Consider the following 144,179-nt stretch of genomic DNA (forward strand, 5'->3'; position numbering starts at 1 on the left):
CTATCAGACTATCATTTTTCAACATTATAGGATTATAATGTAATTACACATTATTCCTAAGTGAGCAATGAAATGGAGAAAATGGAGGAAAAGAAATGGAGGAAAATGAAAGAATGGGAAAGACTAGAGATCTCGTCCAGAAAATTAGAGATACGAAGGGAATATTTCTTTTTTATATATATATTTCATACAAAGATGGTCACAGTAAAGGAAATGTCAATAACCTCAGAATATGCAGATAACACCACTTATGTCCACTTAACAGCCACTTAATAGCCACTTATGGCTGAAAGCAAAGAAGAACGAGCCTCTTGATGAAAGTGAAAGAGGAGAGTGAAACAGTATGGACCTAATAGAAGCAGAAGATATTAAGAAGAGGTGGCAAGAATACACAGAAGAGCTATACAAAAAGGATCTTCATGACCCAGATAATCACGATGGTGTGATCACTCACCTAGAGCCAGATATCCTGGAGTATGAAGTCACATGGGCCTTAGGAAGCATCACTACGAACAAAGCTAGTGGAGGTGATGGAATTCCAGCTGAGCTATTTCAAATCCTAAAAGATGATGCTGTGAAAGTGCTTCACTCAATATGCCAGCAAATTTGAAAAACCCAGCAGTGGCCATGGGACTGGAAAAGGATAGTTTTCATCCCAATCCCAAAGAAAGGCAATGCCAAAGAATATTCAAACTACCACATAATTGCACTCATCTCACATGCTAGCAAAGTAATGCTCAAAATTCTCCAAGCTAGGCTTCAACAGTACATGAACCATGAACTTCCAGATGTTCAAATTGGATTTAGAAAAGGCAGAGAAACCAGAGATCAAATTGCCAGCATCCATTGATCATTGAAAAAACAAGAGAATTTCAGAGAAACATCTACTTCTGCTTCATTGACTATGCCAAAGCCTTTGACTGTGTGGATCACCACAAACTGTGGAAAATTCTTCAAGAGATGGGAACACCAGACCACCTGAACTGCCTCCTGAGATACCTGTATTCAGGTCATCAGTTAGAACTGGACATGCATCAGTTAGAACTGGACATGGAACAACAGACTGGTTCCAAATTGAGAAAGGAGTACATCAAGACTGTATATTGTCACCCAGCTTATGTAACTTATATACAGAGTACATCATGTGAAATGCCGGGCTGGATGAAGCACCAGCTGGAATCAAGATTGCTGGGAGAAATGTCAGTAACCTCAGATATGCACATAACACCACCCTTATGGACAAAAGCGAAGAACTAAAGAGGCTCTTGATGAAAGTGAAAGAGGAAAGTGGAAAAGCTGGCTTAAAACTCAACATTCAAAAAATGAAGATTATGGCATACAGTCCCATCACTTCATGACAAATGGATGGGGAAACAATGGAAACAGTGACAAACTTTATTTTCCTGGGCTCCAAAATCACTGCAGATGGTGACTGCAGCCATGAAATTAAAGACACTTGCTCCTTGGAAGAAAAGTTATGACAAACCTAGACAGCATATTAAAACACATAGACATCACTTTGCTGACAAATTTGCAAATAGTCAAAGCTATGGTTTTTCCAGTGGTCATGTATGGATGTGAGAGTTGGACCATAAAGAAAGCTGAGCACTGAAGAATTGGTGCTTTTGAACTGTGGTGTTGGAGAAGACCCTTGAGTGTCCCTTGGGCTGAAAGGAGATCCAATCAGTCAATCATTCTAAAGGAAATCAGTCCTAAATATTCACTGGATGGACTGATGCTGAAGCTGAGACTCTAATATTTTGGCCACCTGATGTGAAAAACTGAGTCATTGGAAAGGACCCTGATGCTGGGAAAGATTGAAGCCAGGAGGAGAAGGGGACAACAGAGGATGAGATGATCAGATGGCTTTACTGACTCTATGGACATGAGTTTGAGCAAGCTTCAGAGGTTGGTGATAGACAGGGAAGTCTGGCGTGCTGCAGTCCATGGGGTGGCAAAGAGTCGGACACGATTAAATGAACTGACCAAATGCAATTATTATAATTTGAATTTATACAAATTATACAAATTTTAATTTGTAAAAATAATAATTATTATAAGTTTAGCAGAGTGATCTACATAACTACTACTATTCAAGGACCTTCAAAAACAAGCAGATTTAAAATACTTGTACATACACAGTTTTAGTAAAAGTATATAGTTTTTGTGTCTCATCCTTATTCACAATTTCAGCATTTTTGTACATCCTCAATAAGTTAATTATGTGCAAGGTTTTTAATTGCTAGAAGAATTGCTGCTATTTGCCATGCATCCTGCTACAATGTAATCCTAGAAAAATTATGGGCTTCCCTGTTGACTCAGTTGGTAAAGAATCTGCCTGTAAGGCAGGAGACCCGGGTTCCATCCCTGGTTCAGGAAGGTCCCCTGAAGAAGGTAATGGCTACCCGCTCTGGTATTCTTGCCTGAAAAGTTCCATGGACAGAGAAGTCTGGTGGGCTACAGTCCATTGGGGTCACAAAGAGTCAGACACGACTGAGCAATTAACACTTTCACTTTCAGAATGATTATAAAAGTAATAACAGATTAAAAAGTAACTTATTTTTATTTTGGTCCTTGAGGTGTATCAGTGGAACTTGCATCGTAACTTTTAGTTAAAAGCCCTGGAGCCTTGGATATGTTCCTTTTTCCACTATCTTCCCACATGGCTTTCTGGGCTTCCAGTAAAGGTGGTGATGGTACCTTCTCGTCATAGATCCCAGGACTGGGTCAACCGGTCCTGCCAATGGTCCAGACGCTGGGGTTGCTGCCAGGTCTGTTCACCGCAGGGGCCATTGTTGCCCTTTGCCCTCAGGTGTCCCTGGCTGAGATCTTTGATGGAAACTGAGTGACTTCCTGATTGACTTTGTCCACTATGCTTCACATACAAATTACAGTTTTGATTTCATTTTTGTTTTATTTGTTGATAATTTCTCTCAATAAGACTTCAGCACTTTCCTGAAGGGAACAAATTCAGAAGCTTTTCTGGGTTTTTCTCAATCAGTTCAGTTCAGTTAAGTCACTCAGTTGTGTCCAACTCTTTGTGACCCCATGAACCACAGCATGCCAGGCCTCCCTATCCATCACCAACTCCTGGAGTTTACCCAAAACCATGTCCATTGACATTCAACTATCTCATCCTCTGTCGTCCCCCTCTCCTCCTGCCCTCAATCTTTCCCAGCATCAGGGTCTTTTCAAATGAGTCAGCTCTTCACATCAGGTGGCGAAAGTACTGGAGTAGTATTGGAGTTAGTCTTCAATATTTCCATTTCCATCCCATAACCCCTCACCTGGTACATTTCTTTCCCCACACAACTGTGCACCCTATCCTTCCTTTTAGAGCAAGTATCTGTTTCAATTGCTTTATTACAATCACAGCAGAATAAAATTAATACATTTCTTCTAATTGTCCATGATCACGCTTTTATATAAGGTCTATATACATATATCTACAGACTAATGGTATTATTCAGTTCTTCTCAAGAAGGCTAAATTTTCCCCCTTTCATTAAAAGATACTGGGGATATAAAATACGCCATAAGAACCATGGTTAACACTGCTCAATGGTACATTTGAAAGTTGCTAAGAGAGTTAAGTCCTAGAAGTTCTCACCACAAGGAAAAAACACATTTTTCCTTTTTTTTTTTCCTGCTTGTTATCTCTATGAGACTATGGATGTTGACTAACATTACTATGGTTATCATTTTGCAATATATATGTCAAATCATTTTCTATACACCTTAAATTTATATAGTGTGTGTGTGTGCTCAGCCTTGTCCAACTTTTGCATCCAACCCCATGGACTGAAGCCCAACAGGCTCCTGTCCATGGAATTTTCCAGGCAAGAATACCATTTCCTTCTCCAAAATTTATGCAATGTTTTTTTGTCAATTGTATCTCAGTGAAACTGAAAGAAAACAATATCCCCATTTTCCCCAATAACTGAAGGATTTATTCTATGTGTTGGCCTTTACAAAATCCCAGATTGCCTAAAATGACCCAAAGGGGCCAAATGAGAGCCCTTATACTTAAGTATAAAGACTTTGTGTCAGATATGAAAGATACTTTCACATCTGGTCTCTATGCCTTACCATATACTCTATATTCAGTTCAGTTCAGTTCAGTCGCTCAGTCGTGTCCGACTCTTCACGACCCCATGAATCTCAGCATGCCAGGCCTCCCTGTCCATCACCAACTCCCAGAGTTCACTCAGACTCACGTCCATCGAGTCAGTGGTGCCATTCAGCCATCTCATGCTCTGTCGTCCCCTTCTCCTCCCGCCCCCAATCCCTCCCAGCATCAGAGTCTTTTCCAATGTGTCAACTCTTCGCATGAGGTGGCCAAAGTACTGGAGTTTCAGCTTTGGCATCATTCCTTCCAAACAAATCCCAGGGCTGATCTCCTTCAGAATGGACTGGTTGGATCTCCTTGCAATCCAAGGGACTCTCAAGAGTCTTCTCCAACACCACAGTTAAAAAGAATCAATTCTTTGGCACTCAACCTTCTTCATAGTTCAACTCTCACATCCATACATGACCACAGGAAAAACCATAGCCTTGACTAGACGGACCTTTGTTGGCAAAGTAATGTCTCTGCTTTTCAATATGCTATCTAGGTTGGACATAACTTTCCTTCCAAGGAGTAAGCGTCTTTTAATTTCATGGCTGCAGTCACCATCTGCAGTGATTTTGGAGCCCAGAAAAATAAAGTCTGACACTGTTTCCACTGTTTCCCCATCTATTTCCCATGAAGTGATGGGATCAGATGCCATGATCTTCATTTTCTGAATGTTGAGTTTTAAGCCCACTTTTTCAATCTCCACTTTCACTTTCATCAGGAGGCTTTGTAGTTCCTCTTCACATTCTGCCATAAGGGTGGTGTCATCTGCATATCTGAGGTTATTGATATTTCTCCAAGCAATCTTGATTCCAGCTTGTGTTTCTTCCAGTCCAGTGTTTCTCATGATGTACTCTGGATATAAGTTAAATAAGCAGGGTGACAATATACAGCCTTGACATACTCCTTTTCCTATTTGGAACCAGTCTGTTGTTTCATGTCCAGTTCTAACTGTTGCTTCCTGACCTGCATACAAATTTATCAAGAGGCAGATCAGGTGGTCTGGTATTCCCATCCCTTGAAGAATTTTCCACAGTTTATTGTGATCCACACAGTCAAAGGCTTTGGCATAGTCGATAAAGCAGAAATAGATGTTTTTCTGGAACTCTCTTGCTTTTTCCATGATCCAGAGGATGTTGGCAATTTGATCTCTGGTTCCTCTGCCTTTTCTAAAACCAGCTTGAACATCAGGGAGTTCATGGTTCACATATTGCTGAAGCCTGGCTTGGAGAATTTTGAGCATTACTTTACTAGCGTGTGAGATGAGTGCAATTGTGCGGTAGTTTGAGCATTCTTTGGCATTGCCTTTCTTTGGTATTGGAATGAAAACTGACCTTTTCCAGTCCTGTGGCCACTGCTGAGTTTTCCCAATTTGCTGGCATATTGAGTGCAGCACTTTCACAGCATCATCTTTCAGGATTTGGAATAGCTCAAGTGGAATTCCATCACCTCCACTAGCTTTGTTTGTAGTGATGCTTTCGAAAGCCCACTTGACTTCACATTCCAGGATGTCTGGCTCTAGGTCAGTGATCACACCATCATGATTATCTGGGTCGTGAAGATATTTTTTGTACAATTCTTCTGTGTATTCTTGCCACCTCTTCTTAATATCTTCTGCTTCTGTTAGGTCCATACCATTTCTGTCCTTTATCGAGCCCATCTTTGCATGAAATGTTCCCTTGGTATCTCTAATTTTCATGAAGAGATCTCTAGTCTTTCCCATTCTGTTGTTTTCCTCTATTTCTTTGCATTGATCGCTGAGGAAGGCTTTCTTATCTCTTCTTGCTATTCTTTGGAACTCTGCATTCAGATGCTTATATCTTTCCTTTTCTCCTTTGCTTTTTGCTTCTCTTGTTTTCACAGCTATTGGTAAGACCTCCCCAGACAGCCATTTTGCTGTTTTGCATTTCTTTTCCTTGGGGATGGTCTTGAGACCTGTCTCCTGTACAATGTCACAAACCTCATTCCATAGTTCATCAGGCATTCTATCTATCAGATCTAGTCCCTTAAATCTATTTCTCACTTCCACTGTATAATCATAAGGGATTTGATTTAAGTCATACCTGAATGGTCTATTGGTTTTCCCTACTTTCTTCAATTTAAGTCTGAATTTGGCAATAAGGAGTTCATGATCTGAGCCACAGTCAGCTCCTAGTCTTGTTTTTGCTGACTGTATAGAGCTTCTCCATCTTTGGCTGCAAAGAATATAATCAATCTGATTTCGGTGTTGACCATCTGGTGATGTCCATGTATAGAGTCTTCTCTTGTGTTGTTGGAAGAGGGTGTTTGTTATGACCAGTGCATTTTCTTGGAAAAACTCTATATTAGTCTTTGCCCTGCTTCATTCCATATTCCAAGGCCAAATTTGCCTGTTAGCAGATGATAATAGTATGAAAAAAATTATGGAGTGGAAATTATTTCATCAACACAAAAATGACCACCTAAACTGAAATTTAACTTTTTTCTAATAGCTTTACTTACTGGTCACTTTGAATCTCAGGTGAACGTTACTCATCTAGATTGCATACACTTGAATTGAAGTCGTATTAGATGAGCTGAAGGGCAATTGGATCATTATCATCAAATGGTCTCTTTCTTGGAATAACATGAATATCTAAGTAAAAACTTTACTAATGCTCTTATTTAAAGTTTGTAGTTACAATAGTGTGTGAAATTGAAAGTGAAGTGAAAGTGACAATAGCTTAACTAAAAAAACAAATGTGTCATCTTGTAAAAAAAGAATTTTTAAGAAATGATAATACATTTAGATCTCAGTGCAATATAAAAATATGTAAGATATATAAATCCCATATTATAGAAAGCAATAAAAGTGATTCTACAGGCTTATAACATAATTGTTTAATAGGTCCTTGAACATAATACTATGCTGGTAGCATATGCCACCTTTTGTAAAAAACATGTATTTAATTTTTTTGATGTTTTATCTATAAAATATTGCTATAAAAGTTTGTATTGTTTTGAAATTTTGAGAAACCTTGAAAGAAATGACAGTTTCAATAGCTACTCTCAACTGCCCCTAAATTGTGGGATTTGTTAAAGCCAGTCAAGTGAACACCATTGAAATGACGTGAAATGAAATGAATCATCTTTCCTCAAATAGAGTAGCTGTTCCATGCAAAGCCATTTTTACAAAGCTCTGAAAATAGTTGTGTCTGTGACAACAGAGTTTAGGTTTGTTTCTTTTATTGCTATCAGGAAGTTCGGGCCTATATGCATGAAATAAGGAAGGAGATATTTCAGAACTTCTTTTTCCTTCTCTTTGGACTAGCCATCTAGTGTAGGTCTGAGAGAGTCTGAAAAATTTAACTGGATCCAGCAGAGAATAGTCTATCCATCCATTCCCTCATGCTTTTAACACTCACACTGTTCTTTAGAATGATCTGTTACCATGTTTCCCAAATATACTTTTGTATATACCTTGTGTCTGATGGAAAGATGATATTAATACACAAAAGGAATTAAAAATAAAACATCATTTTAAGTATTAGTTCACAGGGTGCAGTCATCCATATTTTTAGTGAAATATTGTAACTATCAAGAGAAACTCAAAGTTGTTACCTTCCACTCATGTTTTCCAAAATAGAGAATGGTGATATAATATACAAAAGCATACTAGATACAGGCTCATCGATGAGAGGGTGCAGTCAACAGTAGTGTTTCCAGCTCTGAAAGAACGCATTAAAAATACATGTGCCTAGGAAAACTGTCTCACCTCTTTGTGTTCTTCCTATTTTAATGTGATAAGATTTGGCCTAAAAATCTGACTCTGGTTTGTAAGAACAAATAAGAACAAGAAAGGAGATCAAAAGTGCCTGACTCAAATAGAATCTCTTTATTCTAAATAGTCAAAATGAGCATGTGCCCAATTGATGAGAGAACCTATGTTATTTTGAGCCAAAATATATAATATATACAAAGATGAAGAACCTGAAAAAAGAGTGGATATATGTATACATATAACTGATTCACTTTTCTGTACAGCAGGAACTAAGAAAACATTTAAATCAACTATATTCCAATAATAGAGAAGGCAGTGGCACCCCACTCCAGTACTCTTGCCTGGAAAATCCCATGGATGGAGGAGCCTGGTAGGCTGCAGTCCATGGGGTTGCAAAGAGTCAGACACGACTGAGTGACTTCACTTTCACTTTTCACTTTCATGCATTGGAGAAGGAAATGGCAACCCACTCCAGTGTTCTTGCCTGGAGAATCCCAGGGACAGCAGAACCTGGTGGGCTGCCGTCTTTGGAGTTGCACAGAGTCGGACACGACTGAAGTTACTTAGCAGCAGCAGCAGCATACTCCAATAAAAATTTTTATAAGATGATGTTTCAATATTGATTTATTCATTGTAACAGATAATAGAGAAAACTGGGTGAAGGATATATAGAAACTCTGAAGCATATTCACATCTCTGTAAAACTAAAATTCTTCTGTATTTTAAAAATTTCTTAAAAAGAAATTTGGACCACCATGGTAGAAGAAAGACTGAACTGTCTATTCCCTCTATAGAAAATATCATAAATTACATTTAATAATCATATTCTTACATAGTTCAAAACGAAATGACAATTATAATGGGAAGTGTGTCAGGCAAATAAGTAAGTTATGAGTATTTCTAGGTTTTGTGATGTTTATGGCATTTATCAGATTTTTAAATATTTAATTTCTTGTGATTTTTTTTCTCTCACTTTGAATATTTTGTACCTATATAAGGCTCAGTGGTAAAGAATCCAGCTGCAATGCAGGAGATGAAGGTTCAATCCCTGGGTTAGGAAGATCCCCTGGAGAAAGAAACAACAACCCACTCCAGTATTCTCGCCTCGGTAATCCCATGAACAGAGGACCCTGGAAGGCTACATTCCACGGGGTCGCACTCAGATATGACTTAATGAGTAAACCACTACTTCCCTTTCTCTTTATGTATGTGTATATATATACACATACATATATGTTTGTGAAAATGTCTTCTGTGTAAATGCATATAACTTCTCGGTGCTTTGATTTGTGAACACATGGAGTCAAGCGGTGGTGTCACCAGCAACCAGCTATGTGGCTTAAATATAATTCTCAATTTAAAACTGTTCTGAATTTGAATACTGCTTTCATTTTTAATATACTAAAATTTTATGTCTTATAGGCATTGCGTACATTCTAGTGAGTAGAGAAATGATAGATAGCTTTTGATCCTTACCTAGAAATCATCATGAACAAATATATGTAAAATTAAATTAATTGTTGCCAAGGTTGAACACAAAACTACAATATATATTATCATAATTTAGATCAAACCTTTCCATTACTGTATAAAGCATTTCTTTAAATTAGATTTATGTAGACAATGATGAATCTATTTCTTTCCTGGAATCAATTTGGAACTTTTTTCAGAATCTACGGTTTAAATTAAGACTGTCAGGAAATATTGCCATGGTTACCTGCATCATGTTAGCATAAAATGAAAAAATTTTTGAAAATTTCCCTTCCTATTGCTGTTATCACTGCATTATGTGGAAGGCAATTATATCCTTTGGGGTTAATATGCATTTTACTATATCTGTATGGCGCTCATTTATAACCCACTTGTGATGGAACTCAGTATTCATTTTATCCTGATGGGAGATGGGATAGGAAAAGAGTGCTACAGAAATTCAGAGGACAATTTGAATTTGGCCTTTTCTTATAAAATAGGTATACACTGCTCATTATTCCCCTTCTCTGTAAAGACATGCATCCAAGAACATTAAATGTAAATGCTTCCTGAGCAACCCAAAGAATTCTCTCCTTTGAATTATGTGTAAGTCTTTAATCAATGTTGCAACCTCAGGGATAGGTAAGAGCTGTAAGATCACTGCATACAGCAAATAGCCATGGGTATTTTATGGCTAATACCCACAAATAAAGATGATGACTGGTAGATTCTGTTTTGCTGAACTTCAGGATAAATTCTGGTCATTTGTGTATTTTGAATACTTATTCTGAAATCACTGAATTTTCATACTTTTTTGGAGAGTTGTAATGAAAACATTGTGCTTTATCCAAACTAAAAACATGATACTTCCCACAAGAGACCAATGTTATAGATTCGTTTGTCCTTTCTTTTGCAAACTCACTTCTAGTCTCACGCTTTTTACGTGTTGCCCTAACCAGATGGAATAGTTAGAGGTGTGACCTGGAGGTGCAGGTTGGCTTCTTTTCCCTTGTTTATCGCTCTTGGGAGGAATAGGCCCCTACAATCAGAATTGCCATCAGGGACAATTCTGACAAGAGACCTGCTGGTGAAGTGTGCCCTGTGTTCTCTCTATTTTCTCCTCCATAAGAACAGTGTTCCTACGTCTTTGTGGCATCAGTTTTTGTGGAGACATGGAGGAACTCACTCAATCCTCTGTGTGTGTGTGTGTGTGTGTGTGTGTGTGTGTGTGTGTGTTTGTCTTAAGTTGTTGTCCAACTCTTTGCAACCTCATACACTGTAGCTCACCAGGCTCCTCTGTCCATGGAATTTCCCAGGTAAGAATACTGGAGTGGGTTGCCATTTCCTTCTCCAGGGGATCTTCCTGACCCAAGGATCGAACCCATGTCTCCTGCATTGCAGACAGATGCTTTACTGTCTGAGCTAGTAGGGAAGCCACATCCAACCCCAGAACAAATTTAATATAATGTTAACTTGCATGGCAATTTGTAAATAATTTCCACGTGCCTCAACACACTGTCCCACTTTACCCTGGAAGCATAGGGAACACATGTTTTCATTATTTCCACTTTTCATGTAGGGGAAACAAAGAATTAGAGACAGAAGTGAATGACCTGAGAGTATACAGTTGGTAACTATCTGACTGCAAGGTGATAAAAGGGTAAAGCCCAAGCTTCTTCTGTAATACATTATGATTCTTGTCCTCAGTCTTCACTGTCAAGTCTAGAAAAATAAATGCTTGTACTAGAGGATTCAAAGTAGAATCAAAAAAGTCAGGTCTGTTTTCCTTCTTTCCCCCTGCCTCCCTGACTTTAGGTGTTTTTCCCCCATTTAAAAAGTACTATACTTTTATTAGAGCTTCCCTGATGGCTCAGAGGGTAAAGCGTCTGCTTGCAATCTGGGAGACCTGGGTTCAATCCCTGGGTAGGGAAGATCCCCTGGAGAAGGAAATGGCAACCCACTCTAGGACTCTTGCCTGGAAAATCCCATGGATAGAGAATCTGGGTGAATATTAAGATGCAATATGTATATTCATTCTAGTTTTCTAATTTTGTATGTTTCAAGTCTTAATCTAACCCTTTGTTATTTTAGAAAAAAAATCTGTTTGATATTTTAGTTAAAACATCATTTTTTCTTTAAGACAAAAATCTCCTTGCTGACTTCACCTAATATAGGAAAAAGCCAGATTGCCCCCAGAACAGTAGATGTTCAGAAGTCTGACAGGCAATTTCCTGGAATAGCCATCTCTGAGAGGGTGAGCACATAGGATATGCCAGAGGAAAACAGCTGAATGGTGACAGGGAACAACTAAACATTGCATTAGAGTAAATGGCTGAATTAGTTACAGTCAACGGAAATTTCCAGAAAATAGGTCTAGGCTTTTAGTGAGTGTTTGTGGTCTATTAATAATTCTACTCAACACAAATAATTCATTTTCCAGAAACTAATTTGACGTTTCTCCACCCAAAACTCACCCACAAAAATATTTACTCTAAGTATTTTGGTGAATTTTGAAATCAGTCTATGATCTGAGTTGCCTTAATATAGCATAATAGTGCAGTTTCTGAGTGTGCGTGTTACCACTAAAATACGCCACTGAAATAGTCCTTCTTATCTACCTGTTTATCCATCTTTTTTTTCCCAGTAACATGTAACAAAATTTCATTTTAATTAGTACTAAGTTATTACAAAATTTGCTTCGTGATGTTCCTGTGTCTTATGTGCTTTTTTTACTCAATGGTGTATCAAACCTGAATTGAGGCTTATATATGCTCTCATCAACTGTGCAAGACCTCATATTTTTCCACATCCTCACTAAAATGGGATGATATGACATTTTAGATTTTTTAAAATGTGGAGCATGATCTTCATTATTTAATGTGCATTTCTGAATTCAAGAGGCAGGGAGATTGGGATTGTGATAGTTTGGAAAATTAGGGAAGATTTTCCAAGAAAAGACTAACTGAGCTGACCTCTGAAGGAAGCAAGGGGCTGACTTTTAAAGAATGAGAATCCTAAGAGTGCATTACATATGGAGTACACAGTAAAGCCAAGAAGAGTCATTTGGTTAAGATGAGGCTGGTAAGGTAGGTAGAGACTGGGCAATATGGAAATACTTAGAGTTGTGCTCTTTCTCGAAGAACAATGAGAGACAAGGACTAGTTGTAAGCTGAGGGTGTGTGTCAGCTGAGCAGTTTGTTTGTTGAATGCCTCATTCTCCTTGCAATGATTAATTAGAGCTATTTTAGAGGGAGAGGGTAACAGGTATAAAGCATGTCTTAAAGTCATTTTTTAAAACTTTTTATTTTATATTGGAGTATAGCCAATTAACAATGTTGTGATAGTTTCAGGTGGACAGCAAAGGGACTCAGCCATACATATACATGTATCAATTCTCCCCCAAACTCCCCTTTCCTCCAGGCTGCCACATAATACTCAGCAAAGTTCCCTGTGCTGCACAGCAGGTCCCTGTTGGCAATCCATTTTAAATATAACAGTGTGTCATGTTCATCCCAAACTCCCTAACTACCCCTTCCCCTCATCCTTCTCCCCTGGCAACCATAAGTTCTTTCCCTAAGTCTGAGTCTGTTTCTGCACTGTAAATAAGTTCACTTATATCATTTTTTTAGATTCCACGTATAAGGGATATCATATGATATTTCTCCTTCTCTGTCTGACTCATTGAAATCATCCCTGTGATGAATCAGCACGGCCCTCCCCAGGTTCCACTCACTGCCACCAAAGAGCAAAGCTGCTACAGCTGTGTACTGACGCACTCATATCCTGGACACTGACGTCCCCTTACACCTTGATCCATGATCACAATTCATGATTGCTCCCTATTCTACTCACATTTTTGACCCCAATCCAAAGCTCTTTGATCTCATTAAGACTCTCAGTTCAGTGAATGCACTGTTTTTCCCTATTTTTCTAAACTTTTTTATCCCCTGTAGGACTTCGTATCTTGCACCCTAAGAAGAGTCCATGGCCCAGCTCTTTAACAGTTCATAGCAAATATCCTTACTTCCCTCATTCCTCTTTCCCTCTCTCATTCAAATCTGGCAATACTAAACTTTGTTTAACCCAACCATCTACATTGTAGTTTAGTTAAAGCAGCCCAGCACTGACAGAAACATTCCACAAAACTCAACTGCTGCTGCTCCTACTGCTAAGTCACTTCAGTCGTGTCCAACTCTGTGCAACCCCATAGACGGCAGCCACCAGGCTCCCCGTCCCTGGGATTCTCCAGGCTAGAACACTGGAGTGGGTTGCCATTTCCTTCTCCAATGCATGAAAGTGAAAAGTGAAAGTGAATTCGCTCAGTGGTGCCCCACTCTTTGCGATCCCATGGACTGCAGCCTACCAGGCTCCTCTGTCCATGGGATTTTCCAGGCAAGAGTACTGACTGGAGTGGGGTGTCATTGCCTTCTCCCAAAACTCACTAGACTCATTTAAAATTTATAAGCAAAAATTAAAAGTGGATGTTCAATAAACAGAATAATTTACTTTCCTTGTAAATTCATTTTCCTTTTCCCTAAAATGATTATTTCACACCATGTCTTAGTTCTTTGCAGTTACTATAACAACGCATTGCATACTGGATGCCTTATAACAACAGGAATGTGTTGTTTCTCACAATCCTGGAGGCTGGGAGTTCAAGATGAGGATGGCAACATGGTCAAGTGATGGCCTTCTTGTAGATTCCTGGCTGTAGACTCCTTGCTGTAACTCATATGGTGGAAGGGGCCACATTCTCCCCCCCACCCCCACCTCAGTCTAACTGAAGCCTCAGTACTTGTGAGGACACCAGCTTGCTGTCATCTCAATTGTGTGTTCTCTTCCTTGACAGGAAACCTTAGTAAATACGTATAATCCTTGTCACGTCAAAAACTAGCAAAAACGTGGTTGCTTAGGACCTGAGGTGGGAGACAAGTAGAAAGAGTTGAAGATTGACTCCAGTATTCTTGCCTGGAGAATCCCAGGGACGGGGGAGCCTGGTGGGCTGCTGTCTATGGGGTCACACAGAGTCGGACACAACTAAAGTGACTTAGCAACTTAGCAACAACCAATTACAAAGAGTTCTAAAGGATCAAGAGAAAGAGAACTGAAGAGGAATCCTCAAGAAAATTCAGATGCTCCTGGGACACTGGTATGATGGAAGATCAGCAGGAAGGAGAGCTTATGGGAGAAGAGACTTGTGAAGATACTTTAGAAATCCCTTTAAGAAATGTGGGCAGATTGCTTAATATCCAGAGAGAATATTGGCTAAAGGAGTGGCTGACTCAGAAGCTGCAGGATCTACAGCCTACAGTTGCCTCCTACTCTGACCATATGGAAAGGTCAAGTTCTATTATCTTACACTATTTTCAGCCACACCACCTTTTAAGTAAAATTAAGTAAACAATAAGATATGAAAAAGGCTGCATTTTATTTGGTACTATCGTATTCTTTTAAAATATTATTTTAAGTAGAGCAATCTATAAACACACATCTCAAAATATTTTTTAATAGTTATGTCTGTGACACTGGCAAATTGTTCCAACATAGTTGATCTGTTGATTTTTTTTTTTTAAATAAAACGATTTGGATGGCATGTGATTTGCTGTGTAGGGAAGGGAAAGTAATATATAGATTATCAGGCAAAAAAAACATTGACACAAGCTCTTTGAAATCTGACAGATATTCTAAACTATACTCGAAATGACCAAGTAAGCCAGTTTTAATGATCTCTATTATATAGCTGAAGGAATTGAGGCTTACAACAGTTAAGCATGAATCAAACTCATAATTACTAAGTGATGAAGACCAGTTTTAAGCTCATTTTTATGAGTTTTTTCTCAATGTTCTTTTCTTCTATAATACATTGCTTCTTCATTGAGGCTTATGTTATAAACTTGATTATAACCTTTGCTAAGGACCAAATTGCAGCCATCTGAACATCTGGTGCTTCTTTTCTCTGGCACTATGGTCTCCTTAAAGAGTTGGTAGCTGGAGTACTAATTTCAACTCTGACAATAATTAACCACCAGCAGTGATTTTCATAGTCACATTTTATGAGAGGTTGCTACCAAAATAAAGATATTTGGATTTAAGTTTAGTCAAAGCAGCCATTTCACTGTGATATACAAAAAAAATAAAATATTTTTTACAAGAATAAAAATGTTATTTTCAATTTACTTTTCTTTTTGTGTCTAAAAGCACATTGACATGTATTTGACCTTTTTTCTTTTTTTGAGGTACTTTAGATCAGGATAAGAAATAGAGTATATACTATGTATTTTAGAAATATTAGATAATATAAAAATGTAAAAGAAAACATTTTTTTCCAAAACTTATCTATCACCTATTTTTCCACCACCCAAAGTCAACATTAATGTGTACAGCATTTTAGTATATTTCCCTGAGTCTCAATGTGTTAATCTTTGCATGCATACATTCTTTGACAAATAGATATCAATGTCTACTCTGTGCCAGACTTTGACCCAGGCCCAAGCATTGAGCCCACACAACACTCCAGATAAATGAGGTTCCTATCTCCATTAGGACACTCTCCTGCTATCTCTCTTTGCCTCTGCCTCTCTCTCTTCAGTACACACTGACATGAATATGAGCATAGTAATACACCAGAGTATCTTTTTATTTCCTGGAATTATACTTTGGGTATTTCCCTATTTGAGGGCTTGTCTGGTGACTCAGTGGTAAAGAATCTGCCTGCCAATGCAGGAGATGTGAGTTCAATCCCTGGGTCAGGAATATCCTCTGGAGAAGGAAATGGTGAACTGCTCTAGTATTCTGGGAAATCCCATGGACAGAAGAGACTGATGGGCTTCGTTCTACAGGTTGCAAAGAGCTGGACACAGCTTAGTGACTAAATGACATTTTCCTATTTTTAAATAATTCTTATGATGTATTACTAACAGTAGACTGTTCAAACCATAATGGACCACTCTCCTATCATCACAACTCATAATATTATATTATCAAAGTAATGACTAAATTTGTATATCTTTTATTAATTACTTTCTGATCACTAAAAATGCTAACTTTATAAAATCTGAAAAATTCAAAAACTGGAACAAAGGTAGTCACCCATTCTACCATCTTTAAATAATCACTGCTTATAATACAATGAGATTCCATATCCACTGTTAACAGACTTGTCATAGAGCCTTGTGCTATGTTTTGGTTTTTTTTTTAATTTTATTTTATTTTTAAACTTTACATAATTGTATTAGTTTTGCCAAATATCAAAATGAATCCGCCACAGGTATATTTTTTTCTGATCTTAGATTATTTTTTTTAATTTTATTTTATTTTTATACTTTACAAAATTGTATTAGTTTTGTCAAGTAACCTACGTGTATTGTGCTATGTTTTTTTTTTGTTTTTTTTTTAATTTTATTTTATTTTTAAACTTTACATAATTGTATTAGTTTTGCCAAATATCAAAATGAATCCGCCACAGGTATACATGTGTTCCCCATCCTGAACCCTCCTCCCTCCTCCCTCCGCATTCCATCCCTCTGGGTCGTCCCAGTGCACCAGCCCCAAGCATCCAGTATCGTGCATCGAACCTGGACTGGCAACTCGTTTCATACATGATATTTTACATGTTTCAATGCCATTCTCCCAAATCTTCCATCGAAATTGTACTGACACTTTTCAAGATTGTTCCCTAATTAAAATTCCTTTTAAAAATTCCAGTGGTTTTGAATGCACTTCTTAATTAATAATGCCTGAAATTGTGAGTTAAATTTTGCTTATTGACTCATTTTTTGAATTTTCTTTATTTGTAATCTTTTATCTATTGTGAGGGTGAGGTTTTTTTTCCATAATTTTATTAACCAAGGTCAGTTTCTTTTCTCTTCATGCATATATACAAATATATATATGTATAATATCTTTTAGAGCTAAATTTTTCAAAAGTTTTGTAGATTTCTTAAATGTTGAGCTATGTAATACTGACTATCTTTATTGATGCCTTATTTTTTTAATTAATTTTTACTGGAATATAGTTATTTTCCAATGCTGTGTTAGTTTATACTGTACAGCAAAGTGAATCAGCTTTATATACGCCCTCTGCTTTGCATTTCCTTCAGGTCCCCAAAGGGCACTGAGCAGGGGTCCTTGAGTGTTGACGGTTCATGTGTTGTGGTTGTAAATTCACACATGCAAGCAGAGGTGTTATGTAATTTCATTGTCAGCATAAAATATAATTCAGATTTACTTTTACGTATCTTTATGAAATGAAATTAGTACTATGTGTACAAAATCCTTCATTTACTGCATTTACCTAGACCATAACCAACATCAACAACTTACTGTATCACCCTCTATTCTGCCTTAACTGCTGTTATGTGAATTTGTGTTGGTGCTCCCCTGTTGCCAATCACCAATAATGCTGCACTTGACCCAACCGCTTCTCAAGTTTCAAAGGTCTTCCTCTCTAAATACCCCATTTTTCTCTTGCATGATCATATTACTATATTATTTCCATCAACAAATATAAACTATCTTTCTTTAAAGATAATCAATCTACTTCACATGTCTACTTCTCTTTATAACAAAACTTTCTTGAAGAGTTGCTAATGTAAACTGTACTCATTTTGTATATTTTTGTTTTTTCTTGGGCCGTCTTCAAACAGGCAATTTATTTTCCCTATTGCTCCAGCAAAGTAACTGTTAGGACAACTGATGACATCCATGTTGCCAAATCAATTGTAGTTTCTCAAAGTCTCTATAAGTGAGTTATCAGCTGTGCTAGATGTAGTTGGTTACCTTATTTTTTATTTTTATTTATTTTTTTCTTCTTATTTTTTATTGAAACAATATCTTCACTACTTCTAAGGGCCATACTCTCTTTTGGTGTTTCACTTTACATATTTGGAAACTCTTTCAGCTGATTTCTTCTCATTTTCTAGACCTTTGACTATTGACCTGTTTCAGATCTCAGTCCAAGAAATATTCTTTTTTATAACTGCCTTTATTACCTAAGTTTTTTCATTTAAATCTTTAGTCTAAGATTATGTACACATGATAATTAACACCAAATGTGTATCTCCCAAGTCAGATTTCTTTCATGAACTAGAAATTTGTGTATTCAACTGGCCACCTATCTTCTCCACTTGATGAATAATGGGTAACTCAATATTGAATTTCTAAAATCAAACTCCCTTAGCTTCTCCTCTGGCTCTCTTTTGATTATGCTAATTATCAAATGCATTTACCTAGATAAAAAGCTTTGACTCTTCTTTCTCTTACAACAACCAATTCAGTGGCAAATTATGTAATCTCTACCTTGAACATCTGTATTGTGAACTAATAAGCAAATATATCAAAGTCACAAGACAAAGGCCCATAATATTGTACAGAGGCAGCTAACAAATCCATCCCAAAGAAAAAGAGAAGCAAGAAGGTTAAGTGCTTATCTGAGGAGGCTTTACAAATAGCTGAAGAAAGAAGAGAAGTGAAAAGCAAGGAAGAAAGGGAAAGGTACACCCAACTGAATGCAGAGCTCCAGAGAATAGTCAGGAGAGACAAGAAGGCCTCCTCTGATGAAAAATGCAAAGAAACAGGAAAACAACAGAAGGGGAAAGACTACAGATCTCTTCAAGAAAATTGGAAATAGTGAAGGAACATTTCACCCACACATGGGCACAATAAAGGACAGAAACCTTAAAGACCTAATAGAAGCAGAAGAGATCAAGAAGAAACGGAAAGAATACACAGAAGAAATGTACAAAAGAGATCTTAATGAACCGGGTAATCACAATGGTGTGATCATTCACCCACAGCCAGACATTCTGGAGTGTGAAGTCAAATGGGCCTTGGGAAGCGTTGCTATCAATAAAGCTCATGGAGGTGATGGAATTTCAGCAGAGCTATTTAAAATCCTAAAAGATGATGCTGTCAAAGTGCTGCACTCAGTATGTCAGAAGATATGGAAAACTCAGCAGTGGCCACAGGACTGGAAAAGGTCAATCCTCAAGGTCAATTCCCAAGAAGGGCAGTACAAAGAAGTTTCAAACCACAGGACAATTGTACTCATCTCCCATGATAGTAAGGTTATGCTCAAAATCCTGCATGCTGGCTTCAACATTTGTAAATATCTTTGTTACAATTAATTTTTTTTTTAAAGCAGCATCTTGGACATGGAATTGTTAAATCTTCACTGAGAAGTGTACATCAGGACTTGTTCACTAGGTTGGCAGCAGAGGGCAGAAAGAAGTATAAAGGGAGGGCTGTATGTGGATATGTTCACATTCATATTTTGATGATAACCGTGGATATGTGTGCATCTCTTGGCTGTGCTATAGGGGTGCATTGTTAAGTCATTCAGTGGAAATATACCTCTTTGCTAATACTTTAATAGTTTAGATCAGGTAATGAATCCTCTTAGAAGCACTATTTTCTGTACTCTGTTGCTTTATGTCTCATTTTTAATTGAACATTAAGGGAATTTAGTATTTTAATCGTAACTCTGCCAGTATCTTTATCTAGAGGGCCTATTGCCATTTTTGTGCTTTTCTGAAATTTTTGTTGCCAAGAAAGGCAGTATTACATATTTTTCCTTCCAGATTGAAGTGGTGTAGTGTATTCTTGGTTATCAAAATATTCATAATTTGGGGACTTTGAAATGGTAAATACTCATGATGTGTGAAATAGCATGATACATAACTGTGTGATCTGACTTACATAAAAATGGATGCTTAGTTTTGAAAATACACAAATGAGACATAGAAATGAGATATATCAATGGTAAACTGCTTACGATTATGAATGACTGCTTTTTGCCTCTTGTGTTTTTTGGTTTCCTCTTATGCACATGTTAACTTTTAAGAAATAAATGTTGTTTAGAAAGATGGTAACAATAACCCTGTATACGAGACAGCAAAAGAGACACTGATGTATAGAACAGTCTTTTGGACTCTGTGGGAGAGGGAGAGGGTGGGATGATTTGGGAGAATGGCATTGAAATACGTATAATATCATATATGAAATGAGTCGCCAGTCCAGGTTCGATGCACGATACTGGATGTTTGAAGCTGGTGCACTGGGACGACCCAGAGGGATGGTATGGGGAGGGAGGAGGGAGGAGGGTTCAGGATGGGAAACACATGTATGCCTGTGGCAGATTCATTTCAATATATGGCAAAACCAATACAATATTGTAAAGTTAAATAAAATTAAATTAAAAAAAAACACTTAAAAAAGAAGATGTGGTACATATATAATATTTCATTCATTTCATGAAGTATTTCCCTTTGCAGCAACATGGATAGACCTAAACAATAAACTTAGTGAAGGAAGTCAGATAGAGAAACACAAATGCTACATGATATAATTTATATGTAGAACTTGCTTCCCTGGCAGTTCAGCTGGTACAGAATCTGCCTGCAGTGCAAGAGACCCTGGTTCGATTCCTAGGTTGGGAAGATCTGCTGGAGAAGGGATGCCCACTCTAGTATTCTTGAGCTTCCCTGGTGGCTCAACTGGTAAAGAATCTGCCTGCAATGAGGGAGACCTGGGTTCAGTTCCTGGGTTGGGAAGTTCCCCTGGAGAAGGGAAAGTCTACCCATTCCAGTATTCTGACCTGGAGAATTCCATGGACTGTACAGTCCAGGGGGTTGCAAAAAGTGGGTCACAACTGAGCAACTTTCAGTTTCACTTTTCATAAATAGAACTTAAAATATAAAACAAATACACACACACACAAACATATATATATATATATATAAAAGAAACTCACAGACAGAAAACAAACTGATGATTACCAAAGAGGAAAAGTAGGAGGATAAATTAGTGGTATATGATTAAAAGATACGAACTACTATACATACAATAGATAAGTAACATGGATTTATTGTATAGAATAGTAAATTATATTTGATATGTTGTAATGACCTATAATAAAATCCAATCAAGAAAAAAAATAACTGAATCACTGTTATGCACCTGAAATACTGTAAATCAGCTATTCTTCAATTAAAAAAAAAAACTCAGATATATGAATTTCAATAGGTAATATCTTGTGAAACCCATATAATCTAAGTTATTTTATACTTTGAACTATTATTAATTGTAAGCTTGTTTTCCAGAACTTCTCGGTGGTTTCAAGTTTTCCTTTACATAGAGTGCAGTGGCTCTGTGCATGGGCTCTTATCCTTTGCTTCCACCTGGTGGTTACAGAAAAAATGAACTGAAGTGAAGTGCAGTCGCTCAGTCGTGTTCGACTCTTTGCGATCCCGTGGACTGTAGCCTACCAGGATCCTCCGTCCGTGGGATTTTCCAGGCAAGAGTACTGGCGTGGGTTGCCATTTCCTTCTCCAGGGGATCTTTCCGACCAAGGGATCTAATCCCGGGTCTCCCGCATTGTAGGCAGACACTACCGTCTAAGCCACCAGGGAAGTCCATAGAAAAAATAATCTAGACAATTTCACTTCCCTAATTTTTTTTTAGGTTAACCATCTAGGGGAATTTAGAAAATCAGACTTCTTTTAAAAATTAAATATTAGGTAAGAATCTTCAGAAATAATTTTTAGAGCAAATAAAATAATGAGACATACTTTCTCGTGCTAAAAGATACATACATGCAGATATGTATACATAAATATGATTTTTCCTGTGGTCATGTATGGATGTGAGAGTTGGACTGTGAAGAAGGCTAAGTGCCAAAGAATTGATGCTTTTGAACTGTGGTGTTGGAGAAGACTCTTGAGAGTTCCTTGGACTGCAAGGAAATCCAACCAGTCCATTCTGAAGGAGATCAGCCCTGGGATTTCTTTGGAAGGAATGATGCTAAAGCTGAAACTCCAGTACTTTGGCCACCTCATGTGAAGAGTTGACTCATTGGAAAAGACTCTGATGCTGGGAGGGATTGGGGGCAGGAGGAGAAGGGGACAACAGAGGATGAGATGGCTGGATGGCATCACTGACTCGATGGACGTGAGTCTGGGTGAACTCCGGGAGTTGATGATGGACAGGGAGGCCTGGCATGCTGCAATTTATGGGGTCGCAAAGAGTCGGACATGATTGAGCGACTGAACTGAACTGAATATGGTAGACACATACACAAATAATATATCTCTGTCTATATATTATATATATATATAAATATACAACCTATGTATATATTATATGATATAACTTACATGTAGAACTTGCTACATATAATACACAAACTATCCAAAGCTATACATGTTGTCTGGCATCCTTCCTTATATGAAAGTTTTAAACTGTCTTAATATGGTTAGCTTCATCAACCTTTTCCTTATGGCTTATCCTTTTAACTTCCCTGTAAGGATGATCCATTGTCCCAGAGTTATTTGTTGAGTAGTCTTTCCTTTCCCACTGATTTGTATTACTGCCTTTCAAGTGCTTTTAACTGATAAACATTTGTTTTTTCTCTTTATAAGAATATGCCTACATTGTCCCCTAAACTTAATTACATACCTGATATGTTGACATGTCATAGTGAATTGTTCTGGTGAAGTTTTGCTGGAGCAGTGTTGCGTGCACAGTGTCTAGTATGGTACCTGGCACAGAGCTAACTATTTGGTGAATGAATGAATGAGTTCTGGTTAAGATCTACCCAGCCGTGAGTCTGTCCTGAGGATCCGACTCCACACAACTCAACACATATTTTATATATTTTCTTATGACTGACAATATGGGTTTTTCTTTCTTGATAGCATGGGCTCCCTCTCGACTTATCTGAGGCAGCCATTTCGAATTATCCTGCATCTCTCCTTTTTACTTGACCTTAGCATCTAGTGGGTCACTTCAGTTCATAATTCTTACTTTCTTAAAACTGAGGTATATTTTTCACCCTCACTATATCTGCATTTCAATTCAGACTTTTTTACTTCATTATCTTTTTAATGTCATGTATGGTATATGCACAAGAATGTGTGCAATACATGATCGATTATGACGTGATCAATTACACACATACCTAGGAACCCACCATCTCCCACGAGAGAAAACCGAGTCTGTCCGTTGCCTCTGCTTGGCTGCTGCTCCCGAAGCCACACCCTTGCCACCACCTAAGGGGTAATCCCTATCCTGAAATTTGGGTTTCTTACCCTCTTGCTTTGGTTTTCTTTTCAAATATAGGCTTATTAAATATATGTTGTTTAGTTACTAAGTTGTGTCTGATTCTTTGTGACCGCATGGACTATAGCTCGCCAGGCTCCTCTGTCCTTGGAATTCTCCAGGCAAGAACACTGGCATGGGTTTCCATTTCTTTCTCCAGGGGATTTTCACAACCCAGGGATCGAACCCTAGTCTCTGGCATTAGCAGGTGGATTCTTTATCTCTTTAACATTGAGCTGCCAGGGAAACCCTAAGACATATATATACAGTCTGAAAAATGCACCATGTAGATTTACTTGTTATTGAGTAAGCTTTATGAGAATATAATTTCATACTTAATGAAGTCTGCAACTTGAATTTTTTATTCAACATTTATGCTTCTAAGATTCATCCATACTATTGTGTGTGGCTCTGGTTCATTAAATTCACTAATTAAGTTCATTGATGAGCACAATGACATTACGTTGTGTAATATGCCATGATTCATCTATTTGGTATTTGTTTGGATTGTTTCCAGGTTTTTTGTGTCTCGGACAAGGTTTCTATAAACCTTGTCTATGTCTGTCTCTTGGTCCACACGTGCAGTTTCTCTAGGCCTTGTACCAAGGAGTGGACTTTCTGGGTGACAGGATATGCAAGTGTTTCACTTTAAAAGATAATGCCAAATTGATAAGGGATTAAGAGGTACAAACTACTATGTATAAAGTAAGCTCAAAGATATATTGTATGGCACAGGGAAAGAGAGCCATTTCTTAATAACCAATTTTAAGTCACTGCATTGTACACCTGAAGCTAGTAGAATACTGTAAATCAACTGTATTTCAGGAAAAAAGAGAATGCCAAATTGCTTTTCAAAATGATCTTATACCCATGCCAGTAAAGTACAAAAGTTCCACTGATTCACATTCTTTCCAACACTTGGCATTATAAGATCTATTAATTTTCCCCTTTTTAGATATAAAATTATATCACTTTTTGTATTTTTTCCAGTTTTGGGTTGCGAAAATCCCTTGGAGAAGGAAATGGCAACCCACGCCAGTGTTCTTGCCTGGAGATAATCATCATGAAGTGATTATCATAGTAAGTTCAATGAACACCCATGATCTCATACAGATATAAAATTAAAGAATTAGAAAAAAAATTTTTTTTCTTGGGATAAGAACTCTTCAGATTTACTCCTTTACCAACTTTCATATATAATGTACTGGGGCATTAATCATATTTATTGTGTTGTATATCACATCTGTTGTACTTACTTATCTTATAACTGGAAGTTTGTACCATTTGACTGCCGTCATCCAAGTCTCCTTTCCACCACCCCCCTGTATCTCTTTTAATTGTAATTTGATTTCCCCAAGAAAGCATTTTGAGATTGTTTCCTATGCTTGTTGACCATTCACAATTCCATTTCAGTGACGTGCCTGTTTGTTTTTCGCCCATTTTCCTGTTGGATTATTTGAGTTTTTCTCAATAAAGCTCTTTGCATATCTTGGATCCAAATTCTTTACAGGTTATAAGTATCAACAATATTTCTCCCAGTGTGTAGCTTGCTTTCTTTCTGGTATCTTTATAAACAGAAGTTTTAATTGTAATGAAGCTGTGTTTATCAATCTTTTCTACTATACTGGAATTTTTAATATTGTTTGAAAAACATCCAGTTATATCAGTTGTATACTGACTTTATATTATTCTATACTTTCTTTAAATGATATAAAAGCTCTGTTTTTTATATTTAAGATGCACATGGGATTCACTTTTGTGTGCTTCTATGAAATACAGCTCCAATTTAATATTTTCTGTATGGATAAACAATTATCTTATAACAGCATTTATTTAATTTGAAATATATTCAGTATATATTGCCATGAGAGGAAAACATAACAATATGTGGTATTTAGAAAACATAATACATACAGTGATTAGTATATATACAAAATTTTATAAAGATGTTGGAAAAGAATACACCTAAATAACAACAATAATTATCCTTGGCTGCTGGAATACTTGATGAGTTTTAGTTATTTTTTGTTCTCGTTACTCTCCAAATTCTTTCTCTGTATTGAGCATAAGTTCACAGATTTTTTAAACAGTGAGAAATATAGTAGGTCTATAGACAATAAGTTTCTATAGATGACCTAACAGAAGCAGAAGATATTAAGAAGAGGTGGCAAAAATACACAGAAGAACTGTACAAAAAAGATCTTCACAACCAAGATAATCACGATGGTGTGATCACTCACCTAGAGCCAGACATCCTGGAATATGAAGTCAAGTGGGCCTTAGGAAGTATCACTACAAACAAAGCTACTGGAGGTGATGGAATTCCAGTTGAGCTATTTCACATCCTAAAAGATGATGCTGTGAAAGTGCTGCAGTCAATATGCCAGCAAATTTGGAAAACTCAGCAGTGGCCACAGGACTGGAAAAGGTCAGTTTTCATTCCAATCCCAAAGAAAGACAATGCCAAAGAATGCTCCAACTACCACACTATTGCACTCATCACACATGCTAACAAAGTAATGCTCAAAATTCTCCAAGCCAGGCTTCAGCAATATGTGAACCGTGAACTTCCAGATGTTCAAGCTGGTTTTAGAAAAGGCAAAGGAACCAGAGATTAAACTGCCAACATCCACTGGATCATAGAAAGAGCAAGAGAGTTCCAGAAAAACATCTATTTCTGCTTTATTGACTATGCCAAAGCGTTTGACTGTGTGGATCACAATAAACTGTGGAAAATTCTGAAAGAGATGGGAATACCAGACCACCTGACCTGCCTCTTGAGAAATCTGTGTGCAGGTCAGGAAGCAACAGTTAGAACTGGACATGGAACAACAGACTGGTTCCAAATAGGAAAAGGAGTATGTCAAGGCTGTATATTGTCACCCTGCTTATTTAACTTATATGCAGAGTACATCATGAGAAATGCTGGGCTGGAGGAAGCACAAGCTGGAATCAAGATTGCCGGGAGAAATATCAATAACCTCAGATATGCAGATGACACCACCCTTATGGCAGAAAGTGAAGAGGAACTAAAGAGCCTCTTGATGAAAGTGAAAGAGGAGAAAGAAAAAGTTGGCCTAAACCTCAACATTCAGAAAACTAAGATCATGGCATCTGGTCCCATCACTTCATGGGAAATAGATGGGGAAACAGTGGAAACAGTGTCAGACTTTATTTTTCTGGGCTCCAAAATCACTGCAGATGGTGACTGCAGCCATGAAATTAAAAGCTGCTTACTCCTTGGAAGGAAAGTTATGACCAACCTAGATAGCATATTCAAAAGCAGAGACATTACTTTGCCAACAAAAGTCTGTCTAGTCAAGGCTATGGTTTTTCCAGCAGTCATGCATATATGTGAGAGTTGTACTATAAAGAAAGCTGAGTGCCGAAGAATTGATGCTTTTGAACTGTGGTGTTGGAGAAGACTCTTGGGAGTCCCTTTGACTGCAAGGAGATCCAACCAGTCCATCCTAAAGGAGATTAGTCCTGAATGTTCATTTAAAGGACTGGTGCTGAAGCTGAGACTCCATACTTTGGCCACCTGATGCGAAGAGCTGACTCATTTGAAAAGACCCTGTTGCTGGGAAAGATTGAGAGCAGGAGAAGAAGGGGACGACAGAGGATGATTGTTAGATGGCATCACCGACTCAATGGACATGAGTTTGGGTAAACTCCAGGAGTTGGTGATGGACAGGGAGGCCTGGCGTGCTGCAGTCCATGGGGTTGCAAAGAGTCAGACACAACTTAGCAACTGAACTGAACTGAACTGAAAAATGACAACTTCAGGGATTCCCTGTCAGTTCAGTGGGTGGGACTTCTTGCTTCCACTGCAGGGAGCGAGGGTTCGAATCCTGGTTGAGAAACTAAAATCCTGCATGTCTTGTAGCAGAGCCAAAATTTTTTTTTTTTACTTGTTTTTAATGAAAGCTACAGCTTTCAACACCAATGAGTTGCTATTAGATCTATCTACACTAATAAGAAAGAGCTTAACTAAACTGTTGATGAGCTCTAAATCTATTACTTGATTAATGCATGGAATCCCAAATCTGAGTCAACACAAAGGTATGTGTTTGTAGCACCGAAATCCAACAATGTGTATTTGGGAACCAGCAAAAAATCCAATCATGGTGATCTATAAACAGTCTCAAAGACAGGACTGTAACTGAGTTTTAGTTTAGAAAGCAGAAGCCTTATCAGTTGTGCCATAACCTCCCTGAAAACAAAAAAATTAAGTGAAGTGGGGAACTGGGCCACCATGACAGCTTCAGAAAAAAGGAGCTGTCTTCTAAATCCTTTTACATGAAAGAGGAAAATGAATTAATGAAAATTAATGAATTAAAGAGAATTTACAGTTTTGGACAAAGTTCTAACTAAAAAAGTGTATCGTACAACGTAACTGTCTCATTTAATAAATATGTTTCCCATATTGATAAATACAACACTTGGTGTGTATGTTTTCCATAACTCAAAAACAAGGAAGAAGGATATGGTAGTAGGGAGGCAAGAGGAAGCTCTCTGGCTTATGGTCCAACTATGATACTAAATGGTGTGAGAATCCATTTCTTCCATGGAAGCCTTGTGATTTCAAAATTGATCAGTTTATTTCCTATTGCCATATGTGAAAGGAAAATCACCTCCATTTTTTTTTCTTTGCCATGAAAAGATGAGAAGAGTCAATAAGTGTTTTGTATGTATTCTTGAATAAGAGTTAGGATTCCTTAAAATAAAAGGTTCTGTCTTTTATATAATAAAAGAACACAGATTATACTTTAAAACATCATAAAGATACCAGGAAGTATCATAAAAGATACGTTTTGCATGTGATTCTATCACAAAATGCTGTTAAAGTACCAATGATTTGAAAAATTATTTCTTAGATTCAAGATAAATTCCTACCCCAAAGGTTACCTTTCAAGGTCAGTGACATCTACATTTCAGTTCTGTGCAAGAGAACCCAGTTTTTAATTGAAATCTACACATTCTCAAAATATTGCCAAGCTAAATTATGGGAATAGTTGTGTTTTAATACCCAGAAGTTTCCTATAGCCTTGTGTGTGTGTAAATCTTGTGTGGTATCACATCCAAGCTTCTTAATTTCACCATTGCTGTTGTTTCCTTCTATTAAATGCATCATTGCCTGTGCCACACAAACTGATCTGTTTGTTCCTGACTCCATAGTCATTACCATTGGCTTCCCTAAGAAAAACCTTTCCTCTTTTTCCTTGCTTTTCCTTCCTTCAGCCTTAACCTCAAATATACTGCTTCCATGTGAGTATTTGCCTATTGAATAGATTGACTCCTTTATAGTAATATTTCCTTGACTAGGATTCCCTTCTAGCCCAGCAATGGGAGATGATCTATATAGGTGTCAATCCTTATGGCTCAGGGAACCAGAGGAACTCCCTGAAGACAGAAAGGAGATACCCTGATTATAGATTACTAGTTAATAGATAAATCTGCCACCTGGGAAGCCCCAGCAGATTAATCACCCTGTGTTAAAAATTGGCTGAGCCAGGACAATACTTTAGTTGATGTTTACTTTTAAAACACAGCTGGACTACTGTTATAGCTTTTTCCAAAGTTAGTGCATTTTTAAAAGCAAAGCATTTCTTAAACATTTTAAATGAAAAAATACAAAATAACTATGTTGGAGACATTATGAGATGAATGTATTCATGTTGTATGAATTTCATTCTTTGTTTTTTTTTTTTCCTAAATCCAAAGAGAAAATTACCAATTATATGTTTTTAATACAAACACTACAAGTGAATTAAAAGAAATCGAGCAAGATATTTCCAGCCTTCGTTATGAACTTTTGGAGGACAAGAGCCAGGCAACTGAGGAATTAGCCATTCTAATTCATAAGCTCAGTAGGAAACTGAACCCAGCACGCTGAGATGTGAATGAGTCAGTAACCTGGAATTATGGCTTTGACTAGAGCACAACTGTGGGCAATAATACTTATAAGTATAAAGTACTTGAAAAACTATGGTGTAAACTTTTAGTATTAACTACCTTTATCATGTGAATCTTTAAAAGTTAGGTCTTAATGATTTTACTGTTTTATCACATGCAATGGTCTTCATTTTAATGGCTTGCCTTGACATTACAAATAATGACATGCCATTGCATGTAAAGGCCCAATATTAACTACATTACTGACTTTTTTTGTCCATTTTAGAATAAACACTATGTCTCTGCACTACCTGTTTGCCTACAAGCGACTGTAAGCTCCTTGGGGACAGGAACCATGTCTTATTCATCTTTATGTCTCCAGGATCTAGTACAGTGCCTGGCACACAGTAGGTGCTCGATAAATGTTGTCAAAACCAACCAAACTGCCAACAAAATACAAATAAAAATTCAAAGGCCATCACTATGTAGCATACCTTCCCTTGTGCAAATGCTGAAGACTTTTTTTTTTAATAGAAACTGAAAAAATTTATAAAAAGCTATGACTTGGTCAGATTTTCTTAGACTTTTGGTATCACTGATACTCCTAGAACCTTTGAACCCTGAATGAAGAATTTCACAATGGGTTAACAGAAAATATAATTACATTACATATTTGTTTCATAGAATTGTTCAAAGCAGCACATTAAAGGTTTTTCTAAAGTATATGCTGTTTGCTTACTGTCTTAGATTTTCATTTGTTGTTTTTCCGTAATGTGAATTTAGTCAGCAGAGTGGTGGATTTTTTTTAAAGCTGGGGGTTATGCAGGGTTGTTAGTTACGACCTCTTAATTTCTGCATCTGATGATTTAATGCTAATAAGTCATCAACAACTGGCTTCATATCTTGGCTGTTAGCTCCACTCTGAGTTTTGGAGGGCACACTGTAGGAAGCAATGGAGCAATGGCCGTGTGCCTGCAAAGTCTCGGCCAAGCATCACCAGGTATGTTTCATTTCCCTTTGAGGCATCTCTTGCCGTTACTGCTCACACTGAGTAACATCTTTTTTTTAAATCAAGGAATTTCAGTTACACTTGTTACACGGAATAGACTGTGATATGTCTGTATCTGACTTACCATATAAGTGGGCTGAATACTGGTAATATTGAGGCTTCTTGACTACTAGGAAAGGGGATACAGGCTGGTGAGCTCTCTCATCTCTTCATAGACAATAAAATATGCAAAGCATTTGTTTTTTAGCCAGCTAGGTTTAAGTCTTTCATTATCATCCTGATTCTCTCCCATCTGTTCCTACCAAATCTATACCAGAATACAAATTATGGTCGTAGCTCAAAGATCGTTTTATAGGTTCTAAAAGTCAATTAAATATATAATATTTTAGCAGTCACTACATCACACAGGAAGGCCTTCTAGATATGAATACAAACATGAACATTAAAGGAATGATGTAAAGCCCTTTAAAGATTATTTCGTAATTTCTACTTTTGGAGACTTAATTAAATTAAGAAAAGAACTTTATACATTTTTGCGACCATTGTACGCTATTTCATTAACTTTTGTGCTACGCTAGTAGTATTTTGTCTTAAACATTTTTAAAACTTTATGTATTTTATGTTATACCTCAGAACTGAATAAAATACTGAATTTTTTCATTGCTATATGTTACCATATTTTATATGAAAACAGTAAAGATACGAAGTTTCCATGATAGACAACACTTTGTCTTACATATAGTATTGTTTAGGCTTCCAAGTGTGAATATTTTTTATTACAGTTATGGAGCAGAATATTAAGTAATAGTTTTAACTGGGGGTGGAAAAATGGTGAATGTAAAAGTGTCAAATTCATCTAGTTTAGGATTTGAGTCTTGAGTGAAGATGAAATTCATGTGAGTCCATACATCTTATATTTTAGTCCATAAGTAAGTAAGTAAGTCACTTCAGTCGTGTCCGACTCTGTGTGACCCCATAGACAGTAGCCCACCAGGCTCCCCCGTCCCTGGGATTCTCCAGGCAAGAACACTGGAGTGGGTTGCCATTTCCTTCTCCAATGCATGAAAGTGAAAAGTGAAAGTGAAGTTGCTCAGTTGTGTCCGACTCTTAGCGACCCCATGGACTGCAGCCTACCAGGCTCCTCCGTCCATGGGATTTTCCAGGCAAGAGTACTGGAGTGGGGTGCCATTGCCTTCTCCGACTTTAGTCCATACCTTTTGCAATTCTAGAACTCTCAACATAGGTTGTTTTTCCATTATTTATTATGTTTGTGTAAAACTAGCATTTTTTTCAGTGTTTATGAATTAATTTATTCAATCAATATTTATTGCACATTAATAGGTGTTTAATAATGTTCAAGGGAAAAATCAGTGTAAATAGCAGACAAAAATCCCCAGTCTCCTGGAGCTTATATTATAGATTAATCACAGTCTAACATGAAAATAATATATAACAAACATTTATGTCACATAGAAGCAAAAGTTTCCGTGCTGGTGGTCTGTTACCTTTGAGTCTCTTCTTGGGTCATCTCCCCAGGGGCTCCGATCTCAGCATCGTGTGTAAAATAAGTATGTTATGATACTTCACATTTTCCCTCTCTCTACACTTTCTGGGTGAGCTTCAAGAGAAGGACGTGACACCAAGGCATGGTAGATGCTGCTGCTGCTACTATGGATGCCCCCCACCCGGATCCCTTTTAATGGACCAGTGCATGTGTCTCTGAGATCCCAACTGTCCTGTTCCCCAGGGAATTGCCATCAGATGAAAGAAAGCAGCCTTGTCCTGGTCTGGTAGTCAACAACCAATTTCTGTGAAGTCATGAAAAGCTGTTTTCTTGTGTTAAGGTGGGGCCAACTCTTCTGGTCCAAGTCATGATTCAGAACTCTGGAAAGGATTTAGGCTATGGCTAGATTCCAGCCAAGCTTCCATGGTGGCTCAGATGGTCAAGAATCCACCCGCAATGAGGGAGACCTGGGTTTGATCCCTGGGTTGGGAAGATCCTCTGGAGGAGAGCATGGCAACCCACTCCAGTTTTCTTGTCTGGAGAATCCCATGGACAGAGGGCCCTTGCAGGCTACAGTCCATGGGGTCGCAAAGAGCACAGCACTCAGCACAGCACAGACTCTAGCTGAGACCAACTCTGTTTAGCTTCTTCCCTGTTATCACTTTCAATGGCTGCATAATGGCCCACAAAGTGGATGCACTATTTCCCTATTTAGTGGATAGTTAGGTCTCTGTTTTAAATAATGTCTTGAGTATGGCTTCTAATCTATTTTTTGTGGTTTTCACAGACTAAATATGCAAAATTGGGGTTATGAGTTAAAAATATAGCCACATAATTTTATTTTATGTTTTTAATATAAATTTATTTATTTTAATTGAAGGTTAATTACTTTACAATATTGTATTGGTTTTGCCATACATCAACATGAATCTGCCACAGGTACACATGTGTTCTCCATCCTGAACCCCCCTCCCTCCTCTCTCATAATTTGTAGATTTGGATACATATTACTAAGTCACTTTTGAAAATGGTTTTATTAGTAGTTTAAACCATCATGGTTGAGGTCATGTTCTCTCTACAGCATATATAGTGGTATCCTTTAAATGTTTTTCTCATTTGAAAGGCAAAAAAATGTATCTTACTTTAGTATTATTGATTACAAGCGAAGGTAACGCATTTTTACGTGGTTGGGCAGAAGCCATCTTCTTTGTGAATTGTCTGTTCATGTTTTTTTAATTGGAATAATTGTATTTCTTTTTAAAATAATTGTAAGAATTGTTTATAAGAATACTAACTGCACACATTTATCCCATTTGTTTTTATATTTTCAAATTCTGTGACATATGAAATGTCTAATCTTTATTTTTCATATTGTTTTCTCCTTTGTGGCTTCTTCTATTCCTTTTGTTGTTGTTATAAAAATTTTTTTCTTTGACATCCAGTGGTCGCTTTCCAACTGCCAGAGCCCCTGATTTCCCTCCCAACCCCTTCTCCCACATGTCCTCTGAGAGACAGCCTACAGACTACTCCTACAGACTACTCCCCTTGGGCTTGGGATCATTCTATTCCTTTTAAGATGAGACAGATTTCTTTCTGTTATGGGCTGAATTATGTCCCCCCTGCTCCCCTCCTCATCTCCAAATTCATCTGTTAAAGTCCTAAGCCCTAGTGCTTCAGAATGTGACTGTTTTTGGAGAAAAGACCTTTAAAGAGATAATTGAGTTGAAATTAGGTCACTAGGGTGATTCTTTATCCTTCATGAGTGGTGTCCTTATTAGAGGAGATTAGAACACGGAAGGACACAGAGGGAAGACGACGTGATGACACAGCGAGAAGACGCCAGCGTGTGCACCAAGGAGAAAAATGCCTTCGAGAACTCGTTTGGCTCCCTGCTGTGAGGTCTTACAGGAAAATAAGTTTCTGTTCTGTAAGCCACTCAGTTTGTGGTACTTTATTATGGAGGCCCTATTTAATATAACTTCCAACTCCCTACATTCCATAAAACTCTATAACTATTCTATTTCATCTTCTTCATGGCTTTATTTTTCTATTTACTTCTATAATGTATATGTATTTTTATTGAGTCTAAATTGATATTTTCTCCAAATTGCTACACAGCTAAACCATCTTCAAGCATTGTTGTATATTTCCATACAGAGTTACTTTATCCTCAGAAAAAAAATTGTCCATAATACCCTGGGACCGAGGTAGAAACCTTCTCAGATCTCTGTGTAGTAAATCATTTTTTTTTTTCTTAAGAAACTCTTCTCAAGGGATTAATTCTTGTTTCACAAACATTTCTGAACTCTCCCTTAGTAAGCCACAGAAATCATTTGTGAACCCTCTCCTCATAGACCACAGAGACCACTTATTCGTTTGCGGTATTTCTGCAGGCAGAGTATGATAGGCACAAAGGACAGACTGATGAAAGTCAGTCAAGGAATGTCAGTGCTCACATCCTGGGTCACCACTATAGGCCAGCAGCAGTGTGAGGATCCCTTAGGTCTTTTCGGAGATCTGTGAGTTTGAAGGTATTTTCATAATACTAAGATTCTATTTGCCTTTTCCACTGTGTTGACATTTGTACTGACGGTACAAAAACAAGGGTTAATACTGCTGGTACTTAAGCATGGATCAAGGCAAGGGCTTTAAACTGTTGTAGTCATTTTATTCTTCATCCCTTTGTTACCAACAGGAAACAATGCTTCATGTATTAATAAAAATGTCCTTTATGAAGCAGTGGAAATAGTTAATTTTAAGTCTCTAGGCTGGATTATCTTTTTTAATATTCTGTGGGGTGACATGTGAAGTATGCATAAAGCATTTCTAGTGAATATAGAAGTACATTAGTTGTTTCAAGGAAAAGCACTTGTAAGATTATTTGAATTGCTGGCTGAATTCACTGATTTTTTTCATGGTACATTTTTTTTTTGAAAGCATGAGTGACAGGCAAATTATGATTATTTAGACTTGGGTACTTGGCATATACTTCCTTGTTAATTAAAGAAGGGAAACTATCATTTAAAGGAAAATAATTGACATTTGTTGCCAATGCTTAAAATTCAAACTTTTAAGCACAAATTAGAATTTGCAAAAATTTGTGCCCATCTTCTGAGGCTGACAACTTTCCAACACTTCAAATTTTTTCTGATGGAATCTTTGATAACATATACAACATCCTCAAAAATCTGTTTGTTAAATGAAGCCACATTCCACATTGCAACTAACTTTTCAAAAACTACCACTTGTTGAGTTTGGGCCTCATTTTCTTCATATACTTACAGTAACAACAACAACAAAAACTACATATACCAATAGATTGTATGCAGAAGTAGATCTGGGACTTCCTTGCTTACTCTTCAGGTGGGCAGTCAATAGATTTGCAAACAAAGCCAGTCTTTTTACTTTTATTTTGGAAAAGAATGATTTTTCATTAAAATATATACATAATGAGTTCATTATTTTTTCAACATTATTTTTAGAAATTTAGTTCTATTTGGTAACAACAGATAATTCATATAAACAATGGTCTTTAGGGTCCTCAACAGTTTATAAGAGTTTTGTAAAGGGGTCCTTTACAAAACAGGAGAAGGAGTACGTCAAAGCTGTATATTGCCACCCTACTTATTTAACTTATATGCAGAGTACATCATGGGAAACACTGGGTTGGAGGAAACAGAAGCTGGAATCAAGATTGCTAGGAAAAATATCAATAATCTCAGATACGCAGATGACACCACCCTTATGGCAGAAAGCGATAGAAGAACTAAAGAGCCTCTTGATGAAAGTGAAAGAGGAGAGTGAAAAAGTTGGCTTAAACCTCAACATTCAGAAAACTAAGATCATGGCATCCAGTCCCATCACTTCATGGGAAATAGATGGGGAAACAGTGGAAACAGTGTCAGACTTTATTTTTCTGGGCTCCAAAACCACTGCAGGTGGTCATTGCAGCCATGAAATTAAAAGATGCTTACTCCTTGGAAAGAAAGTTATGACCAACCTAGACAGCATATTAAAAAGCAGAGACATTACTTTGCCAACAAAGGTCCATCTAGTCAAGGCTATGGTTTTTCCAGTGGTCATGTATGGATGTCAGAGTTGGACTGTGAAGAAAGCTGAGCGCCAAAGAATTGATGCTTTTGAACTCTGGTGTTGGAGAAGACTCTTGAGAGTCCCTTGGACTGCAAGGAGATCCAACCAGTCCATCCTAAAGGAGATCAGTCCTGGGTGTTCATTAGAAGGACTGATGTTGAAGCTGAAACTCCAATACTTTGGCCACCTCATGAGAAGAGCTGACTCATTTGAAAAGACCCTGATGCTGGGAGGGATTGGGGTCAAGAGGAGAAGGGGACTACAGAGGATGAGATGGTTGGATGGCATCACCGACTCGATGGACATGGCTTTGGGTGAACTCCGGGAATTGGTGATGGACAGGGAGGCCTGGCGAGCTGCGGTTCATGGGGTCGCAAAGAGTCGGACACGACTGAGCGACTGAACTGAACTGAACTGAAAGGGGTCCTAGGGCCAAAAGTTTGAGAACTGCTGCTTATAAACTGACTCTTACGGCGGTGAAACATATTTCTTTGAGGGAGCCTTTCCAGTGGCGGTGAAAGAGGTCAGTGGCGGTAAAAGAGGTCAGAATCTACCCTGGCTTCAGGTCAGTGCTCCACACACAAAGACAAAGACCTGGGGCTCAGGGCAGTAGTGGCATTGTAGCTTGGTCTCCCTGGAAACCACTCTTCTCAGGGCTCCTGAACCCCGCCCTCCTTTCCTCTCCGCCTCTCATTGGAACGGCTTCAGTCAGTGGGCGGTCTGTCGGGAGGTGGGCGGGGCTTCATGCCCTCCAGAGCCCACTCGCAGGAACGTCCTGACGTCACTCAGGACGCCGCTGCCCTGACGCTCCGCCTTTGCATCCCCCACTGAACCCACAGTAGCTGGCGTTACCCCTCAAAGGAGTCGCTAGCAGTTTCCCCTGAGGCTTGGGATACCACACTCTTTGACCCACCTAGCCTGGCCTGGCGCTGTCCGCCGCGTCCGTTCCGCCGTCATGGATCTGAATCTAAACCGAGCGGATTATTTGCAGGTAAACCTGAGGGGTTGGGGCGGACGCTGCGCGAGGTGAGCCCCGCTCTAAGAGAGGATTCGATCCTTCCACTGCCGTTTGTTGGGGTCTGTGGGAGCCGAGCGGCGAAGGAGTGGGTGTGAGTGGAGCCCTCCAGACGCCTTCCGCACAGGCTTGCCCTCGGGGCCGGTCCGCCGGCACTTGGGAAGAAGGAGAACCGCCCCCCCACCCCCCACCCCGCCCCGGAGTGCCGGCGTCCTGAAGATGCTCCGAGTGTCCTGACGCGATCCGGGATTCCTCCCCAAGGCCCTTCTCCTCCCCTCTGGTTGCAGCTACCTGGGGGCTTCAAACTCCTGACTCTCCTTCTCTACTCAGTCTCGTGTCCCTCGGGCCAGACACTTATTTCGTACTGTGAGCTGGACCTGGCCACCCGGATCGTAATAAAAGCAATGGTAGCCGTTTTCGAGGGTCTGGTTTATTCTCAGTTTCCCTTTTGTGCATGTATTATATTGTTGTTCGTCACTCAGTCGTGTCAGATTCTTTGGGACCCCATGGACTGCATTCAACACGCCAGGCTTCCCTGTCCTTCACTGTCTCATAGAGCTTGCTCAAACCTATGTCCAACCATCTCATTCTCAGTCATCCCCTTCTGCCCTCAGTTTTTCCCAGCATCAGGGTCTTTTCCAGTGAGTCAGCTCTTAGCATCAGGTGGCCAAAGTATTGGAACTTCAGATATATTTTCCTTCACAAAAATTCTCAAAGTCGGTACGTGACGATCAAAGGGATTCAAAGAAGGTAATTTTCATAATAGCCAAACTGATGCAGTTCCTATTTGAAACAAAGTCTCTTAGCACTTAGCAGCAGCAGCAGCAGCAGCTCTTTCTGTTACAGCACCCTGCCTCTCAGTATTTCAGCCCTAGACTTTCCCTCTTCTCCATCCCCTTTCCCAGTAATCCTCTTTTGGCTAATGGTACAAATGTTTATCCTGCCACTTTACTTGAGACGTATGCCAGATACTTGCCACCTTCAGTTCAGTTCCGTTCAGTCGCTCAGTCGTGTCCGACTCTTTGTGACCCCATGAATTGCAGCATGCCAGGCCTCCCAGTCCATCACCAACTCCCGGAGTTCACTCAAACTCACGTCCATCGAGTCGGTGATGCCGTCCAACCGTCTCATCCTTTGTCATCCCCTTCTCCTCCTGCCCCCAATTCCTCCCAGCATCAGGATCTTTTCTAGTGAGTCAACTCTTCACATCAGGTGGCCAAAGTATTGGAGTTTCAGCTTCAACCTCAGTCCTTCCAATGAACACCCAGGACTGATCTCCTTTAGGATGGACTGGTTGGATCTCCTTGCAGTCCAAGGGACTCTCAAGAGTCTTCTCCAACACCAGAGTTCAAAAGCATCAATTCTTTGGCGCTCAGCTTTCTTCACAGTCCAACTCTCGCATCCATACATGACCACTGGGAAAACCGTAGCCTTGACTAGACGGACCTTTGTTGGCCAAGTAATATGTCTGCTTTTTAATATGCTATCTAGGTTGGTCATAACTTTCCTTCCAAGGAGTAACCGTCTTTTAATTTCATGGCTGCAATCACCATCTGCAGTGATTTTGGCACCCAAAAAAAATAAAGTCTGCCACTGTTGCCACTGTTTCCCCATCTATTTCCCATGAAGTGATGGAACCAGATGCCATGATCTTCATTTTCTGAATGTTGAGCTTTAAGCCAACTTTTTCACTCTCCTCTTTCACTTTCATCAAGAGGCTTTTTAGTTCCTCTTCACTTTCTGCCATAAGGGTGGTGTCATCTGCATATCTGAGGTTATTGATATTTCTCCCAGCAATCTTGATTCCGGCTTGTGTGTCTTCCATCCCAGTGTTTCTCATGATCCCACCTTAATATCTTCCATATCCATCTGGTCATCACAGTTTGCTGTTTCTATCTCGGAAGTATCTGTTGAATCTGTCACGTTTTCTCCCTCCATCTCTGTTATCCCCAGTTCAGTCCTCATCTCTTGGATCATGGAAATAGCCTCCATCCTCCTCTCCCTCCAACCCATACTTCACAGCACTGGCTAGACTGATGTTTCAAAAATACAAATCTAAGTAGATTAGTTTAAACTTTAACACTATTCCATAGAATACAGAATAACAGGATAGATCTGTATGTATAATATGTAAATTCTTTCATGGTCTATTTTCTCAATTTCTCTCCCTTTGGTCCCATTCTCCTCCCCTAACCATGCCCAACTATGGACATTTCTCTGCTGAGCAAACCATGCTGTTTTCATCTTCTGTAGCTTTTGTAAAATAATCTTCATCATCCATTAGATTGGATGTCATTGTCATCAGCATGTTGGTGTCTTAGCAAAAGTCTTCTCTGTTCCATTTTCAATAATAATCTATTTCTAAAGATTTTTCATTACAAACTTCTTGAACAGCTGTATGAAGTTGTAAAAAAAAGGCTTCTAGGTATAATTTTTTTGTGTGAAGTACCTTGCCAGTAATGTCACATAATTATATTTGACTTGACAACTTTATAGCATGAATTTTACTGTTTTTTATTGTTTCCTATATTCGGACTTTTGTGGTATATTTCATTAGAAAATAAGTTCGCTGCTGATAACAATTATTTCATATCACTAATTGCAGTTAAAAAATTAAGGCTTACTATGATTAGAATCTGCTGGTCCTTTTAATCTTTGAGGTATAACTTTAAATTAGTGTGTTAGAAAACATTAACTAGGCAGCTGATGTGTTTCCTTAGGTGGGGGTGACTTCTCAGAAGACTATGAAGCTACTTCCTGCCTCAAAACATAGAGCCACACAAAAGGTAATGTAGAGATACTGATTCCTCCATATCTCTCTAGCTCTTACAGAGGAGAAGTTTATATGCCATTCCTTATTGATAAGTTTTTTTTTTTTTAATTTCAAAGCTAAAGTGGAAATGGATTTCTGTTAATTTGAACAGAGGTTGGAATACCAAGGGACACTTATATACAGTAATTTTCTTGTACATTATAAGTATCATGTACAATCAGTAAATAGTATTAGTAAACTAGTTGAAAACTATGTTACATTTTTCTGGGAATAATTTTCCCTGGGTGTACTTGTGCATACCAGGTTGTATATATGAAAAAAGAAATATAAAACACAATATGCTGTAGAGAAAATACTTTTTAAAAACTTTGTCATATTTTTAAGAGTAATTTTTATTTTAAACTTTATATTTAACAAACAATATTGATATTTTTATAGAAATATTAATCCTGCAATTTCTGTAAGACAATATAATTTCTTAGTATACTAATGGGATTCTTTAATAGCTGCAAAATAAATACAGTATTAACATATAATACATTTTATCAAGATAAATCAATAGATTTTTGATTATCATTTATTGTATTCAGTCTACCAAAGCAACACTTTTCAAACTTTTTGGTCTTAGGACTCATTTATAGTATTTTTAAGATCATTTTATTATTTTGTTTATTTTTTATTGAAATATAGTTGGTGTACAATATTATGTAAGTCACAGTATGCAATATAGTTATTAATAATTTTTAAACATTATATTCTATTTATAGTTATTATAAAATATTGGCTCTGTATAACACACAGAGTGTGTTATACAGTATAATCTTGTACCTAATTTTATACATACTGGTTTGTATCTCTTAATCCCTACTCCTGTGTTGCCCCTCCTCTTTTCCTCTCCCCACTGGTAACACCTGGCAGTTTGTTTTCTATATTTGTGACTCTGCTACTTTTTGTTATATTCACTAATTTGTTGTGTTTTCTAGATTCCACATACAAATGATATATGGTTTGTTTTTCTCTGTCTGACTTATTTCACTTAACATCATGCCCTCTAAGTCCATCCATGTTGTTGCAAATGAGAAATTTCATTATTTTTTATGACTGAGTAATATTCTTTATCCATTCATCTGTTAATGGACACTTACGTTGTTTCTATATCTTGGCAATTATAAACAGTACCATGAACATTGGGGTGCATATATCTTTTTGAATTCATGTTTTTGGTTTTTTCAGATATATGCCCAGGAGTGGCATTTCTGGGTCATATAGTTCTATTTTTAGTTTTTTGAGAAACTTCAATATTGTTTTCTACAGTGACTGCACCAATTTATATTCCCACCAAAGGCAATGGCACCCCACTCCAGTACTCTTGCCTGGAAAATCCCATGGACGGAGGAGGCTCCAGTAGGCTGGTAGGCTCCAGTCCATGGGGTTGCTAAGAGTTGGGAACGACTAAGCGACTTCACTTTGACTTTTCACTTTCATGCATTGGAGAAGGAAATGGCAACCCGCTCCAGTGTTCTTGCCTGGAGAATCCCAGGAACGGTGGAGCCTGATGGGCTGCTGTCTATGGAGTCGCACAGAGTCGGACACGACTGAAACGACTTAGCAGCAGCAGCAGCAGCAACAGAGTACAAGAGTTCCTTTTCTCCACATCTTTGTCAGCATTTGTTATTTATGTTATTTTTGATGATTGCTATTCTGACAGGTATGAGGTGATATCTCATTGTGGTTTTGATTTGTATTACTCTGATTAGTGATGTTAAGCATCTTTTCATGTCCCTGTTGGCTATTTGCATTTTCTCTTTGGAAAAATGTTTATTCAGGTCTTCTGCCCACTTTTTAATCAGGTTGTGTATCTAATATTAAGTTGTATTAGCTGTTTATATATTTTGGATATTAACCCCTTATTGCTCATATTTGCAAATACTTTTTCCCATTTGATAGATTTTCTTTTCTTTTTTTCTATGGTTCCCTTTGCTGTGCAAAAGTTTTTGTTTAGGTAAATCAACTATATTCAATAAAAATTAAAAAATGAAAAAAGCTTTAAAAAATATCAAATAGGTCTGTCACAAACTTATTTTCATAATGCTTTAAAAATTAATCCTATAACATTCTTATGCCCTGGTGACGGGGAAAAAGTCACCTCCTTGCCATATCCATCTGTATTCTCTTGTTCTCTTTACCTTGTAGGAAACCAGCTACTTCTGTAACAACTCCCACAGGCTTCTCTTTGTCCCTTTCTTATAATTCTTTAGTGAATATTTTTTTGTAGGGCTGTCTTTACTAGGTTTTCTGATGTCTGTTTTTTAAAATTATAATTTCTATATTGTGCATCTTGTTACCTATATAAGTTAATAAGGCATAATAACAGTAATTTTAGATTCTCTTCAATCTGTTACAGGTGGTTGTTGGAGATCATGATGGCGTAGTTATGTGCTTTGGCATGAAGAAGGGAGAAGCAGTGGTATGTGTATGTTTTGAATACTCCCAGGTTAAGCTTTTTCTAAAGCACAATGAGAAATGGGTTAAAGGAAGTAGTGATATGAAGTATGAGACTTCAGGCAGCATAAGAGTCATTTGCTAGCTGTTTGTAAAACATCTTTGACATTCTAAGGTGATATATTAGTTTTTTCTGCTGTGTAACAAATTACCTCAAATTTAGGGTGTTAACCCCTAATGAAACACATTTATTATCTCGCAGAGGCAGGAATCCAGCCTTGAGGCCTCATGTGGCTGCAACATAGATGTTAGCCAGGCTCAATTTCTTTCTGGAGCTCAGGGTCCTATTCCATGCCCACTTGGCTGTTTGAAGAATTCAATTCTTTATTATTATTGAACTGAGATCCCCACTTTATTGCTGTCTGTAAGCCCAGGCCTGCTTTCATCATTTGAGGCCCCTACACTTCCTTGCTGTGTGGTCTTCTCACAGGCCCTCTCACAACATGGCAACCTTCTTCTTCAGGCCAATGGAAAAATCTGTCCAGTCTGCTAAGATAGAGTCTTACATAACAGAGTGCAACCTGGAAATGACCATCGCATCACCTTTACCACTTAATATAGCCTAGTCAAGGAAGTGATTATTACATTATCATATTCACAGACTATAATTTAAAAGTGATAGGTCTGAGATGTGAACTCTTATCTTCATTATACCTTATATGGAATTTGCAAAAAGATGAAGCAGGTAAAAACTATCAGAAACTCAGTGTTTCCATTATCCATATATTCTTCCAGATATTTTGTTCTCTGTGTATAAAGTCATTGAGGGTGAAGGAAGAAACTGATGCCAATAATAAAATAGAAATTAAGGAAAAAGAAATTAATAATGCAAATACTTCCAATTAAATAGATATGAAGTTATACACTCAGGTTTTCAGTAGATTCTGTAGTCCTTTGTTTATACTACTAAAATTTTTAAAATTGTAAGGGAACCATGAGAAATTAGTTTTAAAAAGATGTTTAAAATACTGGAGGAGGTAGCCGTTTTCTTCTCCAGGGGATCTTCCCAACCCAGGGATCAAACCCAGGTCTCCTGCATTGCAGACAGATTCTTAGCCAGCTGAGTCACAGGGAAGCCCATAAAAAGATGATTAAAGTGTAAAAACGTCCATTGGAACCAGATAGGGAGTCTTGGTAAAGTGCAGATTCTCTTTCAGTAGATCTACAGTTGAGCCTGAGGGTCTGAATTTCTAATAAGGAAAGTGATGCTGCTTTGCTGTTTAGTGAGCCATACTTTGAGTTGCAAGAATTTAGATTTTAATGATGTTATTGAAATGTGTGGGGGAATAAACATAAAGTTTGAAGATATTTAGCAAAAAAAATCCACAAGACGGTTGAAGTAAGCACATTTGTATCTACAGGTGTTCTCATATAGTAAAACTATAAACTTGTGTAAGTTTAAAAGCACCACATTTTTTATGGTAAAGGAAAATATTTGCAGTAAGTTTGTGTACTTAATTTTTCCCTTAACAATTTTTGCAGACAGTGTTCAAGACTTTACCTGGGCAGAAGATTGCAAGATTGGAACTAGGAGGGGCTCTTAATACACCCCAGGAGAAAATTTTTATTGCTGCAGGATCTGAAATTAGAGGCTTCACAAAGAGAGGAAAACAGTTCCTCTCTTTTGAAACAAACCTCACTGAAAGCATTAAAGCTATGTATGTTTATTCTCTCTTTTTACTTTTACATGTCCATTTACAATATTTTGGATAGGTAACAAACATCTGATTAAGTATAATATCTTAATAGGTTATCTAGGAAATAACTAAAAATACTTTATGAGTCAGAAATTGAATTTGACCTGGAATCAATATATAATCAATTGGTTATTGAAATCTTTTCAAGACATTTATAGTATTTATATTCAGTTATGATTCATAACCAAAGTATAAAAGAAGTGAAAGAACTCCCCAGATATTTACATTCAAACAAATACCCTCTTTATGATCACAGGTGATGATAGCTATCTAGTGAAAATAATATATTAGTATATAATTTGTGTCAAATATTTTACTCCCCCAATGAAAACTTGACTCATTCTAAGAATTAGAATATAGTTATGATTATTATCTAAATTTTATTAAATATAATTTTAAATGAACTTATTATTTCTTTTTTCAAGTTAAAATTCTAATAAAATCTTTTTTTTCCACTATTTATTATTTAGTTTCAGGTAGATTCAGTTTAGATAGCCTTATTCTATTTAGTGTGGTAGTAAGAAAGATATGGAGTAGGAAATGGCAACTCACTCACTCATTCCAGTATTCTTGCCTGGAAAGTTCCATGGACAAAGTAGCCTAGTGGGCTACAGCCCATGGGATTGCAAAGAGTCAGACACAACCGAATGGCTGAGCATGCAAGAAAGATAACTGTAGAGTTAAAGCTACCTGAGTTGCAATCCAGTCTACTGTCTACTGTGCATTTAGGCAAGTTACTTAACATTTTATTAATATTATTCCCCTTAAAAAGGGATAATTATATAAATTAAGAATAATTGTTCCTAGTTTATAGAGTTATGAGGATTGAGCTAATATATTTAAGTCACTTAGGACAGTGCTTGGCACATAGTACACATTAAAAAAAAAACCTACTTTTTGATATATTAATTGTCCAGGTGTAGACAGGTGAATTACCATTATCCTATCTTTGTTTATAGTTTTTCTGAACTCAATTTTTGAGAAGCCTGAGGCCTTAAGAACCTCATTTTCAGCTTTCAAAATCATGGCTATACCAAAAGGCTAGAATAAGTATGGGAAATGAAAACAAACACTGTTCTCTGAGTCTATGATAAAATGATAGTAAACTGTAAATAAATGAACTTTTCATCTCTGAAAATAATTCAGGAGTTTCCTATGCTTATTTTTAAAAATGTGGATGTCTTAAATTACTTTTTATACTCTCAGGCACATATCTGGCTCAGACCTTTTTCTCAGTGCAAGTTACATCTATAACCATTATTGTGACTGCAAAGACCAACATTATTACCTTTCTGGGGACAAAATCAATGACGTCATCTGCCTTCCAGTGGAAAGACTACTTCATGAAGTACCAGTGTTGGCCTGCCAGGACAGAGTACTCCGAGTTTTACAGGTTACTGTTATTTGCATTTTTATAGTTTTTCATAATTTAGGTATGTAAATATTGACGAACAATGTATAATTGAGATAAATTACTTTAGTGACCACTACCACTTTAAATATCTTAAAATTATATCTGAAAATTTTTTAGTGTTTTACTTGACTAACCTTATTTTTTTTTTTTTACTTGAGGCAAATGTGTTGAAATCTTTAGCAAGTTTTTAGAGAGGCATATATGGAAAAAAGGACACTTTTCTCCCCTTCACCCCATACATGATATTTGAGTTAGTTTAATTAGAATGTAGTACTTTTGATACATTTACTTCCCCACTTTTATTTTTTTTTCCCATCTATCACCCTCAGTTCAGGTCAGTCTCTCAGTCGTCTGCGACCCCATGGACTGCAGCACACCAGGCTTCCCTGTCCATCACCAACTCCCGGAGCTTGCTCAAACTCATGTCCATCAAATCAGTGACGTCTTCTGTCATTCCCTTCTCCTCCTGCCTTCAATCTTGTCCAGTGTCAGAGTTTTTTCTAATGAGTCAGTTCTTTGCATCAGGTGGTCAAAGTATTGGAGTTTCAATTTCAGCATCAGTCCTTCTAGTGAATATTTAGGACTGATTTCCTTTAGGATGGACTAGCTTGATCTCCTTGCAGTCCAAGGGACTCCCAAGAGTCTTCTCCAACACCACAGTTCGAAAGCATCAATTCTTTGGCACTCACCTTTCTTTATAGTTTGACTCTCACATCCATACATGACTACTAGAAAAACGATAGCTTTGACTATACGGACCTTTGTCGACAAAGTAATGTCTCTGCTTTTTAATATGTTGTCTAGGTTGTTCATAGCTTTTCTTCCAGGGAGCAAGCATCTTTTAATTTCATAGCTGCAGTCACCATCTGCAGTGATTTTGGAGCCAAAAAAAATAAAGTCAGCCACTGTTTCGCCATCTGTTTGCCATGAAGTGATGGGACCAGATGCCATGATCTTAATTTTCTGAATGTTTCTATCACCCTCCCCTCTCCCCAAAAATCAGACTAAAAGAGGAAGTTGGGTTGGGGAGAAGGTGTTAGGCTTTAACAAGGGAGAGTTGAGATCAAGATTGTATCATTTGAGTTTATCCAGCATTTATGACAATGTGTTGAACAGAATAAGCACTCAGTAAATATTTGAAAAATTATTTATTATCTTTATATTTCTATTAAAAACTGTGATTGGCTAAAGCAACTACTTAAGGCCATTGTTAATAATACTGGTTACAACTGTCTTCTTGAAAGTGACTTTTTTTTTTGACCCTGCTGTGCAGCTTGTGGGATGTTAGTTCCCCGACCAAGGATTGAACTCAGACCCTTGGCAGTGAAAGTGCAACGTCCTAACCACTGGACCACCAAAGAATTCTGAAAGTGACTTTCACACTCTCTTTCACACACACACACACACACACACCCAGGACCCATAAAATAAAGTTTAAATGTAAATGACAAAAATATAATATAAGTTTAAATGTAAATTCAATGGATGAATTATTTGTATCAAAATTTAGGATGATGATAGTGCAATTGAACAAAAAGTTTAGCTATTTATTCTGCACTACCAGATGGCCATTTCTTAGCATCAGCCCTCCTTTTCTAAAATTAATTTTTATTGATGTTTATTTGCTTTATGATGTTGTGCTAGTTTCTGCTGTACAGAAAAATGAATCAGCTATATGTTTAGACATCAGTTCTTTTTTTTTCTCCTATGGGTGACTAAAGTAATGTTCAAGATTCTCTCTAGGAGCACGAATGATTGATCTCTCCCCTAGCCTATGCTCCCCAATATGAGTTGTTTGAGTAAGGCTTTTAATAGGAGCTGACTCACATCCATTTAGAAATTGACCTGACTGAATTCTAGGACCCTGCTTTGTTTAACCAGTGACCCATGTGCTTACTGTGGAAAGTAAAAGCTTGAAGTCTTTCCTCTGACCTGCACACTTTTTCCCTACTTCCCCTCTGCTTCTGTATGCAATCCATTACCCCAAAGGTAGCCTTTTTAAAACAGTTTGTGTTTATATAGTTAGATATAGTTTTGTGTTTATATAGTTAGATACAGATACCTGTGAATATTTAATGTTATTCTAAATAAAGTATAAAACATATGACTCATATATTCTATATGTATTTAAAATTTTTAAACAAAATGGTATATCAGATTTACTGTAATTTTGCAAATGTTTCTTCATTGAGAGATTTATCGTATTTTTTCTATGTGAATTTAATACTTCTATCTCATTCTTTAACAGCTTCACAAATACTATGCACCAAATTAAAGCATTATAAGTTATAAAATTGAAAAAAAGACAGAATTTAACTTGTTTTCTTATCTAAATAGCAGGGAATTCTGCCTCTTACTAGAGTGGGTTTTGGAGATACAGAAAGGCAAGGCCAGAATTTTCCTTAGGAAGTAGCTTTGAGTCTGTTTGAATGTGCCCCAAGTTAGGACAGAAGAAAAAGCTTGTTCCTAGAAAGTTTTGATAGGGAAATTTACCAGTGTCAAGTTTTCATGCAAAGTACCTAAAGTGAAAATTATTCAAAGTGGAGAATATTTGAAATACTTATTTCCTTGCTCTTATATATATATATATATATATATATATTGGAGAAGGCAATGGCACCCCACTCCAGTACTCTTGCCTGGAAAATCCCATGGATGGAGGAGCCTAGTAGGCTGCAGTCCATGGGGTCGCTAAGTCGGACATGCCTGAGCGACCTTACTTTCACCTTTTGCTTTCATGCATTGGAGAAGGAAATGGCAACCCACTCCAGTGTTCTTTCCTGGAGAATCCCAGGGATGGGGGAGCCTGGTGGGCTGCCGTCTATGGGGTCGCACAAAGTCGGACACAACTGAAGTGACTTAGCAATATATATATATATGTAAAATGAGTCAACGTGCAAGGTTGCTAACAAAAGTTAATATTCACAATCTTTTTTTCCCAATAGTTCTATTCTAGAGATCTTTAATGAATATTGATGTTATCTATGAATCCTTTTATTATCAGTATTTCAATTTGTATTCTGTTTTAGTTTTAAAATACTTCTTCTCCTTCAGGGATCTGATGTGACGTATGAAATTGAAGTTCCTGGCCCACCTACTGTTTTAGCCCTACACAATGGAAATGGCGGTAATCAGGATTTAATTTTTGACAATCAAATAATGGAGTGAGTTATGTTATTTAAGTTTAGATGTTTCAGGGTTTTAATCATTTAACTATATATTAAGTGAAAATGGGAAACTGTAAAAAGAACTTGAACTGAAATAGAGAAAGTTGTCTTCTAACTTGCCAGTAGCTAACAGTAATGAGTCACTGAACTTGACTTTTCAGTTTCCTCATCTCAAGATTACTTGATGAGGAAACCATCTCTTATGGTTATAAAATTCTGTGAATATATAACCATCTTTCTAAAATAAGTAAATTAATTAAAATCTGTCTTTTCATAATATTTTAAATGAGATTTTTATATGAAAGCCAATATATAGGAAGGTATTTTAATTTTAAAGGAATAGTGTGAGCTGTGAGATAACCATAATATGTTGACTTTAACTGTAACTAGGTGACTCTGGAGAAGACCTTTTGTTTGGAACGTCAGATGGAAAACTTGGGCTTATTCAGATCACTACATCCAAACCAATACACAAGTGGGAAATTCGAAATGAGAAAAAGAGGGGAGGTATGTTTTTTATGTAACTCAGATTCTGAATTTTAGCGATTATTGAATAAAATAGCCTGAGAATTCCGTGGCAGTCCAGTGGTTAGGACTCCATGCTTTCACTTCCAAGAGAATGAATTTGATCCTGGTCGGAGAACTAAGACCCTGCCTGCTGCATGGTGCTTGGCCACAGAGATAGATAAATAGACCAACCTGCATTGTATAGTTCATCCTGTTTCCTTTATCCGTAAGGCAGAGCAGACCTAGCAATTTACAGAGCCACCTTATGTGTATTTACTATTTGTTTATTTAGCAGGTCTATCAGTTTTGCTGTAACTTTTTAAGGTAAGATGTACTAACGGGGCTTCCCAGGTGGCTCAGTGGTAAAGGATCCACCTGCAAATGCAGGAAACATAAGAGATACTGATTCAATCTGTGGATCAGGATGATCCCCTGGAGTAGGATGTGGCAACCCACTCCAGTATTCTTGCCTGGAAAATCCCATGGACAGAGGAGACTGGTGGGCTACAGTCCAAGGGGTCAGAAAGAGTCAGACACAACTACTGAGAACACACAGGATATACTAATAGTAATTTGGGACTAGGTAATAGTAATTTGGGATAGGCTTTTATGGGCTAACGTTTATCTATAACATCAATCTCGGCTCAAATCCAGTTTTCATTGTTTGCTGTAGGGAATTAATTGGAATTTGGGAGTACTTGGTATGAGTTAAAGAAGTACAGTGAGATCAGAGAATATTCCTTTTTCTAAGGAATTTATACTTTTCTAAGGGGAATTTTTATCTGACTTGGTAAATTTGGATGGCTCTTTATAAGTACAGCATGAAATCTGATTTATGAGAAAATATGTTAACAATGCAAAACATTTAAGGGAAAAAAATGTCTGGGAAGAGGAAAAAATAAAAGCAGAGAACTTGAGGCAGAGGTAAATTCTATTCATTTGAGGAGCAGAAGGAAGACCAGTGTGGCTAAATATGGCATGAAATGAAGTCAGAGGTAGGCTATGGCCAAGTCATGTAGGTCCTTGGGAGCCTTGGTAAAGGGTTTGAATTTTAGTCTAGGTGCAGTGGGGAGTCATTGGAAAACTGTAAGTGGTAATATGATGTGATCTAATTTACCAAAACTAAAATAAAAACACTCCGTAGAGAGTGGATTTGCCAGGAAACAGGTTGAAATTAAAGACAGGGAATTGAATTAGGAAGTTATTGCCATAGTTGTAATTTACTGTTTTTGTTTTGTTTTGTTTTGTTTTTTCTCTACTCTGATGTATAGATTTTTTTTCATTCATAGTTAGTATATTTGACTGCAATATCAGTATTATTGCTAATTTATCACTTACCTTTTTTTAAAGGTATTTTGTGTGTTGACAGCTTTGACATTGTGGGTGATGGGGTTAAAGATTTACTTGTTGGAAGAGATGATGGAATGGTGGAAGTATATAGTTTTGATAATGCCAATGAGCCTGTTCTACGATTTGATCATGTAAGTTCATTTTTAAGAAGACTATATATGTTTATCATTAATCAAACAATTATAGAAATGGCTGACAGTTTGTGTTTTATTAAATGATTATGTTAAAATCTTGTGTTTGGCTTAAAATATTGCTGCTTTGATATTATCAAAATCTTGTCTAGACTGCTCTTATGTTTGAATAATAGATATTGCCCTTAAGCTGAACAATGAATTACTTTTTCATTTGATATCTAAATATTCTATATCTAAATTATTAAATATTTTACCTTAGTTTCTATAATGCATAATATATTATAGGAGTAACATTTATATGTTTGGGTAACATAAATGAGATTGTGTTGTTTTAAAGTAATAAGGTTTGGAGAATAAACTTCATATTGTTGAGATGATATAAAAAATATCCTTAAACAGAGAGAGAAAAGTAGCAATTTCACTTTTAGTCACCCAAGGTCTACTGTATAAGAAATACTAGATAAGAGTAATTTTTAGCTCACAAATTTTAAGCATAATTAGGCTTCTTTATCCCAAGGTATAGAATCACATGGAGAAGCATTCTTGCATAAACTGAATCTTTCATTTTCATAAAGTGGTGTTCTCCTGTCCAGGGTTTCCCTCTTCTGCCTCATGCATGATGTGTTGAGGCTGTTTAAAAACAACAAAAAGTCACAATTCAGTATCAACTTTTCTTTCTTTGTCTAGTTTCTCTAATTGTGGTAGAAGTTCTCCCAGTACCTACTTTAATTGCATGTCAGTAAATACAGATGTTTTGATGCACAGGTAAAGTATAGTATTATATAGATAATATGGGGATAAAAATATTGTACAACATATTTTCTAGATATATTTCATATTCATCTTATATAAAAAGTCACCTTGTTAATGATGCAAATAACAGTTTAGGCTTAAACATACATAATTGTCCTATGTTGGAGATCTCTTAGTTTTTCTCATTAACCCCTGGGAAACTTTCCTATTTAGACCTCAAATCTCCTCTTTGACTTCTTTTCCAAATGCCAGTAATGACATAGCATGTGTCCCCTCTGCCAGGTGTGGCACTAAGGATTCCTGTCTTTCAAGTCTTTCTTCTGTTTGTTTGATGACAGAGGTACTGCTTTCACATTATGTTAAAGCTGCAGATTTGTTATCTCATCTTCATTCCTGATGTCACTCACTTTGTTGTCTTTCTAATCAGGAGAAGTCGTCTTATTTGACACAGTCTGGATTGATAGTTGGTTAATCAGAAAAGTTAAGGAGCAGATCATAAAAAGATAATATACGTATACCTTAAACATTGCATTTAAAAATATTTTTTTAATTAATTTATTTTTGGCTGCACTGGGTCTTCGTCGCCATATGCAGGCTTTCTCCAGTTGCAGCGAGTGGGGGCTACTCTCTAGTTGGAGTGCGTGGGCTTCTCACTGTGGTGGCTTCCCTTGTTGCAGAGCGTGGGTCTAAGTGTGCAGGCTTCAGTAGTTGTGGGGTGTGGGCTCAGGGATTGTGGCGCAAGGGCTTAGACGGTCCATAGCATGTGGAGTCGTCCTGGGGCAGGAATCGAACCCCTGTCCCCTGCATTGGCAGGTAGACTCACAACCACTGGACCACCTGGGGAATCCTAAACATCACATTTTAACTTAAACTTATATATTTACTCACCAATATTTTGAACCGTGACCAAGGTCTTTTTTTGTGAATTCCCCTAATTAGCATTCTATGTTGTTACTTACATAAAATATGTCTATACTATATTGCCTAGGATCTCTTGTTTTATGGTTTGTGACTGGTTTTACAAAATATAAGTTGAATTAACTAATTCTACAACTCTAGGTCTTTTATAAAAAGATACTTGAATTACATAAAGTAAATTAATTTCATTAAAATGTTGTATTGGCAAAAAAAGGTAGAAATTACAGTTTTTTTAAATTTTCTGTTCCTGAGTACATTAGGTTAAATAAGGTACTTCTAAGTGAGGAGAGAGTAAGTTATAATTAATAATCACTGGAGGGGGTTTCCCTGTTGCTCCAGTGGTTAACAATCCGCCTCTAACGCAGGGGACATGTGTTCGATCCCTGCTGCAGGAAGACCTCACATGCCTCGGAGCAGCTCAGCCCATGAGCCGCAACTGCTGAAGCCGGTGTGCCTCCAGCCTCTGCTCCGCAACAAGGGAAGCCCCTCCCCGCAGGGATAGCCCCCGCCCACCAACAAAGGGCGGCCCCCGTTCACCGCAATTAGCGGAAGCCCACCAGCAGCCGCAGAGACCCAGCTGCCACCAAAAATAGACAGATAAGAGAAGAGAAGGGAGGGACGGCGGGAAGGCGGAAGGCAGAGAAGAAAGGAAGATGGCTGAAAACAGTAACATAATGAAATAATAAAAAATATAATCCTTATAATATTGGTGATAAGAGAATTTGCTAAGCAAGATAAAAAAACTAAAGAAGTCAGAAAGCAAAGACTAAAAGTTAAATAATTTAAATATAGTAATGATGAAAATCTGAAAGTTGAAAAATGTACACAGGAATGGATGCAGTTTTTTTTTGTTTTTTTTTTTTTTTTCAGAATTAACTTTAGCAGGAACATGAACAAAAAAGTTCAAAGAGTTCTAGTGTATATTAAGTACACTGGGACACTCGTTAAAAATGCACTTAGGCTTCCCTGACAGTCCAGTGGTTAGGACTCTATGCTTCTATTGTAGGGGGCATGGGTTCAATCTCTGGTAAGGGAACTAAGATCCTACAAGCCATACAGCATGCCCAAAGGAAAAGAAAAATGCACTTATGAACCTAACTGTATGCAGATATTTAATCAAACCTCTGTTACTTGAATCCCTCAGGTAATTAACTCAGGAACAGCTAAGATAGTCGGATTTGCGGAATAGCTCAGTGATTTGCCTTCTACAGGGAGGGTGAAGACGGCTAGCATTTTTAATGCTCGTGTCCATTCCCTCTACCTTCTCCTTTAGAACAATGGTTTTGGGCTTTGCCTAGTAAGAGTTACCTAGCAGAGCTGCTGGGTTGCCAGCCCATTTTTTTTCTTAATGAAAAAGAATAGATTAGAATATATCAGAGTACAATATAGAGTACAATACTTAAGCCTTTTAAGTTATTCCTGTTGTTGTATATGTTCATAGGTGAAGTATACCAGATTGCAGTATAAAACTTATTGACTACTTTTCAAATAGCTTGAAAGCCACTGACCTAGAGTATTTGTTAAAAACAGAGTCCTGGTTGACTCATCCAAGTAATTATTGTCAGACAAGTTTGGGAAGTATTTCTTTAAAGAGATATAAACTCCTGAAAAACAGGGTTTCTCTCCATAATAGCAAATTCCCTAGAGGTCCCATGTTAGCTATCATTTTCTTTATTCTTCTAAGAAGCTGCTTGGAGAAAACACATGAGAGGTGGTCTGTGGAATTCAGATAATAAACTAAATGTGTTAAGAGTTTTGCTTATGTAATGTTTTTCTAAAAAGAACTTACTTCTTTATATAAATAAATGATCTTTGCTTATTAATGACTACTGCAGCTGAGTGGTACACACAGATACATGAGTCATTTTCAGTCTCCTTTCCTCATATTGAAAAACACTGGAATTTCTGGCCACTTGTGCAGGATTTTCACCTTTCCAATCTCAGAAGTATTCAATAAAAATATATTGAATGTTGGGAGATAGGAAAATAAGTTTTGTAGCTTATTTAACTTTGTGAAATTTTATTGATGAAGTGCTTGATTTAAATTCATTGTAGACGTTGTCTGAGAGTGTCACATCAATCCAGGGTGGTTGTGTAGGGAAAGATGGCTATGATGAAATCGTGGTATCCACATACTCAGGTAAGGTAAATGAAAATCGTAATAGCTAGTTGAAAGAATCAATCTAAAAAATATAAATTTGATAAATTGCTTTTAAAAATATATAAATTTGATAAAGTGCTTTTGATTTTTTTTTAAGTTTATTAGTAAGTAACCCTTACCTATAGCATTAAAAGCTTTATTGGTTAAAAATAAGAAAGAAAGGAGTGTTATTGATTTATAAAATAATTTCTTTATTAATGCTTTTTAAAAGTGTTTACTATATCTCTAGTATCTTTGAAAATGATATCCTTTGACTTAAAAATTATTATTTACTGAAATTTAGTTTGTTTTGTTACTATGTACATTTCTTATAAAACTTACTTTCTTTTGAGTTGGTCATTTTTGTTTTTCACAATAGTTATATGAGATTTTAACTTTCCATGAAAGTAATTTTTGAAAGACAACTCTTACTCATCAGCTCTTTTTTGCATTTGCTAGACTATGTTGACTTATTTCATCCCTGAAAACTAAAGTTATAAATTAAGAAGTAAAGGATTTCTTTAATTGCAGTATTACAGTATTTCAAGCAAAGCAAAAATGGTATCTGAAGTAATTTCCTTATAGTTTGAATATCTTCCAGCTTGATTTCTTTTCTTTTGTTTTGCTTATGCTTTTTTGAAAAAGAATAAGTCCAAAACTAAATGAGGTTGATGTTGGTGGACAAAGGGGCATGCATTTTGGGTTTAACACTGGCAGCACTTACTGGTGCATGATTTAATTCATCTCTACAGGCTGGATTACAGGTCTGACCACAGAGCCTGTTCATAAGGAAAGTGGACCAGGAGAAGAACTAAAATTTAATCAGGAGATGCAGAATAAAATTTCTTCTTTACGGTAATTTTGGATTTTGGTTTGCCTTTTTTTTTTTTTCATTTCATGAAGTATGTGATTGTTGTTTTTTTTTTCTTACTTATTGGTACTGTATATTTTACTGGAAAAAATTATATAATTAAATAGTTTATCACCTTTTTAAGTGAAAGTTTATCAGTTTGAGAACATTAGCAGTAAGTGCTGATTAATATTTGGAGTTAGAAATATACTTTTTATGTGTTTTTTTCTATGTTGATTTTTTCTTAGGTCAAAAATCTAAGAAAAATCTAAGAATATGTTTTTGCATTTGTCTATTATAGAGTGTTTTTTTTAATAGACATTAGAAAGTAGCCAATATAGATGGCTCTATTCCTCATTAATTCTAATATTCACTGCTATTGTGGACCTTTCTGAATCTATAGCTTTGGCTTATAAGTTTTCTTACTGGAAATGAGTAATGTTAACTCCTTTAGACACAAGGATCACTTTCACGGCCTATTCAGTTTGACAATTCCTATGACAAGGGCCTCAAGGAAAATTGCTTCATACAGTGAAGAAGTAGGAGTTGCTGAAACTTTTTTTTAAATTTTTTTACTTTACAATATTGTATTGGTTTTGCCATACATTGACATGAATCCGCCACGGGTGTACATATGTTCCCCATCCTGAACCCTCCTCCCACCTCCCTCTCCATCCCATCCCTCTGGGTCATCCCAGTGCACCAGCCCCGAGCACCCTGTATCATCAAACCTGGACTGGCGATTCATTTCACATGTGATAATTTGCATGTTTCAATGCCATTCTCCCATATCATCCCACCCTTGCCTTCTCCCAGAGTCCAAAAGACTGTTCTATACATCTGTGTCTCTTTTGCTGTCTCGCATACAGGGTTATCATTACTGTCTTTCTAAATTCCATATATATGCATTAGTATACTGTATTGGTGTTTTTCTTTCTGGCTTACTTCACTGTGTATAATAGGCTCCAGTTTCATCCACCTCATTAGAACTGATTCAAATGTATTCTTTTTAATGGCTGAGTAATACTCCATTGTGTATATGTACCACAGCTTTCTTATCCATTCATCTGCTGATGGACATCTAGGTTGCTTCCATGTCCTGGCCATTATTAACAGTGCTGCGATGAACATTGGGGTACACGTGTCTCTTTCAATTCTGGTTTCCTCAGTGTGTATGCCCAGCAGTGGGATTGCTGGATCATAAGGCAGGTCTATTTCCAGTTTTTTAAGGAATCTCCACACTGTTCTCCATAGTGGCTGTACTAGTTTGCATTCCCACCAACAGTGTAAGAGGGTTCCTTTTTCTCCACACCCTCTTCAGCATTTATTGCTTGTAGACTTTTGGATCGCAGCCATTCTGACTGGCATGAGATGGTACCTCATCATGGTTTTGATTTGCATTTCTCTGATAATGAGTGATGTTGAGCATCTTTTTCATGTGTGCGTTAGCCATCTGTATGTCTTCTTTGGAGAAATGTCTATTTAGTTCTTTGGCCCACTTTTTGATTGGGTCATTTATTTTACTGGAATTGAGCTGCAGGAGTTGCTTGTATATTTTTGAGATTAATTCTTTGTCCGTTGCTTCGTTTGCTATTATTTTCTCCTATTCTGAAGGCTGTCTTTTCACCTTGCTTATAGTTTCCTTTGTTGTGCAGAAGCTTTTAATTTTAATTAGGTCCCATTTGTTTATTTTTGCTTTTATTTCCAATATTCTGAGAGGTGGGTCATAGAGGATCCTGCTGTGATTTATGTTGGAGAGTGTTTTACCTGTGTTTTCCTCTAGGAGTTTTATAGTTTCTGGTCTTACCTTTAGATCTTTAATCCATTTTGAGTTTATTTTTGTGTATGGTGTTAGAAAGTCATCTAGTTTCATTCTTTTACAAGTAGTTGACCAGTTTTCCCAGCACCGCTTGTTAAAGAGATTGTCTTTTCTCCATTGTATATTCTTGCCTCCTTTGTCAAAGATAAGGTGTCCATAGGTGGTGCAACTTTTAATGATTATTCTCCTTACTTCAGCCCTTGCCAACTTCTTGGGGGAGTGAAAATCAATCTTTTTTTTGGTGGTAGTTGCTACAGAAGTTTTGAGGCAAAAAATTGCCACAAGTACTAGTTCACTAAAGCCACACCACCAGTTCACCACAAACCGGTTCACCACAAACCAGTCCACCAGAGTCACTAGGAGAGAAAGCTCTAATGTTCTTCAGTAAGGATACCAAGTAGAGTTAATGAATTGCTATCTTATGCCCTCAGCACTATACCTTATATTTATAACTAAGTCAACCCCTTCCTGATTTCGCTGGAATGTATGCTTATGAGAAGGTTATGTCTGTTTTGTTCATAGAGTCACTCAGTAAATATTTCTTGAGTGAATGAATCTTTTCCGTGGTTAATTGCACAAATCTCTTCCAAGGTTCTTCCCAGACTTTCCCTCTAAACTTGAGGTAGCTAAACCTCATATTGTGCTCTCCCAGTTACTGTTTCCTTCGTTTGCATTTGGCCTTTCCCTTTAACTGGAGCAACTCAAAGCAGTGCCTGCACAGTTCAGTCTCCAGCACTTGGTGGAACTCAGCTGGCTCATGATTATCGTTGATACTCTGCAGTCTTTGTTGTCTGTCTACTCTAATGTTTTTCTGAAAGGTACATGTTTATTGATTTCACACATTTTGTTCCTTCTCATTAAATCTAAGTTATTCTACCCCAGAACAATTAGTTTGTCTTCTGATTAGTACTACATGTAACTGAAGCCAGACTCATGTGTATTTGCAGCTTGCCTTGATTCTTACAACTCTTTATTAATAGTGCTGGTATGGGGCTGAGAAGATATTTTAGTTTTTAGATTATAGATAGATAATATGGAACCAGTTGGTCAGTGATAGAAGCAAAAATTTTGTTTCTATTTCTGTTATAGTTCAAATGCAACCAATTAAAAAATCCATTTTGCAGAAGTAAATGTCTGTCAAATTTTTGTAAACATTCTGAGGACCTCAAATATAGGTGACGAAGTTCTATATTTTCCTCTAGGAGTGAATTGGAACAGCTGCAGTATAAAGTGCTACAGGAGAGAGAGAAATATCAACAGTCTTCTCAGTCAAGCAAAGCAAAATCAGCAGTACCTTCATTTAGTGTAAATGACAAGTTTACATTAAATAAAGATGATGCCAGCTACAGCCTTATCTTAGAGGTGCAGACAGCGATAGATAATGTCTTAATACAGGTAAGTAAAATGCATAATTTCTTTGTTTTATGACTGGATCTATTTTAGTGTCCACTAATTATTTTGGACACTTTTAGTTTTAGACAGTGATTTTAAACATTTATCTTAATCTTCCATTAGATAATCAGTTTGCTTATAGATTATTTAAATTATATCTTTACTTTCACCCTATACATATTAAACAAAAGGCTGGTGAACTTACGTTTCAGAAAGACTGAGGAAGGACATTTAGGATTTTGTTCTTTGGATAGCCTTTAGGAAAATTTTAACAGAGATGTGATTTGTAAAACTTCAGTATTTAATATCCTGAATAGGATCTTTAAGTTCCAAATACTAAAGTAAGAGTTTACAGTACAGACTGCTCATTAGCCATCAGTTTCTAGATAGGTCAATAGGCAAAGCAGATGATTTCGAAGGGTGAAACCTAGAGATAATAATGTATAGCACCATTTTTCAATTTATTTAATTATTTTTTTTCTTATACTAGAAGATAGAGAGTGGAAAAGGATGATAGAAACATGAATGGAAAATAAGAGTAAAGAGGAAGAAGAAGACAAAGTTTGAAAAGATATGGGGGAGGGGGAGGATTATTAATTAAAACTTAAAGGCAGAAATTTCTCTTAAGTAGTGTTAGCTCAGGGACTGCTGCACTGAACAGCTCTAGGTGCATCATTTATATAGAGCACAGTGCAAACTCATTGTCCTAGAAGCTACTTCTCCAGAGTAGATTAAGAATTACCCTCTTTCTGTGTTACAGGTGAAATAAAAAATTATAAAAATGAACTGATATAAATAAGCATGGGCTTCCCAGATGGCACTAGTGGTAAAGAACCCGACTGCCAGTACAAGAGATATAAGATACCCGAGTTCGATCCCTGGGTCGGGAAAATCCTCTGAAGAAGGGCATGGCAACCCACTCCAGTATTCTTGCCTGGAGAATCCCAGGGACAGAGGAGCCTGGCAGGATACAGTCCATGGGGTCACAAAGAGTTAGATATGACTGAAGGGACTTATCATGCAAGCATGCATAATAAACATGACCATATGTAGCCCATGGTAGCATTTTTAGTACTGACAGAAAGGTCTAAGAAAACTATACTTTAAAAAGAGCAGTGAGAGATTAAAATCTGTAATCTCTGATTAATCCAAATTAGAAAATAAGTCATAATATGACATTTATTCATATTATATTTATTTTCTAGAAGTAAGTATTATCAAATATAAGTTCAGAGAGTTCATACTCTCATATTTAGAGATTAACATAAACTAGAACCAAAGAAAACCCTAAGAGAAAATATGCGTTGGAAAATTTCTAGTTTTCTACCTGAACCTTTCTTTTCCTTTTAATATTGATTGTAGAGTGATGTTCCAATAGATTTACTTGATGTGGATAAAAATTCTGCTGTTGTCAGCTTTAGCAGCTGTGATTCTGAGGTGAGTAAAAAATATAAACAATTCTTTAAATGCTTTCATTTTCATTATGCCATTTTGTATGAAACCTGTAAATGCTATTAGGGTCAATGTTCCTTCAATATTTCCTTCCATAACCTTTCCCTCAAAATCTGTTTGTATTCTCTTTCTCTGTATTCAGATAATCTAGAAACTGGAGTGTTGTCTTAAATTCTTTCCTTTTTTCTTATCTGTTTAATCCAATTATAGTGGATCCCTCCCTCTTATCTGCTGGAGATACTGTGCATTCTAAAAGCCCCAGTGGATGCCTGAAATTATAAATACTACGGAACCCTTGAATAATACTGTGTTTTTTTCAGTATCATTACTTTTGCACTTTGGAGCTATCATTAAGTAAAACATGGGTTACCTGAACACAACATGTCATCTGATAACAGAGATGGTTACTAAGTGACTAACGGGCAGGTAGCATATATGACATGAATATGCAGGACAAAGGACTGATTCACGTCCCAGATGAGATGGAGTGGGATGTTACAAGTTCTCATCACACTACTCAGAATGGTGTGTGATTCTGTAAGCAAAACATGAGTTGCTTATTTCTGGCATTTTCTATTTAATATCTTCAGACCACAGTTGACCATGGGTAACTGAAACCCCAAAAAGCAAAACCACAGATAAGGGGGAGACTACTGTAGTCACTGATTTCTGTCAGTTCTCGCTCCCTTGCTCTTAGCTGTCTACTTTGCTTCATTTCCACTTCTGTTAACCTTCCAGCTCTCACCATGCTTGCTTCAGCTACTCATCCACCAGTCTCTCTGCCTTCAGTATTGCCTGTCAATCACAGAAGATGCTGTGCACTTCCATCCAAGAGGCCTTCCTAAAGTACAAACATCACTGTGTCATTTCTCTTCTCACAACCTTTTAAAACCTTTCCTGAGCTGCATGTAAGTCTAGACCTCTCACTGTAGCATAAAAACTTCCCATAATTCAGCTCTGATTACAACTCCAACTTAATCTCTCACCAGCTGCTACCTTCCCTCCCAGGCACATGATTTCTGCCAAACTGAAGTTCTTAAAATTTCTTCAAAATGCTATATAGTTTCACACATTCCTACAGTTAAACACGATCTGTTCCATCTGCCTGCCTTTCTACACTTTTTCTTGCTGACTCTTGCTTACCCTTCATTCAGTAGACATTTATCGAACACCTACTCTGTGCAGAGTACCCGGGATGAGCCCATATCTGAGCTTTCGGATGCGTTTGCAGTTCACTTCCCTCTACGTGGTACTAGCTGGCTGGCAGTCTTGGCGCTAGGTGCAGCTCCTGAGGAGAAGTTAGGGTACAGAAAAGGTCTAGGGAAGGCAAGCCAGAGAAGAAAGTCTGACTGGAACTGGCATTAAAAAGAGAAGGATAAAAAGAATAGATAAAGAACAAAGTTGATAGTTATATTAGGGAATAATTTTCAAAATAATTTCAGAGTAAAAATTTTTTTTGATAAGAGATTTATCAAAAAGCAGTTGTATTGTTATCATATATGCTTTGCCATCCCTGTTTGAGAATAAGATACAAACGATTAAGACCTACGTTTTTATGATCATTAAAAAAAATCAAGTTAGTATGAACTTCAGATCTTTAATTCCTAAGTTACAGTGAAAAATTAGCCTGTTTATATCAATGCAGGATTCGAGTATTTTATACTAATTTAAAACCTGTTTTCTAGAATGATGACTTAAAAAATCTTACAGAGATTTCAAACATACACGAAAGGAGAAAGAATAGCACAACCTCCATGAACTCCTCACTAACTTTAACATATGGCCAGTCTTGTTTTCTGCTCTTTACCCTCTTCTCCCCATCCCAAACCTAACTCCAGGCATTTTATCTCTTTTAATTAGTCATTTTATCTGTAAACACTGAGATACATAACATTTATTTTTAATTACACAAAAGCATATTTATTTTTAAGTTGACTTATCCTCTGTGCTTGCTGAGTTTAAAACATTTGAATTTCCTTTTAATAGTAGCATTCCTTTTATTTCTTCAGGTATTTATTAAAAATAGGGAAATATCAGTACATGAAAATTGCATATCAAATAGTTCATGTTGTTTTGTCTGATTTTGCGATTCATGCACCCAGAAATACTTTTTTTTTGTTTTTAGTAGTTTATTATTCTATTTCAAGAAGTTATATTATATGAAGTAACCTCTCCAATTTTATTCAACAAACATTTATTGAATGCCTATGGTCTACTTGACACTGTGCTATTTGCTAGAAATACATAGATGAGATATTTCTAAGTTGTCTGTATGTATGTGTGAAAATCAAATATGTTCAACACTAAACATTTATGTTTTTTGCCTTTATAATATAAGCATAAGGGATTTGCACTATCAGTTAAATTTTTGGAAGGACAATTAATATTTTTAAATGTTATGGGAGAGATTCAAGATGGAAAGAGCACTGAGCTATAGATATGAATTTGAATTCCAGTGTTATTACTTACTGGCTTTTAGGAAAGTTACCTAACTCTCCATGACCCATTTTCTTCATATGTTAGAACTTCCCACATAGGGTTGTTTATAGGAATAAGCATAAAGCTCATAGCACAGTGCCACCCAAATGATAGGTGCTCAGTAAAATGATAACAGTTATTATTATTGATGCTGTTGTTATTCTTAAAGACATGGATTCATTCTTCTCCTCAACTTCTGAATTATTCCTAGTCAAATGACAATTTTCTCCTCGCCACTTACCGGTGCCAGGCAAATACCACAAGACTAGAGCTCAAGGTAAAAATGTTTGAAATTACCTTTACTTGAAAGTTCGAACTTTCTTTTTCCTTGGTAAATCTTGTAACGTGATATCATTTCTTTGCATTAAATTTCTCCCTGAAACAAGCATTTTGAATAATGTCTTTTGAATGACCTGTTTTTGAGAATTGGAGGTTTCTGTGCTGTCCTGTGCTTAGTTGCTCAGATGTATCCAACTCCTTGCAACCCCATGAACTGTAGTCTGCCAGGCTCCTCTGACCATGGAATTCTCCAGGCAAGAATCTTGGAGTCGGTTGCCATTCCCTTCTCCAGGGGCATCTTTCCAACCCAGGGATTGAACCCAGGTCTCCTGCACTGCAGGTGGATTCTTTACCTATTTGATTTTAATTCAGCCCAAACCACTGTCTCTTCTATTAACACTCAACTAATTACATTCACTAAAATTTTTACCAATCCTAAATTTCCTCTAGCTGGAAATGTTTTTTCTAATTTTCTCTTATGGAAAGTTTCAAACATACATAAGAGTAATGATTCCTGCTTAAGCAATGATCAGTTCATAACAATCTTATTTATGCTGTCACTCTCTGTTCCAAATTATTTTGAAGCAGATACAGGATGTAATTTTTTTTGTAAGTATTCCAGTATATATGTTTAAAAGAACTCTTTTTAAACCTAATCACAATACTGTTATCAAACCAAAGAAAAATTAATAATTCCTTAGTATCATCAAATGTTTAGTGTAGTGGTTTTTGCTTTTAATTTAACGTTTGATTCAGCCATAGTCCAAATAAGGTAATTTGGTTACTGAAGTATCTGAGCATTTGCCCTGTATTTTCCTATTATCTGGATTTTTCTGATTGCATTCAGTGATGGCATTACTATCTATCTATTCCAGGGAAAATCTTTGAAGTTTCCTTTTGCAATGTACTAGGATAATCATTTTTATAATTAAATACTGTTTTTAGCACACAAATATATTTTAGTTTTTAGTGTGAGATTTAAAAAAAAATTTGGTACATTTATAATCCAAAAATTAAGGACTATATAACTTTTTACTGGTGTTGCTGATGTTCTGAGACTCAAAGTAAGATTTTTTTCAAGAGAGATGCTATTACACAATAACTCTTTTACATCTGGTTAAGGAACTTCCAGTTTATGCTTGTCTAACAAATTGGCAAAAATTTAGAGAAAGCAGCATCATTAGTGACAGGATGAGGAAAAGGACACTGTCAGTCATAGCTGAAGGAAATAATTGTTAAAGCCACTTTGGTAAAATAGGCTGTAGTCCTACTTGTTGGAATCTATTTCATAGCAATAAAGTCATAGTAGTGTACTCACAGATATATGTATAATTAACTGCAGCATTGTTTGTAGAAGCAGAAAGGTGGAATCAAAGTGAACACTCAGTATTTAATGTTTGAATAAGTAGCTGTTTATCCATTCCATAGAATATTGCACAGCTGCAATAAAGAATGAGCTGATCTATTCCTTTTAATGTAGAGCAAATTCCATGAAAAACGCAAAATGCAGATAAAAGTTCTGTATATGTATATACATATTATCTATAATATGAAGAAATATGTAAAAAGAATCATAGCTGTCTGATATGATAGATCATACAATAGGAGGAAGGTTTGGGTGGGATGTGAGGGGGAGGGAGATGATAGTATTAGGAGAGGCAGAGATAAGGGAAGACATTAGAAATAAAAACAAAGCTGTCTATGATATAAATAGAATTTATTCATGTGCATTTATTTTTGTACATCTGCATAGAGAGATGTATGAAAGGTTGACTATCAAAATAGCAATAATGATCATCTCTAGGTGGTAGGATTTCAGATGACTTATATGTTAATCCTAATTTTTCTTCATTGTTTGGATTTTTAAAATAATGAATATGAAGTATATAATGAGAAAACATGACTTTTTAAAAATGGGAACAATTGTGTTCTTTTTTTAAAAATTATACTGTTTATAGTTATTATAAAATATTTGCTATATTTGCTGTGTTATACTAATCACAACATTCATAAAGCAGATCATGGCATCCGGTCCCATCACTTCATGGCAAATAGATGGGGAAACAGTGGAAAGAGTGGCTGACTTTATTTTTCTGGGCTCCAAAATCACTGCAGATGGTGACTGCAGCCATGAAATTAAAAGATGCTTACTCTTTGGAAGGGAAGTTATGACCAACCTAGACAGCATATTAAAAAGCAGAGACATTACTTTGTCAACAAGGGTCCATCTAGTCAAGGCTATGGTTTTTCCAGTGGTCATGTATGAATGTGAGAGTTGGACTATAAAGAAAGCTGAGCACCAAAAAATTGATGCTTTTGAACTGTGGTGTTGGAGAAGACTCTTGAAAGAGTCCCTTGGACTGCAAGGAGATCCAACCAGTCCATTCTAAAGGAAATCATCCCTGAATATTCATTGGAAGGACTGATGCTGAAGCTGAAACTCCAATACTTTGGCCACCTGATGTGAAGAGCTGACTCATTTGAAAAGACTCTGATGCTGGGAAAGATTGAGGGCAGGTGGAGAAGGGGACGACAGAGGATGAGATGGTGACTCAATGAACATGAGTTTGGGTAAACTCCGGGAGTTGGTGATGGACAGGGAGGCCTGGTGTGCTGCAGTTCATGGGGTCGCAAAGAGTCGGACACAACTGAGCGACTGAACTGAACTGATGCTAATTATGAATTTATGTGGAAAAATTTATGTACCAGTTTAAGCTTACCCCTTAAAAAGAAGCCCTAAAGATATAGCTTTATCAGATGGATTTTTTATTTTCCTCCTGTATTTTTATTCTTTATCCTTGCCTTATGTTTTCTCTCTTTGCATTCAGAGAAATATTTTTAGTGTAACATTTGCAAAAAATTCTTGCTTTAAATTTTTATTTATGTTTCCCATTTAGGTAAAACATTGATTTGTTTTCCCCTCCTCACATGCCAGGGAAAGTATGAATTGATATGTCAGTTAGATTAGAGAAGCTGCCTTTGTAATACAAGAGGTTCTGCAGTCCGTTTCATGAACTAGAGCAGGGAGGAGTTGAAAGGGGCGGCAGGAGAGAGAAGCTGGCTGCTGCTGCTGCTGCTAAGTCGCTTCAGTCGTGTCCAACTCTGTGTGACCCCATAGATGGCAGCCCACGAGACTCCGCCATCCCTGGGATTCTCCAGGCAAGAACACTGGAGTGGGTTGCCATTTCCTTCCCCAATGCATGAAGCTGGACTGCTTTCTAATTCCTCTAAAATTAGGTCTTCACAGTTATATGAATTAGAGTTTTCTATAAGTGTTTTAAATTCTCAGGATATCCAACTGAAAAGGTATAAAGAATTTCCTAATCCCAATATGTCATAATTAGATTATGAGTATGCTTTTCTGTTTTCATAGAAAGTTAAGAATTAAGTTATTGGAAACATTTTTTTTTTCTGGCAATAGATTTTTAAAAAAATTTTTGGCTGCACAGGCTCCTCATTGCAGCATGAAGGTTTCTCTAGCTGCAGAGCGAGGGTTTCGCTTGTTGTGGCACACGGGCTCTAGAGAGCTTGGACTCAGTAGCTGCAGCTCACAGGCTTAGTCCCTTTGTGGCATGTGGTATCTTAGTTCCCTGACTAGGGATCAAACCCGTATCTCCTTCATTGGAAGGCAGACTCTTAACCACTGGACCGCCAGGGAAGGTCCCTTGCAATAGATTTTTATAATAGCCATATGCTATAATGCCCCTATTTCTGAGAGAATGAAGTGTTAAGTTATTGACTCACTTATCCTTTCAACAAAAATGTCTAAATTTTTACCATTTTTTAATGTGATTCTTATACAGTGTATTATACACCTATGTTTTTAGATGTGATAAGGTGGTGTATGAGAATGTTTATCTTTTGGAATGACAAATCTATAAATTCTGTGGTAGGGATGACTTCAGCTCAGTTCAGTCACTCAGTCAGGTCCGACTCTTTGTGACCCCATGGACTGCAGCCCACCAGCCTTCCCTGTCCATCACCAACTCCCAGAGTTTACTCAAACTCATGTCCATCAAGTCAGTGACACCATCCAACCATCTCATCTTCTGTCGTCCCCTTCTCCTCCTGCCTTCAGTCTTTCCCAGCATCCAGGTCTTTCCCAGTGAGTCAGTTCTTCACATCAGGTGGCCAAAGTATTGGAGTTTCAGCTTCAGCATCAGTCCTTCCATTGAATGTTCAGGACTGATATTCTGTAGGATGGACTGGTTTGATCTCCTTGCAGTCCAAGGGACTCTCAAGTGTCTTCTCCAACACCACAGTTTGAAAGCATCAATTCTTCAGCGCTCAGCTTTCTTTATAGTCCAACTCTCACATCCATACATGACCACTGGAAAAACAACAGCCTTGACTATATGGACCTTTGTTCACAAAGTAATGTCTCTGCTTTTTAATATGCTGTCTAGGTTGGTCATAGCTTTTCTTCCAAGGAGCAAGCATACCTCCTTGGAGTGTTTGAGTGTCTCCTGTGGAGGTCCAGGTCAGAGGGATGACTTACAGATGGATTAATTTTTCTTTTGATTGCTAAAATCTTTTAAAATCTTCTTTGACTATAGTGGTAAAAAGTTCCTGTTGAATAGAATGTCATTATTTCCATCAGTGTGTTACAGAAGAAATTAAAGCCTAAGTACTTGATTACTTGTGTTGAACATTTTAAAGATAGCATTATGTTGCTAGATTATTCTTATTTTCTTTCCTCTTTTTGTGTTGAATCAGATTCGCTCAATTGAAGGCCAGTATGGCACACTTCAAGCATATGTGACTCCAAGAATTCAACCCAAAACATGTCAGGTCCGCCAGTACCATATCAAACCCCTTTCACTCCATCAAAGAACTCACTTTATTGATCATGACAGGTAGGACAAAGGGAGAGTTTATTTTCAGGATATTAAGTGATGCATATAAACTTGTTATTTTATTCTGGTAGCAAATTTGTACTTAAAAAAAAAATTAAATGCTATGTACAGATTTCCCCCGCTATCTGAAAGTAGGGCATTTTAATGAAACCTTTCATATGCCAAAATAGCATAAAGCAGAGAAGCAGTTACCTTAGGACACATCTTGCTAATGGATGCTTAGACTCAATTGCAATAAAGCACAGATGCTCACAGAGCTCAGAGCTCTGCCGCCTGGTGCTCAGAGCTGAATGTAGCTCCTGGAGGAGGAGCTTGGTGGGCCTTTCTCGGTGCTGCTGGGGTGCGGGCTACTTCTCTAACAGCTCGCTGCAGAACAGATGCTGAGGCTATTTTTGCTTTGTACCTTTTTTTGTAAAAGCAAAAATCCTCTTTGGATTTTTTTTTTTTTTGGTTACTGAAAATAGGTACTCATGTAGGCCTTACATAAAATCAAAGTGGCATAAAGTGAGCTTCCAAAAAGTGGGGGATACCTGTGTTAATATTTCTAATAGAGATGAGTCTTTGTCTTCTTTTAGAGGCTGATTTGAGCTGGGCTCTCCTTGGATTATAGTCTTATATATGTTCCTACATGACATTATGGAAATAATTTAACTCTCTGGGTTTTGGTTGTTTTTTTTTAATCTGAAAATAAGGTTGGTATGGAGATCTCAAAAGTTTCTTCTATTTTGTATTCTCTTAAAATTTTTCTGTACCTTTAATTTGATAAACTTGTATTTTCTTAACTATCCATTTGATTCATTTTACATTTATTTAATTTTCTTTACAAACTTTTATGTGTATGTGTGATTTGCAGGATAGAAATTTAATTCCATATCCTTGCAAAATAGAAGGTATCATTCCTTAACTTTCCTAGTGGCATGCAGCTAGTGTTTCAAACCCACATCTATCTGTCTTAAAACAGCCCAGTTCTTTGCTTTCACATTATGCTGATTTTTTTCCTTACCTTGTGTAAGTATGTTTTGTAGTTTGTATAGTAAAAATACTAGATGAACTTATTAAAAATGGAATTGACCTAAATAAACTGAATTTTTATTTGTAAAAGCATGTTATAATGAAAACAAGCTATTTATGTCATTTAACTGTTAAAGTACAGGTATAGCAAAATGTTATCTGATGGGTAAGATTAACCTGAGAAAAATTAAATGGCTGCTTTTATGTTTGTAACTACTGTTGCAAAATCCTGTTTTTTAATGTATTAAGTACATATAATACCTCTATGTATTCCCACACAAATATGTGCACTTCTATTAAATTGCAGACCCATGAATACATTGACTTTGACAGGCCAGTTCAGTTTTTCTGAACTTCACTCCTGGGTGGTTTTTTGCATGCCTGAAGTTCCTGAAAAACCTCCAGCAGGAGAATGTGTGACATTTTATTTTCAGAACACCTTCCTGGATACACAACTTGAAAGTACCTACAGGTAAATAAAACTTATTTGTGTTTCACACGTGTTTTTACATAAATGGAACTTCTAAATTTTCATATGTTTTAAGACAGTAATTTGCAAATAATATAATTTGAAAACTATACTGTTCAAGAGAATCTACTGAAAAGCAAGTGGGATTAAGAGAATAAAATGGCAACCCACTCCAGTGTTCTTGCCTGGAGAATACCAGGGATGGGGGAGCCTGGTGCGCTGCTGTCTATGGGATCGCACAGAGTCAGACATGACTGAAGCGACTTAGCAGCAGCAGCAGCAGCAATAAATATGAAAGATCAATATGTTTCCCATTCTCAACCCTAACCAGTTAGAAAACAAATTATTTTTTAAAAATGTTTCAGAGCAACAATAACAAAATATTCATAAAAATATGTGGGAATGCTCTTTTTTTAGAAATACATAGAACTTCATGAAGAAAACTTTAACATTTTATTGACGTCAAAGATTTGATTAAAGTGAAGACATTGTAAACATGCAAGTCCTTCCCAAACTGAAATGAACATTTATCCTAATTCCATTTTGAATTACAAGAAGAATGACCATTGAGTTTCTTTATGCAAAAATAAGAAATGGCTCAGAATTTGAAATCTTAGAACATGCAGGCTTTTGAAGCTACCGCATTATGAAGTGAAGGTCATCATTCTCTAACACTCTTCCTCCAGCTCACAGTTGCCCTCCTGCCCTGTTCACTGTCACTCCCTCGCATAGGCCTCCCTACTTTCTGTTTCTGAATATAGTGGAGGCCAGAATTTTCTTCTCTGTTCTTTTTCAGAATGTGTTGGATAAGGCTGATTTCTCTGTAATCTGCTTTGACCTTGTACCCTTATACTTTTTCTCATTTCTCTCACAGCTATAGGTTGGTATTGTCTGTTTGATCTTTTGTTTTTATTTTAATTTTGTTGTTTGGAGGGGAGAGGGCTTCTTATCTTCCCTCTGTTTCTGTCTCTTGATTGTTTCCCTGAGCAGTTTACTGAGGTATTCTACTTCCTGCTTTCTAGCTGAGACTTTACCACACTAAGTTCAGCAAACAGCAGTGAACACGTAATTTTACCTTTGAATATAGCCTTTGGGACCAAGAACTCTACAGAAATCTAGTTGGTTTTATTTTTTATATATATTTATTTCCCCAAATCTTGCTTATATAATTGGTTTTAGCATCAGTTCTGAGGGACCATTTCACTGTACCCTCCAGGGGATCTTATCTGTGTCTAAGCCTAGAATCATGACTTCTGTTTTGGAGTATGACAGCGAACCTCACACATAGTAGACAATTTGACAGGCCCCTGGCATGTTATATATTTTTAAAATAGCACATCTTTGCTTTTTATCATTCTGTATCCTTAAATATTCTTTTCTTAACAGTCAAAACTCTGCTTATCTTTGAAGGTCCAACTCAGTAGCTACATTTTTGAAGTTTTCCTGGATGCTCTTTGTTCCTGTAGCATTTTATTCTTACCTGTCTTAGATTTTTATTGTTACTTGTTTGAAGTATGTAATAATTTTTATGCAAGCTAGTCTCTAAACCAGATTGTAAGCTTCTGGACAGAGTTTATTTCTTTATTATTTTTGTTTGTATCCTCATGTGTCTAACACATGGCTTTTGAGCATAGTGTTGTTTAGTCGTTAAGTCGTGTTCAACTCCTTTGCAACCCCATGGACTGCACTTGGCCAGCCTCCTCTGTCCATGGGGATTCTCCAGGCAAGAATACTGGAGTGGGTAGCCATGTCCTCCAGGGAATCATCCCAACCCAAGGATCTAACCCAGGTCTCCTGCATTGTAGGCGGATTCTTTACCACTGAGCCAGCTGGGAAGCCCCTTGGACATAGTGGTACACTCAATAAATGTTTTTTGGGTACCTGATTAAGAAATATATATTGAAGAAGTATAGAAGTATATACTTTGGAGACAGACATACTTAGGTTTGAATCTGAGTCTGTGACTCGCCAGCTATTCGACCTTAGCTATATTACTTTCTGAGTTTCAGTTTCTTTTCTGAGGAATGGAAATAATAGCACTTACTTCACTGAATTGTAATGCTTAAAGGAAGATAAACTGTGTAAGTCATTCTACAGTGCCAGGTACCGTATATGTATTTAATGTGAAATTTCATTAAAGTTGAAGACTAGTGGGAAAAAAATCTCATCATTTCTAAAATATAATTGGGATCAAAATAAGTGTGTATTATTAATCTTTCTAGAAAAAAAGAATTCGCATTTGTCTACAGTTAGTCAATATGAAACCAAATAAAAAGGCCACATTGAATACGTAAAGATAGTATATATTAATTAGGAAAATTTTGGTCGTCATAAAAAGGAACCAAATGTAAGCAGGCTTAACCAAATAAAAGGAATTTATCAGCTTGTATAACTAAGTAGTCTGCTTCAGACACAACTGGATCAGAAGCTTAACTGATCCCTTTAACCCTCTCCATTCTAAGACTTCATCACTTTTCATTGCTCAACTCTGATTCTGTCTGCTCTTGGTTTTCCTGTGTGGTGCCATGGGGGCCAACAACACCTCCATCCAGCTTTGTGTCTTTTCAGCTACCATAGCCTTGCCTTGCCACTAGTTCCAATAAAAGCCCCACGATTGATTATCATAGTTAAAACATGAACCACTGTGATCATGAAGCACACTGGTAAAAGCTTCTTCCTAAAGTTCCAGAAATAGGGTTGAGGCCAATGAAACTATGAGGAGGGGAGAGAGAAAAAGAGAGAGAGAGGACAAAGGGGTTCCCTAAAGAAAAAGAAGGGTCCTGTGATTATAGATATTACTCTTAGGTTTGATATTTAAGGATGAAGCATGGAGTCATGCTGTTAATCTATATGTTACATAAGAACTGATATGAAAGTAAGTAGTTCTAAATGTATTTTATATATATCAGGTATTAGCTATTAGAAATTTTATTAGTGAAAATGAATAAACAAGTTTTAAGTGAAGGACTTAAATTGTCATATCTTTAGGAGGCATATGTCTAACATCTTGTACTCAGTTTTACAAGTATGTTTAGAACTTGAATTACTACAACAGTAGTAGTTTATATGTTTAAATATGCTTTACATTAATAGTGAGATGTGTATATAAAGAAATTTAAAATTAAATGAAGTCTAAACACAAGGTTCTAGTCACAAGATATGTGTTTACGGGACATATTTATTGGATGTACTTCCTTCTAAAACTGTTTCTTTAAAAATATTAATTTTATAGAAAAGGCGAAGGAGTTTTTAAATCTGACAACATTTCTACTATATCCATCCTAAAAGATGTGCTCTCTAAAGAAGCTACAAAAAGGAAAATTAACCTCAACATATCTTATGGTAAAAGAAAAGCATAAAAAGAATCATTCTTTCTGTTTTGGGGGGGCGGGGTTGTTGTTACAATAAGAATGTTCCTGATCAAAGTGACTTATCTAATTGTCCCTGCCTCAACTTCTTCTAGAGATAAATGAAGTATCAGTCAAACACACATTAAAGCTAATCCACCCAAAGCTGGAGTACCAGTTGCTTTTGGCTAAGAAAGTGCAGTTAATTGATGCTTTAAAAGTAAGTATGTCTGCCATGGATTCATGATTATTATTTTATTGTGATCGGATTTCTAAAATGGTAAAGAACCTAAATTTTTTTACTTTAAGTCCACTTTACACTGGACTGAATTTTGAAATTAAGGTGCTTTTATTTTTTATTTTAAATAAGGAATTGCAGGTTCATGAGGGAAACACAAACTTTCTGATACCAGAATATCGCTGTATTCTAGAAGAGGCAGATCACCTACAGGAAGAATACAAAAAGCAACCTGCACATCTTGAAAGACTCTATGGTTAGTGGACTATTCTACCATACCTTGTCATATTCTTTTCTATTGGCTGTTTGCAAAGGATCACATGAGGGAAGCTAGGCGGAAGGAGATAGGCAAAGATTACAGCAGTCATGACTGAAACAGTAACAGCCAGTGTACTGCACAGTGTATTTTGTCGAGTTGGTTTTAATGTTTAATATTTTTACTTGATAATATACAAGTAAACATTAACAAATGAAGTAAATGTAATGCAATTAATTTATATATATGAAGAAACCTGGTATGATACCTTATGAAACATTATAATTTAGGCTATATTACATACAAATAATTTTCAGTTTTCATTGCTATTTTGAAATATCAAAATACAGCATTTAATATTTTTATGCAAAATTGAATAAGGGTTATATATATGTTGTGTCAATTTATAGTCTAAAATTCATTTTGCTTTGGTGGCAAGAAGTTGAGTGTTTCACAGTATATTGAAAAAGCAAGAGCAAGAGGGAGATGTGAGGAGGCAGAGAGAGAGGAAGGAAAGAACAGCTTAAGGAAATTTTTTTTTCAATCTTTACAGAAGACCTAATATGCATAGTATACCTATTTATTTATACATCTTTATAATCAGGTGGGATATTTAATCCTTACAACAGTGCTGCGAGATAGATGGTGCTGTCTCTGTTTTTCACATTTTTTAAAACTGAAATCTGAACTTAAGAATTTGCCACATAAATAGCTAGTAGCAAAGCCTTCATTAAGACCTCCTTGCCCCAAGATGCATGCTTTTTGCACTGTGCCAAGTCTTCTATGGAGTCAATTGGTTTTATTTTATGCCCAAAGACTTGCTCACAAGCTATAACAATAATATCCGATATCTTAATATTTACCATGTGGCAAGCACATGATCTTTTATCCTCATAATAACCTAGAAGATGGGTGGTACAGAACTGCCATCTCTTATCACCAATTTTGCAGTCCAGAAAGCTTTGAAATCAAAAGCTTTTTTTGATAAATCATTTGGCAATAAATCTAACTTGATCTGAATTAATAACAGAACCTCACATAAACTGCTATGAGGTTTTTTTAAATTCCACTTAGTGTGAATATTCATACATTTTGTTGCAGAAATGTTGTTTTGTTGTCAGATGCTGCCACTTACTTTCCATGAGTATTATGCCATACATATGGTATATTCCTTTATTATCTTACTAAAATATGAAAAACTATGAAACACGACTTAGAGGCTTTAGATAAAGGCTTTGACAGCTTGAATTATTTCTACTGTACATATGTCCATATCTTTGAATCTAGAAATATTTGTCTTCAAGTCAAATCCTAAGAATTTTACTTCAAATAAAGCTGTAAGGAACAAAATCTGTCTACACTATGTCAAAATGGTCAAACTGGTGGGGAAATAAAGAAAACCACTTGTAATTTTATATATACTGATAGGAATTCAAAACTGGCCAGCAGTTGATTGTCTGAACTAATAGCTTGTAACCAGTTGTTAAGAGAGTTATTAGCCAAGTGATTTATATTTTGAAATTTGCCATAAAATCCCCCCCCAAATAAATATTTTTTAATGCACCGATCCTTTTAGGTGTGTATGTTAAACAATAGAAATTACAGGTGCTAAGAAATTCTCAAGCAATCACTTTCATTAAATAATGTGTGGTTAATAGAATTAATCAATGACAGAAAATTATCCTTTTTTCTTTGTAGGCATGATCACCGATCTTTTCATAGATAAGTTCAAGTTTAAAGGCACCAATGTAAAAACCAAAGTGCCTCTTTTACTGGAAATTCTGGACAGTTATGACCAAAATGCACTGATTGCTTTCTTTGATGCTGCATGAAATATAAACAAGGTAAAGTTCCAAAGAAGTTGTCCATTTAAATAAAAATTGTTAAAATAGAATTACAAGCTAACTGTACATACTTTTATTTCAAGTGCTTTTTAATACTGTCTAAATATAAATGAAGTATGACTTGTTTTTTGTAGCGGTTTTTTTTTTGACAAATGTAATTTTTTTAAAGTAAAGAAAATTTTTATTTTTAAAAAAATGGAATATTATAACAGATTTTAATGATTTTTTTTTCAAGAGGCTGTTTTAACTTTCAAATCAAAAAATATTGTTTAGAAAATAGACACATTTAAATTTTTAACAAGCTAACACATATGTATAAACTGCTTTACAGTTTTCAAAATGTATGTACATATGTGACCTCAAGTGATCTTCACAGTATGTTGATTATTTTGTCAAATCACAGAAGAAAACTGATTCTCAGTGAGATTGTGTTTAAGAGGACATGCTGTTATTTCATGAATGTGGGACCCAAGTTCTGGTGCCTCAATTATGTTTTGGTTACTATGTGTGTTGTCAACTAGGTGATATAACCTATAAATTTTTTTTCTAGGAATTGAGATTGATTTACAACTGATTTTGCTGTTGCTTGGTAATGTTTTGTGGCTCCTACTCAGTTTGTTAAATACTTGGGTTGGCTCATTGCTTTAAATTGTGGCCAGGGAAATCAGACCTTGCACAGACTGGGGGGATTTTGTACTACATATGAATAGTACAGAAATAGTGATGGCTTCTTAGATTTTCCTGCACTAATAAATACTAATTTCCTTTTTTATCATATATGGAGGGAAATATAACTTTAAGACTATGGAAGTCATCAATCTTAATTCATATTTATTCTTATTCAGGTGAATATTATACTTAAGATTGTGCTATTTAAAGTGGCATAAGGATTATAATAGAAAATAAACTATTTGTGTTTTCAAGAAGGGCACACTTATTAATTTGTTGGAAAACAACAATGCTCCTCAATTATATGCCATTATATTTATTAGTTATGTGCAAGCCTTGTTGTATATTAAATGTGAAAATTTGTTAAAGGCACGTATTTCTATCAGTTTTATTTTAATAAGGTCATATTGTTTTTACTATATTTAAACAACCTTCATTTCTAAATGGAACACAATTATATTTGCTGCTGCTGCTAAGTCGCTTCAGTCGTGTCCTACTCTGTGCGACCCCATAGAGGCCGCCCACCAGGCTCCCCCGTCCCTGGGATTCTCCAGGCAAGAATACTGAGTGGGTTGCCACTTCAAAGTGAAGTCGCTCAGTTGTGTTCGACTCTAGCGAACTCATGGACTGCAGCCTACCAGGCTCCTCCGTCCATGGGATTTTCCAGGCAAGAGTACTGGAGTGGGGTGCCATTGCCTTCGCAATTATATCTAGGTCACTGGAATTTCACTCCGTGCTTTTTGTTGGCTGCCATACCTTGGGGGAAAAAAAGAGATAAAAGTTAATGGCTGTCTAGTTGAATTTCTTGTATATTAGTTTGTTACGTATATCAACAGTAATTCAAGGTGGCAGTTTAATTGCATCTTCATGAAGAAAAATAAAAAGGATAAGACTGAAGAAGCATGAAAATGGTAAGAGGACACTAGTCATCCACTTGAGTATCAATTACATAAGCAGCATGTGAAATGATTAATGCACGTTAATACTAATGAGAACTTATGACGTGTAGATATTATCATCCCAGTTAACCGATAGGAAAACAGAATCAGAACACTGAGTAACTTGAACAAGACCACCAGGCCAATATGGCCGGATCCGATTTTAGACCTTGAGAAACTTCAGTCAAGCTAACTGGAGGTCCTAAGGCTAAAGGCCGGGTGGTGATGGTGTGATCTTTAAGTGATGTTTGACTCTGCGACCCCATGGACTAAGCCGTCAGGCTCTATGTACGGCCCACTAATAATTGCTCAAGTGTAATTCACTTTGTACTAGCGGCCGCCCCTACCCTAAGACAGGAACCGCTTAGCGGCGGTATTTAAAGCCACCATAAGCCTAGGCCCCGCCTTCCCGCCCGGCGCAGGCGTCCTTCCTTCTGCCGCCGTTCGCTGTTTCTTCGTCCCGCTCCGCCCCTGTTCGGGTGCCTTCGCAGCCGCCTTCATTCGCCTGCGACCGCGGCGCCCCTAGTGACGTCACAAGGACCGGCACCTTTCATTGGCCCATTTCAATAGTCGCGGGATACTTGAACTGGGGGAACAGCCGCCGCTCCGGCGGGCTGCTCGCTTCATTTCGGGGGCGTCCTTGTCCTTCCACGCCCGGCAGTTCCTGCCTCCGCCTTTCTCAGTCTTCTCGGTCCTACACGGTCCCGAGCGGACGGGCAGGCTGGCTCGGGCTGCGGCGGGCGGGTACGGCTGGAGTGTTCCTCGGCTGGTCGGCGGGACGCAGTGCACGCTGCTTGGCGCCGGGCTGATCCCGCCGCGCCGCCGGGAGCAGTGATGTTGGGCAGCTCCGCGCACGGGCCTGCGGCCCGCGAGGCGGGTTCGGCGGTAACATTGCAGCAGACGGCGTTCCAGGAGGACCAGGAGAACGTCAACCCCGAGAAGGCGGCGCCCGCCCAGCAGCCCCGAACCCGGGCTGGGCTGGCGGTACTGAGGGCCGGGAACTCGCGGGGTCCAGCTCCCCAGAGGCCTAAGACGCGACGGGTAAAGCAATGAACGATATCCTCAGGAGGGAGGGCCGAGCCGGGGTTTTGCACGGGTTTAGCCGGCAGAGGAGAATGGCGAGAAAGCATTCCCTGGGCTTTTCGCGGGAGGCCAGGATCTGGAGTCCCTTGATCCCTGGGTTTCTAGAGTGTAGGACGCCACATTACTCCCATTAGTTACTCTCCCATACTGTCCCTGACAGCGCTATGCGTTCATGCTGCCTCTCAGCTTTCCATTGGGAGTATTTTTCCATAGATAATGGAATCAAACCAAGCCCCACAACGTTGAGTATGATATTTGCCCGCCTCCGCGCCTTTCTGCTTTAAACCCCAGGCACTATTCCGACCTTATTCGTCTTCCCCGTATGGGTAAAGAAACTACCTCTACTTTGGGCAAAAGTATAAAAAATACTTTGCTTTTGGTCAATTCCGCCATCTTACTGAATTTGCTCTGTTGCTCCACCCTGGGGTGAAAAAGGAAAACCACTTTTGTTTTTTGCCATCTCTGTTAAATTTGGCATCTTTCGGCCTGCCACTCCAGCCATCTCTGGCCTAGTTTTGCATAATTCCATTTGGTGTGACTCTGAAATCTTTGGTGTCACAGGAATGCCTATGACAAATTGAAGCATCTCTTCTTTCTCCAGCTACTCAAATTTCCTTGCCTGAACTTTGCCCCCAAAAGTTTTAATTTTCCTGATAGAGGATTTGGGACTATACTCAGCAGTATAAGGGGATGAAAGTAAAATTCTACTTAATAGGCTCAAAGCAGTTAATTATTTCATTGTAGGTTGCACCTCTTAAGGATCTTCCTATAAATGATGAATATGTCCCTGTTCCTCCCTGGAAAGCAAACAATAAACAGCCTGCATTTACCATTCATGTGGATGAAGCAGAAGAAGAGATTCAAAAGAGGCCAACTGAATCTAAAAAATCAGAAAGTGAAGATGTCTTGGCCTTTAATTCAGCTGTTACTTTACCAGGACCAAGAAAGCCACTGGCACCTCTTGATTACCCAATGGATGGTAGTTTTGGTAAGTTTTAAAGAAAACTTGAATAAATATAATTATTAAATAGGTTGGATTAATATTTTCCTTCTAAGACATTTTTACCTGAGCCTTACTACATTATGAGTTAGGCATAATATAACAAGTTTAGAAAGGGTGTGACTTACCTCAGGCCTCACAGCTAATCCGTGACCTGGTGACCTCCAAAAAGATTCCAATCCCATGCTCCTTCTGGTACACTGCTAGTCACATCAATTTCATTAGATCCCAAAGACTTAATTCAGAGAAGGCAATAGCACCCCACTCCAGTACTCTTGCCTGGAAAATCCCATGGATGGAGGAGTCTGGTAGGCTGCAGTCCATGGGGTCGCGAAGAGTCAGACACAACTGAGCGACTTCACTTTCACTTTTCACTTTCATGCATTGGAGAAGGAAATGGCAACCCACTCCAGTGTTCTTGCCTGGAGAATCCCAGGGATGGGGAGCCTCGTAGGCTGCCATCTATGGGGTCTCACAGAGTCGAACACGACTGAAGCAACTTAGCAAAAAAAAAAAAAAGACTTAACTGACCCTTGAAATATTTGCTTGGTTGGGAGAATATATTTCAGTTAAGACTAACTTTGTTCATACCATTTCAGAGAATGCCATCTGAGGATGCAGCTTTAAATATTGAGATAGCCAACATCCCGTCCAGCTCTAAAATTTGTTTCTGTAAAACCTGAGTGATTGTCTGATATCAGAAAGACAGCTGTCTTCCTGTGAGTCAGAGTAACTGCTATGGACAGCTCTGTCTGCAGTTTGTGCTGCTTTACCGTCAGGCTATGGGTTCACTGGACAGCTCACTGAATTCAGTATCAGTTTTAGTTATAAATGAGAGGTATAGCAGAGAAGTACTTTGGAAATACAGTAATTTGTGTATTATTTAAAATTCACAGCAAATTTTAACCTCAAAGTAAACTTTGAGCTGAAATAATAATGGATGACATTCATTGCCTCCAAAGATGAATTTACCAATCACCCATTGATTGCACTGTTAATATGTTTGAACTGCCCATGACAAATCTGATTTCCTCTTTAGCACACTTGTTAGCCCTGCTTCTAATTGTTGCCTGGATTATGCTTTGCAAATGTTAGACTTTGGGGTCTGCAAACTCTCTTATGACAAATCCTAGATATTATCTCAAGAGTTTGGATTTTAACCTTGTTCTAACAGAACCACTGTCTTCCTATCATGTGAGGTGAATGATGGTTTAACTTAATAACCTGCTCCTCAAATTCATTTTCCTGTTAATGGTCTAATGATATTTTAATTAAAATCATTCCAAAACTAAGTAGACAGAGGTACTAAAATGAGAGTTAAATCTTCTATGTATTTTGTTATAAAAAGCTCTTTTAGTCGGATGAAATAAGCTCATTGGTAGAATGGGACTCCTTACAAGGACAATCATTTTTAGCTCTTAAGTCAAAAACTAAGTGAACTTAACTGTACTTTTGATTTGTCCCAGAGTCTCCACATACTATGGAAATGTCAGTTGTATTGGAAGATGAAAAGCCAGTGAGTGTTAATGAAGTACCAGACTACCATGAGGACATTCACACGTACCTTAGGGAAATGGAGGTAACTGCTCCCTGAATTTACTCTTTACACTGCTGTTTGTTTACTGTGGGGAAATGAAATTAAGATGATGTTTTTAAATTTTTTAACTGCCAGTTAATTACTGTAATCATAAATAAGTTTCTAGCATGTAGCTAGTATCTGTTAATGATAGAATTTCTAACTGCAATTTTAACACTCAACAGGTTAAATGTAAGCCTAAAGTGGGTTACATGAAGAAACAGCCAGACATTACTAACAGTATGAGGGCTATCCTTGTGGACTGGTTAGTTGAAGTAGGAGAAGAATATAAACTGCAGAACGAGACCCTGCATTTGGCTGTGAACTACATTGATAGGTTTCTTTCATCCATGTCTGTGTTGAGAGGAAAACTTCAACTTGTGGGCACTGCTGCTATGCTTTTAGCCTCGTAAGTCCAACTTGGTTCATTGGGTTAAAAGTGATTAGTATTTTTCTGTGTAGGTTAGAATTGTGATTTAAAATACATATATTTGGCAAGTGTGATGTTTTAACATATAACACAAACCAGGACTCACAACTACTTTAGGGGTGATAGTGTAGATGAAACTATAAATTTAGGACATTCATTTGCCTAAATAGGTCTTTCAGGGCACTCGAACCTACAGACTGGCAAGATTTTAATACACTAGGACTAGGTTACAAACAAAGTATGGTTCCTTCCACAGAAAAGTACCTTCTGTTAAATAAGCAAAAGCTTACCTTTTCCCCATTAAGATATGAAAACTAAAATATAAACCATTTCTAAGGAAATTTCCTACATTTTTAATTATTTGATGACCTTGCTCCCATCTTGGGAAGTCAGTCTCTCATTTCCTTGGAATGAGATGTCTTCAGTGGAAGACATATATATATGGGGCTTTTAATTAGCATTTATCCAGTTTCAGCTAAAAATGGTCAAGTATCAGTGGAAACAAGCAACTGGTTCCAGATTCATTCCATTGATTCTGCTTAAGGGATTTCAAGTTGGGATAAACAAGCTTGCTTTTCTTTTAGAAGGACTAATTACTTCTTTCATTGTAGAAAGTTTGAAGAAATATACCCGCCAGAAGTAGCAGAGTTTGTATACATTACAGATGACACTTATACCAAGAAACAAGTTCTAAGGATGGAACACCTAGTCTTGAAAGTCCTGGCTTTTGACTTAGCTGCACCAACAATAAATCAGTTTCTTACCCAGTACTTTCTGCATCAGCAGCCTGCAAACTGCAAAGTTGAAAGTTTAGCAATGGTAAGTTCTTTTCATTCTGTTGAATGAAGATTCTGAGGTCACAAATGGGGCAAGCTCTAGTTTCATTATACAGTCTTGGCCAAGGAATCTAGTATTCTAGGACAGATGAGTGCTGCAGCACGAGAGCAAGCCCATCACTCGCAAAGGATAATGTAAACTGGGAAAGCATTGGGGACATGAGAATGGAAAATAAGTGGTAGCCAGAAGGGTTGTTCTAAAGGCTAGAGGAAAAATACAGGATGAAAATGAAGCAAAACAATGCAGTAGTGGATATATTTAAAGATGTGACTGCAAATTTTTATATGGTTGCTATACAGCCAGTCTTAAAAGACAGGAAAAAATTAGGTCAGAAAGGGAGGATTTGAGGTTTGAATTCCAGAGCTCTTATGATCATAAAGTTATTTACTTTTTCATTCCAGTTTTTGGGAGAGTTAAGTTTGATAGATGCTGACCCATATCTAAAGTATTTGCCGTCAGTTATCGCTGCAGCGGCCTTTCATTTAGCACTCTACACAGTCACAGGACAAAGCTGGGTATGTATTACAACATCTTCACACGTCTATTTTGTGATTTTAAATGCCTGTGCCAGATAAGTAACTGTCCTAGACAATTGATAGTTGTCTAAATGTACTGAACTGGAAGAGCTGTTCAACCATCTACTTTGTTTAAAGCGTCCTGTCTTAGAAAGCTTAGTTAATACTTGGATTTGAAAGATGTGCTTAAAGAATTTGGGCGACAAGGCCTGCCACTGGCAGGGAAAATCGTAAAAATTGAAGTCGGCAAAAAGGAGCTTAAGAAAACTGGAAAATGTTCAGTTTAGTTGCTCAGTCGTGTCTGACTCCTTGTGACCCTGTGGCCTGTAGCATGCCAGGCTTCCCTGTCCACCACTGGAGGTGTTAAATACTGAAGTTTAACAAAACTCAAGCTTCATGCCAACTACTAACTTGTGTTTAGTGTCTGTTACAAAAACAAAGTCCAGTGGTTTTCTCCTCCCTCCTGCAGCCTGAATCATTAGTACAGAAGACTGGATATACTCTGGAAACTCTAAAGCCTTGTCTCCTGGACCTTCACCAGACCTACCTCAGAGCACCACAGCACGCACAACAGTCAATAAGAGAGAAGTACAAAAATTCAAAGTAAGAATTAACAGCAGTAAATATTACCCAAGTTTGCTTTTCCAGGCTGTCCTACAGTTCAGAGTTCCTTAATATTTTATTATTTAAGCAACTGCTCTCTTAGCAGCCATGTGTTTTGAGCTTTCTGTCCTATATTTGAGGGAGAAGAGGGGAGAGGAACAGGGCATGAGTACATGTTTGGGGGACCAGACTGGTTTTGCAAATATTAAATCAAGTAGGCAGAAATTTGTAAGTTCCTGGTATGTGTATAATTCCATGATCTGCTTCACCCAATGAATGCTTACTAAAAATGGATTTTTTTTTCCTACTTACAGGTATCATGGTGTTTCTCTCCTCAACCCACCAGAGACACTAAATGTGTAACAGTGAAAAGACTGCCTTTGTTTTCTAAGATGTAAATCACTCAAAGTATATGGTGTACAGATTTTATCTTAGGTTTTAATTTTACAATCATTTCTGAATACAGAAGCTTATGGTCCAGTACAAATTATGGTATCTATTACTTTTTAAATGGTTTTAATTTGTATATCTTTTGTAAATGTAACTATCTTAGATATTTGGCTAATTTTAAGTGGTTTCTGTTAAAGTATTAATGATGTCAGCTGTCAGGATAATAATTAATAAATTGATTTGGAAAATCTGGTTTGTAAGTCAAATTTAATTTGAAGTAAAAGTTTGACTTCAGGATTTCACTCAGAAAAATTCATCAGGACTGGGAAGGCTTCTCCTTCCGACACACAGGTGCTGACATTCACTTCCTTAAGGAACTGGGCCAGCTGTGACTTGGGAATAATCTGAGACTCTGTCAGGCCTGTGAACACACTATGAAAACACTTCTTCATTCGTCAGCTTTTAGTACACTTGACCTACCAAAATGACAGCTATTTAAAACCTGTAGAGTTCTCCAGACATTTATTTTAAAGCGTAATGTAAAAAACTGTATAAAGAAGTAGATTTTATGATGGATTTGTGAATAAAATACTCAAGATTGTTAGCACTGAATAAATACCTTTTTAATAGTTATATACACAAATATACAACTATGTGAACTTTAATTGGCCGCTCTCTTCTTTTTTCTTTTCTTCACTGGCTTTTTACTTGGTGCTTTTACTTGTGTTGCACTGATGGTCTGTGTTCTGTGAACAAAGTAAATTAATGTTTCAAAAGTATTAGTACTATGAGCTGATTCCACAAATGGTTTTTACCAACCTTACTTCCTACACTGCCCCCTACTTTGGTGATCCAAACTTTACTTTTGCCAGTAGGTTGGATATTTACCAACTATGACAAAAGAATACTGTAACCTTGAAAGGCACCCATGCAGATGTATAGAGAAACCATAGAACATCTGGATAGCTAATGAAAAAGGTGTCTGTTTAGAGGGTAAGATGACAATAAACCAGACAGCAAGCCTCTAAAGAGTCTTGAGTACACATTTGAAATAAATCAGAAATTTGTTACCTTATTTTCTTTGGATTCTTATCTGGTTCTAAAATGATCATTTCTTCTTCTTCACTGTCTGAGAGCACTATAGGGGCATCTTTAAGAAAATGTTAGAGGAATTAGATTTCAGATAGAAGAGGCCCAGTTGGCATTTTGGCTGGAGGCTTACAGATCTGTTTGGTTCTTCCCTTCCCTGAGTTTATTTCGTTGGAGTACTGAAAAACCATGTGTGCTGCTTTCACAGAAAAGTTAGGGGGTAAATCTATCTATTTTATAGATACAGTCCATCTTTTATAGAACTAATCTGGAAACAAGTCAATATGCCAAATGAATTCCTTGTGCTTTCTAAAAGATTTTTGCCAAACTCCTCCAGAAACTGTGTCAATTTAAATTCAAAAAAACAGTATATGAAGAATCCATTTCCTACAAATCCACTTCCAATTCACATAACAATTTTCCATTTCTTCCTTTGTTCGTATGTGTGTGCTAAGTTGTGTCAATTGTGACCCTATGGACTTGTAGGCTCCTCTGCCCCTGGGATTCTCTAAGCAAGAAAACTGGAGTGGGTTGCCACGTCCTCCTCCAGTGGATCTTCCCCACCCAGGGATCAAACCCACGTCTCTTAGGTCTCCTGCATTGGCAGGCGGGCCACCTATATATATAAAGGCATATATAGTTTAAAAAAATAAAATAAAAAGTATCAAGCTGAGTAAGGATCCCAATCAATGGGTAATTTTTTTTTTTTTTTTGGGGGGGGGGGGGGGCCTTCCAAAATACCCAGTAGGTTCTCAGTAATATTTACAGGCAATAATCTTCCTCAAAGGCAGGCAGGTATGTGCAACTATTTTCTCAGCCAGATTTAGTAACTGTCCTTTAGGTCTCTACCAACCTACTTTATGTCTACATAAATAATTCATGATAGAATTTGATTTTCCTTAAAATATCCACAGGTGAGAACCATTTCTATAGTTCTGTTGCTTTCAGGATGCCAGGAACATCTACGACTACCACTGTTCATGCACATTTAGAATGTTGTGGGTTCTCATACAGCTCTATTATGGTAGCCCCATGTGGCTACTTAACTATGTCAATTAAAATTCAGTATTTGGTTACACAAGCCACATTTCACTGCTCAACAGCACTGGCCTAGGGGCTACTATGCTGGACAGTGTAGACAACATTTCTAACACTGCAGAAAATTGTATGGACAGCACTATTCTAATACATGTTATGATACTTCCTTTTTATATTTGAGGCTTCCCAGCTGACTCAGTGGTAAAGAATCCACCTGCCAATGCAGGAGATAGGGGTTTGATCCCTGGGATGGGAAGACTGCCTGGAAAAGGAAATGGCAACCCACTCCAGTATTCTTGCCTGGGAAATCCCACAGACAGAGCCTGGTGGGCTACAGTCAATGGGGTCGTTAAAAGTCAGAAGCAACTTGGCGACTGAGCATGCACTAGAAACTATATAAAGAAAAAACAGCGTGCACGAACAAGGTTTAAGAAACTTATCCTTTTACAACTGGCCTAGATATATAATCAAAATAAAAAAAACACTTTTATGCCACTCTCCTCACATATCAAAGAATACCACCATTCTACAAAGAAAGTATATTCTTAGAAAAGAATTGGGAGTTAACATTGCAGTTAGCCTCAAGAGTTGAAATTTAAATTAACATTTAGTCCCTGTAAATAAGTAACTGCTAATATAAAAATAAGATTCCTAAGATATATACATACACACACACATTACATATAGCCATAAAGTGTCACATACCTTGGCTTCCAATATTAGAGACTTCTACTCCTGTGTCCATTTTCATACCATCAAGAATGATAGCTTCATCACTGCCACCTTCATCCTCGTCTTCCTTCTCAGAGTCTTCAAGATGACCCCAGGAGTTTTCTATTCCCTCTCCAATTTGGGCAGTCCCAGGAGTCCAAAGCACAGGTTTAGAAACACTTAGCAAGTTAAGAAAACTGAATAACAAATATACTGCTATTTGATGCAGTGCTGAAAACAATTGGAATGAAAGTTCTCTTCTGTTAAGTCTGAAGTTCACCTCAAATTCTTAGAAAAATTATTAAAGGCTATACTACGGATGGCTGAAGAATGAAGAAAAAAATGTGTAACTCAAGTTAAGATTTTATGGACACAATGGGTGACAAATATCAAGACACACACACTGGCTTGGAACATTTCAGTTGTAGTAATAAATTTGGTAAATGAATCAACTTTAAAAACAATGTAATGATGTATATATAGTGTTTGACTATGTCACTGAGATTCAAGAATTTTTCCAAAAGGAAAATAAAACACTGAAAGTTGTTAGAATATAAAATTTTCTGATTTCTGAGGATAGTTGAAGAGAAGGTAGATGTTACACCATCAATTTACCTCATCACTATCTTGTCTTGTAAATGTTTTTTTCTAACAGTGTTTTCAGAAAAAAATTTCAGTATGCACGCACTTCACACAGCCCTAATCATGCCACAAGTATTATAAATCTTGTTTTTACTGAGAAAAAAAATCACCCAGTAAAGATACACTTCTGAAGGAGGTTCAGCTTCAGAAATGATTTCTTCTGCTTTCTCTTCCACATCGGAGGTATCAATAGGGGCCTTTTCCATTTTAAATGCTGTAATCCTTTGATTTGCCATAGATTCTGCAAAGCCAAACTTTCCACCTTCTTTCCTATGTGGATTTTTTTAGGGAGTGGGGAGGGAAAGGGAGAATGAGATGGAAGAGAAGACAGGAAGGAAAAAAAAGTTAACTATTTTATCCTTTTGATAGATGAGACATTGGATGAGAAATTATTTGACTAACTTAATCTCACCCATTTATTTGGCCTATCAAGTGAGATAATAGAAAGCTACTATAATTAACCATTTCTTAAACCACGTGCCAAGCATGTGCTATGTGCTTGAAGTATATTATTCTCCAAACCTCAAACCAGCCCCACCAGGTAGGCAGTAACCTCCCAGACCACAGCAGACACTGAAGTGCCAAGACACAGCTATCGCTTAATGTCACAGAGTAAGAAGAGATGGGCATCAACCCCAGCTTGTGTTCTGTTAGTGTAAGTTACCAGATTCTTTTTCCTAACAAAATGTTATTTTTTTTAAAAAAGAAAAGCATTGTGTGGCTTTTCAGTACAGATTATGCTTAAATGGAATGCAATACAATAAACAGTTTGATCAACTTTCAAAAACATTAAGTACTATATTCAACTGAGACTATTAGAGAAGGAAAGATTTGAGTGTAAAAATTGTATGGTTATGCTTGTGCAAGAAAAGTTGTTAACAGAAAAATTTATAACAAGACCATTCAATTCTAAAAAAAATTAAACTTACCTAACTTTCTGGTCGTTCTCCAAAGCTTTTTGTATTAGCTCTGTAATTTCCACTACTTTCACACCAGCTATTTTACTACATCTCAAAACCTATTTATAAAAGTGAATGCTATTATTTAAAGACAACAAATCAAAGAGTTTTCTTTAGCAAAACTAAAACATAAGATTAGTTTTTCTACCTTTGCAATTTAAGCCTTTTTTTCCAAATTAGAAAATAATATAAAAACACAAATTAAGGCAAGATGTAAGAGACTTTTAATTAAGGGAACTGACTGGAAAACTTTTTTATGACAATGTAAGATACCACTAAAAAGGCCACATGTACACTCACTTCCTTTCTGTGAGTGATCCCTATCTCTGCTCAAGACAGAGCTGCAAAGTGTCCCCTCAGAAGCTTTCATAAAGCAGACTCCCAGGCCTCAGGGACCAGTGGTTCAGAATCTCTGGAAATAACATTTACTATATATTTAATTTATGCTACACAGTCCAAAGTATCCATATTGATCCTTACATTCTAACAAGAAGGTGCTGACATTAAGACTACTTCCTATTTTACAGATAAAGAGACTGAAGCACAAAAAGATGAAATAATCTGCCAAAGGTCAGTTAGTGTAAGGCAGAGCTGGAATTCCAACCAGTAGCCTTTGTGCTCCTAACCAGCTGCACCATGTGCTACGCAGCAATCTATTTTCTAAAAGCCCCCACATGAACCTTATATGCAGCTGGATTTGAGAATTTCTGCCCACTGTACCCAAATCTCAAAAGTAAAATTTATACCTAAATCTACTTTACTACACTTTAAAAAAAATAGGGATATAAATCCCTTTCCTCACTGGGAAGAAGAGTATCTATGTAGAGGGGTTAGACTGTGGAGCGCAACACACCAGGGAGGAAGGCAGGAAGGACCCCTTGTAGCAATAAGGACAACAGAGCATAAGGATAGTCATGAAACCAGAGCCTAACAGAGCCTAGGATCAATCACGGAAAATACCTGTTGGATTTTACACAAAAATCAAGAAAAAGCTTCTAAAAATGAGACCTATTCTTAATGGAACATCAATCAAAATACTGACTTGATCTTTTAGCAGCATTATCCCACCACTGGACTGGATGGTACAAATCTCTCGATGCTTATTCATGGCAATCACCAGCAAGCCATCCATTACACGTTCTTCTCGTTCACTGGGATCCACCAATAAATATGTTCTGAAATGAATGTTCAATGTACCTGAACAAACATGATACTGAGTGCTTGTCAATTTTTTTAAATTGGATAATTCTTTACTGTGTTGGTTTCTACCATTTATCAACCATGTATCAGCCATAGGTATGCCTATGTCCCCTCCCTCCCACCTCCCAGCCCATCCCACCCCTCTAGATTGTCAGAGCACCAGATTTGAGCTCCCTGCGTCATACACAAGTGTCCACTGGCTGTCTAATTTTACGTATGGTTAAGTATATGTTTCAAAGCCACTCTCAATTTGTCCCCTCCCTCCTTCCCTGTGTCAAGTCTGTTGTCTGTGTCTGCATCTCCATTACTGCCCTGCAGATAGGTTCATCAGTACCATCCTTCTAGATTCCATATGTATGTGTTAATATACATTTGTCTTTCTCTTTCTGACTTAGTTCACCCTGTGTAATAGGCTCTAGGTTCATCCACCTCATTAGAATTGAGTTAAATGTTTTTCCTTTTTATGACTGAGTAACATTCCATTGTGTATATGTACCACAGCCTCTTTATCCATTCATCTGTCAATAATCATCCAGGTTGCTTCCATGTCCCGGCTATTGGAAATAGTGCTGTGATGACACTGGAGTACATAATGTCTTTCTCAATTATAGTTTTCTCAGGGTATACTTATATATATAAATATATATATATATATGCCCAGTAATGCGATTGCTGGGTTATGTGGTGGTTTTATTCCTCATTTTTTAAGGAAATTCCATACTACAGTAGTTGTATCAATTTGCATTCCCACCACCAGTGCAAAAGGGTTCCCTCTTCTCCATACCTTTTCCAGCATTTATTGTCTTTAGATTTTTTCATGATGGCCATTCTGACTGGTGTGAGGTGATACCTCACTGTAGTTTTGATTTGCATTTCTCTGGTAATGAGCAATGTTGAGCATCTTTCCATGGGTTTATACACTATGTGTATAGTAATGAGCAATGCTGAACATCTTTTTTTATGTGTTTATACACCATGTGTATGTCTTCTCTGGAGCAACATCTGTTCAGATTTTCTGCCAACGTTTTGATTGGGTTGTTTGTTTTTCTGGTATTGAGCTGAATGCTGCTGCTGCTGCTAAGCTGCTACAGTCGTGTCCGACTCTGCGCAACCCCAGAGACGGCAGCCCACCAGGCTCCTGCGCCCCTGGGATTCTCCAGGCAAGAACACTGGAGTGGGTTGTCATTTCCTTGTCCAATGCATGAAAGTGAAAAGTGAAAGTGAAGTTGCTCAGTCGTGTCCGACTCTTGGCAACCCCATGGACTGCAGCCCACCAGGCTCCTCCGTCCATGGGATTTTCCAGGCAAGAGTACTGGAGTGGGGTGCCATTGCCTTCTCCATTGAGCTGAATGAGCCGCTTGTATATTCTGGAAATTAATCATTTGTCAGGTTTGCTACTATTTCTCCCATTCTGTGTCAGTTTTAAGATAATGGATATTTTAAAAAGATTTGTTATTGTTCAGCCAAGTCATGTCTGACATGAGCTGTAGCCCACACAGCTCCTCTGTTCATGGGATTTCCCAGGCAAGAATACTGGAGTGGGTTGCCATTTCCTACTCCAGGGGAATCTTCTCAACCCAGGGACTGAACCCACATCTCCTGCACTGCAGGCACCTTCTTTACCACTGATCCACTCCGCCTGCCAATGCAGGAGGCATGGGTTCAATCCCTGGGTCAGGAAGAATCAGGAAGATCCCCTGGAGAAGGAAATGGCAACTCACTTCAGTATTTGTGCCTGGAAAATTCCATGGACAGAGAAGTATCAATCTAATCACACCATTTGTAAAAGCCAGCACTATAATAACGTCAAGAGAGTGTATGCAGGTCTGAGCCTATGAATTTGAGTCACTTCACTGTGAAGAGACAACAGAATTATTAAAACATTAATTTGGTTAATTTTAAAGCTTCCCTAATATTCTGTACTTTGAAATTCTTTCAGATTCTGCTTATTGCTCATTAAAAAAATGCAAAATATCTCAGGAATAATTTTTAAGATACTGATCACATATTAAAATAATATTTTAGATATACTAAGTAAAATAAACTATATAAAAATTAATTTTACCTGTTTCTTTTTACTTTTAATGTGGCTACTAAACCTACATATATGGCTTATGTAGTAACTCTACTGGACAGTGCTATTTCCCTTTAATAAAATTCAGTGACTGAAAGATGAAAGCTTTTCTCCAATTCTCAGTTATAAAATTGCTAAAATATTTATACCTTTGTTTCTAAAGAGACTTAAGGCTCAAGTTTTCATTTAAAGGCACCTAAACACCATTTAAAGGACCTAAGATTTCAGGTTTTCTGTTGTAGGAGGAATTAGCAGTGAGTTGTGAAGAAACTGCTGGAGAGCTAAAGGAACCTAGATTTTTACTCATCTGTGAACCATTCCCCCTTGTGACCTGCTCTTATCCTATAACTATTCCATCTATTATGCTCCTCAAATATACTCCGAAGTCTTCTTCCATTAATCCACAGTAAGTCTCACCCACGCTCCAAATAGAACCTAATATCTGTATCTAGGAAAGATACACTAACATGTTGTGGTAAACTCATAAATTTCTAAGTAATCCATGAAAAGAAAAACGTCAAGTCTCTTCGTTAGAGGAGAGTTTATCACTTCTGTTGAGGAAACTCTCAGTACTGAGCGTTTGTCAACTAATGCTCTTACAAAGAAAGAGAAGAATTATAAAGTACTTTAATATTAAAGGAAGGATTTGTTCATTTGCCTATGGCATATTTGAATGGAACAAAAAATTTCTAGCTTCATTAATAATTTTGGCCATGATAAGGATGAGACTTACCCTTGCTGGAAGAAGGCGAAACTGACACAAATGGGCATGTGATGGATGCTCAATGGTACAGGATCACGTTCTTCAAGTGTATACTGTTTGAAAATAAGTTTCAATAATTACAGTCCCTAAGTTATAAACATACAAAAAAATCATCTTGTACATCAAATATTAAGGTAAAAGATGAAATCCCTTTAATCCTGAGTACCTAAATAACTTCTTTTGCAATTACCTGTTTGACTTTGCCATTCACCTTTCTTATAACTTTACGTATTTGTCAAAAAGGTTTATTGAGGTATAATTTACATACCATAGAGTCCACTAATTGTTAGTAAATAATCCACTTTCTAATAAATATATCAGTTCAGTTCAATTCAGTTGCTCAGTTGTGTCCGACTCTTTGACCCCATGGACTGCAGCACGCCAGGCCTCCCTGTCCATCACCAACTCGCAGAGTTTACCCAAACTCATGTCCATTGAGTCAGTGATGCCATCCAACCATCTCATCCTCTGTCGTCCCCTTCTCCTCCCACTTTCAATCTTTCCCAGCATCAGAGTCTTTTCCAATCAGTCAGTTCTATGCATCAGGTAGCCAAAGTATTGAAGCTTCAACTTCAACATCATAGTTGTGTAATTATCACCAAAATCCAGTTTTTTTTCAAACATTCTCATTACTCACCTCAAATCCCTTTAGCATGTCTGAAGTTGATCACCCTCACTCCCAGGTCAAAGCAACCACTGATTTACTTTGTCTCTAGGAATCTGCCTTTTCTGGGCATTTCATGTAAGTGGAATCAATTTTCCATCTCCTGCATCTGCCTCCTTTCAACTGAGCCTGTTTCATCCACCTTGAAGTATACATGATATCAGCAGCTTGGTCCTTTTTGCTGTGAAATAATATTCCACTGTGTAGATATACCACACTTTGCTTTTCCATTCACTAGTTGGTGAACATTTGGACAGTTTCCAGTTTTTGCCTATAGCAAACAGTGTTGCTATGAACAGTCACATAGAAGTCTTTGAGTGAATGCATACTTTCATTCTCTTTGAGTACACTCTTAGGGATAGAATTGGTGGGCTGTATTAAGTTTACACTTAACTTTTTAAGAAACTGCCAAACTCTTCCAACATGGCTGTACCACTTTACCACCATCAATATCTGTTGAGTATCTTTTTTAATGAATAATTAATTTACTTAGTTTGGGCTGTGCTGGGTCTTTGTTGCTGCATGGGCTTTTCAGGGGTTACTCTCTGGTTGTGTGGGGTTGTCGCTGTGGTGGCTTCTCATGTTGCAGAGCACAGGCTCTAGGCGAGCAAGCATCAGGAGCTGCAGCGTGTGGGCTCAGCAGCTGCAGCTTATTGGCCCCAGAGCGCTGGCTCAGTGTCTGTGGCTCGGGGGCTGAGGTGCTCCGTGGCCTGTGAGATATTCTTGGATCAGGGATCGAACCTGTGTCTCCTGCACTGGCAGGCAGATTCTTCACCACCCAGCCACCAGGGAAGTCATTTTTTAATAAGTGTCTTTTTTGCCTACTAATCATACTGTACTTTCTTACTTCCTTATACCAATTCCCTTCTCTAAAGCAACATCTCCATTGTTAACAAAACTTTGTCTACATCTCTGTCTTTCAAGAGTCTGCTCCAACTTAATTCCTAAAAATAGCATCATAAATGACAGCTTAGAGAATCTGGGCATCTGATGTTTCCTTTTGCAAATTCAAAAAATCAAACTATCACCACAGTGCACTTTCACTGTCCTAGCACATAATTTATATAAATTGAAATTGAGATACTCTGTACACACAAAAAAGGACAATGGAAACAGTCTAAGTCCACGATTTTTGAAATGTGATCCTTATACCACCACCATCAGTATCACCTGGGAACACTGTTAGAAGTACAAAGTCATACATCCTATCCCCATCCTACTCTGAGGGTGGACACTAGCAATATGTTTTAACAATCGTTCCAGGAGCTTCTGATGGCTTTTGCCACAGAATAAGAAAAAGCATCTCCCTGTGAAAATACTGACAACTGTATATTTCTCACACACCCCCTAAGCATAAGCCAGCCACTTTATCTAATGCTCAATCCAGTCTAGTTCTATTCTAGAACATCAAGACAGCCTGTACTTCCATCGACAAAACTTCTGTATAGGAGATTTAAGAGATTTCAAGGGCAATTATGAGCACATGTAGTTTTTGCCTTGTGAACAAATTTTAGAACATATCTAATTGCCATTTACAACAAAACTTCATTAAAAACAAGTTGTCCTGCACATCATTCATTCTTAAGAAGGAGCCTGGCTCACATCACGGGAGCTTACCAATGTTACTTCATCTCCTTGGACAGAGACATCAGGCCTTCGGAAGTGACATAAGGCTACAATTGCAGCAATGCTGGCAGCATCGATAATATTTCCATCATGATTTAATAAATGTAGGTCCACACGTATTTGCCAAACCTAAATGTGAATTTAAAACAAAAATAAATCCTAAATGGTCACAAGCACAGATTATTTATAAAGAAAGATAACACTGTGTGCAAATTTTTCTCTTGCTGTTAAAACATGCCTTTATTCCTTCCAATGTACCAGTAAAAACAAATTTAGAAAAGTATTAATCCAGACCAACACCTGAAATACCAATAGTTCACCTTTCTATGAGTCATTTGACAACAGTAAAATATATACTCCAACTGAACAGAACCACCCTTATGTTTAGTACTAAGATTTCCCTAACTCCCAAGACTAATGTATTTTTATTGTCTCCTAACTTAAAAAACTCAAACACTTAGGTTCCTGGACAATATTTATGATAACCTTACAAGTACAGGAAGTATAATATTCAAGTATGTAATGTGGAAAGATTAAAGTGACTTCTCTGAAGCCAAAAAGATGGTTAAAATACCTTAATCAAGAATGAAGTTTTAATATTATTAAGCAGCACACTATGTTGACAGTAATATTTCCAATGTCAGACTACCAGTGACTCACTATGAGGCCTGTGTGGGTCAATGAACTTATCCAAATCAAGGATTTAATCAGATCTTTAGTTCTTCATCCGTAAAAAAGGAGAATATTACCTGCTTCCATCAACTCACTTATAACATAAGAAACAGACATAAGAATACGTAAAAACCACAAGTTCTTTGAATAAAGAATTTGTATACAAATCTAAGCTGCTATTTTCACCAATGTTTTTTGTCCCTCCAAAGAGAGATTCTATAGAAAGTTCTATAGACAGCACTCCGTAACATCTGAAGTGAACCAGAAAACTGAATTAACTGAAGCTCTGACAATGAAAGTACAGGTAGAGAGATCCACAAATCAACAGCACTTATCCCAAGATTAAGAATTTTGGGTATATTGCCCACCTTTTCACCAGCAACAACACAGAGAGATTCAGTGTCTATACACTTCGAATTTCTTAGACATCTTTCCAAGAGGCGATTCAACTTCACCAAGAGATCTGACTGCCTGTGAAAACAGGAAAGGGCTAATGTCATGAAATGTAATACCAGGCATTAAAACAATAGATCATCCCTGTTAGGCTTTCCTCTGGTTAAAGCAGTTTTTTAAAAAAAGATTTAAATACCTGCCAGGTTCAAAAGCTGGGGCAGCCATCTGAGAGAGTTCAAGGTTAAAAAAAAGAATACCTTCTGTTGCCCTATTGAGTTTTGGAGAAACAAGTTCACAGGAAACCTGTCCAAGAACTCTGCAAAAATAAAGTGCAAATCTGTTAACTAAATATTCAGTATGATATATCCCTATGGTTGAAATTACACACAAAGTACAGTAGTAGAATACATACAGAAATAAAACATATATAGGCATACCCCAAAACATCTATTACAATATTTAGTATTCCACAGATTTTTAAGCGTCAATGACCATTACTCCTCTTTTCACAAATATTTAGTGATACAATCGGACATGCAGCCTTGAGACACCTTAAGTTTTCATATGGCATAGTTCACCAACATTATCTGGCCACTATCTCCACAACTTCCAAATGAACATTAAAAATCAAATTCTCATGTCACTCGGGAAAAGAAGGAAAGTAGGCCCTTCTCAATGACAACAAATGTAAGGAACAAATTCAGTGCAATCACTGCTGGCTGCATATATGATTCAGAGATCAGAAACAACCATGTGTGGCTCGTGTTGACAGAAAATACATTCATGATTAAAAATGTAAAGTGTAGTTATAAAACTAAAGTCCTACACTAAAGAAAATATACTAATTTGGGGCAGCTAAACAAAATACTGTTCAGACTTCTTATCTGCTTTGTAAACTCAGCCAATAAAGTTCTTTTAAATTTCTCCCTATTGAGCTTATACCTAATTTGAATTGTTACCTTGTTTTCCCAAGCTCCACAATGCAGCACCCATAATCTGTTCCAAATGAAATCTTGATGTTCCTATAATCATAGGTTTGTCTGCCATCCAGCCGCTGTAAGCAGAACATTCATTCGTTTATTCCTAATACAAATATCTATTACTCTTTGCTAGGCAGGCCCCGGGCTAAGGACTTAGAGGTAAGTGTGATACTAACTACTCCATATAGGAGAATGGAAACTAAGTGCCCGGGTACTGACAGTCGCTGGCATGACCCGAGCCTTGAAAAGACCCCATCTGAGCCACATAAATACTGGGGGCTTGGGGAAGCACCGGCGGCTCCTCCTGGGGCTCCCCGGGCCTACGAGAGCCGGAAGGCTGCGAGCCGCCTGCAACCCAACCGCTGACGCAGCGCTAAATTCCCAGTTTACCTTCTTCTCTTCAATGGCGCGGAGTAGAAAGCGGCGCTCGCAGTTTGACAGTGGCGTCTCCTTCATGCTGTCGAATCAGGAGACCAACAAGTACTGGAATCCGCAGGGAAAACAGAACTCGAACCTCTTCCCGCGCGCCCAAGCTCGCACCGCGGCGCAGAGGATTGACGTCATCAAAGCGCGGTGGCTGAAGCTGGGAAAGCAGATGCTAGCGGGGCGTCGCTAGTGCGCAGGCTCCAAGCAAAGTTACGCCATCCTGACTGAACTCTTCCTGCTGACTGGAGAAGCAAGAGGCGGAATTCAGAGAAAACCGGAAAGATCTGTTTCTTTTAATACAAAGTAAGCAGAAAAGGACCCCGACAAAACCACCAATGATAGAAATTAATATCAGTAGAGCACTCTCACACTTCTACACTTCTATCTTCAGTTCTAGCGGAGTAGACTAGAAGGTATTGCTACTTTACAGATGAGGAGGTTGAGATGTGGCTACTAAAAAGCTGCAGAGGCAGAGTTTGCTGCACATTCATTGGAGAAACGCCGTTAAGTGAAGAGTAGGGGAAGGAAGAAAGTTGAAATGGTGAATTAGGGCATTACCGGCTGACCGTGTAACCTCGTAAGCCTTGAAAAGCTGACAAGAATTGAGAATATTCGCAGTTTGTAACTAATCGTGTTATACCGACCATTGACTGAAACAAAATTTTCTGTTTATTTCTTACAGTCTCCCCAGTTATTTTAAGGTATTAACCTCCTTTTATACAGGCGTAGAGGACTTTTAGTGTGTTCGCCTGCCAACCACTTGGCTTTTGGGGAGAGGCAGAATCAAGAAGTGCAGATCTTCCTCCACTTAGGGTAGAGTTATGTGCAGATAAAGCCATGTTAAGTCGAAAATACATTAATACACCTAACCTAAGAATGTCATGGCTTAGCCCAGCCTGCCTTAAACTTTGCTCATAACACCTACATTAGCCTACAGTTGTGCAAAGTCATCCAACACAAAGACTACTTTATAATAAAGTGTTAAATATTACGTGTAATTTACTGAATATTGTCCTGAATGTGAAAAGCAGAGTAGATGTATGGGTACGGAACGGTTGTATCAGTTGTTTGGTGGTGGTTTGGTCACTAAGTCGTGCCCAACTCTTGTGACCCCATGGACAGTAGCCAGCCAAACTCATCTGTCTGTGGGATTTCCCAGGCAAGAAAACTGGAGTGGATTGCCATTTCATTTTCCAGGGGTTTTCCTGACCCAGGAATCAAACCCAGGTTTTCCTGCATTTTAGGTGGACTCCTGGATGACTAAGGGAGCTGTGGTTGCCACCAGTATTCGACATGACCATAGAGTATCGGACTACATATCCATTGCCTGGGAAAAAGATCAAAACTCTTAAGTATGGTTTCTACATATTGCTTTCAAGCCATGGAAAAACTGAAAGTGGAACCATTGTAGACCAGGACCATCTGTAGTTAAAAGCAGGAATTAATTCCACACTGAGCCCAGATTCTGATTCTGCCCTTTAATTGTTCTGTGACCTTCACCAATGTAGCCTATATATTTCACTTTTACTCATCTGCAAAATAGCAATGATAAACTTATTGATTATGAGAAAAACAGTTTAGCACATGTCAAATGCTTAGAACAGGGCCTGGCTTGGAATTGGGCACTAGTATTCACATATTATTGTTGTTTTATTTGCTTTAGTAATAGGCAATGTAACTCCTACACAGGCTCCATTCCACTTCTGTCTCCTCTCAAGTGTGTTTCCCTAACAGTGATAGTCTCAGTTTATACCACTTGTAATAGGTGTACTCAATTAATTACTTGTATTACTTGTGAGAGCTTCTTGTGTCCTAAGAATAATTCAAGAGCTGGGATAAACAGGGTGGACAAGCTCCTGACCCTTAAAAAAATGTATATCCTCTTTGGAGGAGATAAACAATTAAAACATATACAAATAAAACAGTTTCACATACTAAATGTTATCTGAGGAGTCTGTTTTAATAGGGCTAGGTGCTGGAAGAGGTCACTATGTAGAGGTGACATCTGAGTTAAGTAAATCATTCATGATGAGAAAGATCAGCCAGAATATCATCTGCAGGAGAGAAAAAGTCTTTCAAAAAGAAGGACCTATGTGAACCAAGACTGAGGTAAGGAGGAGCTTGACATTGTTTGGAGACAGAAATTGTGAAGAAGGGAATTGAACAGATCTTATAGCCACACATTCAGATAGCTGACTGATTTTTTAAAAGGGGCAAGGCAATTGCAGGATATAGGTCATTTAAGTTCTTTAACAACACAGTTCATGTTTATAGTTTTGCAACAGAACTCCTAGCTACTAAATATATCATTTAAATCTTTGGGTATTTTAGTGGGCATTTGGTAATTTCTCTTTCTTGTCAGAAAGGATATAGGCCTTTACTGAAATAGTCTATCCTTTCCTGGAAAACAACTTGGTGGTAGAAAAAGAATGGACTTTGACTTCAAATAAACTTCAGATCAAATGAACTCTAGGTGAATTAAATAATCCTTCTGAGCTTCAGCTTCTGTGTCTTTAGGTTGGAAACAATTGCTTTGTGTTAAGTGATCTGAATGAAAGCCTCTGACATGTTTTTGACATAATAGCTATTCAAATTGTTAGTTTCCTTCCTTTTTTGATTTGGCAAGGCTTTGCATGAAACTGCCCCAATATGCCATGTCTGATTGCTATTCTGAGATTGCTGCTTGAATACTTTGCCTATGCTTACCTACCTTTCCCCTGTGCACCTTCCACTTTTATATCATTTCCATCATTCCTTCCTTCTTAACTATAACAGGATTGTAATTTTAGCACTTGAGCATTTGCCTTTTATTGGAGTCAATCCAAAGGTGTATAAGCCATTTCCACCCCCGTCCACATACCATAATAAAATATATTTACTTCATAACCTTGTTTTTAGTAAGAAATTTTTGAAATGCCCAAAGAATATATTTGTTTGCTTTCAGGAGGAAATTCCTTTGTAATTTGAGAAGAGATTCAGATAATGTTGTACATTCTGCTCCTTAAAAAGAATCAGTTTGAGTCAGTATTTTGACCTAGATGATCCATCTATATATAACCTGGTTTTCAACAAAATCTTTCAGTATAGATCTTCTCTCCTCTTTATTGGACATCTGTTGCTTTGTCTGATCAGCATTCTTCTGTTTCTTGGTAAAGTGCGTTTTCCTGACCCTAGGTGATTCTGGTGTTATTGTTAATAGCAGGCATGGGTGTGATCAGGCCCTGCTAATTGTGGAACCCCATCCCCTCTCTCCTCATTGACTGTACACCCAGGCCGGGCCAAAAAAGTTCCTCCATCAGTCTTGAACATGTGAACTCTGAGAGAGAGTAGGTCTTTCCTTCTCTAGGATTATAAACACTAAGGTTCATGAAAGTCTAGAACTATGAGGGGCCATCTTGCCACCACAGGGAGAGAACCTGTTTGAAGATATTCTCTAGAAGAGAGAGAAAAGTAGATCCTTTATGTAGAAGTAGCTTGTACCAATTTTTGGACTTCCCAGTTGTGAGTCAATACATTTGACTTGGTCTTTTGTTAAATGTGTCCAAAAGAATACTGACCACATATACTTCTATTAGAAGTGTATAAAGATAGCCATGTTGTATTAACCTTTATAGCACCCACTGAGACTGGTGGAGTACCTTGTGAAGAAGTGGATGAAAGGCCTGTTTCATAGCACATCTGGTGAAAGAAACCAATGGGCAGATCTCAGAATAAACAAATGGAAACTTACCCTTTATTTACTGTATAATATAATACATCTGCTATGCAATTTGCCTATATAGAAATTGGTTTTCTATAAATTATCATGGAAAGAAATAATGCAAAATGTTATGATGATTATTTCTACATAATGGGATTTGGGGAAAATTTTTTTTTCCTTTTGAATTTTTTTCTTTATGAATTTCCCAAATCCTCTGTAAGGCATGTGAGTAGCTTTTATGATCAGAAAGAGTTAAAAGCAATATATTTTCTTGTTCTGACACATTTTACTATTTCTTTATTTAAAGGAATTTTGGCGTTCAAACATTTTATCAGAGATATTTGTTTTGCTGTTTTTCAAGATTCAAACAGGAAGCTACATGATCAACATCTGAAAAGATGTTATGCCTTGACAACTCCTATAGTGTGAATGGTTGTGTCTAGCCAGATTTATATGTTGAAATGGTAATCCCCAAAGTTGATAGTGGTTGAAGGTGGGGCCTTTGGGAGATGAGGTGAGGGTGGCGCCCTCCTGAATGAAATTAGTGCCCTTATTACAGAGGTCCCACAAAGCTCCCTGGTTCTTTCCACCATGTGAGGATACTACAAGAACTCTGCAACTTGAAGGAGATGGTGGCACAACCATCAGGGTGGCATGGTGGCCATGGTGGCACACTGATCTCAGGCTTCCAGTCTCCTGAACTATGAAAAATAAATTTCTGTTGTTTATAAGCCACCCAGTCTGCAGTATTTTGGTTATAGCAGCTTGAATGGATTAAGACAACAACAGTTGAACACTAATAAGTCACATGTAGTATATGCTTTCCTTCCATATTTTTTACTTCATGTAATAAAAACCTTGAGCTTATCAAGTTTTGTTCTCGTTTCTATTGAATAATTGAAAGAGTTTCTGCTTCCATTCTTATCGTTCACTATGCCAGGAATCTATCTCTTCTGTTATTATTAAGCTCTTGTATATGTTCAGAGGAATTAAGTCTTCAGCTTGTCATAAATGCAACAAAATGAGGGGGAAGAGATGCAGGGGACCTGTTGATTTTCAGTGCACTCAGACTACTGTAATACATGGGTAATCCTAGGCCAAAGAAAATTATGCATATGGCTCTGTCTCAGGCATGTGACTGAAGTCCTTTGACTCATTCTCTTCTACAAAAATAAGATTCATACTCGTTGATAAAAATCTGTAGGAAAATGCTTCTGGCTTTAAAGATTGAGGAGTGTGTGCAAACCAAGCAATGTGGGCAAGCCACTAGAAGCTGGAATAGGCAAGAAAATGGATTTTCCTCTAGAGCCTCCTTTCCAAAATGAAAGTGGCCTTGGGGACATATTTTAGATTTCTTACCTCCAAAACAACTTACAAAACTGTAAGATAATAAATTTTATGTTGCTTTGAGCCATTAAGTTTGTAATAATTTGTTAACAGCAGCAATAGGAAACTAACATAGATTGCCAGATAAAATACCGAATGCTAAGTTACAATTGAATTTCAAACACACAATAGTTTTTTGGTTTTTTGTTTGTTTATTATGAAAAGGGAAAAGTGAAAGTCATGTCTGACTCTTTGCAACCCCATGGACTGTATAGCCTGCCAGGCTCCTCTCTCCATGGAATTCTCCAGGCAAGAATAATGGAGTGGGTAACCATTCCATTTTCCAGGGGATTGTTTCAACTCAGGGATCGAACCTAGATTTTCCACATTGCAGGCAGATTTTTTTACCATCTGAACCACCAGGGAAGTGAAGTGAAGTCACTGAGTTGTGTCCAACTCTTTGCAACCCCATGGACTGTAGCCTACCAGGCTTCTCTGTCCATGGGATTCTCTAGACAAGAATACTGGAGTGGGTTACCATTTCCTTCTCCAGGGGATCTTCCCAATCCAGGGATCAAACCCGGGTCTCCTGCATTGGGGGCAGATGCTTTAACCTCTGAGCCACCAGGGAAGCCCATGTCCAATTTGTTTTCCAAATATTTGTATAGGGCATACTTATACTGAAAAAAAAATTCTTTGTTGTGTATCTAAAATCCAAATGTAACTGGGCATCCTATATTTTTAAACAAAATCTGGCCACTCTAAACTATTATAGTTTGCCTTATTTATTCACATATGTATTAATTTCTATCTCTAGTTTTATATGCCAAGTTTTCTTAAAGGAAGATGCTTATGTTCATCATAAGCTATATTGTTATGGGGAGTCATAGTATTCACAAAGCAATTTTTACCTGAATATTTTTCTTTGCAGTGTGAAGATACATAGTTGCTGTTGTTGTTCAGTCTCCAAGTCCTGTCCAACTCTTTGCAATCCCATGGACTACAGCACCCCAGGCTCCTCTGTCCTCTTCCTGGAGTTTTCTCAACTTCATGTTCATTGAGTCAATGATGCTATCTAATGATCTCATCCAAGCACATAGCTAAAAGTATTGGTTGGCAAAGGCTCTTTTTTGTATGTTTGTAGGAAGGAAAGTTATGACCAACCTAGATAGCATATTCAAAAGCAGAGACATTACTTTGCCAACAAAGGTCCATCTAGTCAAGGCTATTGTTTTACCAGTGGTCATGTATGGATGTGAGAGTTGGACTGTGAAGAAAGCTGAGTGCCGAAGAATTGATGCTTTTGAACTGTGGTGTTGGAGAAGACTCTAGAGAGTCCCTTGGACTGCAAGGAGATCCAACCAGTCCATTCTGAAGGAGATTGGTCCTGGATGTTCATTGGAAGGACTGATGCTGAAAGTGAAACTCCAGTACTTTGGCCACCTCATGCGAAGAGTTAACTCATTGGAAAAGACCCTCATGCTGGGAAGTACTGGGGGCAGGAGGAGAAGGGGACGACAGAGGATTAGATGGCTGGATGGCATCACCGACTCTATGGACATGAGTTTGAGTAAACTCCGGGAGTTGGTGATGGACAGGGAGGCCTGGCGTGCTGTGATTCATGGGGTTGCAAAGAAGTGGACACACTGAGTGACTGAACTGAACTCAACTGAGAAACTTCTTCTCTGGGTACAATAGGAAAGCCTACAGATAGTATCTCATAATTTTAAAACTATAATGGGTCTGATAGATGATTAAGTATAGGACTTGGAAAGTCAAATGATTTGCAGGTTATAAATGAGTGATGCTGGTCAGTTTGGGACTTAGGAAGTGATAGGGACTATGGTGACCTACACAGGACATGCTCTGTCTAAATGTATCAAAAAATCTTTAAAACTTTCTGAGAGCAAAACAAAACATGGGCTCTTAGTTTGCTTAGTCTCCCTCTCATAGTCTCCATCACCCTAGTCCATCCAAATAAGCTCTTATTCTAAGTAAATGTAGTGTATTTGCCAAGTAGATGCAGCCTTCTGAGCAGTTCCTTATTCCCTTTCAGCCAGATTGCTGGTCCCAAGCTCCTCCTATATAAATTCCAGAACGTCTACTGAGAAGATTTCATCTTTAAAAACCATCAAAATTCTTGTAACTTCTAAATGTGATCCACTGACTGGTAGCATCAGTATCACCAGGGTGGCAGTTGACAATCCAAATTCTCAGGCCCCACTGCAGACTTACTGAATCAGAATCTTTGCAGAAGAGGCCCTGCAGTCTGTTTTAGTCAGAGAAGCCCTGATCTAAATGTCTTAGTGAAAAAAGGTACATCTGATTCTGGCACATAGCCCTGGGATTCCCAGTCTGTTTTGTGCAAAATGTGCCTGCAGGTGTCATCCACTCCCCTCTCCCCAGGGGACACTGCTAATGGAAGGCTTACAGATTTCTGGAGTGAGGTAGAGACAGAGAAGGTTTTATGGACCTCGTACTATTGGTGCCAGCAAAGTTGTGACTTCCTTAGGATGATTTCCAACTTGCTCTTTACTCAGGAGAACTTTAAGCCACAATCTAAACCTGAGCTGTTTTAACAGCATGAATTTTTAAAAACTTAATAGACACTGTTAAGAGCACAGCAAGACTAAGTGGAAAATAAAGAGTTCCTATATATCTCCCCTCTGAGTATACATATAACTTCCCCCACGGTCAACATCCCCTATCAGTGTACTATATTTATTACAGATGAGGAATCTATATCAGTATCACCAAAAGTTCATAATTTATTTTACAGTTCACTTTTTATGTGCATTTTGTGGGTTTTGACAAATGTATAATGATATGTATGGGCTTCCCTGGTAGCTCAGCTGTCAAAGAATCCGCCTGCAATGCAGGAGACCCCGGTTCGATTCCTGGGTTAGGAAGATGCCCTGGAGAAGGGAACAGCTACTCACTCCAGTATTCTGGCCTGGAGGATTCCATGGGATATACTCCATGGGGTCACAGAGAGTCAGGTAAGGACATGTATCCACTATTATCATATCATACAAAATAATTTTACTGCCCCTTTAAAAGTTATTTGTGATCTGCCTAGTCATCTAGTCATCCTTCCTTCTCCCCTAATCCCTGGAAACAACTGATCTTTTTACTGACTCTTTTGCCTTTTCCAAAATGTCATATGATTGGAATCATACAGAATTTAGCCTTTCCAGGTTGGCTTCTTTAACTTTGCAATATGCATTTAAGGTTCTTCCATGTCTTTTTGTGGCTTGATAGTTCATTTCTTTTCATTACTAAATAATCCATTGTAAGGATGTTCCACATCTTGTCTATCCATCCACCTATTGAAGGATATCTGCATTGCTTATACTTCCTTATTGTTGAGTTCTTTGCATATTTTGGATAATAGAACTTCGGCAGATTTGTCTTTTGCATTATTTTCTCTCAGTCTGTGGCTTGTCTTCTCATTGACAATGTCTTTCACAGAGAAATTTTTAATTCTAACAAAATTCAGTTTATCAGAATTTATTTTGTGGATTGTTTCTATAGTGTTGTAGCTAAAAATTCACCTCCAGTCCCAAGATTATCTAGATTGTCTCCTGTGTTCTGTGAGTTGTGTACTTTTTCTACTCGAGTCCTAAAGTATAAATGATAGTTATTTTAAATTCCTAGATTGATCATTCCAATATCCTTGCTATAACTGAGACCAGTTCTGATGTTTACTCTGTCTCTTCAAACTATACTTTTTGTCTTTCAGTATGCCTTGTAATTTTTTTGTTGAAAGTTAGACATCATGTGTAGGATAAAAGGAACTGAGGTATATAAGTGCTTTGTGATGTGTTGGTAAGGTGTGTGGGAGAGGAGCATTCTATAATCTTACATTTTGGTCTCAGATTTTTAGCAAGCCAGCGTGACCTTTACAAGTGGTCCTTAGGTGATACCATAAGGCTGGGAGGGATGAAGTTGGGTCTTTCTCTTTCCCCAGATTAGTGAAGCTATGGTAAAATCCCAATCTATTGGGCTGTGCTTGCATGCTTGCTCCGTTGCATCAGTCATATCTGACTCTGTGACCCTATGGACTGTAGCCCACCAGACTCCTCTGTCCATGGGATTCTCCAGGCAAGAACACTGGAGTGGGTTGACATTTCCTCCTGCAGGTGATCTACCCAACTCAGGAATCGAACCTATGTCTCCTGTAGTTTCTATTAATATATGTTTCTAATAATAGAGTTTCTGCTCTAGTAAATTGTGATTTTCTGTATCTGCCTGGCCAAATTCTGTGGCAGTGGCTTATCCTGTGACCTCACTTCTATGATAAATCTAAGAAAAGTTATTGACTTAGTTTGTTCAGCTTTCTTCTCATTGTGTGAACAGGGATGACATTTCTAAGCTGACTTTGTGTTGGACCAGAAACTGGAAGCTGTATAACATAAAAACTTAAATAGATTTTTTAAATTTGAGAAACATGAATATAACACTTACTATATCCCAGGCCCTGATTTAATGTGTTATAAATATTATTCTAATAATTAACCTATGTTGTTGTTCAGTTACGTCCAACTCTTTGTGACCCCATGGACTGCAGCACGCCAGGCTTTCCTGTTCCTCACCATCTCCCAGAGCTTGTTCAAACTCATGTCCATTGAGTTGATGATGCCATCCAATCATCTCTTCCTCTGTCATCCCCTTCTCCTCCTGCCTTCAGTCTTTCCCAGCATCAGAGTCTTTTCTAATGAGTCAGCTCTTCACATCAGGTGGCCAAAGTATTGGAGTTTCAGCTTCAGCATCCGTCTCTCCAATGAATATTCAGGATTGATTTCCTTTAGGATGGACTGGTTGGGTCTCCTTGCAGTCCAAGGGACTCTCAAGAGTCTTCTCTAACACCACAGTTCAAAAGCATCAATTCTTCAGCGATCAGCTTTCTTTATAGTCTAACTCTCACATCCATACATGACTACTGGAAAAACAACAGATTTGACTATATGGATCTTTGTTGGCAAAGTAATGTCTCTGCTTTTTAATATGATATATAGGTTTGTCATAGCTTTTCTTCCAAGGACTAAGACTCTTTTAATTTCATGGCTGAAGTCACCATCTGCAGTGATTTTAGAGCTCAAGAAAATAGAGTCTCTCAGTGTTTCCATTGTTTCCCCATCTATTTGTCATGAAGTGATGGGATTGGATGCCATGATCTTGGTTTTTTTAATGTTGAGTTTTAAGCCAGCTTTTTCACTCTTTCCTCTTTGACCTTCAACTAAAGATGTTCTTTCATCTTTCAACTAAAGATGCTCTTTAGTTCCTCTTGGCTTTCTACCATAAGGGTGGTGGTATCTGCATATCTGAGGTTATTAATACTTCTCCTGGCAATCTTGATTCCAGCTTGTGCTTCATCCAGCCTGGCATTTCACATGATATACTCTGCATATAAGTTAAATAAGCAGGGTGACAATATATAGCCTTGACATACTTCTTCCTCAATTTTAACCAGTTTGTTGTTCCATGTCTGATTCTAACTGTTGCTTCTTGACCTGCATAAATGTTTCTCAGGAGGCAGGTAATGTGGTCTGGTATTCTCACGTCTTTATGAATTTTCCACAGTTTGTTGTGATACACACCGTCAAAGGCTTTAGTGTAGTCAATGAAGCAGAAGTAGGTCTTTTTCTGGAATTCTGTTGCTTTTTCTATGATCCAACACAAGTTGGCAATTTGATCTCTGATCCCTCTGCCTTCTCTAAAACCAACTTGAACATCTGGAAGTTCTCAGTTCACATACTGTTGAAGCCTAGCTTGAAGTGTTTTGAGAACTACTTTACTAGCATGTGAAATGAATGCAGTTGTGCGGTAGTTTGAACATTCTTTGGCAGTGCCTTTTTTGGGACTGGAATGAAAACTGACCTTTTCCAGTCCTGTGGCCACTGCTGAGTTTTCCAAATTTGCTGGCATATTGAGTGCAGCACTCTAACATAAGGTAGGTAAAATTATCTGTTTTACAGATGGGAAAACCCAGGGCACAGAGAAACTGAGTGATTTTTTTTCCCTTAAGGTCACACAGTTAGTAAATCATACAACCAGCATTCATACCCAAACAGTCTGTCTCAGGAGACTGTGTTCATAGCTACTATACCATTGTGCTTCTTGTAAATGGGAATCCATGTCTATGCTAAGTGTGTGAACTTCACCTTAACACTGAACCTGCTTATTTTTTCTCTCTGTGAGGATCTTAACTTTCCGCACTTGATTACTTTGCCTTTGACATCTGTGTAGATAAGAAAGGTACTACCATGGGCAGAGGAGCCTGGTGGGCTACAGTCCATGAGGTCTCAGAAGAATCCAGTGCAAATTAGTCACTAAACAGAAACAAAATTATTAGATTATCAAACTCAATTTTTTATGCTTAGATTTGACACATAGTTAGAAGTACAACCAAGAGGTAGGGCTCATTAATGCAAAGAGACGTGAGCTCCAGCTGTAATCCCAAAGCTTGCATACAGGCAAGAATGATTAACAAGCAGTAGAAGAAGCTGCTGGAGAAGGCAATGGCACCCCACTCCAGTACTCTTGCCTGGAAAATCCCATGGACGGAGGAGCCTGGTAGGCTGCGGTCCACGGGGTCGCTAAGATTCGGACACGACTCAGTGACTTCTCTTTCACTTTTCACTTTCATGCATTGGAGAAGGAAATGGCAACCCACTCCAGTGTTCTTGCCTGGAGAATCCCAGGGACACGGGAGCCTGGTGGGCCACCGTCTATGGGGTCACACAGAGTCAGACACGACTGAAGTGACTTAGCAGCAGCAGCAGCAGCAGAAGAAGCTGAACGTGCTGAAGTAGTGTCCGTTCTTGACCAAGAGCCTCTTACCGACTATATCATTTGTACGACATTCCCCTCTCTCCTTTAGCCCAAAGTTCAAGGATGCAGCACCTACATCATGACCAATTCTTCATTCAAATTTATGACTTCAGGGAAAAGTTTCTACCTTTTCTTGTTTTCACCCTGTTTTCCTCACCCTGTTTTCAATGCCTAGGGAGAAATGCTTAGGTTGTTTCATAAGCAGCAGTGTCAGCAGAAGTGTGAATACACCAGATGATGCCAACTCTCCAGTGAGGTAGTAGTGGACAACCAAGGCCAAGAGGTGGTATCAGGTGGCCTCGTGTCTTTCACAAGAAATATGGTTTTATCTTGAGATAGTACTTCAGTGGTAGACAGCTTTTAAGATGACCCCCAGTGATCCCCACCTGCTTGCATTCAGGGCCTGTGTAATCCTCTCCCTTTGAGTGACTTGCATCTGGCCAACAAAATCTCAGCACCAAGGGGATGACACTTCTGTGATTAGATGGACTGCAGTTTCCATTCTTCCAGCAGGTTCTCTCCAGTGTTGGTTTTGATGATGCAGATTTCTATGATGATGCAAAGTTCCATGTGGCAAGGAACTAAAGGTGTCCTCTAGCCAAGAGCCTAGTAGATACTGAGACCCATAATCCACAGCACAAGTAGAATTGAATACTTCTATTGAAAACCACATAAGTGATTATGGAAACAAATGCATCTCAGATTAAGCTTTCAGATGAGATCCCAGCCCTGGCTGACTCTTTTTTTTTTTTTTTTGCTGCACTGAGTCTTCATTGCTGCACTCAGGCTTTCTCTAGTTGCAACAGATGGGACCTGCTCTCTAGCTGTGGTGTGCAGGCTTCTTTGCGGTGGCTTCTCTTATCGGCAGGGTGCGGGCTCTAAGGTGTGTGGGCTTCACTGGCTTTGGCACACAGCTTAGCTGTGAGATCTTACCAGACCAGGGATTGAACTGATGGCCTCTGCACTTCAAGGTTGATTCTTAACCACTGGACCACCAGGAAATTGCTCTGGCTGATATCTTGACTGCAGCCTTTAGAGAGAATTGTTAGCAGACCCAGCTGAGCTCTGTCTGTATTCCTGACTTCACAGAAACTGTGAGATAATAAATGTGTGTTGTTTAAGCCGCTAAGAAAGAATACGCAGCTGGTGCCATTTCTACCACAAATTCTTCTCAGTAAGCATTACTTTTGGATTTCAAATTCCATTGGCTTAGTCTCATCTTTGCCAACAAAGGTACGTCTAGTCAAGGCTATGGTTTTTCCAGTGGTCATGTATGGATGTGAGAGTTGGACTGTGAAGAAAGCTGAGCGCCAAAGAATTGATGCTTTTGAACTGTGGTGTTGGAGAAGACTCTTGAGAGTCCCTTGGACTGCAAGGAGATCCAACCAGTCCATATTAAGGGAGATCAGTCCTAGGTGTTCATTGGAAGGACTGATGCTGAAGCTGAAACTCCAAAACTTTGGCCACCTCATGCAAAGGGATGACTCACTGGAAAAGACCCTGATGCTGGGAGGGATTGGGGGCAGGAGGAGAAGGGGATGATAGAGGATGAGATGGCTGGATGGCATCACCAATTCAATGGACATGAGTTTGAGTGAACTCCAGGGGTTGGTGATGGACAGGGAGGCCTGGCGTGCTGTGATTCATGGGGTCGCAAAGAGTCGGACACAACTGAATGACTGACCTGAACTGAGTCTCATCTTTTGGAAAGAAAGAAATGCAAAGAAAACTCTATTTGATATTTTTTGCAACCTTCAAATCCATCAAAGTGTTGCTAGAATATTTTATGAAGAAGTTTGTAAAACATAAAATGTCAGATCTATATCATTGACATGTGCTTTCTTTAGTGATTAGGAAAAATTTTAATGATCTTTAAGAGGTGGCATGAAAGGAAAGCATAGTTTGCATTTCAGAAATCTTGTTTTAGCTAAGTACTACTGGATTAGAACTATAATTTCCACCTCTGAAAATATAAAAGGCAGGGAAACGTGACTTCTAATGTGCAAATAGAAAATCTTTGACCAACTTTGCTTTTACTTAAGAAAACAAAAGTAAAACAAAACTGAACCTGAAAGGGTAACTTATTGAAGGTCACTGACAATTCATTCAGACTTGAATTTTTTATTTGATCTGATAATGTTATCTGAAAAAATAAAATCATATTGGAAACTCTGTTATGAGAGTGTGCAAGTGTTTGTGTGTGTGCACACTCAGTCGTGCCTGACTCTTTGCGACCCCATGAACAGTAGCCCACCAGGCTCCTGTGTCCATGGGATTTCCAAGGCAAGAATACTGGAATAGGTTGTGAAAGAAATAGTATCTGCTTATAAATAGGGTCTGGAAGGAAAGACTGAAATTTGTAGAGATTATATATTATATCTGATCATGGTAGTTTTATTCAATCTTTGTTTCTGATACTACTAAGTTAGATTGTATAACAAACATATATAAGAATTCAGTTATTTATAGAGATATTTTTTGTGAGCATATGACGTGCCAGGGCTTATTCTAAATACTGGAATAATGTAATAAAACAAAATACACAAATCCCTTGGAGCGTTTATTATAGAGACTGGTGGACACTAAAGGAATCAACAAATAAGCAAATTAAAAATGCCTTGCAGGGGTGAGTGATAGAAAGAAAAGTAAAGCCAAGCCAGGCATGGGTAAGGGAGAGTGGCTAGGAGGTTACCCTGAGGTCAGCGTCATCAGGAAGATGGCCTCCCCAGTGATGAGGCGTTTGAGGAAACCTGGAATGAGGGCAATGAATGATTAAGTTAGTGGACTTTAGCAACCAAAATAACCAAAGAGGCTATGAAGAGGCTTGCTGGAAACAAACAGGGTGACTTCTTTGAGGTTCTTTAGCAAGTATTTAGTACCCTTGGATGTGGTTTCTTGAGATGGAGTTTAATGGATAAAGAGCTCCAATTACCTGGTTTGAATTCCAGATCTTCAACTTGCTTGCTGGGTGATCCTGAGCAGGTTGTAAACCTCTCTGAAAACAAAAATGGGGCTCATAATACCCTAATAAAGTGGTCATGAGGACTGAACAATATGTGAAAAGCATTTAGGACAGGCCTCAGTTCATATTTAACAGTAATAAACACTGCCTACAGCTCTTACTAAACTTCCTCTGTTACAATATTCTTTTTTTTTATTTTATTGAAGTGTTGTTGATTTACAATGTTGTGTTAATTTCTGCGTACAGTAGAGTAAATCAATTGTATATATTCTTTTTCATTTTCACAGGATATTGAATACAGTTCCCTGAGCTATAGAGTAAGAGCTTGTTTTTTATTAATCTTATGTATAATAGTTTACATCTACTAACTCCAAACTCCCAGTCCTTCTTTCCCCCACCCCTCCTTTGCAACCACAAGTATGCTCTCTATGTCCATGAGTCTGTTTCTGTTTCATAGATATTTTCATTTGTGTCATATTTTAGATTCCTCATATAAATGATATCATATAGTATTTGTCTCTTTCTGAGTTGCTTCTCTTAGTATGATAATCTCTAGTTCCATCTATGAGAATGGCATTCTTTTATTCTTTTTAATGTCCAAGTAATATTCCATACTGGAATAGGAAATGGCAACCCACTCCAGTATTCTTGCCTGGAGAATTCCATGGACAGAGGAGCCTGGAAGGCTAAAATCATGAGGTCACAAAGAGTTGGACATGACTGAGCACACACACAGTTTTCCATACAGTATTTATTTTTTATTAAATTAGGTCAACACATGTGACTCCAGGCGTATAACCATATACCTTTGATATATGAGGGCTGTAGCCTTCAAATTTGCAAACCCAATTTCCTCAATAGCTTTTCTGGCATCTAGGAAAGTTTCAGCACAAGATCCCAGAAATAGCTTCCCAAACAACTTAGGTATAAAGTACATTGTTAGAACAAAGGTATAAAGAAGTGTATGGATATCAAGGATTCTTCAAAATCATTTAAGAATCCCACACATTTTAAAAAGTGTAAATTTTATGGTGGTTCAGGGCATGGGCTTTGATCTCAGTGTTGGATTTAGATCCTGGCTAGAGGAACTGTAGCATTTTGGATATGTCATCTTACTTCTCCAAAGTGGAGTTGTTACAGCTGACATTCATAGAATTTATTATGCACCAGATACTTTTTTAAGATGTGTACATACATTAGCTCATTTAATCTTTACAGCCCCTTTTGAAGGGAGTTACTATTATTATCATCGTGTTACAGATGATCAACACAAGGCAGAGATCAAGTGACTTTTCAAGGTCACACAGCCATTTAAGTGATAGAGTCAGGATTTGAAAGGATGCTATCTGGCTTCAAGTCTGTTCACTTAAGCCATACACTCCACTGCCTCTTGGTAACAACAGTTTCTACCTCATAGGTTCAGTTCCGTTCAGTCCCTCAGTCATGTCTGACTCTTTATGACACCATTGACTGCAGCACACCAGGCTTCCCTGTCCATCACCAACTCCAGAGCTTCCTCAAACTCATGTCCATTGAGTTGGTGATGCCATTCAACCATCTCATCCTCTGTTGTCTCCTTCTCCTCCTGCCTTCAATCTTTCGTAGCCTCAGGGTCTTTTCCAGTGAGTCAGTTCTTTGCATCAAGTGGCCAAAGGATTGGAGTTTCAGCTTCAGCATCAGGTGAGTGAGTGAGTGAGTGAGTGAGTGAGTGAGTGAGTGAAGTCGTTCAGTCATGTCTGACTCTTTGAGACCCCATGGACTGTAGCCTACCATGCTCCTCTGTCCATGGGATTTTCCCAGCAAGACTACTGGAGTGGGTTGCCATTTCCTTCTCCAGAGGATCTTGCTGACCCAGGGATTGAATTGTGTTAAAACAAGTGGTGTATAAGCACTTAGCATGGTGCAAGACACAGAGTAAGTGCTCAGTAAATATTTGTCACAAGTCATAGTACATTATATCATAGTGAGAAGAATACCTGCATGCGCTGCTACAGGTGGCTTCCCAGGTGGCTCTAGTGGTCAAGAACCCACCTGCCAATGTAGGAGATGTAAGAGACATGAGTTTGATCCCTGGATTGGGAAAATCCCCTGGAGAGGGAATGGCAACCCACTGCAGTACGTTTGCCTGGAGAATCCCATGGACAGAGGAGGCTGGCAGGCTACAGTCCATAGGGTTGCAAAAAGTTGGACACGACTGAAGTGACTTAGCAAGCACACATGCTCTACTATGGCTGAATAGTTAAATTATTTTTACTTTTTAAGGTTCCTTTGTGTGTGTTCCATCAGCTTTGCAAATCCATTAGTCTAGTAACCCTATTTTGTTAGAACATTGACTTAGCTAGTGAAATTTGTTTGTACTGAGCCCATGGTGGTTCCTGATGATCACCTCTTATATTTCTAAATGCTCACAGACCATCTGTTTGAGACTCTATTTTAGAATTTTGCTTGCAATCAGTGTCAAGCTCATAATTTACATATTTGCCTTTTTGCATTCTTTTGGAATTTCGGGGACCTCTAGCTCTCTTCAGGGTGAAAATCTAGTTTATGTTCCTGGTATACTTCATTAGTGATGAAAACTGTTAGAAATTTTCTACGTAATTTCAATTTTTTGTTAAAGTAATGAGATATCTGTGTTGTTCTCAAAGAGCATTTGAATCATACAACTAGCAACTCTCCTATTTCAATCCCATGGCTGTATCAAACTGTGGGGCTGATCCAGCATAAAATAAGATTATTCATCTGTTAGAGGAAATTTTCCAGCAGGAACAGAAAAATTTAGGTAGGATATGAGTCATATGATCTGACATTCATCTGCTATCTAAATAAATCCTATTTCTTTTAACTAAACCATATGCTTTAAAGGAGTAAAAAAAAAAGAAAATGTAAAATTTTTATACATTGAATCCTTTGACCAATTAGAACTTTTAGACATTTGAATTTCTAAGTTATAGTTGGACTTCAAAAATGTGTCATTTGTCTTCTTTGTAGTAAACCTTTTCAACTGCATGTTTTCCTTAATTTCTGATCATCTAAATATGGCAAAGGAATTAGGTATGTGTGTTTGTGTCTCTAAATGGTATTGTTTAGATCAAAAGCTAGCAGTAAAAGTTCTTAAATGTTAAAATGTATAGTCCAGGGTCTCCCTTCTTAAATTTTCCAAAGGTCAATTGAGTTATTAGAGGCAAAAATGAAAAATCCTAACTTCAGTTGGTCAGGTCAGCATTTTATTAACACAATGTACTTTTGAAATGATAAGTGGCATCTGTTTCCATATCATAGCTGGAATCCAGGTACCACTGAAGTGGATTATGCCTTGGTCACCAAACTTTAAGTTGCTCACCACCCCTGTTTTATCTTTTGGTCTGATAAAGGCTATAGGTAAGTTGTAGTGCAACTACAAAGGATAGTTGTGGGAAGAGAAGAAAAACAAGACAGACCAGAGATGGTGGATCTTAGAAGAACCCTAACCTATTATTTGAGGATTTAAAGTCTGTGTGAGTATATGTATATACATGTTAGTGTGTGTGTATGAAATCTAGATTGACTTACACCTCCTTGCTGTTAAAACCAATGAAATCTGAATTTTCCTACTTGGTTTTTCAATAACATTTGATGTCATTTGTCTTCTTGAGACACTTCTTTCCCATGACTTTTGTGACCTTCTTGAAATACTTTTTTCTCTTTGTTGTTGTTTGAGTTGCCCAGTCATGTCCTACTCTGTGACCCCATGGTCTACAGCATGCCAGGCCTCCTTGTCCCTCACCATCTCCTGAAGTTTGCCCAAGTTCATGTCCATTGCATTGGTGATGCCATCCAGCCATCTCATCCTCTGATGCCCTCTTCTCCTTCTGCCCTCATTATTTCCCAGCATCAGGGACTTTTCCAGTGAGTCAGATGTTGTCATCAGATGACCAAAATACTGGAGTTTCAGCTTCAGCATCAGTCCTTCCAATGAGTATTCAGGGTTGATTTCCCTTAAGATTGACTGGTTGGATCTCCTTGCAGCCCAAGGGATCTCAGGAGTCTTCTCCAACACGACAGTTCAAAGGCATCAATTCCTTGGTGCTCCGCCTGCTTTACAGTCCAGCTGTACACAACCATAGTGACTTCTAATTCATCTGATTTTTCTACCTGTTTGGCCATTCCTTTTCAATTCCTTGTGGGGATTCCTCTTCCTCAGTTCATTTGTTAAGTGTCTATGTGTCATGGGATTCTGTCCCAGAGAATGTCTCCATTTGTATACTCTCAGTTTTCCCACTTCCATGGTTTCATTGACCAGCTATCTGCTGATTACTCCCAAATATACTGTGCCACCTCTGACCTCTTCTGGACTCTGAAGGTCTCTAAATGTTCTATGGACATTTGAAATTTATTTTGTCCACAAATGAACTCATTATCTTTCTTCCCAACCTTTTTCTTCCTTATAGTCTCTCTAGCAAATGCCAACACCCCGGTTGCTGGTAAGCCGGAGTGGCATTCTCATATCCTTTCTCGTTATACCCACCTCTCTCATAAATCACTAATTCCAGTTGTTGATATCTGCTTGAACACCTAATCCATTTGTTTTTTTCTGATGCTATCATCATGACCAAAATTCAGGTTGCTGTTTTCTTTTGCATAAATTATTGTACCAGCCACATACATGGCCTCCTGGTCTCCAGTCTTTCTTCTTCAAGTTCATTTTCTACATTATGATGCTTCCCAAACACAAAGCTAACCATGCTGTTTTACATAACAACCAATGACTTCCCATTGGCTTTAAGATAAATTCCAAACTCTACACCATGGTTTCCAGTGCCTTTTATAATTTTTGTTTGTTTGTTCAGCCGCTCAGTCACATCTGACTCTTTGCAACCCCATGGACTGAAGCATGCCAGGCTTCCCTGTCCCTCACCATCTCCTGGAGCTTGCTCAAACTCATGTCCATTGGGTCAGTGATGCCATCCAACCATCTCATCCTCTCTCATCCCCTTCTCCTCCTGCCTTCAATCTCCCCAGCATCAGGGTCTTTTCCAGTGGGTTGACTCTTTGCATCATGTAGCCAAGGTGTTGGAGCTTCAGCCTCAGCATCAGTGCCTCCAGTGAATATTCAGGACTGATCTCCTTTAGGATTGACTGTTTTGATCTCCTTGCAGTCCAGGGGATGCTCAAGAGTCTTCTCCAACACCACAGTTCAAAAGCATCAATTCTTCAACCCTCAGCCTTCTTTATGGTCCAACTCTCACATCCATACATGACTACTGGAAAAACCATAGCTTTGAGTATACAGGCCTTTGTCAACAAAGTAATGTCTCTGCTTTTTAATATGCTGACTAGGTTGGTCATAGCTTTTCTTCCAAGGAGCAAGCGTCTTTTAATTTCATGGCTGCAGTCACCATCTGCAGTGATTTTGGAGCCCCAGAAAATAACGTCTGTCACTGTTTTGTTTCCTCATCTATTTGCCATGAAGTGATGGGACCAAATGACAAGATCTTGGTTTTTTGAATGTTGAGTTTTAAGCCAGCTTTTTCACTCTCCTGTTTCACCTTTATCAAGAGGCTCTTCAGTTCCTCTTAGCTTTCTGTCATAAGGGTGGTGTCATCTGCATATCTGAAGTTATTGATATGTCTCCCCACAGTCTTGATTCCAACTTGTGCTTCATCCAGCCTGTCATTTTGCATGATGTACTCTACACATAAGTTAAATAAGCAGGATGACAATATACAGCCATTTATAATTTAGTTCCTATTTATTGCCCCAGTCTCTTCTGTGAACTCTTCTGTCTTTATCTAGTCCTCAGCTGTATTGAATTATTTTCAGTTACTCAAAGGCACCAAATTCTCTCTCACCTCCAAGCAGTTGCACTGAATTTCCCTCTGCATGAGTACTTTGCCTCACTTTTTTTGTTTTCTGGCCAACTTCTAACCATTCTTCACTTTTCAGCTCAGAGAAAGGAAAAAGTATTTCATGAAAACCCAGACTGGATGAGCCCCTTCTTTGTGTTCCTAGAGCATTCAAGGCATACATTTTAAGTGGTCTGTTTGTCTGGCTGTGTCTCTCACTTATCACCCTCTGGATGGCCTGTTTCATTCACTTTTCTATCGTTAGCACCTGAGCCCGAGACATGGTAGGTACTTAGTAAATGCTGAGTAAGTGAGAGAAGAGCAAGAATAGGATGGAGATGGGAATGTATTTACTGGGATCCACGAGGCCTGCACTGCGCTACCAGCAAAAGCAATCTTCAGTTACTTTTGCCTTCCTACTGTGGTCCAGGCACTGTTCAGAGCAACTGCTTTACATTTAATTTTCCCAATGACCCTAAGAGGAAGAGGATTTTGATGCTTAGATAAATAAGGTAACTTACCAAAAGTCAGACATCTTTAATTTGAGGCTTTCTCCTCTTTGGTAGAGGAGCTGTGAGTTCACCAAGCCTAACAAGGCAGATTACTAACAGTATTTTGAATGAAAGTACCACCAACAGGATTATGATAGACTTAATAAACACATATTCTTCAAATTAGAAAATATAATTTCATTTTAAATAGCCATACATCCTTGTTATGAGAAAACTGTTAAGACTATTTTTAAGAACCTTTGCCAACACTGTATAAATTAAGTAAAATTTCAGTGAAACTACCCTCTTTCAAAATAGTTTTGAAACCTTCTCAAGAAGAATGGATGGTGTTTTCACCGTAAACAATAGTATCAGATCAGATCAGTCGCTCAGTCGTGTCCGACTCTTTGCGACCCCATGAACTGCAGCACACCAGGCCTCCCTGTCCATCACCAACTCCCGGAGTTCACTCAGACTCACGTCCATCGAGTCAGTGATGCCATCCAGCCATCTCATCCTCTCCTTCTTTCTTTCTCCTCACCTTCTCCTCTTTCCCCCAATCCCTCCCAGCATCAGAGTCTTTTCCAATGAGTCAACTCTTCGCATGAGGTGGCCAAAGTACTGGAGTTTCAGCTTTAGCATCATCCCTTCCAAAGAAATCCCAGGGCTGATCTCCTTCAGAATGGACTGGTTGGATCTCCTTGCAGTCCAAGGGACTCTCAAGAGTCTTCTCCAACACCACAGTTCAAAAGCATCAATTCTTCAGTGCTCAGCCTTCTTCACAATCCAACTCTCACGTCCATACATGACCACAGGAAAAACCATAGCCTTGACTAGACGGAACTTTGTTGGCAAAGTAATGTCTCTGCTTTTGAATATGCTATCTAGGTTGGTCATAACTTTCCTTCTAAGGAGTAAGCGTCTTTTAATTTCATGGCTGCCGTCACCATCTGCAGTGATTTTGGAGCCCAGAAAAATAAAGTCTGACACTGTTTCCACTGTTTCCCCATCTATTTCCCATGAAGTGATGGGACCGGATGCCATGATCTTTGTTTTCTGAATGTTGAGCTTTAAGCCAACTTTTTCACTCTCCACTTTCACCTTCATCAAGATGCTTTTTAGTTCCTCTTCACTTTCTGCCATAAGGGTGGTGTCATCTGCATATCTGAGGTTACTGATATTTCTCCTTGCAATCTTGATTCCAGTTTGTGTTTCTTCCAGTCCAGCATTTCTCATGATGTACTCTGCATATAAGTTAAATAAACAGGGTGACAATATACAGCCTGGACATACTCCTTTTCCTATTTGGAACCAGTCTGTTGTTCCTTGTCCAGTTCTAACTGTTGCTTCCTGACCTGCATACAAATTTCTCAAGAGGCAGATCAGGTAGTCTGGTATTCCCATCTCTTTCAGAATTTTCCACAGTTAATTGTGATCCACACAGTCAAAGGCTTTGGCATAGTCAATAAAGCAGAAATAAATGTTTTTCTGGAACTCTCTTGCTTTTTCCATGATCCAGAGGATGTTGGCAATTTGATCTCTGGTTCCTCTGCCTTTTCTAAAACCAGCTTGAACATCAGGAAGTTCACGGTTCACATATTGCTGAAGCCTGGCTTGGAGACTTTTGAGCATTACTTTACTAGCATGTGAGATGAGTACAATTCTGCGGTAGTTTGAGCATTCTTTGGCATTGCCTTTCTTTGGGATTGGAATGAAAACTGACCTTTTCCAGTCCTGTGGCCACTGCTGAGTTTTCCAAATTTGCTGGCATATTGAGTGCAGCACTTTCACAGCATCATCTTTCAGGATTTGGAATAGCTCAACTGGAATTCCATCACCTCCACTAGCTTTGTTGGTAGTCATTCTTTCTAAGGCCCACTTGACTTCACATTCCAGGATGTCTGGCTCTAGGTCAGTGGTCACACCATCGTGATTATCTGGGTCATGAAGATCTTTTTTGTACAGTTCTTCTATGTATTCTTGCCACCTCTTCTTAATATCTTCTGCTTCTGTTAGGTCCATACCATTTCTGTCCTTTATCGAGCCCATCTTTGCATGAAATATTCCTTTGGTATCTCTCATTTTCTTGAAGAGATCTCTTTCCCATTCTGTTGTTTTCCTCTATTTCTTTGCATTGATCGCTGAAGAAGGCTTTCTTATCTCTTCTTGCTATTCTTTGGAACTCTGCATTCAGATGTTTGTATCTTTCCTTGTCTCCTTTGCTTTTCGCTTCTCTTCTTTTCACAGCTATTTGTAAGGCCTCCCCAGACAGCCATTTTGCTTTTTTGCATTTCTTTTCCATGGGGATGGTCTTGATCCCTGTCTCCTGTACAATGTCACGAACCTCATTCCATAGCTCATCAGGTACTCTATCTATCAGATCTAGGCCCTTAAATCTATTTCTCACTTCCACTGTATAATCATAAGGGATTTGATTTAGGTCATACCTGAATGGTCGAGTGGTTTTCCCTACTTTCTTCAATTTTGGACTATACCAAAGCCAGTGAGGTGAGCCAAAGCACCATATACCTTTCAACCAGGCTACCGATTTAAGATGTATAAATAAATTGGTTCAGTAGTGAGAAACTTTACAGAATTAAAAAAAAAACACACCGCATATTTAGGCACCTAACATGTATTTCACCAGCTGCTTAGTACATTCTATTTTTCTGTAAGGGATTAGTCAATATTTTGGTAATCAGGACTTGGAAGGCAGTTTGAAATTCTGCTTTTCACAGAGAAAGTGATCAGTATATATTTTCCTGAAGTGATTTTAAATGGCAATAGTCTCAATTTTAACACGAAGGAACTACAAGCTAGTTGATTAACTTTGTGTGAAAATAAATCCATAGCAATAAGCACTGGAAAGAGTTATAGAAGACTTAAACTAGTGAATGTGTTAGAGTGGTGTTATGTTTTCTCCCATAATTTGACAGATGCTGTTTGCCATCAATAAAAGTCAGAGACAAGTACAAGTTCTGCCAGCAGTGTATGCCTGGGCAGCCTCTTGTATCTGGCTTACATCTACCTAAGCTCTTATTAAGCTGCCCTGTGGACTGGAAGTAAGTGGCTTCAACCTGTAATCACTCTGCTCAGGCTATGATGTCTATTTTGGCTCAAGACTCATGACACCAAGTAACAAGATTCAGTCTGTTCCAAAGTGCAAAGCAAATTGTACTGATTAGCCCAAACTCTGCACCCTATGCTCAGTAACTCAGGTTGTGTCGGGTACTTAAGAGCTTTCAGTGGAGCCCAAGGATAGAAACAGGGATGCTGGCGGTTGATTTCTCCCCTACTCCTTACTGTAGGCGTCACATGGGTGGCTGGGGAAAAAATAGGGGAACAGCTGGAGCGAAGCAGGGCCCTTGGCAGCAGAGCAAGGTGTCAGAACCCAATTTGGCTAAGCAGAGTGCCGCTGGTAGTTGCATCAGAAGTGCCAGATCCTTTCAGGCTGCCAAGAGAGAGCAACTGTTGGTGGGTGGGTAGAACAAAGAGGCAAAGGGAAGAACGCGAGCCTGTTTCCAAGGAAGGGTGGGAAATAAGCAATGGAGAAGATGCCTTCAGAGATGCAACATGTTAGAGGCTATTTTCTGTGTGTATGTGAGGAGGTCAGGGGTCATAATCTATATTAAGTGAATTACATATAAGGCAAGGTCAGTGTGTGTAAGGAGATGATACACAGTGAGGAACTTCCAGTGAAGCCAAGATGGGCTTTGTTCATGGACTCACTCTGACTCTACACAAGAGGTTTAGAGACCAGTACAGGGCTCTGAGCATCTCTATGACAGGGTGTGCTTGGCACAAGAATTAACTCATTAAAACTGTGAGGCTCTCGTGTGACTCCTGGTCCAGAAGAGGGCTTCTTGGGTTTTAAAGAGACCTGATATTAGAACCCCAGGAATCCACCAGGCTTGCCAAAGCAGACTAAGTAGTCCAGTTTACCAGGTATGATCCCTTGAAAATAATGTGTCTAACATATGAATGAGTGACCTCTGGGTAGAATTCAGATCAGATCAGTCGCTCAGTCATGTCCGACTCTTTGCGACCCCATGAATAACAGTACGCCAGGCTTCCCTGTCCATCACCAACTCCCGGAGTTCACCCAGACTCACGTCTATCGAGTCAGTGATGCCATCCAGCCATCTCATCCTCTGTCATCCCCTTCTCCTCCTGCCCCCAATCCCTCCCAGCATCAGAGTCTTTTCCAATGAGTCAACTCTTCGCATGAGATGGCCAAAGTACTGGAGTTTCAGCTTTAGCATCATTCCTTCCAAAGAAATCCCAGGGCTGATCTCCTTCAGAATGGACTGGTTGGATCTCCTTGCAGTCCAAGGGACTCTCAAGAGTAATCTCCAACACCACAGTTCAAAAGCATCAATTCTTCGGCACTCAGCCTTCTTCACAAACTCTCACATCCATACACGACCACAGGAAAAACCATAGCCTTGACTAGACGGAACTTTGTTGGCAAAGGAATGTCTCTGCTTTTGAATATGCTATCTAGGTTGGTCATAACTTTCCTTCCAAGGAGTAAGCGTCTTTTAATTTCATGGCTGCCGTCACCATCTGCAGTGATTTTGGAGCCCAGAAAAAAAAAGTCTACACTGTTTCCACTGTTTCCCCATCTATTTCCCATGAAGTGATGGGACCGGATGCCATGATCTTTGTTTTCTGAATGTTGAGCTTTAAGCCAACTTTTTCACTCTCCACTTTCACCTTCATCAAGATGCTTTTTAGTTCCTCTTCACTTTCTGCCATAAGGGTGGTGTCATCTGCATATCTGAGGTTATTGAGATTTCTCCTGGCAATCTTGATTCCAGTTTGTGTTTCTTCCAGCCCAGCATTTCTCATGATGTACTCTGCATATAAGTTAAATAAACAGGGTGACAATATACAGCCTTGATGTACTCCTTTTCCTGTTTGGAACCAGTCTGTTGTTCCTTGTCCAGTTCTAACTGTTGCTTCCTGACCTGCATACAGATTTCTCAAGAGGCAGATCAGGTAGTCTGGTATTCCCATCTCTTTCAGAATTTATGAAATATTAATATTTGGCCTATTGATTGCTTATCTGTAGTTCATTTAATACAGATTTTGACCTTCTACAAAGAAACGCCTCCCATCTCTGCAGGCATCTCCCCCATTGCTAATTACCCACAACTCCTTGGTAATTTGACCTATCTGCCCTTGTGTTCTGCACCCTCCCCCTCCCCCACCCTGCAGACCTTCTTTCTTAGCAGCTCAATAAATAAGCAATGGGTCCAAAGGAAATCAACTATAAAATCTTAAAATAAATGTTTATGTCAGTTTTATCTTACTATTTCCACCTCAGTCTGCTTGTTTATATCACTTTGATACACACTATATTAAATTATAATGCTCTTTTCAATATTCTGCCCTGTAATTGTTTTCTACTTTTGAAAATCTCTGAATATATTTTCTTCTTATGCAGAAAATAACCATTGCTGAAAGTTCAGTATGCATTTTTGTTGTTTGGTGTTCTATCTAATGCATAAGGATTGAAGTGTGGATGATGCAGATATACTGTTAATACCAAGTGTTTTTAATTCTTTACTTAGTACCTGAAACAGTACATGTGTAATTAGACCTTTAAAACCCTTTTGTCAATTAACTCGATGGCTCTTAAATGTGTTTTTAAGAGTGAATAAAAACAGATGTCAAACAGTTTATCCAAGAGATAAAAAACAGTTTATCTCTTGGATAAACTGTTTGACATCTTTCAGCATAGTTTTATTAATATGCTTCCCAGATCTAGATTTTTATGATATAATAATAAAGCCAACCCACTCCAAATCACTACTTTATTATGTTTTTTTTTCTAAAATATTCTGAAATATAACAATAAAGTATATTTGGCTGAAGAATATTGACATTATTAAATTTGAAGATGATTATAAATGACTCTCTGGACTTAAAGTATATTCATCTTTGAAAACAAGTCAGGAAACTCTACTCATCTCTTCACATTGTTGGAATTGAATTTGTGCACTTTACAAGAAAGTACTTTGTTCTAAATTGGAGAAGGTAGTTGGGATCAAATTAGATAATGTATATGAAAGTGCCCTGTTAATTCCTCTGTAGATATGTCATTAGTATCATTAATGATGATGATAGTTGTGGAACAGCTGAGAATACGTTTAGCACATTTGGAACTAGAACTTCACTGGGTGGGGCTGTCACCCATGAGATTCAAAAATCTGGAGTCTAGCCTGGGTGTCTTCATTTCCAAAAAGCTTCCAGGTGATGCCAACACTGCTGATCCAAAGACCTCAATCAGCAAGGTTGTAACCCTTCATAAAAGTTTGCTTAATAGAAAAAGAAAAGAATATTTGGCAGAATGAAGCCAAGACTATGTTCTCTGGAGTGCAGACCACATGTAATCCATTCTCACAGCAAATTTATGAAAACAGGCAGAGAAAAAATCTTTATATCCTATTTTGCCTTTGTTTTAAATTGTAAATATTTTATTTTCAATTCAATGTATCTCAAAAATATTTACTGAGCAACTATTTGGAGAGTGGGCTCAAATTACATAACTTTTGTACCTGGCACCCTTAAACACAAACACACAAACACACACACCCTCGAAGTGCCTGAATAATTCCAGCTGAGTATGAGAATGGAGGAGGTGGTGGTGGTGGTGTTAAAAAATTGCATTCTAGGATTCTTTTTTTTTCTTTTTTGGTCATATCACATGCCAAAAAAGAAAAGAGGAAACATGTGAGATCTCAGTTCCCTGACCAGGGGTTGAACCTATGTTCCCTGTTGTAAAAGCATGGGTTCTTAACCACTGGACCACCAGGGAAGTCCCTGATGGTCCTAAGATTCTTTTTAGAATGTTTTTGATTACAGTCCCTCTAAAAGCTACTTGAAAAACTCTCTTTCCTGAAAACATTTAAAATTGACATCTAAAAAATTTCATTATAAGTGTACAGTACTAAAGTATGTTGTTTAATACACATTGCAAATTTCTATTTTTTTAAAGCAAACTATCACTCTTCAGTGGAAATAAAAGTACCACAGTGATTTGAGCTTGACACCATCCATTTAAAACACTAAAACAAGCTCCTCTCAGTCAGAAATTTCATATTGCCTCTTTTTCTCCTTCAGCTTCCATTTCTATTACATTTCTCCCATAGATTTTAAACCAAGGCTTTTACATGCCATGTAGGGCCACCCAAGATGGACGGATCATGGTGGAGAGTTCTGACAAAACATGGTCCACTGAAGAAGGGAATAGCAAGTCACTTCAGTATTTTTGTCCTGAGAACCCCATGAACAGTATGAAAAGGCAAAAAGATATGACAATGAAACGAACTCCCCAGGTTGGTAGGTTACCAGTATGCTACTGGAGAAAAGTGGAGAAATAACTCCAGAAAGAATGAAAAGATGGAGCCAAAGCTAAAACAATGCCCAGTTGTGAATGTGACTGGTGATGGAAGTAAAGTCCAATGCTGTAAAGAGCAATATTGCACAGGAACCTAGAATGTTAGGTCCATAAATCAAGGTAAATTAGAAGTAGTGAAACAGGAGATGGGAAGAGTGAACATCAACATTTTAAGAATCAGTGAACTAAAATGGACTGGAATGGGTGAATTTAATTCAGATAACCATTATATCTACTACTGTGGGCAAGAATCCCTTAGAAGAAATGGAGTAGCTCTCATAGTCAACAAAAAGAGTCTGAAATGCAGTACTTGTGTGCAATCTCAAAAATGACAGAATGATATCTATTTGTTTCCAAGGCAAAACATTCAATATCACAGTAATCCAAGTCTATGCCCCAACCAGTAATGCTGAAGAAGCCAAAGTTGAGCAATTCTATGAAGACCTACAAGACCTTCTAGAACTAACATGCAAAAAAAGATGTCCTTTTCATCACAGGAGACTGGAATACAAAAGTAGGAAGCCAAGTAATACCTGGAGTAACAGGCAAATTTGACCTTGGAGTACAGAATGAAACAGGGCAAAAGCTAACAGTTTTGCCAAGAGAATGCACTGGTCATACCAAACACCCTCTTTCAATAACACAAGAGAAGGCTCTACATATGGACATCACTAGATGGTCAATACTGGAATCAGATTGATTATATTCTTTGCAGCCGAAGATGGAGAAACTCTATACAATCAGCAAAAAAAAAAAAAAAAAAAAAAAAACGAGACCAGGAGATAACTGTGGCTCGGATCGTGAACTCCTTATTGTCAAAGTCAAACTTAAATTGAAGAAAGTAGGGAAAACCACTAGACCATTCAGGTATGACCTACATCAAATCCCTTACACTTATACAGTGGAAGTGATAAATAGGTTCAAGGGATTAGATTTGATAGAGTGCCTTAAGAACTATGGATGGAGGTTCGTGACACTGTACAGGAGGCAATGATCAGGACCATTCTCAAGAAAAAGAATGCAAAAAGGCAAAATGGTTGCCTGAAGAGAAGCTAAAGGCAAAGGAGAAAAGGAAAGATATACCCATTTGACTGCAGAGTTCCAAAGAATAGCAAGGAGAGATAAGAAAGCCTTCCTCAGAGATCAGTACAAAGAAATAGAGGAAAACAATAGAATGGGAAAGAGTAGAGATCTCTTCAAGAAAATTAGAGAAACCAAGGGAACAGTTCATGCAAAGATGGGCACAATAGAGGACAGAAATGGCATGGACCTAACAGAAGCAGAAGATATTAATAAGAGGTGTCAAGAATACACAGAAGAACTGTACAAAAAAGATCTTCATGACACAGATAACCACAATGGTGTGATCACTCACCTAGAGCCAGACATACTGGAATGTGAAGTCAAGTGGGCCTTAGGAAGCATCACTGTGAACAAAGCTAGTGGAGGTGATGGAATTCCAGTTGAGCTATTTCAAATCCCAAAAGATGACACTGTGAAAGTGCTGCACTTAATATGCCAGCAAATTTGGAAAATTTAGCAGTGGCCACAGGACTGGAAAAGGTCAATTTTCATTCCATCTCAAAGAAGGGCAATCCCAAAGAATGTTCAAACTACCACACAATTGCACTCATCTCTCACGCTAGCAAAGTAATTCTCAAAATTCTCCAAGCGAGGCTTCAACAGTACATGAGCCATGAACTTCCAGATGTTCAAGCTGGATTTAGAAAAGGCAGAGGAACCAGAGATCAAATTGCCAACATCTGTTGCATCATTGAAAAAGCAAGAGAATTCCAGAAAAACATCTACTTCTGCTCTGTTGACTATGCCAAAGCCTTTGACTGTGTAGATCACAACAAACTGTGGAAAATTCTTCAAGAGATGAGAATACCAGACCACCTTACATGCCTCTTGAGAAATCTCTATGCAGGTCAAGAAGCAACAATTAGTACCGGACATGGAACAACAGACTGGTTCCAAATTGGGAAATAGTATGTCAAGGCTGTATATTGTCACCCTGCTTATTTAACTTATATGCAGGGTACATCATGAGAAACGCTGAGCTGGATGAAGCACAAGCTGGGATCAAGATTGCCAGGAGAAATATCAGTAACCTCAGATATGCAGATGACACCACCCTTACGGCAGAAACTGAGGAGGAACTCAAGAACCTCTTGATGAAAGTGAAAGAAGAGTGAAAAAGTTGGCTTAAAACTCAACATTCAGAAAACGAAGATCATGGCATCTGGTCCCATCACTTCATGGGAAATAGATGGGAAAACAATGGAAACAGTGAGAGACTTTATTTTCTTAGGCTCTAAAATCACTGCAGATGGTGACTGCAGCCATGAAATTAAAAGACACTTGCTCCTTAGAAGAAAAGCTATGACCAACCTAGACAGCATAATAAAAAGCAGAGACAGAAGCAGGTGCCACCTTCACCCTGAATACTCACTGGGGCAGGGCTGCCACAGGCAAAAAAAAAAAATCTTGCTTCTATGCACTCAGGGTCACTTCTGTTGTCTCCAGTTCTTTGTGATCCTCTGGACTGGCTTGCCAGTCCTCTCTGTCAGGGGGGTTCTCCAGGCAAGAATAATGGAGGGTATTGGCCAATAGGTGCCATACCCTTCTAGAGCACTATATTTCCTGCTGTCCTAGCTGCCAACTCCCCTGAGTATCTGGTGGCTGCCAGAACCCCTGTGACCCAAGCAGCCATACCAGCTCCATACCTCACCCTCAGTTGGGCAGACTGAAGCCCTCCAGGCACCCTCAGGAGAGCAAACCCAAGTATGTGGGATGACCCACATGTAGAGGTGGAAATAAAGCCACAATTGAAACCCAGGGGCAGTGTGGCTAAGGAAGACCCAAAACCTTCCCACCAGTTGCACAAGCTTCAGATTATATCCACATGATCAACTAGGCAGGCTGTATGTCTATGGAATATATGAAAGGACATTGACAGCTCCCACAAAAGAAAATGTACTAGTTCTGATAGCTGTGGACATTGGAAGCAAGAACACACAGGAGCAGGACCAGTTTAGAATTTGAGCTCTCCCCACAGCAGTTTCAGAGACCAGCACAGTGTTGGAGGGCATCCTAGGGAGAGATCAATTCCTGAGCCTTTGGAGTGGGATCACTAACTCCAAGACCCTAGACTACCAAAGAACTAACCCTAGGAAGTTTCAGATAGTGAGGACTCACACAAAGGAAACCACTTGAATACAAGACCTGGCATCACCCAACCATTAGTAGCAGCCTGTGCAGGACGCCTCATCTAAATAACAAACAAAAGAAAAATACAAACCCAATCATCAGAAGACAGGATTACCACATCACTTAGCCTTGCCCATCAGAGGAAAAACAACAACAACAAAAACTCAGCACAAATCTCACCCTATAAGTAGTTTATACAAACCACTGGACCAACCTTCAGAGGACAGAAACCAAAAGAAGAAAAAATTCAACCTTGAAGCCTGGGAAAAGGAGACCTCAAACACAATAAGTTAAAAAAAATAATGAAAAGGCAGATAAATACTACACAAATGAAGGAACAAACTAGAAGCACAGAAGTCCAACTAAATGAAGAGGAAATAGGGAAACTACCTGAAAAAGAATTCAGAATAGTGATAGCAAGGATGATCAAAAACCTTAAAAACAGAATGGAGAAAATGCAAGAATAATTTAATAAAGACCTACAAGAATTAAAGAACAAAGCATATACAGACAAACAGCACAATTACTGAAATTAAAAATACTCTAGAAGGACTCAATAGCAGAATATCTGAAGCAGAAGAATGATTCAGTGCGCTGGAAGATAAAATGGTGGAAATAACGTCTGAAGAACAGAAAAAGGAAATAGAATGAAAAGAACTGAGGATAGTCTCAGAGACCTCTGGGACAATATCAAATGCACCAACATTCAAACTATAAGGGTCCCAGAAGAAGAGAAAAAGAAAGGATACAAGAAAGTTTTTGAAGAGATGATAATTGAAAATTTCCCCAACATGGAAAAGGAAATAGTCAATCAAATCCAAGAGGTATAACGAGTCCCATACAGGATAAACCCAAGGAGAAACACACCAAGACACATACTAGTCAAACTAACAAAGATTAGACACAAAGAAAGAATATTACAAGCAGCAAGGGAGAAGCAATAAGTAACATACAAGGGAAACCCCATACGTTTAACAGCTGATCTTTCAGCCAGAAACCCTGCAGGCCAGAAGGAGATGACAGGATATATTTAAAGTATTGAAAGTGAAAAATAAACAACCAAGATTACTGTACCCAGCAAGGGTCTCATTCAAAATTAATGGAGAAACCAAAAGCTTTTCAGACAAGCAAAAGTTAAGAGAATTCAGTACCACCACCATTCAGTTCCACCAGCTTTACAACAAATGTTAAAGGGACTTACACAGTCAAGAAATACAAGAGAAGAAAAAGATCTTCAAAATCAAACCCCAAGCAGTTAAGAAAATGGCAATAGGAACATATATATCAACAATTACTTTAAATGTAAATGGATTAAAGGCTCCAACCAAAAGACACAGACTGGCTGAATGGATATAAAAATAAGAAATGCACTTCATACCTAAAGACACATATAGACTGAAAGTGAGAGGATGGAAAAATATATTCCATGCAAATGGGAAGCAAAAGAAAGCTGGAGTAGCAATCCTCATATCAGACAAAATGACCTTAAAGTATAGAATATTACAAGAGATAAGAAAGGACACTACATAATGATCAAGGGATCAGTCCAAGAGGAAGACATAACAATTGTAAGTATCTATGCACCCAAATATGAGCACCTCAATACACAAGACAAACACTAACAGACAAAAAAGGAGAAACTGACAGTACCACAATAATAGGAGGAGACTTTAACACCCCACTCACATCAGTGGACAGATCATCAGAACAGACAATTAATAAGGAAACACAGGTCTTAAATAACACATTAAATGAGATGGATCTCATTGATATCTTCAGGACATCCCATCCAAATGAAGAAGAATACACCTTCTTAAGTGCACATGGAACATTCTCCAGGATAGACCATATCTTGGGTCACAAATCAAATCAGTAAATTTAAGAAAATTGAAATCGTATCAAACATCTTCTCCGACCACAACACTATGAGAGTAGATATCAATTACAAGAAAAAAAGCTTTAAGAAACACAAGTACATGGAGATTAAGCAATACATTTCCAAATAACCAACAGGCTACTGAAGAAATCAAAAAGTAAATCAAAAAATTTCTAGAAACAAATAACAATGAAAACATGACAACTCAACACCTATGGGATGCGGGAAAAGCAGTTCTAAGAGGGAAGTTTATAGCAATACAATCTTGCGTCAAGAAGCAAGAAAAACATCAATTTGACAAGCTAACTTTACACTTAAAACAACTGGAAAAAGAAGAACAAAACACCCCAAAATTAGTAGAAGGAAAGAAATCATAAAGATCTGAGCAGAAATAACTGTAAAAGAAATGATAGAAACAATAGTAAAGATTAATAAAACTAAAAGCTGATTTTTGGAGAAGATAAACAAAATGGACAAACCTTTAGCCAAACTCATCAAGAAAAAGAGAGAAGAATCAAACCAACAAAATTAAAATGAAAAAGGAGAGGTTACAACAGACAATGCAGAAATACAAAGGATTATGAGACTATTATGAACAACTATATGGCAATAAAATGGATAACCTGGAATAAATGGACAGATTCTTAGGAAAGTTCAATCTTTCAAGACTGAACCAGGAAGTAATAGAAATTTGAACAACCCACTTACAAGCACTGAAATTGATGCTGTGATCAAAAATTTCCCCAAAAAACAAAAGGCCAGGGCCATATGGCTTCACAGGAGAATTCTGTCAAACATTTAGAGAAGAGCTAATGCCTATCCTTCTAAAACTCTTTCAAAAAAAATTGCAGAGGAAGGAATACTTCAAAACTCATTCTACAAGGCCACCATCACCCTGATACCAAAACCAGACAAAGACAACACACAAAAAGAAAACTACAGGCCAATATCACTGATGAACATACATACAAAAATCCTCAAAAAAATTTTAGCAAACAGAATTCAGCAACACATCGAAAAGCTCATACACCATGATCAAGTTGGGTTTATTCCAGGAATGCAAGGATTCTTCAATATATGTGAATCAATTAATGTGATACACCATATTAACAAATTGAAAAATAATAACCATATAGTCATCTCAATAGATGCAGAAAAAGCCTTTGACAAAATTCAGCACCCATTTATGATTAAAGCTCTTCAAAAAATGGGCATAGAAGGAACCTACCTCAATGTAGTAAAGGCCATATATGATAAGCCTACAGCAAACATTATTCTCAATGGTGAAAAACTGAAAGCATCAAAGATGGTAACAATGACCCTATATGTGAGACAGAAAAAGAGGCACAGATGTATAGAACAGTCTTTTGGACTCTATGGGAGAAGGCAAGGGTGGGATGATCTGAGAGAGTAGCATTGAAACATGTATATTGTCATTTGTGAAACAGATCACCAGTGCAGGTTTGACACATGAGACAGGGTGCTCAGGGCTAGTGCACTGGGATGACCCAAAGGGATGGGATGGGGAGAGAGGTGGGAGGGGGGTTAAGGATGGGGAACACATGTAAATCCATGGCTGATTCGTATCAATGTATGGCAAAAACCACTACAATATTGTAAAGTAATTAGCCTTCAACTAAAATAAATAAATTTTAAAAAGAAAGAAAACTGAGTCTTAAAAAAACAAAACAAAACTGAAAGCATCGCCCCTAAGATCAGGAACAAGCCAAGGGTGTCCACTCTCACCACTATTATTCAACTTAGTTCTGGAAGTCCTAACTACAGCAATCAGAGAAGAAAAAGAAATAAAAGGAACCTAGATTGGAAAATAAGAAGTAAAGCTCTCACTGTTTGCAAATGACATGATACTGTACATAGAAAACCCTAAAGATAGTATCAGAACATTACTAGAGCTAATCAGTGAATTTAACAAAGTCACAGGATACAAAATCAATACACAGAAATCACTTGTATTTATATGTACTAACAATGAAAAAGCAGAAAGAGAAATTAAGGAATCAATCCCATTCACCATTGCAACAAAAAGAATAAAATATCTAGGAATAAATTTACCTAAGGAGAAAAAAGAACAGAAAATTATAAGACGCTGGTGAAAAAAATCAAAGATGACATAAACAGATGGAGATAGTCCATGTTCCTGGATAGCAAGAAACAATATTGTGAAAATGACTGTACTACCAAATGCAATCTACAGATTCAGTGTGGTCCATATCAAATTATCAGTGTCATTTTTCACAGAACTAGAACAAAAAATGTCACAGTTCATATGGAAACACAAAAGACCCTGAACAGCCAAAGCAATCTTGAGAAAGAAGAATGGAGCTGGAGGAATCAAACATCCTGACTTCAGATTATACTGCAATGCTACAGTCATCAAGACAGTGTGGTACTGGCACAAAAACAGAAATATATACCAATGGAACAAGACAGAAAGCCCAGAAATAAACCCATGCACCTATGGGTACCTTATTTTTGACAAAGGAGGCGAGAATATACAATGGAGCAAAGACAGCCTCTTCAATAAATGGTGCTGGGAAAACTGAACAGCTACATGTAAAAGAATGAAATTAGAACACTTCCTAACACCATATATAAAGATAAACTCAAAATGGATTAAAGACCTAAATGTAAGATCAGAAACTATTAAACTCTTAGAGGAAAATATAGGCAGAACACTCAATGACATAAATCAAAACAAGATCCTCTATGACCTACCTCCTAGAGTAATGGAAATAAAAACAAAAGTAAACAGGTGGGATCTGATTAAGCTTAACTTAAGGAAGCTTAAGTTTCCTTGTCACAGCAAAGGAAACTATAAACAAGGTGAAAAGACAACCCTCAGAATGGGAGAAAATAATAGCAAATGAAGCAACTGACAAAGGATTAATTTCCAAAATATATAAGCAGCTCATACAACTCAATACCAGAAAAACAACCCAATCAAAAAGTGGGGAAAAGACCTAAACAGACATTTCGCCAAAGAAGACATACAGATGGTTAACAAACACATGAAAAGATGCTCAACATTGCTTATTATTAGAGAAATACAAATCAAAACTACAATGAGATATCACCTCACACCAGTCAGAATTGCCACCATCAAAAACGTCTACAAACAATAAATGCTAGAGAGAGTTTGGAGAAAAGGGAACACTCTTGCACTGTTGGTGGAAATGTAAATATACATTTACAGCCACTGTGGAAGACGGTATGGAGATTCCTTAAAAAACTAAGAATAAAACCACACCATATGACCCAGCAATCCCACTCCTAGGCGTATACCCTGAGGAAACCAAAATGGAAAAAGACACATGTATCCCATTGTTCATTTCTGCACTATTTACAATAGCTAGAACATGGAAACAACCTAGATGTCCATCAACAGATGAATGGATAAAGAAATTGTGGTACATATACACAATGGAATATTACTCAGCCATAAAAGGGAATACATTTGAGTTAGTTCTAATGAGGTGGATGAACCTAGAGCCTATTATACAGAGTGAAGTAAGTCAGAAAGAGAAAGAGAAATATCATATTCTAATGTATATATACAGAATCTAGAAAAATGGTACTGAAGAATTTATTTGCAGGGCAGCAATAGAGAAACAGGCATAGAGAATAGACTTATGGACATGGGGAGAGGGGAGGAGAGGGTGAGATGTGTGGAGAGAGTGACATAGAAACTTACATTACCATGTGTAATATAGATAGCCAACAGGAATTTGCTATCTGTCTCAGGAGACTCAAACAGGGGCTCTGTATCAACCTAGAGGGGTGGGGTGGGGAGGTAGATGGGAGGGAGGTTCAAAAGGTGAGGGATATATGTATACCTATGGCTGATTCATGTTGGTGTTTGACAGAAAACAACAAAATTCTGTAAAGTAAAGTATTACTTTGCCAACAAAGGTCTGTCTCGTCAAAGCTATGGTTTTTTCAGTAGTCATGTATGAGTGTGAGAGTTGGACTATAAAGAAAGCTGAGCGCCAAAGAATTGATGCTTTTGAACTGTGGAGTTGGAGAAGACTCTTGAGAGCCCCTTGGTCTAAAAGGAGATCAAAGCAGCCAATGCTAAAGGTAATCAGTCCTGAGTATGTATTGGAAGGACTGATGCTGAAGAGGAAACTCCAATAATTTGGCCACCTGATGCAAAGAACTGAGTCACTGGAAAAGACCCTGATGCTGGGCAAAATTGAAGGCAGGAGAAGGGGAAGATGGAGGATGAGATGGTTGGATGGCATCACCGACTTGACAGAGATGAGTTTGAGCAGGCTCTGGGAGTTGTTGATGGGCAGGGAAGCCTGGTGTGCTGTGGTCCATGGGGTAGCAAAGAGTCGGAGACAACTGAGTGACTGAACTGAACTGAATAGGCTTTTCTATTGAATTTGCTTTATTGGCATTCATACCATGCTGCTTTCACCTCATATATGTATTCTATGATAAACATAGTAATACACATTTGATTAGAACATCATAAATTATGAATTCTGATAAACAATTATTTGATGACTTTTAGTTGGCACTAATATCCCCAAACAACACACACAGGAGGTATGCAGCAAGGCTTAATGGCAAGTCTTACACCTAAGTCACAGCAGAAGAGCACACAGGATTTCTCCATCTCTCATCTTGCCATTAGAGGCACTTAGACCTAGGACCCCACTTATGTAAAATTACGGCACTGAGAATGGACAGAAAGCATTTGTTTAACTATGTAACACAGGGGCTTCCTAGAGGTGAGATGACTTTATTAGAAAAGAGAAGTAGTTGGAGCTTAGTTATGCTGACCTCAGCTAGAAGATACCTCCCAATATTTTTAGCTGAATCATTGCTAGACTGTCTAATGGGGTGGGGAGATAGAGCCACTGAAGCCTTTCAGCAAGCAAAGGGTATGTTCCTTGTCACCTAAATAGTAAAATTTACTGGAAATGCATTTCTTAATGACACGTACAGGGGAGAATGTGTTATGGTTTCTTCATTAAAGGAGTTGTTTCAAGGATTATTCATTTGGCAAAGTACAGTATTAAGATTAGGACTAAGTAAGATATATGACTTTCTTGTTGAAATAGGAAGAAATTTGGAAAGAGGAGTATGAGAAGAGACTCTTGACATTGACAGGTGAAAGAAAGCAATCTTAAAAAGCTACATGCTGTATGTTTCCAACTATGATTCTGGAGAAGACAAACTGTGAAGACTAAAAAGATTAGTAATTGCCAGGGAAAAGGTGGGAGAGAGAGGAATAAACAGGCAGAAAACAGAGGATTTTTAGGGCAGTGAAACTATTCTGTATGATAGTATCATGGTGAATACATGTCATTATTTTTGTCAAAATCCACTGAATGACCTGTATGCAGGTTAGGAAGCAACAGTTAGAACTGGACAAGGAACAACAGACTGGTTCCAAATAGGAAAAGAAGTACGTCAAGGCTGTATATTGTCACCTTGCTTATTTAACTTATATGCAGAGTACATCATGAGAAACACTGGGCTGGAAGAAGCACAAGCTGGAATCAAGATTGCCGGGAGAAATATCAATAACCTCAGATATGCAGATGACACCACCCTTATGGCAGAAAGTGAAGAAGAACTAAAGAGCCTCTTGATGAAAGTGAAAGAGGAGAGTGAAAAAGTTGGCTTAAAGCTCAGCATTCAGAAAATGAAGATCATGGCATCTGGTCCCATCACTTCATGGCAAATAGATGGGGAAACGGTGGAAACAGTGGATGACTTTATTTTTTCAGGGCTCCAAAATCACTGCAGATGGTGACTGCAGCCATGAAATTAAAAGACACTTAATCCTTGGAAGGAAAGTTATTACCAACCTAGACAGCATATTCAAAAGCAGAGACATTACTTTGCCAACAAAGGTCCATCAAGTCAAGGCTATGGTTTTTCCAGTAGTCGTGTATGAATGTGAGAGTTGAGCTATAAAGAAAGCTGAGTGCCGAAGAATTGATGCTTTTGAACTGTGGTGTTGGTGAAGACTCTTGAGAGTCCCTTGGACTGCAAGGAGATCCAACCAGTCCATCCTAAAGGAGATCAGTCCTGGGTGTTCATTGGAAGGACTGATGTTGAAGCTGAAACTCCAATATTTTGGCTACCTGATGTGAAGAGCTGACTCATTTGAAAAGACCCTGATGTTGGGAAAGATTGAAGGCAGGAGGAGAAGGGGACAGAGGATGAGATGGTTGGATGGCATCACCGACTCAATGGACATGAGTCTGGGTAAATTCTGGGAGTTAGTGATGGACAGGGAGGCCAGGTGTGCTGTGGTTCATGGGGTCACGGAGAGTCAGACATGACTGAGCGACTGCACTGCAACTGTGTTGAATGTCCGATGTTAAGGTGAACTTTAGTGTAAACTATGGACCATGGGTGATAATGCGTCCCTGCATATTAAGCACTTGTAACAAAGGTAGCACTCTGGTAGAGGGTACTGATGGTGGGGCATGCTGTGCATGTGTTGTGGCCAAGGGTGCATGGGACTCTACTTTCTAGTCAGTTTTACTTTGTATTCGAAACTGCTCTTAAAAACAGTCTACTTCTTAAAAAAGAGAAAGAGAGAGATCCTTGGTGACTGGCATCTTCCTAGGCAAATGATTTTAGGAAAATGTAAGTGGAAGTTGAAGATCTGTATATGACCACCAAAACCATCCATGCTCATGTGCCATTGAGTATCCTCAAGCGTAACTGAAACCTAGTTTGAAGATTTGGTTTAAGATTATGGGAGATGAATAGACACAGAAAAGTAGTATGAAAAAAAAATGAGGTATTCATTGAACAAATGGTTTTGGGAAAACAAGGTAGTCATATGGGTGGATCTCTACCTTGCACTTCACCAAAAATTAAATTCTGGATGTATTAACAGTTTATAAACATCAGGAGAAAAAGCTATAAATGTAATAGCAGAAACATGACCTGGAGACACTGCCAGACGTGATTAGCGAGGTAGACAGTGAATCACATAGCGGTTTATGTCTTCACAGATCAGCACTGTCGCTGCTGTATTACCATCCTGACATGTGAAATAGTAATGAGAATAATAGTTAACTTTTATGGGCACTTACCATGTTTTGGGTAGTGTTCTAAGCTCTTAATGAATCTTCCCTGGTGGCTCAGATGGTAAAGCGTCTGTCTACAAAGCAGGAGACCTGGGTTTGATCCCTGGGTTGGGAAGATTCCCTGGAGAAGGAAATGGCAACCCCCTCCAGTACTCTTGCCTGGAAAATCCCATGGACGGAGGAGCCTGGTGTCCATGGGGTCGCAAACAGTTGGACACGACTGAGCAACTTCACTTTAAGCTCTTAATACGTATTAATCCATTTAATCTTCACCACAACCCAAAGATGAGAGTATCATTTCCTCCTCCATTTTACAGACGAGGCAACTAAGTCACAGAGTTGAAGTCACATGCTGGTCAGGGAAGCCAAGACTTATTAATTCAAACAGCCTGGCTCTAGAACCCAGGCACTTAATCACCATACTTGATTATGAAGCAATGCTTAATTCTATGTGCTTTTAAAACATGCTAGATACATAGATTAGTATTAAATTTTGACAAAGTTGTATCCACAGCAGTAAGTTTAAACAATTTGTACATTTACTTTCCTTTAGGAAAGCTTTGGAAAAAGAGTGTTTTACATTAAAAAGAGAGTTATTTTATCCCTTATGTATTTCAGTAACTGGTAAGTATAATTTTGACATCTTTGCAAGGTTTATTTCACAATTTAATTTCATGGTATTTATTTAAAAAAAATCACAGTATGTAAACGTTTTAGAAACACACTGCCATTAAGCATGAACTGTTTAACAAACATAATTATCAATAGTTTGATGAGCAAACTATTGTCCTTTAATTTAATATTCTGCTTTTGTTGAAGTGAAATGCAAATGTTGTCCCATTATTTCCTTGGTAGGGTAAACCTCACTGGAAAAGCATGAATACCAAATAGCACCCCAAATACACTAGCTTTATAATACTGTCATTAAATGATTATTGTAATGTTAAAGACAATGTATTAATATAATAATGGACTGTCAACTGCTTAATAACAAAAACACTCAATACTCTTTAGTATTGAATAATCTTTAAGATGAGATCGATTTTGGTTCAAAATTAGATAAAAACTAATAAAGCCTTTTTCTTAGGGTGCTGGGTATTTAGAAAGCTTCATTTTTAAGCCTGTACAATGGAATTTTACTCATTCTAATCTGAAAGAGAAGAGACGCAGTGCCTGCAATTGCATTGACATGAAGTCCTAGCCTCAGCATCTTACCCGGGAGGTCTTCTTGATATAATAATCTTTCTCACACATACTTTCTTATTTGCAAATTATTTGGGCTTGATCACAGAGGAGAGTTACATGTAATATTCTTGGGAAAAAGTATCTTCTTGGCAGCTGATTGGAGAATTCCTGTGGGCAGGAACTTTATTTAAAGGAGAATTTGATAAACTTACAGTTAGAAGCTAGCTCAGATTGGTGCTCAGGTTTCCTGCTTAACAAAGAAAGCAAGTAGGGAAAATAATGACTCTGGGGAAGAAAGGGTTAAAAGGTGCAGTCCTGAGTTTTCCAGCAGTCCATCGGGACCTCTGGGAGCAACAGAAATGTCCAGTGCATGTCTGTTGGCTCCACAGTCTAAATTCTTCCTTCAGTAAGTTTCTGTTGTTCAGTGATGCTTTGTAGCATGATTTTCCCTTTAGAGGGAACCCCTGCTGTGCTGAGTCCTGCACATAGTGAAAAAGTGACTGCTTTGGGGAGCCACTGATCTGTTGGTTACATGTGAAAAGCTCTGCTTCCTTAAAGTTAAAAGGAAAAATGTCATGGTGGGGGTTGAGCAATAAGCAGTGGTTCACTAGCGTCTCCTGTTAATGTGTCAGAGGCCCTTCCCAGAGCAAATTGCTTTCCTGACGGAAGGCTCCCTGGGTTCCAAGCCTATCCCATCATCATGGCAACTGGGAGCAATTCACTTTGATAATTTCACTCTTCCATCACCTCTGGTTTGGGCAGTAAAAATGATAAGTCATTTGAATTTTGGAACCAGAAGGGACATGGCTATCATTATGTTCAAGTCCCCTAATTTAGGAAGCAGAAGCATAGAGAAGTTAAAGACATGCCCAGTATTACATGGCTCTGCAAGCATGGGATGGTTAGCCAGGCCTTTTGTTTCCCACCAGTGTTCTTTCCACAACAACAGAAAAGTTGAAGAAATGTGGAAAAGGAGGAGGAAAATCATACTGGCAAGTATAGCTAAGGCATCAGCAAAAACGACAAAGCTGATAAATGGCTGTTTTCTTCTAGGACCAGACTTTTTCATCTGAAGAAATATACAAAATAGAAGAAAACATGAAGAACCAAAAAATATATCGGTAGCAGGTGCTGAGTTTTGTATAATGAGTTGTGTGTTCTTCGCTTCTCATAGGTGAGAAGAGGATGGGTGGGGAAGCGCAATTCTTGGTGGTGTCAAGTGACAGTCAGAGCCCGCCTGCTCAGCCATACACCACATGAAGAGACCATGATTAGGAAGGCCACACGGAAGAGCCAGGTGTGCAACAGCCAACAAGGAGTATACATTTTTTTCCAGATGTCACAGAGCTTCGTTTTCATTATTGAGTAATCACGGTAATCACATCACTTAGTTCAAGCAACAGTATCCGCAGCAGCAAAAGAAAACCTCATGATGGTATCAGTAGTCTAGTGCCACCAGTTTCACACACATCCTGAGCTTTCTCTTTTTACAGTGTCGCACAGGTCATAGGAAACGATGGGATGATCTCTATATTGCTGAAGTTATCATCTATAACATTTACATTCTTGAAAATGTGCCTTAAAGGTTGCTGTCTCCAGGATGCTGATCCTCTTGGTGTTTAGGCGCTCAGTTCCTTAAGTTAAAAGAAAGTGAATGAAGTGATACAGAGGCTTTGCCTGTCCCAAGCCAGCAGTCTCCTGTCTGAAGTAACAATTTCTATGGGTGGGTGGCAGAGGAGGTTAGCCACCCAATCCTCGGACTGATTCACAGATGATGCAAAAGCCAGAGGGAGGCTTGGGTAAGCAGTCATTTGTTGCCTGGTTTATGATGATGATTACAAAAGGAATATCCAGGTATATTTCCTAGTGAAGGCTTTAGTCTCTCACCAAGAGTTTCTGTTGTAGATTCCAACCAGCATTTATGATAGCAGGCCTTCTAATATCACATATCACAGAGGCAATAATACCAGGCTATACCTTAGCCACTGTGGAATTGGCCTCTCTAAATACAGAAAACCCCAAGGAGAATTATTTTTCACATATACTAAATAGCAGTGTGATTTTCTGCATTAAGAATATTCAACTCCTCAGGGAACAGTTCTTTAGGAAGGATATTTACATGCCTTCCTATAACCTGCAGTCAAAGTAGATTATTTAAATACTTTAGATCATGTGGTAAAGCTGTTGTTTTACTCAGAATAAAGCATATTTATATGGGTGGTAAACACATAGAATGGAATATGTATTAGTCAAAGATCTCCGGAGAAACAGCAGAAAATAGGATACCTAGTGAGATAGAGACAGATAGATATGGTTTATTATAATGAATTGGCTCAAGTCATTATGGAGGCTGAGAAGGTCCACAGTCAGTGAGCTAGAGACCCAGAAGAGCTGAAGGTGTAGTTCCACTTTGAAAAACAGCAGGATTCTATTGATAAGAAAGAGATATGAGGTGCTTGGTAGGCAACCAGGGATGTCCAAGGTCACCCAGCTAGCAAGAAACCAAGCCAGGTTATGTGTCCAAGCCCATCAGGCTGGAAACACTGCGCAGTGTGTAGCACAGGGACGAGTATACTGGACTGGGACCCAAGTCTGTCACTGCCAGTCTGCACCCCTGTGTCTGTGTGCCCGGAGGTCAGCTTGGATCCCCAGGCCTGGGAATGCAGGCCCTACTAATCGGGTCGTCAGAGCTCACAAGGTGGCATTTCACTAAGGGAGTATGCATGACAAGAAATTCTACTTTTTCCTAATTCTTTTTTCCCTTGGGGCAATCCAGTTTTAGCTTCGTGTATGTACATTATTCTGCAAGCCTACAGCCCTGATCATTATCAGCTCACATAGAAGCTTGCAGACTTTCCATTAGTGGCGGCAGTTTCCCCACTGTCATTATTATGGTTGTGCTGAACAAAGGACATGTTGCTTTCTCTAATGCTCAGGCATTTCATTTTGCCACATGGCATGGTAATGATCAAGTCTAGGGTCAGCCACAGTTACATCAACTTTCTCCAATGTTCCTGTTAACTTGCTGGAAAGAGTCTAAATTAAAGAAATAGCATTTGGATGTTACCACATCTGTCACTTAATATTTTTCTTTTTTAATATTGAACAGACTTGGGTATCTTCCTTTGTGTTTTGAGACATTTGAAGCAAAGTACGGGATCTAGAGTTGCTGTTGTCATTGTTTCCATAGAATTATTCTTAGTGGTGAATCCTGGATTCATGGTCTACCACATAGCATGATCTCCTACATCCCCCTCAAATAAATTTCTCCCGTAGATTTCCTTCCTTCCCTTCTACCCTTCCTTCCTCCCCTCCTTCCGACTCACTGGAATTTCTGAATGTTTATATCAGATTTAAGCAGCCCGTCATGCACATTTTATTTATTTCCTTATAGCTCATTTTGTCAGCATTGCATAACAGCCCAGCTCATTCTTTTTGGGGTGGAATGGGGGAAGAGGTGAGGGTGTTGGAATGTTACAGCAACTGTTGATTAACTTTAGATGACTCGCCATGATAGAACAACTCACTTTTCTCTCCTACAATAGTGAACATTCTCATAGATTTTCTAATTCTGATCCTGAGGGTTTTAGGGATGATAAAGTATGTAAAAGGCAATTTCAGGGAGGCCCAGATGAATATGGTATTATATCTGTACGTGAGGCAGGAGCAAGGGAGATGAGGCATCGAAGGAACATGGATAGTTTGGAGCCATTCAGAGTTGCCAGGATCACTAGGACAGATTCAGGCCCTGACTAGCTAGGACAGAGCTGCTTAGGGCCTGGAAACTTCCCTAGAGCATGGACCTCATTCCCAGCACACACACGGGCACTTTAAAAGACATTCCATCTAAGCAGAAACCAATGACCCAATTTGTATGGTCCACAGCATCTGTTACTTGACCCAGTGTTACTAATCATGATCAATAATACATTTTGAGGCCATGGTACAAAATATTTTTTTCATTTCCTTTGGATTTATTTCAGGCCAAATTGAGTCAGCCTTGTGAAGCTACCTGCAAATCTCTTTTTCTCCAGTCTCCTACTCTTATCCTGCCTTTGTATTAGGGAAGTTGCTTCTATCTAGCAGATACCCCCAGTAGGTAGGTCCCGTCCTGGGATCTTGACAGATTTTTACAGCCCTTTCTGAGTGTCTTCTTAGGGCTCCAGGCTCTTTAGAGACACACAGTTACAAGGCAACCTCTTCTGTTACTGTTAATCACTTCCCATAAACACCTTTGGTGCTCCTTATGATAAAAGACCCCCCTTGCTTTTGGAGGTGAGGGTAAGGAAGAACAAAGGAGGCAAAGGGATGGAGAGCCCCATCCTGCTACACACCAAGGATGTCCACAGGCAGGGACTTGGAGCAGTTGTTTTGAGACTCATGAAGAGGGGATGGAGGAGTTGGAAGTGTGGCTCTGAGTGGTGGATGAGGCTTGCTGTGTTATTAAAGTATATGCAGGGTCCCCTCTGTGGGCAGTGCTATTCCACCTTACCAGTGTGTACACCAGGGCTTTCTCTTTAAATGATGGAACTGGCCAGGCTCTTAGCTACAGCGAGTGTCCTTTCTGGCTTTTAAAATTCATGGATTTGCTTTGTAAGGATTTCTACTGAATGCATATTTAGGCGGAGAAAGATGGTGTCTTATTCCTATGGAGTCATTTGTAATAATGTGAACTGAAATTCAGACCTTATGAGATATATAAATATGACCAGAGGCTAAAAAACATTGGAAGCATCTAATAAATGTAATATGTTATTTTTGTGGCAGCAATATTATTTTAAATACAAATTTTATTGAGAGTGAATATGAGGATTTATTAGTCAATATTTATAAATTCATTTAAGCTTCTGAGATAAATGGGTAATCTAAATAGTTACGGTTAGGAAGGCTGAAGTGGATTGGAGTTTGGTGACATAAAATCCTCATTCCTTGGCCTCTTTCCTCGGCATTCTGTAGGGAAACACTGGTTCATTTGAAACTTCAACCTTCAAGATTTCAAAGGAAGGAGCCAAGATGTATGTAAGCAGAAGGTATGTGTCTCTTTATTTCTTTCAAGTTTGACACTCAAAAAGAAAAAAACAGTCATTGATTTGACAGTCAAAGATAAGAAAAGAGCACATGAAATAATATAAGGGTTGAGAATGCAGGTCACTTAACCTCTGTGTGCCTCAATGTTCATCCTTTAACAAAGCTTGACTACCCAGATGACAATGTGCCAAGTGGCATATGCCTTTTCTACCAAACACCTTGTTGATTATGAGTGCTTAACATACGTAAAGTATGTAAGTCACACCTCCTTTTTCAGTCAGTATTCTCCCCTGCAAGCTGTAATTAACCACTAATGGTTTTCTGCAATAAATAGATTTACTGGAAAGCCAGTGGGGGTTCACAGAATAGGAAAGAGGCAGTTTAGAAAAAGGGCAGGAGGAATCAAGGATGCCACAGAAGCAGTAGCAAGAGCCACGCCTGTCACTCCAGGAACTGGTATGGCCTAGGAGCCCCTCTGCCACTTAATGCATCTGACCTCCAAACATTTTGTCCATTTTGTCCATCTGCTCCCAAACTTCAGACTCCTGGAAACAGGGATACATGGGTGAGTTTCTGGCATGGCTCTTCCTGCCCTCCCTGCACTGTATCAAGAGTGGGTAGAAGATATATCTGACCCCCTCGGTTTCTACAGTGGGAGGTGGCAATGGAGAGCAGTCACTGGGATCTGTCCTTTTGCCAACAGTACATAAAATAGAGAATTCTACCCGTAGGAATATGTGGTGCCTAGAGCAGAGGTGTGTGGATTCTGGGTAGTCAAAACAAAACAAAACAAAACAAAAATCACAGCTATCTGCTTTACTCATGTAAGGCTTCAGATTTTCCTCAGTAGCTCTATGAGCAGTGATATGCTGCTAAGTGTTTAACAACTGGTTCTCTGGCCTTGATTTGTAGCAATTGTACATTTCCACAGGGCAAATGCTCCTGCTGCTCCTGCTGCTGCTAAGTCATTTCAGTCGTGTCCGACTCTGTGTGACCCCATAGATGGCAGCCCACCAGGCTCCCCTGTCCCTGGGATTCTCCAGGCAAGAAGACTGGAATGGGGTGCCATTGCCTTCTCCAATTCATGTGGCCAATTTCAAGCTACCCCCATGACATCAGGGCAGATGGAGATACACAGTAGTGTACTGCTGTGTAATATTTCAGCTATATAGCCCGGCCAGATGTGAATTACCTCCAGTGCATGGATGACAGTAAAGTGTGGCAAAATAATTAGGGAGTGATGAGTTTTGAGTATTTGTTACCTCTGTTAACATAATTTATTTAATTGTAAGTTTATACAATAAGGAAATGACCAGATGGCTCAATTGGTAAAGAATCTGCCTGCCAGTGCAGGAGACTCGGGTTCGATCCCTGGGTTGGGAAAATCCCCTGGAGGAGGA

The 144,179-nt window shown here is 38.2% G+C and overlaps 3 protein-coding genes and 1 non-coding gene across 7 annotated transcripts; 2 read left to right on the forward strand and 2 right to left on the reverse strand.

The window, feature by feature from the left end:
* Positions 1 to 36,694: 36,694 nt before the first annotated feature.
* BBS7 (Bardet-Biedl syndrome 7) lies at positions 36,695 to 75,616 on the forward strand. 2 transcript variants are annotated; one of them, XM_055587577.1, is made up of 20 exons: positions 36,695 to 36,907; positions 39,652 to 39,717; positions 42,109 to 42,171; positions 43,689 to 43,864; positions 45,110 to 45,296; positions 48,372 to 48,444; positions 48,875 to 48,991; positions 50,342 to 50,472; positions 54,202 to 54,286; positions 55,039 to 55,141; positions 58,158 to 58,350; positions 59,710 to 59,784; positions 62,489 to 62,554; positions 67,273 to 67,412; positions 68,731 to 68,895; positions 72,125 to 72,234; positions 72,356 to 72,459; positions 72,610 to 72,733; positions 74,432 to 74,577; positions 75,128 to 75,616. In XM_055587577.1, exons 1-19 carry the CDS (start codon positions 36,872 to 36,874, stop codon positions 74,563 to 74,565), a joined length of 2,148 nt encoding a protein of 715 aa, XP_055443552.1. In that variant the 5' UTR covers positions 36,695 to 36,871; the 3' UTR covers positions 74,566 to 74,577; positions 75,128 to 75,616. The 2 variants fall into 2 exon arrangements, with proteins under 2 accessions (XP_055443552.1, XP_055443551.1); XM_055587576.1 differs by having other exon boundaries at positions 74,432 to 75,616.
* On the reverse strand, positions 46,606 to 46,678 carry TRNAE-UUC (transfer RNA glutamic acid (anticodon UUC)). Its single transcript has one exon. It is a non-coding gene; the product is annotated as a tRNA-Glu (tRNA).
* A 1,258-nt stretch (positions 75,617 to 76,874) lies between the features above and the next one.
* CCNA2 (cyclin A2) lies at positions 76,875 to 82,866 on the forward strand. Its single transcript, XM_055587582.1, has 8 exons — positions 76,875 to 77,225; positions 78,012 to 78,255; positions 79,734 to 79,846; positions 80,029 to 80,252; positions 80,885 to 81,092; positions 81,512 to 81,625; positions 82,095 to 82,228; positions 82,543 to 82,866. Exons 1-8 carry the CDS (start codon positions 77,019 to 77,021, stop codon positions 82,589 to 82,591), a joined length of 1,293 nt encoding a protein of 430 aa, XP_055443557.1. The 5' UTR covers positions 76,875 to 77,018; the 3' UTR covers positions 82,592 to 82,866.
* Positions 82,867 to 83,216: 350 nt separating this feature from the next.
* EXOSC9 (exosome component 9) lies at positions 83,217 to 96,011 on the reverse strand. Of its 3 annotated transcripts, XM_055587578.1 has the most exons (12): positions 95,820 to 96,008; positions 95,409 to 95,503; positions 94,646 to 94,765; positions 94,425 to 94,527; positions 93,376 to 93,513; positions 91,065 to 91,147; positions 88,100 to 88,232; positions 87,028 to 87,116; positions 86,222 to 86,368; positions 85,451 to 85,635; positions 83,690 to 83,768; positions 83,217 to 83,364 (listed from the first exon to the last, which is right to left on the reverse strand). In XM_055587578.1, the coding sequence occupies exons 1-12, from the start codon at positions 95,883 to 95,885 to the stop codon at positions 83,280 to 83,282; spliced, it is 1,323 nt and encodes a 440-aa protein (XP_055443553.1). In that variant the 5' UTR covers positions 95,886 to 96,008; the 3' UTR covers positions 83,217 to 83,279. The 3 variants fall into 3 exon arrangements, with proteins under 3 accessions (XP_055443553.1, XP_055443555.1, XP_055443556.1); XM_055587580.1 differs by lacking the exon at positions 83,690 to 83,768 and having other exon boundaries at positions 95,820 to 96,010; XM_055587581.1 differs by lacking the exons at positions 87,028 to 87,116; positions 88,100 to 88,232 and having other exon boundaries at positions 95,820 to 96,011.
* Between the last annotated feature and the right edge of the window lie 48,168 nt (positions 96,012 to 144,179).

This window comes from Bubalus kerabau, chromosome 7 (assembly GCF_029407905.1).
Source record: "Bubalus kerabau isolate K-KA32 ecotype Philippines breed swamp buffalo chromosome 7, PCC_UOA_SB_1v2, whole genome shotgun sequence".
Lineage (NCBI taxonomy): Eukaryota > Metazoa > Chordata > Mammalia > Artiodactyla > Bovidae > Bubalus > Bubalus kerabau.

Excerpts from the sequence above, each read along its gene's own strand:
- BBS7 (XM_055587576.1), top strand. The coding sequence starts at position 36,872 with ATGGATCTGAATCTAAACCGAGCGGATTATTTGCAG. Across the intron at positions 42,172-43,688 it reads TGAAGAAGGGAGAAGCAGTG|ACAGTGTTCAAGACTTTACC; the intron begins GTATGTGTATGT and ends CAATTTTTGCAG. Across the intron at positions 50,473-54,201 it reads CTGTTCTACGATTTGATCAT|ACGTTGTCTGAGAGTGTCAC; the intron begins GTAAGTTCATTT and ends AATTCATTGTAG.
- CCNA2 (XM_055587582.1), top strand. The coding sequence starts at position 77,019 with ATGTTGGGCAGCTCCGCGCACGGGCCTGCGGCCCGCGAGGCGGGTTCG. Across the intron at positions 78,256-79,733 it reads CCCAATGGATGGTAGTTTTG|AGTCTCCACATACTATGGAA; the intron begins GTAAGTTTTAAA and ends GATTTGTCCCAG. Across the intron at positions 81,626-82,094 it reads CAGTCACAGGACAAAGCTGG|CCTGAATCATTAGTACAGAA; the intron begins GTATGTATTACA and ends TCCCTCCTGCAG.
- EXOSC9 (XM_055587578.1), bottom strand. The coding sequence starts at position 95,885 with ATGAAGGAGACGCCACTGTCAAACTGCGAGCGCCGCTTTCTACTCCGC. Across the intron at positions 93,514-94,424 it reads GTGTTGTTGCTGGTGAAAAG|GTTTGGCAAATACGTGTGGA; the intron begins GTGGGCAATATA and ends ATTCACATTTAG. Across the intron at positions 85,636-86,221 it reads GCTGAACCTCCTTCAGAAGT|TGTTTCTAAACCTGTGCTTT; the intron begins GTATCTTTACTG and ends TAACTTGCTAAG.